Genomic DNA, 144,179 nt, shown 5'->3' on the forward strand with positions numbered 1-144,179 from the left:
TTGTTAGCATAAATTAGGATTTTTTTGGTGACAATTAAATGAGAAAAAGGTCCATATAGTCAAAGCTATGGTTTTTCCAGTAGTCATGTATGGATATAAGAGTTGGACCATAAGGAAGGCTTAGCACTGAGAAATTGATGCTTTTGAGCTATGGTGTTGGAGAAAACCCTTGAGAGTCCCTTGGACTGACTGCAAGGAGATCAAACCAGTCAATCCTAAAGGAATTCAATCCTGAATATTCATCGGCGGGACTGATGCTGAAGCTGAAGCTCCAAAACTTTGGCCACCTGATGCAAAGAGCCAACACACTGGAAAAGACCTTGATGCTGGGAAAGGTTGAGGGCAGGAGGAGAAGGGGATGACAGAGGATGAGATGGTTTGATGGCATCACTGACTCAATGGACGTGAGTTTGAGCAAGCTCCAGGAGATGGTGGAGGACAGGGAAGCCTGACGTGCTGCAGTTCGTGGGGTCACAAAGAGTTGGACAGAACAATAAAATGAGAAAAAAATTATGCCTAACTCAGTGTCTGTCACAGAATAGTTCTCAGTAATTATTAGCAAGGATATGTGAGAAGGTTACACTGGTTAATGACAATATTTTTAGAAAATGCTTTCACAAGCATTACCACTTTTCAGTTTTCACAACTAAGAAGAATTATCACTCTTTTTAATTAGATGATTGAGGTTCAGAGCAGCTATATGACTTTCCAAGTTTATGTCATAAGAAAAATTAGGAATTTGACTGGGGGATCCAATTTTATTATTTTATTTCATCATTGTTTTATGAAGCCAATTTTATTTCATAACAATCTGCTGCTTGCATGTATGCTTAGAGAGGAGGACAAAGCAGTATTAGCTGGGAGAGGCATGACACACAGAAGGAAAAATGAAGGAGCATTCAAATCCACATTTTTATGCATGGAGTTAAGTGTTGAAGAGAGGAATCTCTGAGAATAATATCCATAGTTACACTTCACTTACTTTTGGAAGATTATAAATAGAAAAACTCAAGTATCCGGAACAGAGAAGGTGTAAGAGAAAACAGCACTCTTAAAAACTTTAGCTGGGGCTTCCCTGGTGGTCCAGTGACTAAGCCTTTGCACTCCCAAGTGCAGGGGACCTGGTTCAACCTCTAGTCGGGGAACTAGATCCCACATGCGGCAACTAAGAGTTTGCATACTGCAATGAAGATTGAAGATCCCACATGCCGCGACTAAGACCTGGTGCAGCCAAATAAATAAATATTAAACACACACACACACACACACACACACACACACACACGGTTTAATCGGAATCAACTCTCTAAAATTCAAGTAGTGGACCTCATCCTTGCTGAGAGGTATCTAGAAACCTCACTCAGCACCAATTCGATCTTTTATATATAATGTTAATAAGTGTATCTCCCTAATTCATTGACTAGGTCATAGATTAAAAATAGCGTATTAATTGAAGGGAAAATTGACATATTGACAGCAGATAAGAACTAGCGGGTAGCCTAAGGTTTGGGGCGGGGGGAACGCTTGACAAGCAAAACGAAACTTAAATGACATTAACAGTTTGAGTCGAAGTGTGAATAATCACAGCGCCCCCTGTGTATCCCACTCCCTGCCTTATGATGTCCCTGACTATATGATGGTACAACTAGATAACTAACTGAGCCATTAAAAATAACAAATTAAACTCTATTCACCACACCTTGTTAAAGGTACCAGAGATGTTTCAACACATTTTAGTGATATTAATGTCTAAAATTATTTTAAAAGCTGAAAATAAACACCTTACTTAATTTGTTTCCTGGACAATTTGATGACAAATAAGCTTAGGTTTCATTGTCATTAAAAAGTAATTTGTTTGCATAAATGAATTAGAAAACAAGCTTCTCTTTATATCTACTCCAAGGACTTCCATTTTTTTGCAACACAACAGATTGGTTTAATCCCATATCCCACCTCCATTCCAGGCTTCTAGCGGCTCAGACTGTAAAGAATCCACCTGCAATTCAGGAGACCCAGGTTCTATTCCTGGATTGGGAAGATACCCTGGAGAAGAAAATGGCAACCCACTCTAGTATTCTTGCCTGGAAATTCCTATGGACAGAGGAGCTTGGAGGGCTATAGTCTGTAGATTTACAAAGAGTCAGACGTGACTTAGTGACTAAACAACAACAATGCTGGATAAAATAAATAAGAAGTAGCAAACAAGATTATTATATTTTCATTTTTCTTGGAGTATAGTTACTTTACAATGTTGTGTTATTTTCTGTTGTACAGCAAAGGAAATCGTATAGATAGATAGATTTTATACATCACCTCTTTTTTGTATTTCCTTCCCATTTAGGTCACTACGGAGCATTGAGGTGAGTTTCCTGAAGCAAATATTGTGTATTAATGCATCTATGAGGAATCTAGAAAAATGGTACAGAAGATTATCAGTTGTTATCCAAGCTCTAAAGAAGCCCCAAATCCCCAGGTGATAAAATATAAACTATAACACAGAGCTAGATGCCAGGCTCATGAGTTAACCCTGGGGCAGGCAATAGGGCTGAACCCACAGAGAAACCCTACCAGCTAGGATGTTCATGCCGAAAGTATGGATGAGGGGGAACTGAAACACAGATTTCTGCATACAGGTGTCAGCAGAGTTGGTTCCTTCCGAGGCTTCTGGTGGTTTACTGACAATCTTTGGTGTTCCTCGTGGTATAGAAACATCACCCCAATTTCTGCCCTTATTTTACATGGTGTTCTCCATGTGTGTGTCTGTGTGTCCAAATTTCCTCTTTCTTTTTCTTAATTGTATTTATTTATTTGGCTGCATTGGGTCTTAGTTGTGCCACATGGGATCTTTGTTGCAGTGCACAGGCTGTCTAATTGTGGCATGTGGGCTTGGTCAGCTTGCAGGCTTAGTTGCTCTGCAGCATGTGGGATCTTAGTTCCCCAATCAGGGATCGAACCGTCATCCCCCTGCATTGCAAGGCATCTTCTTAACCACTGGACCACCAGGGACGTGCTCCAAATTTCTTCTTTTTGTAAGGACACCAGTCCCATTAGTATTAGGTCAGCCTGCTTCCTTCTGATCTCATCTTCACTCATACAGTTACATCTACAATACACCGATTTCCAAATCAGGCCACATTCTGAGGCATTGGCGGTTAGGACTCCAACATATGAGTTTAGGAGTGGGAAATAGACACATTCCAGTCCATAACAGATAATCCGCAACAAGGAGGGTGAGCTGACACACATAGTGAGGGACTAGCACCCCAAGGACGGACCGTAGAATGTACTAGAAGAATCTGAATGAAACAAAGCTCTTCAACTCTCTCAGACACAGTCTCCTCAGCATCACAGGGAGGGCGCGTCCTCCCCCTAGCATGGCAGTTGTGAGGATCAAGCCAGATAATGTGGAGAAAGCTCCACAAAATGTGGTAACATGAGTTTTCATTTTTATCATACTAATTAAGAAAAATAGGGTTTCCTGGTGACTCAAACAGTAAAGAATCTGCCTGCAATGTGGGAGACATAGGTTTAATCCCTTGGTTGGGCAGGTCCTCTTGAGAAGGGAATGGCTAACCACTCCAGTATCCTTGCCTGGAGAATTCCATGGACAGTGGAGCCTGACGAGCTGCTAATAGCTCTCATTTATTGAGGGCAATGATAAACTTCGTCTCATTCAAGTCTTACTGTAACCTTGTGTGGTAAATATTCTCATTTTATGGGTAAGGAGACTGAGGCATGGAGAGGTTCAGTCATTAGCCTGAAGTCACATGGCTAGTACATGGCACAGCCAGAACTGGAACTTTGGCTTGTCAGGGTCCAAAGTCTGAGCCTTGGCTTATTCTCAACATTTCCTGGTATTAGGACTGAGTTCTGGGCAGTGGTAAGACTGAGGAAGAGGCAAAAGAAAAGAGGAATGTTTCATACTGAGGAGGAAAATGAGGAAAGTAGATGGAGGTTTATTTTAAAAGTAACTCAGCCTGGGGAAGAGGCGGGGGAAAAGAGAAACAAAACGATGGATGAGTCCTGGCCCTGGAGGAGGCGTGGAGAGTAATAGCATCTGTGCATTGCAGCCTTGAGAGGGCAAGAAGCCTCTGACCCCAGAGCGAGTAACTGCCTGGAGGCTGAGGTCAGGAAGGCAGAGGAGGCTGCAGAACGCAGGTGACTTTGACCTGATTTGGAATGTGTCAGGGTACGGGCTCTGTTCTGAATCCCAGCTCTTCTACTCACAAGTAGTATGACCTTGAACAAGTTACTTAATTCTTGAAATTTCCATTTCTAACACTGTAAAAAAAAATTTTTTTTGCCTTAACAACCACTTGCCTCTCTATTCTTCCTATAGAACACTCCCTTCTCCCTTTTCTTCACTAGCTCCCTCCTCCCTCTCAGAGAGAGGTGGGCCTGCTTACCAGCCATGGGCAAGGAGTAAAGTGGAGTAGAGCAGTCTGAGCCCAGTGGTGATTCCCTTGCTGCTGGTGGGTGTAGGGGTGGAATGAAATCCAAGTCTGGGCAGAGAGATGGGAGGGGAAGCCTGTTCTTGTTTTTCTGGTAAACAATTCCATCATAAAGGAATATTTTATATACACAATAGAGCTGTCTTCTCCTGCCACTGGACATTCTCTGAGGATATGGTGTCTCTAAGTGTGGCAGCATCTTGAAGCCATGATGGTTGCTAATCTGAGCACAAGGCCAAAGAGAATGTCAGAGAAGAAAACTAGAAATAAACTGGACCCTTGATGATTTCATTCAGTCATCATATTAATCAGCTCTGAAGCTACACTACCTCTGGGTTTCTCATTCAGTGAGAGAGTAAATTTCTTAATGCTTAAGCCAGCAGCAGCAGGGTTTTCTATTATTTACAGGCAAAAATGTGTTAAATGATTTATTACCTCATAGGTTTGGGTGGGGTAAATGTGGTATTTCCTATAAAATGTTTAGCATTGTGAAATGTTAACAATGGTCATTGACAGAACACTTTATTATGGAATTATATATTGCTTTCTTCTTTACTGAGCTTCCCTGGTGGCTCAGATGGTAAAGCGTCTGCCTGTAATATGGGAGACCCAGGTTTGATCCCTGGGTTGGGAAGATCTCCTGGAGAAGGAAATGGCGGCCCACACCAGTATTCCTGCCTGGAGAATCCCAGGGACGGAGGAGCCTGGTAGGCTACAGTCCATGGGGTCGCAGAGTCAGACATGACTAAGAGACTTCACTTCACTTCACTTCACTTCTTCTTTACTAATACGTGTCATATTTCTCCAAATATATATGACAACATTTTGGCCAGAATCAAAGACTGCATTTTTGGTGCTCAGTTGCCAAACACAACACATAGTAGATGTCTAATGTCTGTTTTATAATCTATCTATGTATCTAGTCCTCTAAATGTAACCCTGATGGACAGTATAATCCAGGTGCTCTTGTTAGTTGCGTGGAGATCCTGTTCCCAAGATGTCTTTTTTTTTTTCTAATTTTTTTCCAAGATGTTTTATTTTGCTACTGGGCAGTAAATTCCTAAAGAATCTAAGTTATTTGAAAAAAAAAAGGGGAACATGGCAGACCTTTCTAAAACTAGAAGTCTCCAGAATCACAGGCTGTCAGGGCTGGAAAGGACCTAGGAATCACCTGGCCCATCTTCTTCATTTTACACCTGAGACCCAGAGACTTCCTTATGGTCATACAGCTAGAGGCTGGGTCAGGACAGCCCAGACTCTGCCTCAGTCCCCTTCCATTGTATGTCATTAGTTTCTCGACTTTCTCCAGAGTCAGCTTCTCTCACAAGCTGAATGAGCCTTCTCCCCCGAGGCTGTTTGGGCTGCCATGAATCTGTGGGAATCCGTGGGAATCTGTGCATCCACTTCCTACCGAGGTCATTCTGCAGAGTCATTGCCAGCAACCAGGTGGCCTGGCATGAGATCTGAGACTCGGCATCCTTTGCTGTCTGTCTGCAAACATCAGCCCCTCATCCTCCAGAGGTCACCGAGGGCCAGGAATTGGGAAGAAGCTTGTCCCTGTCCACGCACTGGTCGGATCCTAGTGTGGAAGGCTGGTGACAAGGGCCGTGCAAAGAACACAGCACATATAGGCTGAGCAGCCATCCGTGATTTAGGAGCTCCTGAAAGACCTTTGTTGCAGTCTGTCCCAGTCTGACTCTGTACATGGCCTAGCTTCACCCTTACCTTCACCCTGACCTGCACCCCACACACCACACACACTCACAGTTTTATTCATGCCCTGGTCCGTGAATGAGAGCTCCTGCCTACTCTCCAGCCCCAAGTTGTTGGCCAGCTCAGTTTCAGTGCCAATGGCTACTCCTGCCTCAGAATTAACCAGACCCTTCTTGCTACTCCCACCATACTTGGTTTATTTCACCTCCACAAAGTTTAATTCAAGATAGTTTTAGTTGGATCTTTTCTACTAGATCAGTACTTCTCAAACTTTATATGCATACAAATTACCTGGAGATCCTAGCAAAATACAGATTCAGATTCAGTAAGTGTGGCCTGGGGCCTGGGAGTCTGCATTCCTAACAAGCTCCACAGTAATGCTGACCCTGGTGGTCTATGGATCACACTTGGAGTGACAAGGTACTGCCTCTGAGTCCCTTGAAGGCAGGTGCTATGTCTTACTTATCTTTGTAATACTGGCTTTTGGTATAGTGTCTGGCTGATTATAGCTGGTTAATACACACTTGTTGAAATGAAATGGATTAAGGCATTGGTATTTCTGGGGTGTTTCCCTTAATTGTAAGTATGTGATCTGGGCAGTATTAGAGTATTATTTAGCTGAGATGGTGGAAAGTAGGCTGGGACAGAGCTTGGGGCTCACAGGAAGGCAGGATAAGTCCTGAATGGGACCAACACCTCAGCTTTACAGATCCAGAAGTTCACTTTTATCAGTCTGTTTAGGTTCTGAAAGACTAATGGACATTTACAAACCAGAAGGCCAAGTGTGTTCATTGACATTAAAGGATATGTCTTTCCAAGGACTGAATTACTTGTGCCTGCCTATAAGACACCCCATGCCCCCCACCACCCATCCATGCTCCACTCCCACCCTGCTCCTCACCTGAGATCACAGTAGCAAGGGATAAGTTAGCTCAGAACGTTGACTCAGGACACAGATAACTAAATGTACTCATGGAGAAAATAAAGCAGGTAAAGGAAAGGCTTGATAAATTGTCCCTTCTCCAAAAAGATTTCACTTCTTTAATATAGTATGGATTTCCTCCCCGATCCAGTCTTTCTCCTTGGTTAGCTCTGGATAAAGACAGACACATTCCTGCTTCTAAGTATCTGTGCTCTGGAGTCCATATTGACTAGCCTCTCCAGTAAACTTCAGCCAACACATCCCTCTACCAGGAAGCCCAGCCTGCTCTCATTAGAACCTTTTCCAGCTGCATTCCAGTCTTGAGGGTGCATTCAAGTGAGCGTTTTAATGGTGGACGTGTGTGGGGGTAGGATGCTTCTGCTCATTTGATGCTGACTCTCACTGTCCCCCAATTCTGAGGATGCCTCACTTGGCCTTTCCTCTTAATGAGATGGCTGAGGGGTTGGGCAAGGTGGGGCAGACCAAGACCCAGCTTGTGGACCAGCTAGAGTACTTGGCTTTCCTGTGGCCTCGGGGCTGTCAGTTGAGGGGGCTGACTGGGAAACAGCCTTCCCCTGCTTCCTGCCCCTTTTGCCTGATGCTGGCCTGGAGGTTCTCTTGAACTTCTTCTTGAAAGCTTGTGACTGAGTATCTCAGCATATACTGTTACCCACTCACCAGTCACCATGTGACATCCTGTGGGTCACTTCTCTCTGGGCTTCAGTTTCTTCCTATAAGAAAACAGGGACGTGGAGGAAATAGACCCTGTGGTCTCATCCAGCTCTGAGATTAACAGCTTAAAGTAGCTTTTGTTTACAACTTGCTTTCAAATGCACTAATTCATGGAATCCTCACAATTACAATTCCACATCTACTCATGAGGAGAATAAGTCTTAGAGAAGATAAATACCTTGTTTTAAAACATCTGCCCAGCAATTAGCCAAACTAGGTCTCATACATCCATTTTATTAATCACCGACAGATACTGTCTTCTGAGCCTGGACAAGGAGGACTTCTTTCTTCTCTCCTACCTGGAGAGAGAAAGCACAGCCTTCTAGCTCCCTTGTTTCCCCCTTTCATAACCTCTCGCTCCCAGGGGCTGGGCTGTGTTTACCTTCTTTGTCTTTCTGCAGAGTTCTCTGTTCTCCCTCACCTTCTCCATCTCCCTTTCTCTCCTCCACCCTCCCTTCCCCCTCCCTCCCCAACCCATCCCCCTCTTAGCCGCCTTCCTCCCCTATCCTCCTTTTTCCTCCTGCATGCCAGCCTTTCTTGGTAAGATACTTTGGATTATGCTTTTATAAAGATGTTACCCACACTCCTGTGGGAATCTGTGGGTCAGTGAGGGCAGGAAGATAGCTTCCATGTGTGGCCTGATGTCCAGAGTGGTGCTTTCTAATCTAGGGCAACGGTTTCCAAGCATCAGGTAAAAGATGGCCTGCACTGGGACCACCAGTGTTGGGAGAGGGCATGTGACTCAAAGTGCAGATTCCTGGACCCCAGCTTAAAGACTATTCAGGAGAGTCACTCTGAGTACCCTGCATTAAAAAAAACTTATCTGTTTGTCTTTGATCGTGCTGGGTCTTTGTGGTTGCGTGGGCTTTCATCTAGTTGTGGCACGCAGAGGCTGTTCTCTAGTTGTGGCGCACGGGCTTCTCGTTGCAGTGGCTTCTCTTGTTGCAGCGCATGGGCTCTAGAGCAGGAGGGCTTCAGTAACTGTGGCTCCTGGGCTCTTAGAGAACGGGTTCAATAGCTGCGGCACACGGGCTCAGTTGCTCCATGACGTATGGTATCTTCCCAGACCAGGGATCGAACTCATGTTTCTCCTGCATTGGCAGGTGGATTCTTTACCTCTGAGCCACTAGGGAAGCCCTGAATACTCTCTCTCTATTTTTTGAAAGCGTAGTACTCTAAGTTTCAATAAAGTTCTTCTTGAGTGATTCTGATGTGTAGCGAGATGCATGCTCTACTGTTGAGAAATGTGCCCATTAGACTCTGTCCCTGGAGGCAAACCATCGAGTAGCCAAGCATCCACAGTAGTTCCAGGAGTGTTGCCTCAGGTGGAGGCCTTTGCTTGTGGGTCACAGAGCATCAGCGAGCAAGCCTTGCACCTGCTCTTTCCCCATCATTGGTGGGTACCCCCATCAGTGCTATGTCTGGCTTAATAGAGGGGAGCTCCTGGTTTCTACCACACTTGGACAAACAGAGTCTCCTGATTTGCATTTCATCCATTTTTGGCTAAAAACCTCCAAACCAGAGATATACTTTTTGATGACACTTCCTTCTCTCTTACAGTTGTCACCCTGTTATTGACTAGAGAGGAATAAGAGGAAAGCAATTTTCACTCACATCCCTCTAATAGAACATGAGTTTCCTAATGGGTTTAGTTTACTAATTAAATAAGTTTTCTAATTAAATACCAGGACATTCCCCTTGAGATCTCTAGGTTCTGACAGCCAGAATTGGGAAGAATCTTTGAAGCCATCTCATTTACCTCTCACTAAGGAGCCCTTACTGCCTACTGTTGAAAGAAAAACATTTTTTGAAGGTGAGCTCTGTACTGCATCAGAGTATAGAGTACAGATTCTTTGCTGGATCATACTCCACTCTTGGTTTACACCATGTGCTCTCAAAGGGTGCACTGTCACCCCAGAGGAATTAAAAATGTGTGATTTCAGATGTTACAATGGTTTGTGGCTTTCCAAAGGGCCATAGGACACAAAAATATAGACAGTATATCTAGGTATTAAGTTTTCATGAAGGGATTATAAGGGAACATATGTTGAAAAGCTTTCTTAGGGAGGACAAAAAAAAGAAAAGGGTTGAAAAACATAGGTTTATACAAAAGGAGTCTGTGTCTCTGAGAAGTTATAATTATGCCGTGTCACCCACATCCCTTCATTCTGCCTCTTCTGTGTTTAATTAAGGACAAATGGAACTCACAAAAGTCAGTCTCTCTAGTCCTGCACTGGGAATGATCCCATTTGCCCTGACTTCTATAGCTGGAGTGAGCTCTCTCTTCTAATTGCATATTCTGGTCATTTGTTCACTCATTTGCTATTTCACTCTTAGCATTAGTGACCTAGTATGTATCATTTGTATGTATTCATTCTCTCTTTATAACTAAATTATAAGCATTTTATGGTAGAGACCATGTGTTTATGTGATAATTTATTCATGTATTCATTCATCCATCAAACAACCATTGAGTATCTTCAGGCGTGGAGCTAGATTCTAAAGAGACAAAACAGGACTTCCCAGGTGGTCCAGTGGTTAAAGAATCCACCTTCCAACACAGGGGACTCTTCCTGGCCTAGAAAGGTCCCACTTTCTGAGGGGCAACTCAGACACACACAAGTCTGTGCACTGAAACTTCTGAACTTGTGAGCTGAAACTACTGAAGTCTGCACACCTAGAGCCCGTGCTCTGCATCGAGAGAAGCCACAGCAGTGAGAAGCCCGTGCACCACAGCTAGAGAGCAGCCCCCACTTGCCACAACCAGAGAAGCATGTGTGCAACAGTGAAGACCCAGCACAACCAAAGATGAGTAAATAAATAATAAAAATTCAAAAAAATAAAGAGGCAAAACAGGACATGGTTTCTGGCTTCAAAGACTTCCCAGGAAATAAGGACTGGTGAAACAGGGTGCCAAGCGTAACTATAGAGATGAGAAGATGTTGCATGAGTGGAATCCTTCCCAGCTGAGAGGAGGCAGTGTTTGAATTGAACCTTGAAAGAAAGGCAGAGTTTCTCAGGTAGAGAAAAAACCTGTAATAGGAAGTCCATTCTAGACTGAGCTGGAATCTTCCGATATGCCTGGAGACAACGGTACATGTGGGAAGAGACTGGAAATGAGGCCAAGGCCTTGAAGCCCATTCTAAGGGCATGGGTTTTATCCACAAGTCATGGGAGGCCACTAGAGAATTCAAAGTAACCACTGCGTGACTTGGTCTTTATTCCCCAAGCCTCACTATGGTGGCAATGTAGATAGAAATTGATGAGGACTGGAACCTGATCAAGAGATACTGCAACTATGCAGGGTTGGTGACCCCTGAACAAATGCGATGGGTAGGTTTGGACTAGAAGGAACAGACCAGAAAAGTTACTTAGGAAGGAGAATCTAGAGAACTTGTTGATTAGTTTGGGTTGAATGAAAATTGATATCACCGCTTTGAAGGGACATTTATCACTATTAAAACGAAGAAAGGGAATACTCCTCTATGATTCAGTAAGTCATTTATGGTTGTCTATCCTAAAGAAAAATAGCTTCTCAGCATTATGTTTTTTTTAAATAAATTAGTTAATTTTTGGCTGTACTGGGTTTTTGTAGGTGCGCATGGACTTTCTCTAGTTGCAGCAAGCAAGAGCTACTCTCTAGCTGAGGCACGCAGGCTTCTCATTACAGTGGCTTCTCTTGTTGCAGAGCACAGGCCCTAGGGCACCCAGGCTTCAATAGCTGCGGTTCAGAAGTTATGGCTTGCGGCCTTGGTAGTTGTGGGCCATGGGCCTAGTTGCCTCCATGGCATATGGAATCTTCTTAGACCAAGGATCAAACCCGTGTCCCCTGGACCAAGTGCCCATTCCTTGACTGATCTGTTACTAGGAAAGCAGAATCTATTAATAGATGATAGCTCCCACTTAACCGAAATGGTGTGAGGGGGACACTTCTCAGAAGAGGGAAGCTTTCATAGACAAAACAGCAATAGATTTATACCATGCCAACTCAATTAGGAAAGGCATTTAGAAAAGACAAAAATATATCTAAAAGGACATAAGTTTTTCATTATTTACAGATATGATGACATAAGAGCATTTGGAAATTAGTAAGAACAGTATGTAAATGCAACAAATTATTAATATAAAGATCAATATAATATTATAGTTTCTTATATAGTAAAAGTAAAATGGAAGATCTATTCATAGTAGCAACAAAAGATAAATAAACCAATATGGAAATCTACAGGATCAATATAAAAGTCATTAATTTGAGACATTCCTTGTATTTGATTGACTGTTACGAAGGATAATATGACCATCACCACTCTAAATGAATGCTATTTCATGAGAGAAAATATGTTTTTTGAACTTTTTATTTTGTATCAGGGTATAGCCAATTAACATGGGCTTCTCAGGTGGCACTAGTGGTAAAGAACCCACCTGCCAGTGCAGGAGACATAAGAGACATGGGTTCAATCTCTGGGTTGGGAAGATCCCCTGGAGGAGGGCATGGCAACCCACTCCATTATTCTTGCCTGGAGAATCCCATGGGCAGAGGAGCCTGATGGGCTACAATCCATCAGCTGACAAGAGTCGGACACGACTGAAGCGACTTAGCATGCACACGTAGCCAATCATCAAAGCTCTGATAGTTTCAGATGAACAGTGAAGGGACTCAGCCATAAATACACATGTATCCATTTCCCCCCAAATGTCTCTTACATCCAGGCTGCCACATAACATTGATCAGAGTTGCATGTGCTATAAAATAGGTCCTTGTTGGTTATCCGTTTTAAATATAGCAGCGTGTTACATGACCATACCAATCTCCCTATCCCTTCCCCTTGGCAACCATAAGTCATCTCCTAAGTCTGAGTCTCTTTCTGTTTTGTAAGTAAATTCATTTGTGTCATTTCTTTTCAGATTCCACATTTAAAGGATCTCACATGATATTTCTCCATCTCTGTCTGTCTTACTTCGTTCAGTATGACAGTCTTTCTAGGTCCATCCGTGTTGCTGCAAATGTCATCACTTCACTCTTTTTAACGGCTGAATAATATTCCATTGTATATATGCATCACATCTTCTTTACCCATTCCTCTGTCGATGGACATTTAGCTTACTTCCATGTCTTGGCCATTGTAAACGATGTTCCAGTGAACACTGGGGTGCATGTATCCTTTCGGATCATGTTTTTCTCCAGATATATGCCCACGAGAGGAATTGCAGGGTCTTATGGTAGCTCTATTTTTAGTTTTTTAGGGAACCTCCATACAGCTCTCCATAGTGGCTGTGCCAATTTACATTCCCACCAACACTGTAGGAGGATTCCCCATGAGAGAAAATATTTGATGATTAATTCGCATGAAGGTTACTAACTTAATAAGATCTTCTTTGTTATAAGTACTTACATTTTACTCAGTGATTCTCAAAACTTAGTATGCATAAGAAAATTACCTGGGCTTCCCTGGTGGCTCAGTGGAAAGAATCCAGCTGCCAGTGCAGGAGATGTGGGTCTGGGAAGATGCCGTGGAGCAACTAGGCCCATGCACCACAGGAGCACAGGAGCCTCAACTGCTGAGCACATGTGCTGCAACTACTGAAGCCTGCACGCTCCAGAGCCTGGCTCCACAAGTCATTTCAATGAGAAGCATGCGCACTGCAACTAGAGAGCAGCCCCTGCTCTCCCCAACTAGAAAAAAAGCCTGCATGGCAGCGAAAACCCAGCATGGCCAAAAACAAATCAATGAATAAAAATTATTTTGAAAAAGAAAATTTCCTAGGAATTTTTACTGAAATGCTTTTTGCAAGAGATTTCAAATCAGTACCTCTGCATAGTTAAGTGCTGCACTCAATATGCCAGCAAATTTGAAAAACTCAGCAGTGGCCACAGGACTGGAAAAGGTCAGTTTTCATTCCAATCCCAAAGAAAGGCAATGCCAAAGAATGCTCAAACTACTGCACAATTTCACTCATTTCACATGCTAGCAAAGTGATGCTCAAAATCCATCAAGCTACACTTCAACAGTGTGTGAACTGAGAATTTCCAGATAATATAAACTGGATTTAGAAGAGGCAGAGGAACCAGAGATCAAATTGCAAACATCAGTTGGATCGTAGCAAAAGCTAGAGAATTCCAGAAAAACATCCACTTCTGCTTCATTGACTACACTAAAGCTTTTGACTGTGTAGATCACAACAAATTGTGGAAAATTCTTAAAGAGATGGGAATACGAGACCACCTTACCTGCCTCCTGTGAAACCTGTATGCAGGTCTAGAAGCAACAGTCAGAACCAGACATGGAATAACAGACTGGTTCAAAATTGGGAAAGGAGTATGTCAAAAGGAGTATTTCAAAGCTGTGTTGTCACCCTGCTTATTTAGTTGTATGCAGAGTACATCATGTGAACTGCCAGGTTGGATGAATCACAGGCTGGAATCAAGCATGCAGGGAGAAATATTAACCTCAGATACGCAGATGACACCACTCTTATGGCGGAAAGTGAACAGGAACTGAAGAGCCTCTTGATGCAAGTGAAAAAGGAGAGTGAAAAAGCTGGCTTAAAACTCGACCTGCAAAAAACTATGATCATGGCATCCAGTCCCATCACTTCATGGCAAATAGATGGGGAAACAATGGAAACAGTGAGAGACTTTATTTTCTTGGGCTTCAAAATTGCTGTGGATGGTGACTACCATGAAATTAAAAGACACTTGCTCCTTGGAAGAAAAGCAATGACAAACCTAGATGGTATATTAAGAAGCACAGACATCACTGCCTGCAAAGGTTCATGTAGTCAAAGCTATGTTTTTTCCAGTAGTCATGTATGGATGTGAGAGCTGGACAATAAAAAATGCTGAGCACTGAAGAATTGATGCCTTCGAACTGTGGTGCTGGGGAAGACTCTTGAGAGTCCCTTGGACAGCAAGGAGATCAAACTAGTCAGTCCTAAAGGAAATCAACCCTGAATATTCTTTGGGAGGACTGATACTGGAGCTGAAGCTCCAATACTTTGGCCACCTAATGCAAAGAGCCAAATCATTGGAAAAGACCCCAATGGAGGGAATGATTGAAAGCAGGAAGAGAAGGGTTTGACAGAGGATGAGATGGTTGGATGGCATCACTGACTCAATGGACATGAGTTTGACCAAGTTCTGGGAGATGGTGAAGGACAGGGAAGCCTGGCGTGCTGCAGGGGTCGCAAAAAGTCGGACATGACTGGGCAACAACAACAAAACCTCTACATAGCACCTATTTGCCTGTATAATTTGAAAAAACACTGGAACTCAAAGGAACCTCAAGTGGTGGCACTTTAGGTCTATCTGGAGATGAGCAGAAGATTCTCAGGAGTGAGCATTTCTGGTCATCCTCAAATAATATCAGAGTAATTGAGCTGTGTGTGTTTACTTGTGAGTCTTAACTATTTATAACCGGAAGAGCACATTTGTTCCTAATATTTGTATGAAGTTATATATGAGGATGTTTACCTATATCGTGTGTTCTCCCTGCTTTCTCTGAGTACTTCCTGACATTCTGTGAATTGGGGAAGGAAGTAAGGAAGGTAGAAATTAGAAATCTGAAGCATAGTCTCTGAGACTGGAAGTTGCCCAAGCATTGTGCTGGATAATGTGTTTATTTCTTCATCTGGTAATGGTTGATTAGCTGTCAGTGAACCAGAGCAGAAGACAAGAACGGAAACCATGACACCCACCCCACCATGAGATTGGGTGTTTTCCAAGATCATTTTCCTTCTGTATGTGGATGCTGTGAGCTGAATAGAGAATATAAGTGGACTTCAAAAAGTCTACAGGCTCCCTGCAGACTCTAGAGCCTGACGTGACCACACCTGAGCCTCTTGTCTCTGCCTGTGGTCAGACCTACCTTCAGTTTCATGGGAGGCTTCCAGGGTCATCTGTTCCCAGGACTGTCTATCTTCTTCTATGGCCTTTATCATGCACGGCTCATCTCCAAGGCCTTGATTTGCAACCGCCCTGTCCAGTATCCACCACATCGTCCCTGGAGCCAAGGAAGATGGGCAAGACTGCGACAAATACACTATGTGGGGCTGGTGAAGATATTGAGCAGCTTTATTTTAGTGGCCCAAGAACTGCATAGCGTTCAAGGGCAGTTTGTACTTATCAGCAAGATATTTCATCAGAGAAGCTTTATTTACGACAAACAGTGGCAGCATCTTACTTTCTACGCGACCTTCTTCCTGAGCGGATGTGTAGACGTGGTGAGCCAGAATGTGTTGCCCCAAAGGGCTCCTGCCCTGGAGCAAGGCGCCCAAGCACTGAGCATGTTTCTGATTCTGACCCTGATGGTGTCTCACGTGGAGGACGCAGAAGGAGTGGAGCTATATAGTCACATCCTGTTCATCCAGGTCTTGTTCCTATTGCTGTTGGTGGGGATCGCAGAGCTGTGGGCTCCCAACTCACTGAGGTTCTGGGCAATGAAGGCTCTTCTGTATATGATTGCAGGCTCTTGGATGATTCAAATAGGCTTTATGCTGTTCAAACCAATCTCTGGCCACAAATGGATGGATGATGACAAAAATGATATTCTGTTTGTTACCACCTTCTTCTGCTGGCATGTGATTTCCCTTGCCATGCTGATGATCTGGATCTATGGCTTTTCCTTTTGGTGGTATCATTACGTTTCAATTCAGTTCAGTCGCTCAGATGTGTCCGACTCTTTGCGACCCTGTGAACCGTAGCACGCCAGGGCTCCCTGTCCATCACCAACTCCTGGAGTCCACCCAAACCCATGTCCATCAAGTCGGCGATGCCATCTAGCCATCTCATCCTCTGTCATCCCCTTCTCCTCCTGCCCTCAATCTTTCCCAGCATCAGGGTCTTTTCAAATGAGTCAGCTCTTCACATCAGGTGGCCAAAGGATTGGAGTTTCAGCTTCAATATCAGTCCTTCCGATGAACACCCAGGACTGATCTCCTTTAGGATGGACTGGTTGGATCTCCTTGCAGTCCAAGGGACTGTCAAGAGAGTCTTCTCCAACACCACAGTTCAAAAGCATCAATTCTTCAGTGCTCAGCTTTCTTCACAGTCCAACATTACCACTGGAAAAACCATAGCCTTGACTAGACAGACCTTTGTTGGCAAAGTAATGTCTCTGCTTCTTAACATGCTGTCTAGGTTGGTCATAACTTTCCTTCTAAGGAGCAAGCGTCTTTTAATTTCAGGGCTGAAATCACCATCTGCAGTGATTTTGGAGCCCAGAAAAATAAAGTCAGCCACTGTGTCCTCATCTATTTCCCATGAAGTGATGGGACCAGTTGCCATGATCTTCGTTTTCTGAATGTTGAGCTTTCAGCCAACTTTTTCGCTCTCCTCATTCACTTTCAAGAGGCTCTTTAGTTCTTCACTTTCTGCCATAAGTTTGCTGATGCCCAAATCAGGTGAGCCTGGAATGGTTCCTGTCACCTGCACATTCTGGAATATCTGGAGAAGTTGAGGGAAGAGAAGCTGTCAGAGAGGAAGACCGGGTGTCTTTCTTTCAGAAGTGCCAAGGGCATATGACTCTCTCCTCTTTAGGCCTCTCTCAGTCTTGTTTGCTAAGGAGTGAGCAGAGAAAAAGCAAATGAAGCCCAAGAGGCCTGTTCCTGTGACCTACACTTTCAACTCCCCAAGTATTTCCCCATCTCACCTCAGCTTCAGCCATAGCATCTGCTTGCTGTGCTCCCCTCTGTATTCCTCACCCCCTGCAACCCAATAGAATGTGAAAATAAATGTACTATATCCTGTCTTTGGGCTTTTATAAATATCCCTCACCCACCACATAGAATACCTACCACTGGTCACTGACATTTAGTAATTAAAATGATTTAAAGTCTTTAGTGCAGCATAATAATCTACCTATCATCAAACTACCCCCTCAGCTACCCCCTCATCCTTTCTCTTTCTCGATTGCTTCAATACTCATACTAAATCTGAACTGATATTTTGACCATCTAGAACTCACAGAACTGTTTTTGAGGCCTTTCTTTTGATTACTTTATGGTTTATCAAACAGAAAGTCAGATGCTTTTTTTTAAAAGCTTTGTTGAGATGTACTTAATATACCCCCCCAAAAAAAAATTGGATATAATGTATACATTTTGATGAGTTTGGCATAAATATATTGTGATACCATCCAATGGCAACCCACCCCAGGATCCTTGCCTGGGAAATCTCATGGACAGAGGAGCCTGGAGGGCTGTAGTCCATGGGATCACAAGAATTGGACATAGCAATTGAACCACCACCACCATCACCAAAGTCCATCAAGGCAGTTTCCTCTGCAGGGTCTAGTAGAACAGAGCAGAAGCCTGCACATAGTGAGGGCTCAGAAGGGTTTGCCTGCTTCCAGAATTTCTCCACCCTATCTCACCCAGTGTAGTGTCTGCCAGATTCTTCTACCTGGGTAGATCAACCCATTGCTCTGCACACACCTCAACCAATTTCCAAGTAAGACTCACCAGGACCCACTCCTTTTTGGGTGGTCTCATATAAAATGAAATCCTATGACTTGTTTATTCTACCCACTTTTTTCCCCCCACTTTTCTTTTTAATCCTCACAAATATTGTATGAGGTAGGCTTATAGATGATAACCTAAAACTCAAAAGTCTTAACAAGCTGGCTTAATGTAGCTAGACATTTAGCCATGTCACACAATGCTAGTAGCTGCATGTCAAAGGGAATGGAATTCTGAGGAGTAGAGTTAAATTATTAGGAACTTGTAAAAGAATGTCTTTAGCCCACCCATCCGGATCTCTCCCTCCCATCCCCAGAGTATGGAGAATCTAAGCTTTCCTCATTCGTGGTCACAGTTAAAATATCTATGCTTAGATGGAGTGAGGTTGGGGCAGGGATTCTAGAGAGTCATTATCCTCCCAATGACTCCCCCTTGCTTCCAATTCCTAGGAAAATTAGATGGAGCCTTTTTCCTTTGGTTCTGACTTATTCTTCCTTGTTAATTTTCTTGTTCAAAAGTGAAGGTGTAAAGACTTCCCTGGCAGCCCAGTGGTTAGAACTTCACTTTCCAGTGCAGGGGATGCAGTTCGATCCCTGGTGAGGGAACTGGAATCGCACATGCCTTGCCACCAGACAAAAAAAGAAAGGAAAGAAAGAAAGAAACAATATTGTAACAAATTCAATAAAACCTTTAAAAAAAAAGTTAAGGTGTAGCAGGGGTAAATTGTCTGGCTGTTACAAGCTTCTGCCCTCTGCTTTTAGGGGTTTGTGAGCATTCTGAGAATTGCAAAGGAAGCAGGTACTTCCATTGTTATTTACAGGGGGCTCAGTGCTGTCTCAGGATGAGGGGGAGGACTGGTATGCATGTGCTGAACATCCACTGTGCAAGCAGGGATTAGCTCTCCATCAGAAGCTCACACCTTGCACCGGAGGGATGATCTGGTAACCATGTTGCTCCACACGAGAGATGAGCCATGATTCCCGCCCCACCCCACCAGGTGGAAACAAAATATTCTCCAGGCACTAGTCCAGTTTTGTGCTTCTTCTTGCTCCTGGTGACCGTGGAGCTCCGCACTTTCCCCTGGAGGGTCTACCCTCTTCTTGGTTGTCACCTCTGGGTCCCTTCCCTTTGTTTTTCACCCAAACCTTGGATATCTTTTCAGGCCTTGTCCAGCCCTGCAGCTCCTCCTTCCCGTGGCCTAGCTAATATTCCTTCAGTGCCTTGGGGTTGGGGTAGCAGGGAGTCTGCTTTGCATCTACACTCCTTCCTAGTGATTTGGCAAAGCTCCATTTTCTACTTCACTTAGGCCTGCTCTTTTTTTCATATTGCAAGTGTATTTTGGATTTTTTTAACCTAAAAATTAATTTTTGTTTTGCCATTACAATATGACCTCATCTTGCAGCAATGTCTTTCACTAATTAAGAGAAAAGTTATATATAAGGGCAGACAAGAAAAGCCCAAATATTAATATGTTAAGGTATTTTTTTCTCTATACAAATATAAAATTTTTCTCTATATAAATATAAAAGGTGGAGAGATACCAAAGCGACGTTTTGATGTCTCTCTTCTGAGTTTCTCAGATGTTTCTCTTCTGAATACTTTTGAGGTCAGATACTGATGAGCTCATTTCTTATAGTAAATTAATGCCTCAAATATTATTATGTCTCACAATATGTATCTCTGAGGTGAAATAATAAATTAATATTTACTAATTTGAAGGCAGGGGCCTTCAAACCACAAAGGATTATTACTGAGGCCTGATAAAATGGAATAGGCAGGCCTGTTCAGGTTATACGAAACTTTCTGTATTCCTTATATCATGGTAGGTACGAGCACTCTGACAGTAACCCTAATTACGGCAGAATGCAAAATCAACTGAAGAGAAATCTGGAAAAAAACGACTCAAATAGAATTTTGGAGAGAAAGGTGTGATCTTTACGATTGTCCACCAGAGGGCACCATCTTTCCATGAGCTGGAAAAGGGGCACTTGCTCTCTGTACTGGAATGGCAACCCACTCCAGTATTCTTGCTTGGAGAATCCCATGGACGGAGGTGCCGGCGGGCTACAGTCCATGGGATTGCAAAGAGTCGGACACGACTGAGCGACTAACACACACATCAATTTAAAAGAAACGAGGGAGGTGTAAAGAAGAAGGTAGAAAAATGTATAAGTGAGTGTTTTCCAAGCATCTAGTAAGCATCATGAAGGTCTATTTGTTTCCTACTAAACTTAGATGTGTGGACATGAATAAGCATAGATTCAACATAGATGTAGGGTGTATATGTATAGATCTATATACCTAGATACACAGGTAGATGGATATATAGACATATAGATATCTATGTAGGCATATATAGATAGATACAAGCAGCTATATATACATAAATGTGTGTGTGTCTCAAAAATATAGCAGTGTCAAAACGTGTGAGCTAAAATGACTGTTTTTTAAGCAACTCTATAAAAATCATCAAAATGGTTGTTTAGCTCATCACAGAGGAGGCATACAATGAATAGCTGACTGAATGTGTAAATAAAGTATCTAGTGTAGGTATAATGTGGATGAAATGTCAGTTTTATTCCGATCTGGGTTTTGAGGGATAAGCAGGAGTTTGTTAGAGGAGTTCAGGGCAGGCATGCTGAGGTCGTACATCCTGTACTCGTAAGCCTGGTGGTACGGTTCCAGGGATGGAATTTCATGGCCCGATAGTACCAGAGAAAACTACTGAGTTCCTGCCCCACCTAAGAAAGGTAGTTAAGGAAGAACCCTGCAAATTGTCTTATGGAAAGCTTGATAATTTACTTTTCAGGTTAATAGGCTATTACAAGGGAGCATGATGCCAACAACAACAAAATGTTTGGTATTGCTTGTGTTATAATAAGTATTCAATATATTATGGTACATATTTAATAAACTAATTATTAAACTTTTAAACTTAGCATACAAAATTGCTTATAAATACAATTTTAATTTAAATTCCTTTCACTTGTTCCTCATTTTTCAATAATTTGGATAAATTTTCCTAAACAGATACCACTTCCATATTTTGTTAACTAACATTTCTTAGACATTTCATATTTTGAGTTGAAAATATGATTTCAAAAAAACTTTAAATAGCAGGCAGATTCACAAACCTAACAAAGAAAATTCTCCTAAGAACTTAAAAAGTCTCTTGTAAATTTAATGTCAGACTTTAAAATAAATACGAAACAAAAATTAAGCATTTTATTATATAAAAAACAGCATTCCAAAATAGCACACATTTTTAAAAAGTATGTTTACATGTGTTTCTCAGTGTTTAATGTATTCCAAGATGTTTGTAGCCTACCCTGTTTCTTCAATCATCAGTTACCTCATTCATTCATCAGTGTAACAGACACACATGCTCACTCATCTTAAGCGAATTCAGGGTGAAACTCTTGATAGTTTAATAATCACATTTATTCCTTAGATAATCACTTCTTTGGAAAACAGCTAGCATAACCTGGGCAAAAGAAATTCTTTTAGTTCTCTTCCTGAAAGAGTGGCCTATTCAGCACTGATCTATACCCACATTCCTTAAGACACTATGCTTTTAGACTTGCCTTCAATAAAGCTATGTAAAGCCTCTCTCTACTCTGAATCACTGTCCTACTGTCTCCCCCCCAGCTCAAGGATGCTGACTGCTGGAGCTGTTAGCAAGCCAATGGAGTGCTGTCACCCCAGTAATAGCAAGGACTAAAAGCCAAAATGAATTACGTGCGGTTAGATTCCTGACCCTTTCAAGACCTTGGAATTCCCAAAGTAAAATGGTGCCAGATGTCTCCCCACGTTGTGTGATGATAAGAATCACCCAAGGTGTTGATTAAACACATATATTACCAGGTCTCTGCTCTGGTAGAAAAGCCTGGGTGAGGTTCAAGAGTTTTGTATATTTTACAAGTTCCCAGAGGGTTATTATTATCAGGCAAATATAAAATATATAGTTTTAAAAAAAAATATACTTGAGCTCACATCTCAGCTCTAACACTTCCCAGTTGTGTGTTGGATCAGATCCAGCTTAACAATGATTTCCCAAAGCTCTGGGAATCTACTTTACTCCAGTAATCTCTTTGATGAAAGTTTGGAAGAGATTCAGTAAATACTTGGAAAGATAATGCAAGGTTCTTCCTAAACAGCAAAATACTTTTTTTTTATTTAAGAGCTTCTAGGTCTGACTCAGGATTGAAAATTGGATGAGGGGTCTAGAATTCTACAGGACAGCTCATTTTTTGGTTTGTATTCATATTAATTCTTTCACTCAATTATTTGAGCACTTCCATGTGAAAGAAACTGCTCTAGATGTTTGGGATGCATCATTAAATAAAACGAACAAACAAAAAAAATTCCTGCCACCATGGAGTTTATGGGCTCAACTAGAATCTGAGCGAGCTGCCACATATTTTTTTCCAAGGGACTCTATAATCAGTAACCACCACTGAGAACCTGTGTGTTGGATCATTCTGATATCCACATGCCATAGGTACTACTATTTGATTTATTTATTTGGCTGTGCTGGGTTCTAGTTGTGGCAAACGGGATCTTCAAGCTTCACTGCAGCATACAGGATCTTTAGTTTTGGATGCAAACTCTTAGTTGTGGCATGTGAACTAGAGCCCCTATACTGGGAGCACAGAGTCTTAGCCACTGGACCACCAGGGAAGCCCCCGTAGTTACTATTATGATATCAACATATACTTTACCTTTGGTGGTTAGCAGCACCTCACATTAAAAATTGTTGCCAAAATCTTGGCTCCCAGTCCACTGATGCCAAATAGAAATACAGAGACAGAATTTGGAGAAAATAGAAAGAGTATCTTTATTATTTTTGCCAGGCAAAAGTGAAACATAACAGGCTAGCACCTCAATAACTGTGCCACCATCTCTCAGGAATAGGGAAAGGTTGTATATCCTTATGAAGGTCTTGCATGTTTTTTTTTTCTCCTGCAAAGTTTCAAAATGACCACAGCTAGCATCAGGCAACTCAGCAACTAGGCCTGGTGTCCCTGAAGTTATCAGTCCTGGACCTTCTTTCTGAAATGCAGAATGCTGGAAGAGAGTGTAGGGGGAGAAGAATGCCAGGTACAGAGTATAATCTATATGGAGTCAGAGAGCAATTAGCTTTGTGAAGCTTTGTGACGGACATGTCCAGTTATAAGTGTTTATTAGCAGTAACAGCTAAAGAATAACCAAAATTATTTAATTCTTGCAGGTCTGTTTGGTTGGTATGTGCCAAAAGCCATTCACTCGTTTATGTTTTTGCTCCAACAAAATCAAAGCTAATCTGCAGCCACAGCATCTTCTTCCCACCTTTGTGGCCATCTCCAGCCTGCCACTTCTGCTGGCACCATCACCAGTGAGCATTTGCTTTCATAGGCCATGCATTGTCGCTCCTTGCCCCTGAGCTTTTGAGTCACCCCTTAAAAATAAAAAGTTCTGGATGGAGGATCTGATTGTTGAATCTAGGACAGGTGTCCAAGTCTTTGCTGCCAGGAGAGCAGAGAGGCTGTCTGGTCCCTCAAGCATTTATAATGGGAGATAGTCCCTCCAAGACTTACACGGGTTTTCATCTCAAATAAGGAGAATGGTCAGAGACTGAGTAACCAAAACAAAACTCCACAAAACCCCAAGTCAATGTGCTTATTCCTGACCCCTTCGGTGTTCAGATCCTCTTGGGGCTGATTTATGTGTATCCCAGGACAGTGTGAGGAGGGATCTAAATGTGCAAATCAGACCCAAAGCTGGGACTACCCAAAATGACTTGCCTCTCCTTCAAGTGAACATGAGCTTAGTCTTCAAATCCATTTGAAGGCAATAAAAAATGAGTGACAAAAGTTAATTTCCACATTAAAATATTCTGAACACTTGTCTTACAACAGGTCGTTCTCTGTGAGTAAATTTATGCTGAGTTCCAAATTTCCAACTTGTGACAAATGTTTTAGACCTTGGTACTTTGGGAATATGTTAGAAATTTCTATTTTCTCATCATTTCTTATTGTTTTTCATCTCTAAGACTCTTTCCATGTAGACAAAAGACTTTGTGCTCTTGTCTTTGAGTTGCTCATGACCCCAGAAGAAGGCCTAGCCCAGTTTACAATTGAAAAAACATTATACCATTTATACCATCCTTGGGCTTCTGGTGTCTCAGTTGGTAAGGAATCTGCCTGCAGTGCAGGAGACCTGGGTTTGATCCCTGTATTGGGAAGATCCCCTGGAGGAGGGCATGGCAACCCACCCCAGTATTCTTGCCTGGAGAATCCCCATGGACAGAGGAACCTGGCAGGCTACAATCCATGGGGTTGCAAAGAGCTGGACATGACAGAGACTAAACACACACATACCATCCTGAGAAAAATTAAAATGAAAGAATTATAACTTTCCCATATTGCCTCTTGCTTACCTCTATTTTCTTGGAGTAATTGGCCTAAATGAATGAGGAATTGATCAGGAATATAACATTCTTGATCAAAACTGGTCACAGAAAATCTCCAGTTCATCTGTATGCTGTGATTAGATGAAAATGTTGAATAGCTTTTTTTCAGTCTTACACTTAATTTCTTAGATATGTGGGATACCTTTTTCTAAGTAGCTCCTTTCCATACAGATATTGTTTACATCTTACTTTATAACATCTATGGGAAAGTCTAATTAAACATATAAGGATATACATAAGAAGTAGTGGAAGAAATTATACAGAAAATTACATTATTATGAGAAAGTCCAGGAGAGTTATTTCTAACCCCATTAAAGTATGTTTTTCACATGAAAGGAAGGTTTGATTTACTGGCATATTTGAAATAACACAAGCTCTTGAATCAGATAGGCAGAGTCCAATCTCAGTGTTGCATTTACTATTTTGCATTGAAAAGGAGGTGATGATAACCCCTATTTTGCATCACTAAGAACTGAATGAGAATCGTAGTCTAATTCTTCTACATGAAAGCTAATGTGTGTTCAATCTCTTTTCAAACCCACAACCAACCAGAGGAAACTATCTGCAAAAGAAGAGAAGGGGTAGAAAACAGCATGGATATTAGGTTGAATTTTCCAGCTTATCTGAGAGTCAAGTCATTAAATATTTATTGAATACCAGTTAAATTTCTAGAAGGATATTAGATCCAAAAGACACATCAGAAGTTAACAGATTCCTACTCCCTCAAAGAATGAAGTCAAGTTCAAGAGACAGAACTTCAACTCAGGATCTATAATTAGACAACAATTAAAAGGAAACTGTCAATGCACACCAAATAGTATGGACTAAAGCCCTAGGTATAGGAAGAGTCTGTATAGTTTAGAGAATTCAGGAGCTCAGTTAAAAGAAGATTTATCTTCAGCTTGAGTTCAACACCAGAGGCATAGAATCTGGAACCCCTAGCAGGAGGTGTCACTGTGCATTCGTAAGCGGCAGGGTTCTGTTGACTGGGTGCTGATTCCGCTCCTAAACAATCAGTAGCAGGAAGAGCAAGGCGACATGAGCAATGCTGGTGAGTCTCTGAAAGGGATGTCTCAGCAGCTTTGAGCACCCCAAGTAAGGCAAACCACTCACCTTTGCAGTGTCAACAGGAATGAGTCAGTCAGGGACACCACATGTAGACTCTGTGTTATTCGCGCCCGTTGTTTTTCTTCTCTCTCTTCCCCTTCCCCCACCCCATGCCATCAGATCTTTGAGGATCAGATAAGGTCCCATTGATAACACAACAAAGGCAACTAGGAGGAATACCTAAGAGGAAAGAATTAACATGCATATCGACCATTGCGTGTCATACCTCTTCCAGGGAGAAGGCTGGCATGAGGTTTGGGGTTATCCAACAATTTCTTTATTACCGAGTCAGTATCACTATTGTATAGAATGAATGTTGAAAACCTCAGATTATTCTGAAGTTTGAAGGCAGAACAGGTAAGAATGGAGAAACAGGAGTGCAGGATGGGGAAGGGGAGTATGCGGAGAGCCTTTTTCCTACACCCCATGAAGACTGCTTTGTTAGTACCGAGCGCTGCCACAGTCCCGTCCCTTTCACCATCAGTGTTTGTGTGGCTACAAAACAATCGACTGAGAAATTTCTTCCAAACACCGCTTTCCTGCGGTCAGATCCTCTCAATAATCTGTTCAACAAATCCATACCAGGCTTTATGAATGACAAACAAGTGAACAAGAGTCCAGAAGATTGAAGATCTTCTCTTGCAAGAACAATTCACCCAGCACTTACAGAACACTTTGCAAACACCGTTAGCGTCTAGAAGAAAAACAATGAACAGACAAAAGTCTCTCCTCTCGTGGAGCTCAGTCTCATGAGGAAGACAGATGCATCAGTGAGTGAAAAGAATGACTTGTTCATGGTTGTGATGGAAGTTGTACAGGACCGTGTGAGGTGACGGGGAGCAGTGATCAATTTTACTATTGTGGTACCTTCTGCCATTCTTGGTTCACCAGGGAGATTTCATGTAAACCATTTCTTGATAGATAGCAATTTGTGAAGCAGCCTGGGGTTGAAAGGATGTTTCAGGGGATGGGAATGTGGGAATAAAGATACAGAGGTTGGATGTGAGAGTGCATAGCTTGTGCAGGAAAGAGCAGTGTCTTAGCTGGTCAACAGGAGGCAACATGGAGTGGAGCCTCCCAGGTGAGGCTTGGAAGGAACACGAAAACCAGATTGGGTGAAGCCTTAGATACTGTACTAAGGAATTTAGTCTTTATCTTGTAGGACAATGAAGAATTGCTGAAGAGTTTTAGCAATAATATGGTGGCAGTGATTAGAAACAGCAAGAACATTTGAAGAAACTGATGCAACAGTCTGGATGAGAAATGATAGAGGCCTGAAATAAGAAAGTGACTTTATGGATGGAGATGCAAGAATAGGCGCCATCGATACATAAAAGGAGAAAGCACATGCCGCTCCATTGCATGTGGGAGTGCTGAGAGAGAAAAACAGAGAGCAAGAGAAATCAAAGATGATTTTCAGGTTTCTGGTTCAGACAGTTGGATGCTGGTTCCAGTAACTGAGACTGGGAATATAGGAAAATGAGCAGGTTGGGAAGAAAAACTATCAGATCAGCTTTGAAAATGTTGAGATGAAAGTGCCTGATGGGTGTCATGTGGAAACATCCCATAGCTCATTGGATACTGAAACCTAGAGTCAAGGAAAGAAGTCTGGACTGAGAACATAGATTTTTAAGTTATCCATGTGGAATAGATGAAATAAATCAGGGAATTATAAAAAGATGTGCAGAGGGCTGAAGAGAGAGACAGAAAAACATAAAAATTTACACTGGATAGCAAAAAAGACATCTGCAGAACAGAGGGCAAAAATTGGCATCTGTTCTATTATAATAGTGTTTGATTGTCCGGGTTTCTCTTTCTATTACAAGAAAATAATAACCACCAAAGTATCATTAGGAAAAGCAATAAAGGGAATTTCTTAGTTTTCTTATGTTACTGTAACTTCATCCTAGTGGAGTGACACTTACTCTTCTCATCACACATTTGGCTAGACTGAGAAATAGGTCTAGTGTCTAATATTTAGGTTTCTCATTTTGTAAGTCTTTCATTATAAATTTTAGGTATGATAGAAAAATGCTGGGCCATTAATAGGACAATTAACTTACTATTTGCTAGTTAACATTATACACTAAAAAGCATAGACAGTGAATTAGAATGAACTTAGAGAAGCCACCGGTGGTCTCTATGCTTGGCTTTGAGACAGTCAGCATTTTTTCCTTGTATTAATTTGGGCAGCACAATGATCAAGCTTGAGAGAATTAATAAATATGTTGCATAACCAATATTTTTCCAAAAAAGCTCTTTGGGGGTTTTAATGTTGGGCCAAAACCAACTAGTTGAAATTTGACTTGGTTTCTTGGTAAAGTGACTGCATAAATTAAAGATGGTGGAGTGAATAGTGTAATGTGAGAGTGCCCAAAGCTAACCTCATTTCCGGCCACACTAGTATAACTTAGAAGATGGGCAATAGTTGTCTTATGCTCTTCCCTGGGAAGAATGTGAAATGCTTGAATTATGGGTGCCCCTCCAGCCAATGAGAGGGGAGTCAAATGGAAAGAAGGCCACACAAGGAAGTACTGAAAAATTCTTAGTGATTAGCCAGAGTGGGCGGAGGTAACCAAAATGTTGCGATGTCTTTATAAATATAGGAGCATTGTCCTTTAAAAGTGAACTTAGGTGAATTTGGTCCAGCTTCAGAGGGCAGAATTTCAACAAATGAAAAGAAAATAAAGGAAGGCAGTTCACAACAGGAAAGATATTACTAAACTATTTTCTTTTCAGTTCAGTTCAGTTCAGTCACTCAGTCATGTCTGACTCTTTGCAACCCCATGGGCTGAAGCACTCCGGGTTTCCCTGTCCATCACCAAACTCCTGGAGCTTGCTCATATTCATGTCCATCAAGTCGGTGATGCCAACCAACCATCTCATCCTCTATCATCCCCTTCTCCTGCCTTACAATCTTTCCCAGCATCAGGGTCTTTTCCAATCAGTCAATTCTTCACATCAGGTGGCCAAAGTATTGGAGAGTTTCACTGGAGAAGGGAATGGCAGACCACTTCAGTATTCTTGCCTTGAGAACCCCATGAACAGAATGAAAAAAACTATTTTATTTCTTCATAAATGGAATGGGCAGCCCTGTAAGGTGGCAAGCTTCCCACAGCTGGGAGTGCTTAAGCAGGGTTGCAGAGGAGGGTTCTGGAAAGGGAGGGAGGGGGAATTGAGTTGGATGACTTTAAAGGTCATCATCATGTGGAAATTTGCCCTTATGAAATGACCCATTCAATTGCTTCATTTTCTCATCCTAAATGCAATCCTGCTTATGAGTTTTGTTTTTTTTTTTCCCTTATAGAGATAATTGGTTCGACAAATCTTATAATTCTGCTAGAGGATGAAATCTTTGCCGATTTTTTCAACACATTTCTTTCTCTCCCGGTAAGCATTCTCAGACTCAAATCCAAATGTTTCATCAACAGCCAAATAGTGAATATCACTGAGCTGAGTGCCTTTTTAAAAAATAAATAAAAACTTCATATCAAATCAAAACTATTTCAATTTGAGCAAATAAATATGAATTAGAAAATCCTCTAAAATCTCCAGGAGTTCCCATTACTGATATAATAAAATCCCAAATCCCCAGCCTCCTTACCTGTCCATGGTTATCTCTCATCACACCCTTTGCTGGTACCTAGTGCTCCATCCATTCCTACCCTGCAGGGGGTATTCACCTGGCATTCTCTCCCTCCATGCCTCTCCCTGGCTGAGTTCTTAAGTTTCCATATTTTTACCCACCAAACTCTTAATCATGTTTCAGACAGCTACTTAAATCCTGGTCTGCTTAAGGAGTTCCCAGGTCCTCCCAATCAGAACTTATCTCCCCCTGCCTCTGTGCTCCTTGACACTTTGCTACTCTCTTGTGTTGTATATGTGTGTTTTCTCCACTGGACTGTGAAACTGTGAATTCCTCCAGGACAAGAACCATGGATTATTCACTCTGCTCTACTCCCCTCACTGGATGTTTAACACATAGCAATTGCTGAGTTGTTAACTGGAAGCAAATCTATATAGCTTCTTAATCTATGCAACCAAAACAAACCTCATACCTCAAAATATTTTTAAACCCAGGCCTACACCAATCCTGTATTTTTTTTGGGGGGGGGGGGGGTTGGAATATTTGGTTACATCTGAATGCTGGTGCCTTGTAAATAGTTGTTCACCTCAGTGCACCTTTTTTCATGGAATGCTGCCTCACTGAAATTTCATACACCTAGGAAAAAACACTAGTATTCCACAAATACCTATTGGGTGGTCATTTTGTGCCAGATGCTAGGCTTAGTACTGGGGACATGGATCTTAATTATATACCGTCGTGTCTTCAAGGAATTCCCAGTCTAATGTGGAGACCAGTATTTAAGGTGAGTGCAAAAAAGGGTTACGCATGACATGACTGACATCTCTAGGAGGTGGTTACATTGGAAGAACAGGCCATTCCTACTTGGGAGAGTCAGAAAGGGACCAGTGAAGAGGTGACACAAACCAAGGCTTGAAAAAAGACTGGGTACTTGACAACTGGCTGAGGATGAATATGGGGGGAGAGGGTGGATAAAGAAGCAAGAAGGAACGACCAGAGGACTGAGTAGCAAGAGAAGAAGATGCCTTAGAAATGCGATACGCCAAGCATTCAGCCAGAAATTGGAGCTTTGGCCTCTCTAGTTTATCACAAATAGTGTGGGAATATTCTGAGACATTTTGATAACCGTGGTGAGATAGATACCTGTAAACATAGAAGCATAGAAGCATAGATACCTGTAAACATAGAAGCCATTTCCCGTTAGTCTCAAAGCTGGTTGCCTAGGTCTCAGTCTCTTCTCCATGAGAAAAGAAGACAGTAGCCTAAAATTTTCTATATGATTTTGGATATTCTTAATGCCCCCCTGGATCATAGAAAGAGCAAGAGAGTTCCAGAAAAACATCTATTTCTGCTTTATTGACTATGCCAAAGCCTTTGACTGTGTGGATCACAATAAACTGTGGAAAATTCTTCAAGAGATGGGAATACCAGACCACCTGACCTGCCTCTTGAGAAATCTGTATGCAGGTTAGGAAGCCACCGTTAGAACTGGACAGGGAACAACAGACTGGTTCCAAATAGGAAAAGGAGTACATCAAGGCTGTATATTGTCACCCTGCTTATTTAACTTATATGCAGAGTACATCATGAGAAACCCTGGGCTGGAAGAAGCACAAGCTGGAATCAAGATTGTTGGGAGAAATATCAATAACCTCAGATATGCAGATGACACCACCCTTATGGCAGAAAGTGAAGAGGAGCTAAAAAGCCTCTTGATGAAGGAGAGTGAAAAAGTTGGCTTAAAGCTCAACATTCAGAAAATGAAGATCATGGCATCTGGTCCCATCACTTCATGGGAAATAGATGGGGAAACAGTGGAAACAGTGTCAGACTTTATTTTGGGGGCTCCAAAATCACTGCAGATGGTGATTGCAGCCATGAAATTAAAAGACACTTACTCCTTAGAAGGAAAGTTATGACCAACCTAGAAAACATATTAAAAAGCAGAGACATTACTTTGCCAACAAAGGTCCATCTAGTCAAGGCTATGGTTTTTCCAGTGGTCATGCATGGATGTGAGAGTTGGACTGTGAAGAAAGTTGAGCGCCGAAGAATTGATTCTTTTGAACTGTGGTGTTGGAGAAGACTCTTGAGAGTCCCTTGGACTGCAAGGAGATCCAACCAGTCCACTCTGAAGGAGATTAGCCCTGGGATTTCTTTGGAAGGAATGATGCTAAAGCTGAAACTCCAGTACTTTGGCCACCTCATGAGAAGTGTTGACTCATTGGAAAAGACTCTGATGCAGGGAGGGATTGGGGGCAGGAGGAGAAGGGGACGACAGAGGATGAGATGGCTGGATGGCATCACCGACTCAATGGACGTGAGTTTGGGTGAACTCCGGGAGTTGGTGATGGACAGGGAGGCCTGGCATGCTGCAGTTCATGGGGTCTCAAAGAGTTGGACATGACTGAGCGACTGAACTGAACTGAACTGAGCTGAATGCTCCCTTAAGTGTCAATAATTTGTACCCTTATTCCTCACCTCCTCAGTCCTCTCTACTTTCTCCAGTTCAACAGGTTAGGCAAATCCAAAGATGTTTCTCTTTATGAAAAGGCTTTAAGCCTTTGCTCTAACTTTCTAGGTCCTGGAGAAATGAATAATGCAATACACAAAGTAAACACCTTTTAAAGTCATGAGCTTTGGCCTTTGCACACAGACAAGATAACTCCCAGGTCGGGGCAGGATGGAGCCAAAAGATAAATGAATCTTGTAATTTAATCTTTCTTTGTTGTTTTGCGCAAAGCCAAGTTGAATAAATTTACGAATTAATGTCCCTTGAAATAGGAAAGCAGTGGAACCTCTCTTCCCCTGTGACTACAGATGGACCATGACACTTTCATGAAGAGATGCTCAGACCCCTTTGGCTGTTTCTTAGCTTTCTTTTTCAGGTCTTTGGCCAGACACCATTTTACACTGTTGAAAATTCACAGTGGAGCTTGTGGCCAGAAATACCCCATGACTTGGTGAGCATGATTCTTGAATGGTGGATGGTTTGGGATGGGGGAAGAGGCAGATGGATTTGAAGTGTGGATTGGGGGAGGGGAAAGGACAGGAACTCATGACAGGGTGACTATGGAAGAAACTACAAAGCGGGTGAGTAGGACAAACAGAATCAAGCCAGGTAGACATTTCTCCTTTTTGCATTTTTCTCTTAGGCAGTTGCTGCTGAGTTCTTTCCTCTGTATTTTAGTCCATGGTTAGCAAAAGAAGGTAACCTCTCATGTCCACTGTGATGGTTGGGAAGTAGATGCTTGGAGCACTGTGTTGAGAAGAACTCTGTAGGCCACACCTAAGCCGGAAAGAGTCTGGGAATTGATGGCCAATACCTGCATGGGTGTGGGAAAGGAAGTGCAGCCCATGGGCCCATAGCAATTATTTGCATTGTAAACTAAGCGTTAGTCACTCAATCGTGTCTGACTCTGTGAGCCCATGGACTGTAGCCCACCAGGCTCCTCTGTCCTTGGGATTTCCCAAGCAAGAACACTGGAAGGGGTAGCCATTCACTCCTCCTGGGGATCTTCGCCACGAGGGTAGCTCAAGTCAAGATGACGCTTGACAGTTCCTAATGACTACTTGACCACAGGGCATATCTTTTCCCCCAGTCGTTTCTTTTTATATGTTTTTTCCTTGTCCTTGTCCACTGTCTTTCTCTCTTCCCCTTCCTATTCTCCTTTTCTACTCTGTAGACCTTAGACTCAGCAACGCCTCCCTCATGCCCTTTTTGTGACAGGTGGGATCAGAACAATCACACTAAGCACGAAGCCAGGCTCACAGCAAAGCTCTATTTTTCTCTGGGATCTGGATTTCTGAGGAAGGCACTGCACTCTGATTCTTATGCATGTATTTGGTTTCCCAAGGAGAATCCCAACACTCAAAAATTTTATCTTCTTATCCCATCTCTGGGGATTCGATCCTTTGGGTATTCCTCCCTTACTTATGTGGTCTGTGTCAGTCTTTGTGTGTTTTTGTACATGTTGTGCAGTTGATATGGGTTGGGAGCTAGTGAAAAGTTGTAAGTGTGCTTACAAAGAAGCAAGTTGAGTAGAGTTATGACTTGATACCACAGACCAAAATCTCTTCTGCTTCTCTATCAAGCAAAGCTTAGGACTATGTCATTGCTCTGTTTTTGTTTTTCACTTAGGTCTTTGCTTAACTCACTCAGGAATAAGATTTTTTTTGATGAAGGAAAACGTCTTTTCTTTCCTACCAATCCATTCACTCCTTTGAGAGCCTCTTAGATACTATTTTTAATCAACACACCTCTGGGCCAAATATTACAAGCATAAGGTTATCTAATTGCTCCTTGCTAAGCTGCCTTTCTTAGCAATTCAGTTCCGTTTCTCCTTTCTGTTCCTATTTTGTTTGGACTCTAGATTGCAAAGTACAAAGGATTATTGACCTGGTTGGAAAAATATCGATTACCTTACTTCTGTAAAGCCAACTTATGTTTCCATTACATCCTCTGTCAGGAGTTCATCAGTTTCATTAAGTCCCCAGAAGGAGGTAAGCATGTGGGGGCATGTGTGTATAGAAACATGGGGAGCCAGGTTGCAAACCATCCTATGTCTCTCAGTGCTATATATAGGTGCAAATACTGGCTGCCTTTACAGCCTTAGATGTGTGGGTGGCTTAGCCTGTATTGAGGCAATAGATGATATCTTAGGCTGAAAAACTGGTACCAAGAACAAGAAACAGAAGTTAGTTGGGCTGGGCTATTTGTCTCACTGCAGCTAGAAATGAGAAAGGTAATGATGGCCAAAATGCCTATAATACGTTCAGAATCAAAGGTAGCTCACCACCTTCATTGCTATCACCTGGCTTATGCCACCATCATTTCTCACCTGGCTGGTTCTTTTTTTTTTTTTTAACTTCTCATTTTATTTTGGGATATAGCCAATTAATAATGTTGTGATAGTTTCGGGTGGACAGCAGAGGGCCTCAGTCATACAATACATATATCCATTCTCCTCCAAGCTCTCCTCCCATCTAGGTTGCCGCATAACATTACACAGAATTCCCTGTGCTGTATAATAGGTCCTTGTTGGTAATCCATTTTAAATATAGCAGTGTGTGCATGTCCACCCCAAGCTCCCTAACTATCCCTTCCCTCCATCCTTCCCCACTAGCAACCACAAGTTTGTCTTCTGCCTGCCTCACCTGGCTATTGACGTCATCTCTGAATCAGTCTCCTTGCTCGCGCTCTCATTCTCGTCTCCCAGCAGCCAGGGGGAGGCTTTTAAAGCTTCCTTTAGATCATGTCACTCCTCTGCTCACTGTCCCTTCCCACCACCACCAATGGCTCCCATTGCAATCTGAAATCCACAGCCCCTGAAATGCCTTTCCAGGTCCTAGAGACCTGGCCCCATTTCCTTTCTGATCTCATCTTTGCCTACTTCTCCGACGTTCATTCCATTCCAACCACTTTGCCCTCTGCAGTTCCTCACACATGCTGAGCACATTTGTATTTCAACGCTTTGCACCAGCTGTTCACTCTGCCTGGGGCGATGCTCCTCCAATATATTCACCTTGGTGCCCCACCTTCACCTTTAATTTCTGTGCACTTCTCACCTCCTCAATGAAAGCTACCCTGGAAGCCCACTGCCCACCCATCCAGCCCCTGCCCAGCTTTACCTATACCCTCCTTTGCTTCTTCATTTCTTCCTATAACTAGCTTATAACCTTCACCCTTACTAGAAAATGTATTTATTATGCTTATCATTTATTGTCTGTCTCCTTTGCTAGAATATAAGCTCATTGAGGGTGGGGATTTTTGTTCTGTTTAGAAATGTATCCCAAACACCTAGAATGGTACCCAGCATTTAGTAGGCCTATAATAAATGCCTGTTGAAAGAATGAAGGAATAAAATTTTCACCTAGGGTTGAATTGATAACTTGACTCAGCTCAACTAGCCAAAGGAAACTAGGGAAAGTGACGACTTGGGAAATCCCATTGGGTAAAATACTGTAACAAATTGCCCATAATACTCATCTCCCTCCTTCAACACATGTATTGGAAAACTTGCTGTCAGGTGGGGATCATGGAACGCCAGGGGCCTTGTTTGGAGGATGATTTTGATCTGTGGATTGTACGTAGCTTGTAGATACTCCTCCCTCCCCCCGCCCCATGTCACTTGATGCATGTCACTACAAGGCCTGGATCTGGCTTCAAAATCACCACGTAGTCAGAGCCCTACTCATCTCACTGGCCACCATTTCTCCTCACTCCTGTTGAGCGAACGGAAGTCTGGCAATGTGCCAGGCTGAGAGATGGGTCGGGGGAAGAGCTCATTCTCAATCTCTTACCATGGACTTTTCCTGGCAGCCAAGATGATGAGATGGCAAATGGCAGACCAGTGGCTACTCCAGAAATGCATTGGCGGGGTCAGAGGGATGTGGCGCTTCTATACCTACCTCAAGGGCAGTGCAGGTGGGTTCTTGGGCTTGTTCCTGGGGCCTTTGCAAGTTCTTAACAGCTTCCAGGATACCCTGGAGCAGTTCTGCTGCTGCTACTAACAGTTCTGTGTATCTATGGTGAATACAAGAAGTGGTTTATAATACAGCTTGGGTAGAAGTCTTTGGAAACTGGGGTCTATTGTGCATGTTGTGGCAAAAGCACTCAGAGTCCCTTTCATTTATTCATTCATTTAACAATGTTTACTGAGCACCACTGTATGGCAGCCACTGCGCTTGCAGATGGGGATACAAAGGTGAACAAGAGCCCTAAGTCCCTGCTTCCCGAAGCTGCCGTGACAGTGGGGAGACAGACAAAGAACAAGTATATACACAAATCCCTGTAGCAAAAGTGCTTTCTATTCTACTGGGTCCAGTAGGTGAGAAGTCTAGGAGGCTGGCAGTGAATACTAGCTGACATTCCAGTTCAGCATCATTAAATTTGACACAGGAATACATCTTGGCATAAAGGTGAAATTCTGGATTTCCAGGGGTCAGGCAGGGAAGAACTAGACAGATTGTGTTATAGTTTGTCATTCAGACTTCAGCCCTGGCAAAGCTGTAAAACGGGGAATGTAGTCTTTGGCACCTTTGGGCTCCAGTGTCCTTCTGCAGGCTGCTCTGGGTCCATGATCTAGGAAGTGTTCTTTTTACCCCGATCTTTATTTTTTGGACAAAACTTGAATGTCTAATGATCTATTCTCATGTGGTTTTTCCTAAACTGACAGTTTTTCTACAATGCCCCCCCCCAAAATCATGAAACAGTCCTACCCATTAAGCCCCTTTTCTGTATATCTCCCATCAGCTCCTGCATTAGGACATTTCTGGAAATGACCCCTTAAGCCAAAGGAGTGGCTCAAGGTGATGTTGGAGGCAGTAGAGCAGGCTGGGGGTGGAGGTGGGGTGGGGGTCTCAGCTGCCGCACTCAGATGCAGCCACTGAAGGGGCAAGCTTGGGGTGCAGCTCAGTCTGCTGTCTGATCCCTAGGTGAAGAGCTGGTGGATTTCTGGATTCTTGTTGAGAAGATCCTGAGCATAGATGAGATGGACCTGGAAGTGAGAGACCACTACCTTTCCCTCCTCTTTGTGCTGAAGGCCACCCATCTGCAGGAAAGCTCACGGGTGGTGACTCTCTGCAACATGAACATCAGTAAGAATCATAAAGCATATCTGAGGTGAAATCCCTGGGAGACGCAAGAAAAAAATCAATCCAATGTCTGATAGTCCTCGGTCCCTTGCCTTGTAGACTGCTCCTCTCTCCATTAGGGATGCCAGTGGGAACCCCAACCCTTAACAGCGAACAGTTGAGAGAGACAGTTGGCCTTAAGCTGGTATGTGCCTCTTCCTGAGATATTGCTTGTTAGTGAAGGTTAGCTGGAAAGAGTGAAGGGGAATTGGGACAAGGTAATTGAACAGTTCCTGCACTTTCTAAGCCTGCATGGCTTGTTTTGTGTTTTGTTGTTGTTTTGTTTTGTTTTCAATTAGGATTCTCTAGAACAAACTCCAGTCCACAGGACTCCACAGTCCAAATGCAGTACATGTGGCCTATGAGCTAAGAGTGTTTTTGTATTTTTAAAAGCTTAAAGAAGACTGTACAACAGAGACTATGAATGGCTCACAAAGCCTAGAATATTTACTATCTAACTCTTTATAGAAAAAAAGTTTGCCAGCTCCTTCTCTAGAACATCAAATTCATTCGAATGTATTTATTTATTAAACGAGAAGGCACTCCTAACCCAAATACAAGTGATGTGCTCTAGAAGCTGCACTATTTGGGGTTAGTCACACTCCTCTCTATTTATATAGATACCTGGGAATTGATGATATTAAAGTCAGGGCTAATTAGAACTTTACCAAATTATTCAGTCCAAACTCCTTCCTTTAGTCAGATCTAACTTTGAGAAATTCCATTCAGAGGTACATGTTTCTCTGGTACCACTGCTTTTCTTTACAATAATGTTCAGTAGTCTAAAAAGGAACTTGAGGAATCCCACAAAATGGTTATTTCTCTGGGGAAGAAGCAAGGTGATGAGAGTAATAAGGGGTCATTGTGTGCTGAACAAACCCTAAAATCATGTTCACTTCATCTCTGACCTGTCTAGGGTTGCATGAGGAATGAATGAAACACAAGTACGTTTGGAAAAATTCAAAAACCTAACTATCCCCACATCATTTTCATCCTCTGTCTCTCTTTATTCTTCCCAGAGGCCCTCCTGAACCTGTCCATCTGGCATCCCAACCAGTCCACCACCAGGAGGGAGATCCTGAGCCACATGCAGAAAGTAGCCCTGTTCAAACTCCAGAGCTATTGGCTGCCCAACTTTTACACCCACGCCAAGACAGCCATGGCCCAGGAGGAGTCGTGCCGGGCTCTGATGCAGGAATATGAGACTCGCCTGTGTAGTATCTGCTGCGCCCATGAAGGAGGGCTCCCTCTGAACATGAGCATCAGGAAGGCCCACCAACCCCAGAAGAAGTACTCAAGCAGGAAGATTAAGAGGAAAATGTGGCACTTCACAGAGCGTGGCTCATGGTCTCTGGAAATGGAGGCCCATCCAGACACCAACACAGTGCCCCCCCAGGAGCTGGACTCTCAAGACAAGGTGGCCATACAAAAGCCTTTCCTGAAGGAGGCCTCTTCAAAGGACAGAACCATTAGTTCCCCAGAAGAGGATGTTCTCTATGCCAGGAAGTCCAATGTGAAGAAGAAAGCCAAGAGCCACCTCCACATGGAGGGCCTCTTTGAGACAGCGTTCTCAACCCGCCTGAGGACTATCACCCCCATCATCAATCACTCCTCCCTCGTGACCATCAAGAAGGCTGTAAAGCAGAACCTCTCCTTGGGCTACACCCACTGGGCCCTGTGTGCGGATGCCTGTGCGGGGAGTCCCTTCCGGGACCACCTGAAGAAGCTAAATTTGAAAGTGGAGGTCCACCTCTTGGACCTCTGGCAGGACCTGCATCATTTCCTCAGTGTCCTGATGAGAAACAGGAAGACTGGGAAAGCCATCTTTCGGCACATGCTGGGCAACAGGATCTGTGAGCTATACCTGAATGAGCAGATTGGTCCACGCCTGCCACTCAAATCCCAAACCATTGAAGGTCTGAAGGAGATGCTGCCTTCTGGGGATGTGAACCCCTGGATTCCCAGAACCCAGAAGGAGATCTGCAAGGTAGGCCATGCATTACAGAAATGGGTTGGTATCTGGAAGATTAGGTCAGGACTGACCAAAAATCCTACCTGGTCATCTATACTGACTAACTTAATGATACAACTACCCGCACAATACGTATTGACGAGTTGGTTGATCTCTTATGAGTAACTTATATGAATTCCCAAGAAGTAGCCAGAACCCCGAAGTAGGATGAAGGTGGAAGAGTAGTCACTACCCACCTTTTATTTCTCCTTCAATTCCCCCTGATATGGAGTCTCCCAACCTCAGACTCTTCTACTGAAGGATGTTTTAAGAACTCTGAGCTAAATGTCATGAATCAAAATACAGGGTCTCCCTTTCCTAGACTAGCCATCATGGAAATGGCCAAGTGGGAGGATTTATTCTTATTCCAAAACATTAGATAAAAGCTGAGGCTATCCTAGATACCCACAGGAAGTAATTGGTTGACTACTGTCAAAATCTTGGCAGGAAACAAGTGGCTGAGCCAAATTGAGGAGAGAGCTCAGTAAAAAGGGACTACTTACAAAGAAGGGTAGGGAAACCACAGGGCTAGTAAGGTGCGTTGGAAGTTGTGCTGGACTAGTAGAGGAACCAGGGTTAGAATCCAGGAGTTCTTGGCTGTAAGTCCAGCACAATTTCCAAGGCACCTTAATTATCCAGGATTGTACATCTGGGCAATGTTGGATGAGATCTGTCCAGGGGGTGCACAGTCAAAGCTATCTGCACAGTTCCCGAGTAGAAGTTCCAGAGCCCTCCTCCCTACCTGCCCCACCCTTTGTGGAGGCATTTGGAACTAGATGGAGGCTTAGATAGGCTATGTTTCCTGCATCAGCAAATCCACACAGCAAAGCTCCCTCCCTTGGCCTTTGGTCTGCTGCAAAGATATTAAAGGTATTTATATTATTAGACAATGCTGGGCTATCACAGTTTCCAAGATTAAAAATCTTGATATCATTTATGACTCACCTCTTTGTCTCCCACTCGTGTCTAGTCTATGGGTGAATTCAGTTGGTCCGACCCTAAAAATATGCAGAATCTGATATTCCTCCCCTCACCGGTTATAACCACTCTTATCCAAGCTCTGTCCAAACTCAGCTGGATCACTGCAATGGCTTCCTGGATGATGCCTCTAGATCTGCTCTTGACCCTCAGCAGATCCATTTCCACACTGGCCACAACATAAGTTGTGTGATATAACTGAAAATAAAAGTGAGGGCATTGAAGACAGATGGCTGTCTCCAGTAAAAGCCAAAGTCCTTGCTAAAACCAGCAAGGCCTACAGTGTCTGTCCTCTGCCTCTCCTCTCGCCTCAGCTTCCTCTGCCCTCGTGCTCATCACTTTGGTCGTGCCAGACACATGGCCAGCTCAGGCGCGCTGCTCCTGCTGTGTGTAATGTGTGGATCCCCGTGTGACTGAGTCCCTGCCTCCCTCATGTTTTTGCTCAGGTCATCTCAGTGAGGCCTTACTTGCCCACTTTGCATAAAACTTCAGCCCTATCCCCATTTTACCTTTTTTCCTTAGCACTTACCGTGATCTGGATCCATGTATGTATCCTTCCACACATACATACATACACTTTGTGTGTATGCATGTATAATCCTTATGATGTACATGTATGCATTTGTGTGTACAGTGTACATCTGTTATATACACATATACCTGTATTATATTTTAAATAAATATACAATGTGTATACATGTTATATATGTGTGTGTTATATAGGTAGATTTTTTTTTAACATATTTTGCTTCTTTTCCTTCACCTCATGAGGGCAGAGGTTTTTATGTTTCATCACTAGTCTCCAAGCATCTAGAAAGTTGCTGGCAGTGTAGTGTTGAGTGCTCAGTAGTGCTGATAGGGTAGTGTTGAGTGCTCAATAGTACATTCAGCAGTCATTTGTTGAATCAACTAATCCCAACTGGAGATGACCCTTACTTTGGGCTTTGCTCAGGACAATATTTTCTGGTTTGAGACACTTGTTTCTATAATAACTCTCATTTTCATCCATCCGTTCAACCATCCTCCAATTATCCAGTTACCTTTTGTTGAATACTGATAGCATGCCAGCTAATATATGTCTATTTCCTAACTTCTGATTCACTTATGTGAAAACAGAATCCATGTAGAATATAGGGGAAAAGTTTTAAATCCTGGTTTTAGGACCATTTGGCTAGGTGGTCTTGAACAAACTAGGAAGTCCAAATTCTTTAGTTTTCCTAGGTCTCTTTGTCCTCAGATGTAAAATGAGAATTGGGATAAAATCATATTTTGTTATTATATTTGTGAATTCAATAAATTTATAGAAATGTCGAGGATACTATACTGTAAAAGGCAAATAAATGAAAAGGGAAAGATGTGGAAGACAGAGCATCAGTCTTAAAGTTGGCCCTTGTTTTCTTTTTTTCCCATTCTCCCATATTCCTGTGCATTTCTTTTTTTTTTTTTTTAATTTTTATTTTTACTTTATTTTGCTTTACAATACTGTATTGGCTTTGCCATACATTGACATGAATCAGCCATGGAGAGAGGAAGATTGAGAGACAGTGCTGAAGATGTCAGGGATATGGAATTTCATAGACAAGGAGACCAACAATGATGATAAGAAATTAAACTGAAAGTTCCTTAATTAAGAGAAAATCTAATGGAAAATAGATTCACAGTTACCAGGGGCTGGGGGCAAAGAAAATGGGGAATTGTTGCTTAATTAGTACAGAATTTCCATTTGGGGTTATGAAAAAGTTTTGGAAATAGACAGTGGTAATAGTTGTATAATATAATGCATGTAATTAATGCCTCTGAATTGTACACATAAAAAATGGTTGAAATGGCAAATTTCATGTTATATATATTTTACAACAATAAAAATTTCTTTTTTAAAGAGAGGAAGTAAGATTGGAGACACAAAGGACATTGAGTTTTAGTGAAGAGAGCAGACAGCTGTGAATTTGAAGGCCAACGTCTCCACTTTCAGATTGTTTTATCTGAGGTAGAAGGCTGTGGGGTCCCTTTGTCCTTGCCTCCTCAGCATTACAGTGGGGATCATAACAGCCCCCTCAGAGAAAGGCAGTGTGTGTGCAGTGTCTGACAAGTGGTGACATACAAACGTTCATCCTTTTAACGCCGCTTAATCAGATCCATAGAACCTTAGCATCAGAGGAAGCCCTGGAGGTTCCCTCAGCTTCCACTCTCATTGTGCAGATGACAGAGCAAGGTCAGAGTTCTCACTGTTGTCTCCTGGCAAGTGCAGAGCCAGCATCCAGATTCCCCTAGTCTTGCTGCAAAGTCAGCAAACTCCAGTCCTGGAGCCAAGTCCAGCTTACCTCATATATTTACATAGCCAGCGAGCTAAGACTGGTTTTACACCAATATCTTTAATAGACAGGGTGTTGCTGTTGTGGGTTTTGGGGGTTTGGTTTTTTTTGGCTATTTTTTTTTTTTTTTTTTTTGGCCTTGTGGAATCTTAGCTCTCTGATCAGGGATTGAACCCATGCCCTCTGCAGTAAAAATGTGGAGCCTTAACCACTGGGCTGCCAGGGAACTCCCTGGTTTTACATTTTTTAACAGTAGGAAAAAAAAACATCAAAAGAAAAATGCATCAGATCACATAGGTGTTATACGAAATTCAAATTTCTGTGTCCATAAATAAAGTTTTATTACAACATGGCCATGCCCATTTGCTTATGTGCTGTCATGTGCTACAACTACACAGTTAACTCACTGAAGCAGACAGTGTGGTCTGTGGCCCACACAGACTGAAATGTTTGCTAACTCCTTACACGCTGTCCTGAGGAGAGGCCAAGAACGTTTACCAAATGACGGACAAACTCAATTCTGAAGGAAACTCTTAACATTCTAACTAAAAAGAACTATAGAAAAATAAAAATAGTAGGTTAAATTTTTTTAAAAATCGTGGTATTTTTAGATATTATTTTGTTTATTATTAGATAATTGATAAGAGAAATCTGCTGGTTGCCTAATGGTGGTTCCTGTGTAGGTTACCATTATTTTTCCCCCCTGGCTTCATTTAAAATTCTTTGTCATCAACTTTGCATGGTTTTAAAACAATGTGTTTTGGAGAATGTCCTTTTGGGTTGAGGTATAATAATTAGGTATTCTCTTAGCTTCATGAACTTGCATATCCAGTTCCTTCCCCAGGTTTGTATTATTTCTTTAAATAAAGTCACTGCTCCCTTTCCCTTCTTTTCTCCTTCTGGGATATGCTTTATGTTGCCCTTCCTAATGAAATCACATAGCTCTTGTAGAAACTCTTGTCCTTTTCCTTCCTCATCCTCCTCCTCTTCTCCTTTTTCTTCTTCTTTTCTGGCTCTGAGTTCTCTCTCCTCTTCTCTCTGTACCATTTCTAGATTCCTATCTTGGAGGGTGCTGATCTTCTCTTCAATATAGTCTGCTCCATTTCCAGTGCTTTTTTTCCATTTTCCTGAGCCATGCCATATGGCTTATAGGACTTCAGTTCTCCAACCAGGGACTGTACTGGGCCCACAGCAGTGAAAGCATGGAGTCCTAAACCACTTGACTGCCAAGGAATTCCCTCCAGTGCTTTCCAATGCATTCTTCATCTCATTTATCGAGTTCTTCAGGTTCAGAATTTTTGTTTGATTTTTTTTTTAGAGTTTCAGTCTCTTTGGTAAAGTATTCCTCTGTTCGTTAATGTTATTCCCGAACTCATTGAACTGCTTTTCTGATTTTTTTCTTACAGCTCACTGATTTTCTTCATGAAATGATTTTTAATTCTCTATCAGTTAGATTGTAATATTTCATGACGTTAGTGGAGAATTGGTTTCTGGAGAACCATCATTTTCTTTTAATGATACCGTGTGACTGTGTTCTTCATAGTGCTTGATAAGTTGTTCCTCTGCCAGTGCATTTGAAGTATTAGTAGCAAACATCCTTCTTATTTAGGTAAAGGTTTATAACTGGATTATAACAATTCAAAGGGCTTCGCTGGTGGCTCAGAGATAAAGAATCCACCTGTCAATGGGGAATATGAGGGTTCGATCCCTGAATTGGGAAGATCCCCTGGAGAAGGAAATGGCAACCCTATCCAGTACTCTTGCCTGGAGAATTCCAGGCTACAGTCTGGCGGGCTACAGTCCATGGGGTCACAAAAGAGCTGTACATGACTTAGCGACTAAACAACAACAATTCAAAGAGTTGGTGCTTAGAGGCTTTTCTTTTGTTTCCTAGTAGGAGGCGATATGGCACAAGTTTTTGCTTTCTCTTACCTGAGTGCCTCTGGCTGTGTTTGAGAATTGGCACTTTCCGTCCTCCACCACCTCTGCTAGAGTTCTCCCTGGTGTCTTCATGGTTGCTGCTTGCGCTTCTGGGGTGTCTGGTACCTTGCTGCTGGTGGTACCGTTGCTGTCACTGGCATCACTTCCTGGGGCACTGGGATGATGGACATCTCCACTGTGTCCGGGAACACCTGGATCAGGTGCTATAAGGGAAGGGAGGGAAGGGAGGGAAAGAAGGGAAGGGAGGGAAGGAGCTGGAGTTGTGGATGCTTCTGCCAGTCCACCCATCTTTAGTGTACAGATGGGTGGACCCCGTGAGCATCCTGGCGTGTTGGACAGAGAAGCATTTGTTGAATTGTGGGTGTTCACTAGTTGTAAATTGAAGGAGAGAGGCAAAGGGAGCATCTTATACCATGATGCTGATGTCGCCACTCATAAATCTTTGAAACCTAAATAGACATCAATGGAATACTCATTTCACATGTTGTCTTAATATTTAATACATATATATTTAGAGCTTATCCATTAGTAACACTATGTTACATTATAGATTGCTATTATTCAATCACTGAGTTGAATTCTTTCAGGACTATACTTCACTTTGGTTTCCTCAGAAGCCTATGAGATCTGATAAAGTTATTAAAATTCATGCTCTTAAACTCACCTTTTGGCAGCATGACTTGGGCAATTTCTGGAGACAATCTTACGTTTCTTTTAAATTATTATAAGCAACTTTTTGACTGTAAAATAATGTCCAGACTACTTATCAAACCATTCAAGTTCCTTATATATAGTCCCAATCGGCCTTCTCTACCACATTCCTTGCCATTGCCCCAGCCCTGAGCTCTTTACAAGAATGCTACAGCTCAGCCATCCTGGAATACTCATCGTTCTCATACATTTTCTTTCCCTTCTCTGTCTCTTTGCTTTATCTCTTCCGATTAGCTGAATGCCCTTTACTCCATGTCAGAATGATGAGCTCCTACTTATACTGCAAGGTATAAATTGTGATTTAATTCTTCTTGCCTTTATGAACTTTTCTTGGATTTTCTGAACTGAAAACATAGCTAATTATTTCCTCTTCTCTGCTCCCAAAGAACTTTGTTCTCACCTCTCTCATAGCATGAGTCTTACGACAAAGTGAACCCCTTGAGAGCCAGGCTTGTAGCTTATTGGTCTCTGTATTCTGAGTCATGTGCACGGTGTCTGGCACATGGGAGGAGCTCAGAAAATAGTTATCAAATAAATTAATAAATGAATGAAAGTAAGTGCAGATAAATCAATCTAGCTAAGCACTGACTTGTGGGATTTTTCTGGTTGTTGTTTATTTGTTTGTTTTAATCCGAAGAAGTATCCAAGTGGGTAAGGGCTTCAAGTGGGAGATGTTAAGAATAGACATACCAAAAAGAGACGCTTGGTTTCCAGGACCCTTTTAAGAATTAAAAAGATAGTACTTTACAGAGGAATAAATAAGTATGCAGATGTCAAATAATTGCCCTTCAGTAAAGGATTTGTTGTTTCTATTCTCAAAGTGAAGGTGAACATGTTAGTTGCTCAGTCGTGTCCAGCTCTTTGCGACCCCATGGACTGTAGCCTGCCAGGCTCCTCTGTCCACGAAATTCGCCAGGCAGGAATACTGGAGTGGATTGTCATTCCCTTCTCCAGGGGATCTTTCTGACCCAGAATTGAACCCTGGTCTCCTGCACTATAGGCAAACTTTTTACCGTCTGAGCTACTAGGGAAGCCTCTTCTTAAGTACATATCAATCACTGTTCTCTAAGATTCAGAGAGAGGCTGTGACGGGAGCTGTCATATTCAGAGAGACAAAGGAATACCTCCTGGTTGGTCACGGCTAATGTTTGCTATTCCATATCTCCAAATTAGAGAATCCAGAATCTGCAGCCTTCTCTTCTCCCATGTGAATACTAGCAGGACAGAGGGGGCAAGCATCTCCTCATAATGCTTATGTTGTATTTGGATTTCAGATCCTCAGCCCCTGGTATACTGAATTCCTGGATGAAGAGGACTACTGGTTTCTCGTTTTTACAGTAGGAGGGACTTTGAGTTGGGGAGGAATCATGAGGTTGAGGGAAGAAAAGGGAGTTACTGCTCTTTCAGAAGTGCTCTTTGTTAAAGTCAATGAAATGTTAAGTAGTTTTCTATCAACTGGGGTGGATGGTCTCTGATGTTCTAAAGAGAAACCTCTCAAGGAAAAAGATTCAAGTGCATAAGCTGGCTTTGAAGAAGTCACATTCATATAGAATTTCTCACTTATAGAGAAGGAGTTTGATTCAAAGATGTGTGGTATGTATGGGGTGTGTGTGTGTGTGTGTGTGTGTGTGTGTGTGTGTGTGTGTGTGTGTGTGTTTGTGTGTGTATCTGTAAAGGAACAATAGTTCTTAACAAACTGAAAATAATCAGAGTCCATGTGACAGGGAGGCAAAGAAGGACCGAGCTGTAAAAATCTTGCTTCTGGCCTAGTTCCCATAGCAAATGCTGTCTGCCACCATCTCCTTCTCTTAGACTCAGAGCAGGATCATCAGCACCAAGTGGCATAGAAAAGAATCTATAGGCAAAGAAGACATCATTCTTCTTTACAAGAGATTTGAGGAATCACTGGAGTTAAGCCAGGGTTTGGCTAACATGGAAGAAATGGAATCTATGCAATGGCAAAAGATAGCTACTGAGGACCTGAAGCAAGGTGGGTCCCTCCGGGTAGAAAGGAAGTCTCCAGTGTTTCTGACAGGTAAGGTCACTCACCATAATTCTTTTTTTTAACTTTACATACAAGCAGCTGTGAAATATTAGTATTTTAACATTAAGTATTTACTATGTGTCAGCACTATGCAGTGCAAAGGTGATAAAGAGGACCTCATTTGATCTTCCAAATAACATGTGAGGTAAGTACAGGGTGACTGAGGCGCAGAAAGCACAAGTTACATTTCCAAGGTCACACAGTAAGTGGCAGAGTCAAGATCTAAATCCAGACTGACTGACTGCAGAGCTCCCCCACTGGCTCTGAAAGGGAACCAGAGAACTCAAGTTTGACCAGGCTTATGCCCACCAAGACATCACCACAGTTATACTGATTACTCCCTTTCATGCATCTGAAAAACATGTGCCATGCCTCCCCAGAATCAGGTCTAAGACATTTCTGTGAATATATATTTTAACAGCCACTTGCTTCCCCCAACATAACACACCAGCCACCCAGGCAGTGGAGAGCCTTGGTTAGAAACACAAGGCTCCGCTGTCCCACAGATCTGGGTTATATCCTAGCTCTGCTAATGACTGTGTGAACTTGAACAATGTATTTAAGCTATCTTCAAGCCCCGTTTCTCTCAACTGTAAAATAGGAATAATAGGCTTGTTGTGAAGATGACCCAAGACCATCCATGAAAGCTATTAACATAACATTTGACAATAGTAAAAGTAGCCAGTATTGTTCAAATTGAACAAACTGCTTTAATTATCAGTGCTGAGGCAGTCAGAGTACCACAATATTTCTCAAACTTCAAAGCATGATAAATACTTTTGATTCATTTCGGGAAACATATACCTATATATGTATGTGTGTGTATAAATATATATTAAAATTTTTTCACAAAGAGACACCTGTCCTTATTACATAACATTATGTACTCTCTATATTATTCCATTTCATTTTGTAAAAGCTGGTGTTCACTGTTTTTTGACATTCTGTTGAGTCACGACATACATATTAGTAGTCAGTTCAGTCGCTCAGTCATGTCCGACTCTTTGCAACCCCATGAATCGCAGCATACCAGCCATCCCTGTCCATCACCAACCCCTGGAGTCCACCCAAACCCATGTCCATTGAGTTGGTGATGCCATCCAACCATCTCATCCTCTGTTGTCCCCTTCTCCTCCTGCCCTCAATTTTTCCCAGCATCAAGGTCTTTTCAAATGAGTTAGCTCTTCGCATCAGGTGGCCAAAGATTTGGAGCTTCAGCTTCAACATCAGTCCTTCCAATGAACACCCAGCACTGATCTCCTTTAGGATGGACTGGGTGGATCTCCTTGCAGTCCAAGGGACTCTCAAGAGACTTCTCCAACACTACAGTGCAAAAGCATCAATTCTTCAGCGCTCAGCGTTCTTTATAGTCCAACTTTCACATCTATACATGACTACTAGAAAAACCATAGCCTTGACTAGACGGACCTTTGTTGGCAAAGTAATGTCTCTGCTTTTGAATATGCTTTCTAGGTTGGTCATAACTTTCCTTCCAAGGAGTAAGTGTCTTTTAATTTCATGGCTGCAATCAGCCATTTTGGAGCCCACTTCATGGCAAATAGACGGGGAAACAGTGGCTGACTTTATTTTGGGGGGGCTCCAAAATCACTGCAGATGGTGATTGCAGCCATGAAATTTGTAATCAAGATCTTTGAAAATTCATTTCCACCACTCCTTTGCTCTGTGAGCTTACTTGGCCAGCCACTGTATCTCCCTGAGTCTCATTTCCTCATCTGTAGAATGGGGATGATGACACTGTTGAAAGGATAGGCGGTAATGCATTTGCACAGCAAGTAAGTCCTCAACAAGTAGTACTTGTTAGATTCCACTAAAAATGTAACCCTCACCTCTTTTAAAATTTTGATGTGCACTCTGTGTACAAAGCAGGCTGCTTTGGGTGCTTGCCCTTTGGAACATACTTGGGCATGAATTATTAAAAGCTAGCATGAACAGGCCATCTGGTTTACCTTAGGATTTCCCCTTCTCTAAATCCCAAACATTCCAAATCCTCTCCCAGGAATCAAGGGAAAAGTGAAAGAAAGGATGGCTGATAAATTTGACCTTACACATGCTGGGCAAGGGGCATTCACCTTGATGGCCATGAAATGCCAGGAGGGACCAGGAAGAGTGGTAATCACCTCCATGGAGATGCCCCCTCCCTCCCTCCCTCCAGCATACCCTCCGCCATTGCTTTCTTGAAATGCAAATCTACCCCAATGAAGGGCCTCCTGTGCATTTGTCCAAGTCCAGGCCCTGGCTCCCCAAGTAGGCTGATGCCTCCACTCAGACTATGCCATAAACTCTGAGCATCAGAGCTAGAATACTCTCATATTTCTTGTAGAGAAACTGAGCCGAGGTAAGAGTCTTGCCCAAGGTTTCTCAGCAAGGGAGGGATTGATGAAAGACTAGAAAACAGAATCAATAGCAACAATAATCCACTGCTTTTACCACTGCAGAGCCTTCTGACTGAGAGATGGTTATGATGACAGTGACAATGCTGACATAAGGACATTGACATTCAGAGGGCCACACCCCATATTCCTTCTAGATCCCACCAGTATAACCTGAAAAAGTCCTGGACTTAAATCTCAGAGCTCATAACACAAATGAGTGTTTTGACCTTGGTAGGCACAGTGCTGCTATTCTGCCATTGCCTATCAGTACCAGTTCAGTTGCTCAGTCGTGCCCAACTCTTTGCGACCCCATGGACTGCAGCACGCCAGACTTCCCTGTCCATCACCAACTCCTGGAGTTTACTCAAACTCATGTCCATCAAGTCGGTGATGCCATCCGACCATCTCATCCTCTGTCGTCCCCTTCTCCTCCCACCTTCAATCTTTCCCAGCATCAGTGTCTTTTCCAAGTGAGTCAGTTCTTTGCATCAGGTGGCCAAAATATTGGAGTTTCAACTTCAGCATCAGTTCATATTCATCCTTCCAATGAATATTCAGGACTGATTTCCTTTAGGATTGCCTAATACCTCATTGAAACTTCTCTTGCTGCCTCAGCCTTACAGTCCCATCTCATTTTGAATACAGAAAGTCTTTCCCTCCCAATTCACCATGCATGACTAGACATGATATATAGCTACCTTTAGAAAAAAATAATTCACTCTCAAAGGACAATTATTCACAACTATTGATGATATTCAGAGATATGAGTTGTCAATTCTGAAGGTAATTGCATCAAAATTTTTGGCGCAATAGCAGAATATTTGAATGCATTTGCAGTTCCTCCCTATACCAGATGGGGTTTGAAGGGGTCCATATTCATTTGGATGAATTACTTCTAGTATATATGTTAACACTTAGTGCCTCTTTCAAAGTCATATCAGTTACCCTTAGGCAGGAAATTTCCATGGGTCAGGTCTCCCCGAGAAGGGCAAAAGCCCTCATTCTAGAGGACAGGGGAGGCAGTATTTTCTTGCTTCTAATTTGGCCTAGGAAACTTGTATTTCCTATATAACCATTCCAGTAAAACACTATTGTCCTACTTAAATAACATTTTAAAGACAATACTTGCAAAAAAAAAGTACGTGAATCTTTGAACCCAGAGTAGACAACGAGACTCCATTGTTGTTTTTCCCTATTTGATAGACATAGAGAAAATGGCCTTTGAGGAACTCTGTTATAAGTATCCAAAGGTGGCCATAGAGAAGATCAGTGATGACTACAAAATATATTGTGAAAAATTGCCTCATTTAGGTAAGTGTTTAAACTCAAGGAAAGATGTGAGACAACCAGGTAAGAGACCATCTCAAAACTTCAAGGGGCATAAACCAAAAGAAGGATGGTCAGCAGAGGATGACCACGTCTGCCTTTTCTCCTACAAAGCCAAAGAAGGGCATCGTGAGAGTCAGATGCGATTGTAAATGAATGAAGACGATGATGAAATTGTTAATTCCTACTTTCTTAACTAGTTATCATTCTGGGGTTTTCAACAATGCAGATTTGTCTCCTACTAAGATTTCTGGAGTCATAGTTTTGTGAAAGGAAATTTGTTGGAGGGTATGTTCTTAGAAATAACACCCATATGGGGGTGAGGAAAGCACAACTGGGCAGAGGTAGATGCTGAACTGTGAGGTAGTTTTGATAAACATCAGCAGACCCTATCAGTTCAGTTCAGTCGCTCAGTCGTGTCCGACTAACGTGACCCCATGAATTGCAGCTCGCCAGGCCTCCCTGTCCATCACCAACTCCCGGAGTACACTCAGAGTCGCGTCCATCGAGTCAGTGATGCCATCCAGCAATCTCATCCTCTGTTGTCCCCTTCTCCTCCTGCCCCCAATCCCTCCCAGCATCAGAGTCTTTTCTACTGTGTCAGCTCTTCTCATGAGATGGCCAAAGTACTGGAGTTTGAGCTTTAGCATCATTCCTTCCAAAGAACACCCAGGACCGATTTCCTTTAGGATGGACTGGTTGGATCTCCTTGCAGTCCAAGGGACTCTCAAGAGTCTTCTCCAACACCACGGTTCAAAAGCATCAATTCTTCGGCGCTCGGCTTTCTTCACAGTCCAATTCTCACATCCATACATGACCACTGGAAAAACCATAGCCTTGACTAGATGGACCTTATTGGCAAAGTAATGTCTCTGCTTTTTAATATGTTTTCTAGGTTGGTCATAACTGTCCTTCAAGGAGTAAGTGTTTTTTAATTTCATGGCTGCAATCACCATCTGCAGTGATTTTGGAGCCCCCAACGTAAAGTCTGATACTGTTTCCACTGTTTCCCCATCTATGTCCCATGAAGTGATGGGACCAGATGCCATGATCTTCGTTTTCTGAATGTTGAGCTTTAAGCCAACTTTTTCACTCTCCTCTCACTTTCATCAAGAGGCTCCTTAGTTCCTCTTCGCTTTCTGCCATAAGGGTGGTGTCATCTGCATATCTGAGGTTATTGATATTTCTCCCAGCGATCTTGATTCCAATTGTGCTTCTTCCAGCCCAGCGTTTCTCATGATTGTACTCTGCATTTAAGTTAAATAAGCAGGGTGACAATATACAGCCTTGACATACTCCTTTTCTTGTTTGGAACCAGTCTGTTGTTCCATGTCCAGTTCTAACTGTTGCTTCCTGACCTGCATATAGGTTTCTGAAGAGGCAGGTCAGGTGGTCTGGTATTCCCATCTCTTGGAGAATTTTCCACAGTTTATTGTGATCCACACAGTCAAAGGCTTTGGCATAGTCAATAAAGCAGAAATCGATGTTTTTCTGGAACTCTCTTGCTTTTTCCATGATCCATCGGATGTTGGCAATTTGATCTCTGGTTCCTCTGCCTTTTCTAAAACCAGCTTGAACATCAGGAAGTTCACAGTCACATATTGCTGAAGCCTGGCTTGGAGAATTTTGAGCATTACTTTACTAGCGTGTGAGATGAGTGCAATTGTGCGGTAGTTTGAGCATCCTTTGGCATTGCCTTTCTTTGGGATTAGAATGAAAACTGACCTTTTCCAGTCCTGTGGCAACTGTTGAGTTTTCCAAATTTGCTGGCATGTTGAGTGCAGCACTTTGACAGCATCATCTTTCAGGATTTGAAAGAGCTCAACTGGAATTCCATCACCTCCACTGTTCGTAGTGATGCTTTCTAAGGCCCACTTGACTTCACATTCCAGGATGTCTGGCTCTTGATGAGTGATCACACCATCGTAATTATCTTGGTTGTGAAGATATTTTTGTATGGTTCTTCTGTGTATTCTTGCCACCTCTTCTTAATATCTTCTGCTTCTGTTAGGTCCAGACCATTTCTGTCCTTTATTGAGCACATCTTTGCATGAAATATTCCCTTGGTATCTCTAATTTTCTTGAAGAGATCTCTGGTCTTTCCCATTCTGTTGTTTTCCTCTATTTCTTTGCATTGATCGCTGAGGAAGGCTTTCTTATCTCTTCTTGCTATTCTTTGGAACTCTGCATTCAGATGCTTATATCTTTCCTTTTCTCCTTTGCTTTTCACCTCTCTTCTTTTCACAGCTATTTGTAAGGCCTCCCCAGACAGCCATTTTGCTTTTTTGCATTTCTTTTTCTTGCGGATGGTCTTGATCCCTGTCTCCTGTACAATGTCACAAACCTCGGTCCATAGTTCATCAGGCACTCTATCTATCAGATCTAGGCCCTTAAATCTATTTCTCACTTCCACTGTATAATCATAAGGGGTTTGATTTAGGTCATTCCTGAATGGTCTAGTGGTTTACCCTACTTTCTTCAATTTAAGTCTGAATTTGGCAATAAGGAGCTCATGATCTGAGCCACAGACAGCTCCTGGTCTTGTTTTTGTTGACTGTATAGAGCTTCTCCATCTTTGGCTGCAAAGAATATAATCAATATGATTTTGGTGTTGACCATCTGGTGATGTCCATGTGTAGAGTCTTCTCTTGTGTTGCTGGAAGAAGGTGTTTGCTATGACCAGTGCATTCTCTTGGCAAAACTTTATCAGTCTTTTCCCTGCTTCATTCCATATTCCAAGGCCAAATCTGCCTGTTACTCCAGGTGTTTCTTGACTTCCTACTTTTGCATTCCAGTCCCCTAGAATGAAAAGGACATCTTTTGGGGGTGTTAGTTCTAAAAGGTCTTGTAGGTCTTCATAGAACAGTTCAACTTCAGCTTCTTCAGTGTTACTGGTTGGGGCATAGACTTGGATTACTGTGATGTTGAATGGTTTGCCTTGGAAACGAACAGAGATCATTCTGTCGTTTCTGAGATTGCATCCAAGTACTGCATTTCTGACTCTTTTGTTGACCATGATGGCTACTCCATTTCTTCTAAGGGATTCCTGCCTGCTGTAGTAGACATAATGGTCATCTGAGTTAAATTCACCCATTGCAGTCCATTTTAGTTCGCTGATTCCTAGAATGTCGAAGTTCACTCTTGCCATCTCTTGTTTGACCACTTGCAAGTTTCCTTGATTCATGGACCTAACATTCCAGGTTCCTATGCAATATTGCTCTTTACAGCACTGGATCTTGCTTCTATCACCAGTCACATCCACAACTGGGTATTGTTTTTGCTTTGGCTCCATCCCTTCATTCTTCCTGGAGTTATTTCTCCACTGATCTCCAGTAGCATATTGGGCACCTACTGACCAGGGGAGTTCCTCTTTTAGTATCCTATCATTTTGCCTTTTCATACTGTTCATTGAGTTCTCAAGGCAAGAATGCTGAAGTGGCTTGCCATTCCCTTCTCCAGTGGACCACATTCTGTCAGACCTCTCCACCATGACCCGCCCATCTTGGGTGGCCCCACAGGGCATGGCTTAGTTTCGTTGAGTTAGACCAGGCTGTGGTCCATGTGATTAGATTGACTAGTTTTCTGTGATTATTTTTCAATGTGTCTGCCCTCTGATGCCCTCTCACAACACTTACCATCTTACTTGGGTTTCTCTTACCTTGGACGTGGGGTATCTCTTCATGGCTGCTCCAGCAAAGCACTGCCACTGCTCCTTACCTTGGATGAGGGGTATCTCTTCACCGCTGCCTCTCCTGACCTTGAATGTGGAGTGGCTCCTCTCAGCGCTCCTGCAGAGTTGTCCCTCATTGAGGCAAGAAACTTGTACCTCCTTACTGACTCACATGGGATGTGACTGACTTCGGGAGGACATAACCTTGGGTCAGGCAGTGCCCTTTGGCCAAAGACACTTACTTCCAGAGGGGACCTCACCCGTGGCAGCAGCCAATAACTCCAGGCAGCTGGGAAAATGAGTGCTTTTCTCCTAAAGAAATTAGCTAAGGCAATGCACCAGAGCACTCAGTATTGTCCACTTACTTTGTAAGGAAATTTTAACCCCTCTTGGAACAGTTCTTCCAGGAGTCTGGAAGCACATTACTAAAATTAAGTTCACTCTTTTTAATTTGACTGCTAGAAATTTTTAATTTATATAATACATGTGGCTCCCATTATATTTCTATTGGGCAGCACTGGTCCAGATCCACAGAACCTAAAGTTGTAAGGATTAAAAATTTCCCTAAGGAAGTCACCAGTGCTGATGGTAAATGGTGACTCTTCTACCCTTGATTCTCATATTCAATATTCGACTCACTGGGGGCCACGGCACCATATTATAGTCTTCAGTTTTTCCTCGAGGATGATACCTCATTTTTCAAAAAGTATCATCTCCAAGCTGATGTGACAGACAGCTAGACCTTCAAAAAATGGCTTTGTTACTCTACCAGGCCAGCAGCTCTCACAGGTGACAAAACCAGTGGATCCCACTATTTATTGTATGCCCTTTGCCAATTCGCTTTTCTGTAAGGATATCTCTTGATCAGAGGCAACGTTATGGGGGATCCTATTCAGGGGATCAAACACTTGTAAGCCCCAAATATGAATGCTAGCTGAAACCTCACAGTTAGAAATACATGTCAGTTCCCGTCCAATACAGCTGCCCCTTCCAGAATAAAAAGGTCCAATGTCATCAAATTGCCACCAAGTGGGTAGCTGGCTTTCCGTGAAGGATGTTGAAATATGTGAGTTTTAGTGTTTGTCTCCTACTGGCAAGTTGAACATTTGGCAGCATTGGTAGCTAAATCAGCCTTAATGAGTATGAGGCCCATGCTACTGGGTCCATACACGGCCTCCATCCCTTTCACCTACCTACTCTGTTCATGAGCTCATTGTGCCAATGCTAAGATGGACTATGACAGACAGTGATTTCAGATGGACTGTGATATCAGACTTGCTGATATCAACTGGCTAAGTCCCTCCATCTTCTTGATCCTTTAGTGCCTCTTTCTTAGTGGTTGTTTATTGATGGGCTTTGAGATACCATACAAAGATCTTCATATTTCAAATATATATATATATATATACATATATTCTGATCATCTATTTCTTTTTGTATGACTTTTGGTAAATCGTGCCTTTCAAGGAATTGATCCATTTCATCTATATGACATGGAGTTGTTCTTAGTATTCTTTTCATACCCTTTTTATGTCTGTGGTATCTGTAGTGATATTCTTGCTTTCATTTCTGATACAAGTAATCTGTGTCCTCTCTCTGTTTTTCTTAGTCTAGCCAGAGACTTATTGATATTATTGATTTTTTCAAAGAACTGTGTTTTGTCTTCATTGATTTTCTCTATTGATTTCCTTACAATTTCATTGAATTCTGCTCTAAGTTCTATGATTTCTTCTCCTCTGCTTACTTTGGATTTTATTTGCTCTTCTTTTTTCACCTTCCTAAGGTAGAAACTTAGATGATTGATTTAGATGATCTTTCTTCTATTTTTATATATGCATGAAATGCTATACATTTTCCTCTAATTGCTACTTTTTCTCATCTCCCTAATTTTGATAAGTTGTGCTTTCATTTTTATTTAATTTAAAATACTTTTAAAATTTCTTCTTTGACCCATGTGTTATTAGAAGTATGTTTTTAAATCTCCATGTGTTTTGAGATTTTCCAGCTATCTTTCTGTCATTGAGTTCTGGTTTAATTGCTTTGTGGTCTGACAGCAGATGTATGGTTTCTATTCATTTAAATTTTTTAAGGTATGTGTATGGCCCAGAATGTGTTCAGCACTGGTAAATGTTTCATGTGAGCTTCAGCAAAGTGTGTATTCTACTGCTGTTTGATATAATGGTTTGTAGTTATCTAGTTGATTGCTCCAGTTGATTAATGGTGTTGTTGATTTCAACTAGATCCTTACTGATATCCTGCCTGCTGGATCTTTCCATCTGTGACGGAGGAGTGTTGAAGTGTCCAACTTTGAAAGCGGATTTACATTTTCCTCCTTGTAGTTCTGTCACACATAGAACTCTTGTTTTGTTCACATAGTTTGATACTCCAGTAGGCACATGTATGTTAAAAATTGTTTTATCTTCTTAGAGAGTTGACCCCTCTATCATTATGTAATACTTTTTTTAAATCTCTGATATCACTCCTTTCTCTGAAGACTGTTCTGTATAAAATTAATACTCTTCTTTTAAAAAAGAAAAAACTAATTTTTTGCTATGCTGGGTCTTCATTGCTATGCACAGGCCTTCTCTAGTTGAGGCTAGTGGGGGCTACTGTCTAGTTGTGACCTGTGGGCTTCTCATTGCCGTGGCTTCTCATCGCAAAGTATGAGCTCTAGAGTGATGGCTCAGTGGTTGTGGTGCATGGGCTCAGTTGCATGTGGAATCTTCCCCAACCAGGGATAGAACCTGTGTCCCCTGCATTGCCAAGCAGATTCTTAACCATTGGACTACAGGGAAGTCCTCTTTCTTTCTTTTGACTAGTGTTAGCATAGTGTATTTTTCCCTATCCATTTACTTATAATCTATATGTGTTTTTATATGTAAAGTCAGTATATTCAGTAGCTAATATATAGTACTTAGTGCAACACTTTAACAGCATCATCTTTTAGGATTTGAAATAGCTCAGCTGGAATTTCATCACCTCCACTAGCTTTGTTTGTAGTATGTTTCCTAGGGCCCACTTGGCTTCACACTCCAGGATGTCTGGCTCTAGGTGTGACCACACCATCATGGTTATCCGGATCATTAAGACCTATTTTGTACAATTCTTCTGTGCATTCTTGCCACTTCTTCTTAATATCTTCTGCTTCTGTTTAGTCCTTGCCATTTCTGTCCTTTATTATGCCCATCTTTGCATGAAATGTTCCCTTGGTATCTCCAATTTTCTTGATGAGATCTCTGGTCTTTCCCATTGTATTGTTTTCCTCTATTTCATTGCATTGTTCACTTAAGAAGGCTTTCTTATCTCTCCTTGCTCTTCTTTGGAACTCTGTCTTCAGTTTGGTGTATCTTTCCCTTCCTCCTTTGCCTTTCATCTCTCTTCTTTGTTTCAGCTATTTGTAAGGCCTCCTCAGACAATCATTTTGCCTTCTTGCATGTCTTTTTCTTTGGGATGGTTTTGGTCACTGCCTCCTATACAGTGTTACAAACCTCTGTCCATAGTTCTTCAGGCACTCTACCAGGTCTAATCCCTTGAATCTATTCGTCACCTCCACTGTATAATCCCAAAGGATTTGATTTAGGTCATACTTGAATGGGCTACTGGTTTTCCCTACTTTCTTCAATTTAAATCTGAATTTTACAGTGAGGAACTCATGAGCCACCATCAGCTCCAGATCTTGTGTTTGCTGACTGTATGGACCTTCTCTATCTTTGGCTGCAAAGAATATAATCTGATTACTGTATTGACCATCAGGTGATGTCCATGTGTAAAGTCATCTCTTGCATTGTTGGAAAAGAATGTTTGCTGTGACCAGCTTATTTTCTTGACAAAATTCTCTTAGCCTTTGCCCTGTTTCATTTTGTACTTCAGGGCCAAACTTACCTGTTACTCTGCATATTTCTTGATTTCCTACTCTTGCATTCCAATCCCTTATGATGAAAACTACATTTTTTTTTGTGTGTGTGTTAGTTCTGGAATGTCTTGTAGGTCTTCATAGAACTGGTCAACTTCAACTGCTTTAGCTTCAGTGGTAAGAGCATAGACTTGGATGACTGTGATGTTGAATGGTTTGCCTTGGAAATGAACCAAAATCATTCTGTTGTTTTTGAGATTGCACCCAAGTACTGTATTTCAGACTCTTTTGTTGACTATAAGGGCTATTCCATTTCTTCTAAGGGATTCTTGCCCACAGTAGTAGATATAATTATCTTCAGAATTAAATTTGCCCATTCCCATCCATTTTAGTTCACTGATACCCAAGATGCCAAAGCCTTTGACTGTGTGGATCACAATAAATTGTGGAAAATTCTGAAAGAGTTGGGAATACCAGACCACCTGACCTTCCTCAGTGATCAGTGCAAAGAAATAGAGGAAAACAACAGAATGGGAAAGACTAGAGAGCTCTTCAAGAAAATTAGAGATACCAAGGGAACATTTCATGCAAAGATGGGCTCAATAAAGGACAGAAATGATATGGACCTAACAGAAGCAGAAGATATTAAGAAGAGGTTGCAAGAATACACAGAAGAACTGCACAAAAAAGATCTTCACGACCAAGATAATCATGATGGTGTGATCACTCACCTACAGCCAGACATCCTGGAATGTGAAGTCAAGTGGGCCTTAGAAAGCATCACTACGAACAAAGCTTCTGGAGGTGATGGAATTCCAGTTGAGCTCTTTCAAATCCTGAAAGATGATGCTGTGAAAGTGCTGCACTCAATATGCCAGCAAATTTGGAAAACTCAGCAGTGGCCACAGGACTGGAAAAGGGCAGTTTTCATTCCAATCCCAAAGAAAGGCAATGCCAAAGGATGCTCAAACTACCGCACAATTGCACTCATCTCACACGCTAGTAAAGTAATGCTCAAAATTCTCCAAGCCAGGCTTCAGCAATATGTGAACTGTGAACTTCCTGATGTTCAAGCTGGTTTTAGAAAAGGCAGAGGAACCAGAGATCAAATTGCCAACATCCGCTGGATCATGGAAAAAGCAAGAGAGTTCCAAAAAAACATCGATTTCTGCTTTATTGACTATGCCAAAGCCTTTGACTGTGTGGATCACAATAAACTGTGGAAAATTCTGAAAGAGATGGGAATACCAGACCACCTGACCTGCCTCCTAAGAAACCTATATGCAGGTCAGGAAGCAACAGTTAGAACTGGACATGGATTAACAGACTGGTTCCAGATAGGAAAGAGAGTACATCAAGGCTGTATATTGTCACCCTGCTTCTTTAACTTCTATGCAGACTACATCATGAGAAACGCTGGGCTGGAAGAAGCACAATTGGAGTCAAGATTGCTGGGAGAAATATCAATAACCTCAGATATGCAGATGACACCACCCTTATGGCAGAAAGTGAAGAGGAACTAAAAATGCCTCTTGCTAAAAGTGAAAGAGGAGAGTGAAAAAGTTGGCTTAAAGCTCAACATTCAGAAAACAAAGATCATGGCATCTGGTCCCATCACTTCATGGGACATAGATGGGGAAACAGTGGAAACAGTGTCAGACGTTATTTTGGGGGGCTCCAAAATCACTGCACATGGTGATTACAGCCATGAAATTAAAAGACACTTACTCCTTGGAAGGAAAGTTATGACCAACCTAGATAGCATATTAAAAAGCAGAGATATTATTGCCAACAAAGGTCCGTCTAGTCAAGGCTATGGTTTTTCCAGTGGTCATGTATGGATGTGAGAGTTGGACTGTGAAGAAGGCTGAGCGCCGAAGAATTGATGCTTTTGAACTGTGGTGTTGGAGAATACTCTTGAGAGTCCCTTGGACTGCAGGGAGATCCAACCAGTCCATCCTAAAGGAGACCAGTCCTGGGTGTTCATTGGAAGGACTGATGCTGAAGCTGAAACTCCAATACTTTGGCCACCCCAAGTGAAGAGTTGACTCATTGGAAAAGACCCTGATGCTGGGAGGGATTGGGGGCAGGAGGAGAAGGGGCCGACAGAGGATGAGATGGCTGGATGGCATCACCAACTCGATGCACATGAGTTTGAGTGAACTCCGGGATTTGGTAATGGACAGGGAGACCTGGTGTGCTGTGATTCATGGGGTCACGAAGAGTCGGACACAACTAAGCCACTGATCTGAACTGAACTGAAGATGTCAATGTTCACTCTTGCCATCTCCTTCTTGGCCATGTCCTATTTACCTTGATTCATGAACCTAACATTCCAGGTTCCTGTGCAATATTGTTCTTTACAGCATCGGCCTTTTACCACAAGACATGTCCACAACTGATCATTGTTTCCACATTGGCCCAGCTGCTTCTCTGTTACTGGAGCTATTAGTAATTGTCCTCTGCGCTTCTTCAGTAGCGTACTGGACACCTTCCAACCTGAGGGGCTTATATTCCGGTGTCATATCTTTTTGCCTTTTTATACTGCTCATGGGTTAGTCCAGTCAAGAATACTGGAGTGGGTTACCATTTCCTTCTCCAGTGGACCAGGTTTTGTCAGAACTCTTCACTATGACCCATCCATCTTGAGTGGCCCTGCACAGCATGGTTCATAGCTTCATAGGGTTACATAAGTCCCTTTGCCACGACAAGACTGTGATCCATGAAGGGGAGTTTTAGGGAGCAAGTCCCCATAACAGCTGCTATCTCAGGCCACTGGCCACTGGGGACTTTGGTTTTTCTACACGCATTCAATGTATGATAATGTCCTTCATACTTTGTTCTTTCTTACTGTCTGCAGCGTTCTTTATAATATGATGTTCCACACTTTTGTAATTTTATTTTTAGATTTTACTGTAGAAATTTTCAGAGAACCAAAGACGATTTTACCCTCAAAAAGGAGAATGTCAGTATTTAAAAGGGCTAATGTGAGGAAGCCTTCGATAAGACCCAGGTAAGACATAGGATCTGGTCACAGCAATATGTCCAGGCACACTCTCTCCTTAATTATTCTGTACATGCACAGGGATACTTTGTTATTTTAAATCACTATTTATTTTCTAAAATTTGTACCATGCAATATATATTATACAATAACTTTTTATTTATTTTTTTAAACTTTCTTTTTTGTTGTTCTAAAATATAATTTTTAATAAATCAGAAATATTAAATTCAAAATATAATTACATTGTTGCCCTAGTCTAAATAATTGTATAAGGTTTAAGTTTTAATACTGGAGAATTAATTCTCTATTTTTTTTTTACAATAACTTTTTAAAACGTAACAAGCTATCATGGATATCCTTTCATGTCAATATAAATAGATTTACCTTCTTCCATACTATGGCTGTTGCATGGTTTATTTAACTATATATTTTTAATGGACATGTATATTATCTTTACTTTTTCATTGCTATGAATAGTACTCCAAGAAACATTTCTGTATGGATGTCCTTGCCAGTTTGTGTTTTTGTGGATTGCATACAGCTGTAGTAGTCTCCTAACTAGCTCCTTACTTCTTGTCTCAGCCTCTGATAAGCTCCCAAGCTAGACAAAGAGTCTGTGATCTTTTCTTTCAGAAATGCCCACTCTTTCTTTCCACTCACCTTAGCATAAGTTCCATCTTTACAAAATAAAGTTCTCCAGTTGTATATCTGCTATGACTTCCACCTCCTCTGAAGTAATAAACCTTTAAAATACAAGAACTTACCATGTTCTATTTTTTACTGCTTTTTAATTTTTTAAGTATGTTTTCCACCTTCTCAAGTTGATGATAATTTTCTTATGCATGTCATTCATTCAGGCACTTATTTTTAATTTAGTATTATCTATTAATGACTGGCTGTATGAAAAGTTCTCTTATAGATGATAGAGATATATTAGCACATACAAATTTGTTAGTCAATGTCACTGGTAGAATATTTTGTACAGAGAAATCTTCCAGAAGTATGTTTTCAGTTACTGAGAATGTTCATTGAGGGTTATAAGTCCTCTGTCTCTTCTGAATTCTCTAGGTGGAGCTTCCTCCTCTTCAAGGAACTAAAATTATTCCCTGAAGTTCAATCATTTATTTATTTTAAGGAACTGGAATTATTCCCTGAAATTCAATCATTTATTCCTTTTGCTGTTCCAGTTCGTACTGTTCACCACTCTCCACTATGTCTACAGAAATACGTAGTTCCTAGTTTAGTTGAATATAAAATGTCTTTTCTTTTCCTTTTCTCTCTCTTTTTTCTTTCTTTCTTTCTTTTTTTTTTTTTTTTTTTTTTGATCACTCCATGCAGCTGTGGGAACTTAATTCCCTGACTAGGGATTGAACCTGCACCCTTGGCAGTGAAAGTGTGGAATCCTAACCACTAGACTACCTGGGAATTCCCCCAATCTAGCTTTCTACTATTATGTTTTATGTCCCTTCACCCTGTGTATTCTATGTTTTAACAGATTTTCAAGTCTATTTGAAAATTTAGTATTTTCAAGTCTGTGAATACTATATTATATATCTAAAACTAATATAATATTGTAAATCAGCCATACTTCAATAAAAAAAATGGAGACTAAAGGTGGTGGGATGATATATTCAGACTAAACTGGGGGGAAGTAGAAGGAAGTAAATAATATACGAGTGGAAATCAATAATATGAAGAGAAGAAAAATGAGACAATCCAAGCACAAATAAGTTTTTTGTAAAGATTAACAAAATTGATAAACCATTAACTATACTGACAAAAGGGAAAAAGTGAGATGACACAGATTTCCAAAACCTGGACCAGAAGAGAGAACCACTGACCCTAAAGAAACTAACTTGCTTGTAAGAAAATGCAAGGAGTACGACAATGACAATTAGAGGAAATAGAGAAATTTCTAGAAATACCCAAATTTCTGAAACTGACTCAAGAAATAGAAAATGTGAGTAAATCTCTATATGAAGAGAAGAAATTGGATTAATAATTTAAAATCTCACAGATAAAAGTCTAGACAGATGGCTTCACTGGAGAAAGCTATGAAATATTTAAAGAATAAATGCTGTCAATGGTCTACAAATTCTTTGAGGAAATAGAGGAAAAAGGCCTCTAATATGTTTATGAGGCCAGCAAGTATTATCCTGATCCCAAAGCCAAACAAAATTATCATAAGAAAACTATAGACCAATAACGCTCTCAAACCTAGGTATGAAAATCCTCAATAAAATATTAGCAAACCAAATTCAACCACATTTAAAAAGGATTGTATACCATAACCAAGTGAGATTTATTCCAGGAATGCAAATAATGCATCTGAAAATAAATTAATACGATGCATCATGTTAATAAAATAAGGGAAAAAACTTCACACGAGTATCTTGATTGATGCATTAAAAGCATTTTATAAAATCTAGCATCCATTTATAATAAAAATTCTCAATAAACTTAGAAGGGAATCATCTCATCCTTTAAAAGTACATTTATGAGAGGGTGAGATGAATGGAGAGAGTAGCAGGAAAGCATATACATTACCATATATTAAATAGATAGCCAAGGGAAATTTGCTGTTTGACTCAGGGAACTCAAACTGGGGCTCTGTAACAACCTGAAGGGGTGGGAAAGGGTGGGAAATGTGAGGGAGTTTCAAGAGGGAAAGATCATATGTACACCTGTGGCTAATTCATGGGCTTCCCACATGGCTCACTGGTAAAAGCATCTGTCTGCCAAGGCACGAGTTGCAGGAAACCCCGGGGTTGATCCCTGGTTTCGTAAGATCCCCTGGAGAAGGAAATGGCAACTACTCCAGTGTTCTTGCTGGGAGAATCCCATACACAGAGGAGCCTAATTCATGGCTAATTCATGTTGATGAATGAGAGAAATCAAACCAATATTGTAAAGCAAGCATCCTTCAATTAAATAAATAAAAAGAAAAAAACCTATAGCTAACATCATTCTTAACAAGACAAGTATTTAATAGGAGAAGAACAAGTTTGACAACTTGTGAATTTGTATGGAGAGGTTCTACCAATGACTAATGACATAAAGATAAGGTTCAATGGGCAGCTGAAATTGTGAAGTGGAGTTCACAGAAACTAGAGATATAGCTTCACCGTAACAGTGAATCACTTCCTCATATCAATGAAAACTGAAACCACAGAGGATGTAGAGATTACCTAGCAGAAAAAAATCATAAGGCAAGAGTCAAGAGAATTGAGTTGAAACATTAGGGCAACACCTGTACGCAAGAAACAGTGAAAGAAGAAATCAGCAGTGGAAATTTAGAAATATTGATCTATAGCGACTGCTGGTCACTCATGCTCTGTCTTGCTGAAATGACTGCCAATGAATCCATAATGGAAGAAATTTTCCTTGGAAAAAAAAAAAAGCCCCCTTTAAAATATTCCTTCTCTTCTTCCATTGGGGTTGTCAAATGATTAGACCAAGCTTAGGATGGGTACATTAAGTTAATCTCTAGGAAATAAGTAATTTATATCATTACTTATTATATTATATATTATATAATTATAATAATATAATTATATATCATATATATTATACATTAAGTTAATCTCTAGGAAATAAGAGTAACCACTTTATCCACTCTGCTCTTCAATCACAGTTCGAAGCCCTGAAGTCTGGGAGAGGCCCTTCCCCATTTCCTAATTGGAGCAGAATCCAGGGTCATCGTCTCTTTCTCTTCGCCAATGATGCTTTCTTGTTTTCCAGAAACTTGACAGAAGTCCTCCTAAACACGCAGCACTTGGAGTTCTTCAGGGAGTTCCTCAGAGAACGGAGGGCTGAAACCCCACTGCAGTTCCTGGTAGCCATACAGAAGATCAGCGTTGAGACAAATGAAAAGATTTATAGGTCTCTCTTTGAAAACGTAATCAAGACTTTCTTCCACGGCAAACACTCTCCTGGTATGCATTCTCCTCTCCTGAATTTGTTTCCTTTACCCTTGAGAATCTTAGGTTTGGGGAAGAGACTGCTCTCTCCCTGAGAAAGCAGAACAGAGCAGCGGCCACAGGGGGCAGTATTGAGACAAAGCTGAAGACGGTGAAAACAGAGACAAATAATAAATCCACTTTTAAAAGCTGAAGTATAGTAAATTTCCATTAGATTTGTCTCAGATATAGGGCATAGTGATTCAGTATTTTTATAGAGTATAATCCACTTAAAGTTATCATAAATTACTATATTATATAATAATATATATTATATAAAGTTATATATTATACAAAGACTATAGTCCCTGTGCTATATAATACATCCTTAGTGGTGGTGGTGAAGTCACAAAGTCATGTCCGACTCTTGCAACCCCGTGAACACTAGCCCACCAGGCTTCTCTGTCCATGCAATTTTTCCAGGCAAGATTACTAGAGTGGGTTGCCATTTCTTTATCCAACAACATATCCTTATATCTTATTTATCTTATACATAGTTCATATCTCTTCATCCCCTCCTCCTATGTTGTGCCACCTCCCTCCCCTCTTCCCACTGATAACCACTAGCTTATTCTCTATATCTGTGAGTCTGTTTATGTTCTCTTATATTCATTTTCTTTTATTTTTTAGATTCCACATATAAGTGATAACATGCAGTGTTTCAAAGAAGAAAAAATAAATCAAATCTATCATTCTTTTTCTTAAAGATAAAACTGAAAGAAAGACACATAGGCCCCCAAAAACTACATGCATTGTTGTTCTTTTATATGTAACCATTCTGAAGTATAATGTTGATAAGACAGAATGGATAGTGGGTTAAAATCAGAATGTGCTTGACGCAGGAGTTTTATTTAAATTCTTAACATGTGTTAGTATTTAGTTTTTTATAAGTAGGAAAATTGCTATAGAAAAACTAAAATAATAATAACAAATCTAAAATATAATACCACAAGTAAAAGAAGATACTTGTATGTGAAATATATCCTCTCAACCCTGAAAGTAGGATTTAATTTAATCCTTAAGAGATAGGTATAAATAACTTAGAAGGTATGGATAAATAACTCCATTTTTCTAATGAGGAAAGTAAAACATGGAGAAGTTAACTAACTTGTCCAATTAGTGAAACTTGAATTCAAACTCCAGTCATTTGATCCTTCACATCAAGTAGACTGGAGTTAAATCCAAAATCACGTGTTAGCAGGATGCAAAGCTAGAGTCTCCACCATCTGTGGGATGTAAAGGGTACTGAAAGGTGCTGAGAAGGAGAACTGTCTCCCTGAAAATCTTTGTTGCATAAGTTTTGTCTTATTTTCTTGCCTAAGGCAGGAGGGTAAATCTGATCCATGTAAATTCATCTTGTCCAGAAGCAGAAACTGCAATTAAAGTACTGACCTATAATTCTAGAGGAAAACAAAAAGGGGTGAGCATGATCCCATCCTGGAGGTAAACAAATCTTATGGCAAAGCAATGAAGAAACCTCCTGTTTTGACACAGATGAACAGATAGGCTTGTGTGTGTTTAGCTTGTGTTAAACCAAGATAAGGTTATAAATTATGAAAGAAGGAAAAGCAGTAAAACGGGCAGATCCTTACTTGTGAAGTTGCTCAGTCGTGTCTGGCTCTTGCGACCCCATGGGCTGTAGCCCACCAGGCTCCTCTGTCCATGGAATTTTCCAGGCAAGAGTACTGGAGTGGGGTGCCATTTCCTTCTCCAGGGAATCTTCCCAACCCAGGGATTGAACCCAGGTCTCCCACATTGCAGGCAGACACTTTACCATCTGAGCCACCAGAGAAGCTAAAATGGGCAAGTCTTTACTTGTAAGTAATATTTATTTGTTGAGTCTCAGGATATTAAGTTTTGTGCATCATTTTGAATGAGCTAGAAGAGAAAGAAGAATATGCAGATATTGTCCTTAATAAGCTTTTAAATCTTTTTTAATGAACACAGTAGTCTTTGAACTCCTGGAGAATCATATTGCCCTTAGAATATTTATTGGTAACCTTGGATTTCCCATCTGCCTCAGCCACTTAACTTTAATCTTTTATTCCTCTATTCTCTTCCTTAACTGAAAACTTCAAACTAGCTGCAGAAATGGAGTCCTTTAAACATTGCTTTCCCCTTAAACACTTATCTTTGAAATTTGGAATGGGCTAAACCAGGAAGTATTTGCTCTACAAATACGCATACACATAGCATTCCAAATGTACTTTTGAGATTTTCAAACAAATTGCGGAGAACTAAATCTGGCCAGATTAAGAACAAGGAACCATAAGGCTCTTGGATGAAAAAAATCGTAGCCACCTCAGAAATGGTACATAAGAAAATGATGACTTTTCTTCTCTCTTGCATTTTTTAGAACAAATGCTGCAGTGTAATGCCCCTATTATCAAGGAAGTCTCTCTCATGCATCATGTCAGCACAACAACGTTGTTAACGCTCCAGGGCTATGTCATGAGATCTCTGGAAGAAAAGTGGTGAGTGTTGCTGGGTGAAGTCAGTGATTCTCTGAAGCTGCTCGTTGACTTCTGAAAGTCACATTAGTCTCAGAGTCTGCCCTCATGGTTCACTGCCAGAGCGTCCCTACAAAATAAAAGCTGAACTTTCCCTGAACCCTCTTACCTGCCTACCTGCACACACACACACACACACACACACACACACACACACACACACACACACACACACACATTTCTGTTCACCTCCCTGAGCAAGGAACACTACAGTATTGGTCAGGAAGAACAGACTGACGTGAGCAAAGGATTGGAATGGTTAGAGGAATGTTTTTGAATATCTCACCATTCACCAAACTCCCCTTCCTCCAAAAGCTGAGAGAGGTTTGCTTGGACTGTTATCTTTTATCTACCATGTTTTTGCATTCTTTAATATTCCTGGTCTCCTGCTGGCAGGTTTAAAGATTACCAAGAACTGTTTCCACCTCATCCCTTGGAGAAGGAAGCTGAAATACCAATAGCTTCACCCAAGAAGCCCTCAAAGACAGCAGTTTACCTGCACAAATCCCAGGTCAGTGGGGAAGATAGCAAAGACAAGCCTGAGGACCAGGAAACCACTGCCTAGGCGTTGCCAACCACACAGAAGAGTTTCCCTGTTAGCTTATTTATTCATCAAAGCAGCTACTCTTTGAGATGGGTTTTCAAATCCCCATTTACAACTGAAGAATTTGAGGCTCAGAGCAATTGTTACAGAGGGAATTTCAAGAAACCCCTGTCTTCACTATTTGTGATTAGAACCAGTTGAATGACAGGCACAGAGGCTGGTCATATGGAGATCAAAATGTCAGTTTGGTTGTTTGTTTCTAACTACTGAAAGCTGATTTGGGGGACATGGATTGACTGTGAAGTCAAGTGGGTTTAATAATCCTCTCTGTACCCTTACTTACTTACATGTCCAGTCACTAACAAAGAGGAACAGTAAGACCCCCACTTAGCTGGGTGAGCTCCCTACTGTATGACAAAAGGTCGGTCTGAACACAGGTGTCTGCAGACCAGCAGCTCCCAGAGAGAACTCTGGAGGCTAAGGAACAAAGCCTACCCTTTCCTGCTTCCAAGCTCATCAATTTTCAAACTCATGCTTTCTCCCATGGGAGGACAGAAGAAGGAAAGAAAGAGGAGACAGGAATATGATTCAGGAAAGTCTCTTCATAGGGTTTGAGGGAAAAAGTACATACTCCTCTTAAATAATCACTTGATCAGCGTGTTGTAGAACTGGTCATCAGAACGATTTGCACCCAACTCTATTTGACACTAAAGATCACGCCAGAGAATCTCGGGAAAGAATGCCTATGCCACTCACAGATATAGGGAAGAATTTATGGTTACCAGTGAGGAGAGAGAGGTAGGGAGGGACAAGATAAGGGTCAGGAAGGGTTATTATGGGACTATATGAAATCATATGTGTGAAGTTTTTGAAAATTATAGAGTACAGTTTAAAGAAATTTTCATTCAATTTTTTAAAAAAAAGATGTGACAAAGAAATTTTTAACCCAACAGAACTCCAAATCATATATGTATTATAATCACAACTATATCAAATTATATACCCACTGGGTGAAATAAAAACAATTATATTAGAATAGTGAAAATATAATGCCTATGCCCACTGATGCCGAACCCCAGGTATGATAACATGCTGCTCCCTTCTTTCTCCTTTTTATTTCCTCCATATGTGGATCAACTCAACTCTGTGTCAGGGTACCATGAATGATCATTTGGGAGAGTGAAAAGAATACTGCATCCAACACCAGGATGCTGAGTTTTAATTCAGGTCTTTCAGTTGCTGTTAGTTAAGAAGGTGTAAAAAGGATTCAGCATGTACTTAGTTCCTGCTTTGTGCTGAGCACTGCACATAGTGATATACATATATTATGACTAACCTTCACCATAACCCTGAAGGCTATTGTTTCTATCTTTCACATGGAGACATTGAGACATACATTAAGGAAGTTGACCCAAATTACCCAATTAAGGTAAAGATAGGCTCCAGACTCAAAACTTCTGACGCTAAATCCAGTAGTTTATATGCTTTGCCACTGACTCTCTATGGGCTTCCCAGGTAGCTCAGCATTAAGGAATCCGCCTGCAGAAGACTGCGGGTTTGATCCCTGGAGGGAACTCCAGGAAGGTACCCTGGAGAAGGAAATGGCAACCCACTCCAGTATTCATGCCTGGGAAATGCTATGGACAGAGGAACTTGGCAGGCTACAGTCCATGGGGTCATAAAAGAGTCAGACACAAATTAGCGACTAAAATTCATTCATTCACTGGCTCTCTAAAGCCAGGCTTACATTGAAGTTTCCTCTCTATGAAATGAGACAACTGAACTAGTTAATCAAGATTCTTTCTGGCTCTGAATATCAGCTTATCAAGGGGTAAATGAACTAGAGAATTGTCACTGGTAATCTGTTAAGAAATAGGTGAAGAAATGTAACATGCATTTTTAATGTGTCCCTGTGTGTTGGTTGGGGAGAAGGGGAGTGTATGAGTGTGTGCATGTGTAGTTATATTTTTCTTTTATAATGCTTAGAAATGATTTACTCATTTCCTTATTTCTTCAACATTTCAAAATCTGCTTGAGCTATTATTCCCCTTCCTGTGAGTCATGCTTATCTCTGTCCTCTGTCTCTCTGTTTTTAGCTCTCACATGCCCTCTCCCATTCATGGCATCTCAAATCTTCACTGTAGGAAGACTATGGTAGAAAGAACATTGTCAGTGGCCTCAACCATGCCTGGGTGATTTTGGCTTATTCTGGGGAAGGTTATATAAGTTCTTTGACCTGAGCTTCCTTACTTTTAAATTGAAGCTAAAACTTCCTCTTTTTAAAGGAGATGTGAGGATTCAATGTAATGAATATCAAGTTTCTGGCACATAGTAGATTCCGTGAACAGCAGGATGTGCTAATGAATATGTGACTCTCCTTTCTCTTTCCCCAGAAGAGAGGTTGGCTGAAGATGATCAGCTTTATTAGGAGCTTTTGCAATTACCGCAGATTTATGTCTCATCCCCATAAACGCCAGGAACTTGAAGACTATCTTCACCTGGAAGTACACAGCAAGGAAAGTAAGTCACTTCCCTATTTATTCCTCTTCCCTGTTGATAGTTTAGCTACAAGGGTTAACCCAGGTAAGAAGCTACAGAGCTTATTGCTTTACGTCATACTCTTGCAGAACGACACCTGGGTTCACTCACTTACCTGCAGTACAGCCAGTCTTCTAACACTGAGTTGTGGTGAAGAAAGGTATAGCATTTTTTGCAAGGCATCCAACACAGAGCCAAACAAGGAGCATGGGCAGCTGATGCTCAAAAGACTCGAACTCCTGTTGCCTTTTAGGGAAGGATTTTTAAGGCAAGATGAGCGAAAGGGTTGCAGGGTACCTGATCAGCTCATTGACATTCCTCTGATTGGTTGGTAGTGAGATAATTGGGGGTCAACCTCATCGACCTTCTAGTTCAAATTGGTCTGGGATCTACATGCTGGTGGTCAGCATGCAATTAACTTCTTTCACCTGATTGGGGTTTTAGTGTCCACAAAACAACTCAAGGATACGGCTCACGTAGATTATTATCTATAGCCTTTGAAGAGGAACCAAATGTCCTTGGTTGGATAAACTAACGATAACCACTATTGTCTTGCTTGACACTTTTCCTTAGTTGTTGCCGCATTTTCTCACTTCTCTGATTCAATTTGTCCTTTGGAACTCAGAGAAGGCCCAGAAGGCTAAAGCTTTTCTACAAACAAGAGGCAGGGGACATGGGGCGGCGGGGGGAGGTGGGGGGGGAGGGGGCGGGGGGAGGTGTCTGTCCCTGGGAAGGCCCTGCAGGGTCCTGTTTGCTTTCAATGCTTGCATTAGCCTGGGGTCTAGCAAGAACTCCAGGTCCTGGGTATGAAGGCAAGCCTAGTTCCACATAGTGAGGATGTGAGCCCAGTGCATTCTATTTCAGAAGCCAGAAAAGACAGGGGTAATGATCAGTCTCGAGAACTTTGAATTCTCACATGTTACAAAACTACTTCCTCATGTTATTTGTATAGATATATTCAACTACCTCATTCGTTACTTCATTTGTTCATTCAGTGCACTTTTTGAGAATCCACAGTGTGGCCAGCACTGTTCCAGATGCTGGAGATACAGTAATGAATTTGCAGCATAAGATCTGCCCTTATGGCATCCCATTTTTAGGGCAAGACAGAAAACGAGAGTCACAGATATTGGAGCCAGATCGCCTAGATTTGAATCTGTCACTTTCTAACTGGAGGATCCTGTGTAGGTGACTGTGCCTCATCTGTAGCATGGAAATAATAATTGTGTTATTGTGAGAATTAAATGAGTTAATACATGTAAGGCTTCTTAGAACTATTCTTGGCAATAGTAAGTGCTGTAAAAGGGTAGGGGCTTCCCAGGTGGCATTAGTGGTGAAAAACCCACCTGCCAATGCAGGAGATGTAAGAGACATGGGTTTGGTCCTTGGATGGAGAAGATCCCCTGGAGGAGGGCCTGGCAACCCACTCCTAACACACAGCATGCACACATAAAAGGTTTAGTCAGTATTCTTGCTTTTTTTATAGAATTGTGACGAATGATCCCATTGATAAATGTTAATTCCTCTCTCTCTCTCTTCTTTCTCTCTTTCTCTCTCCCTCCCTCCCTCTCCCCCTCTCTCAGATTTCTCCACAGCCCCAAACACATCAGGACGCCCAATGCCAAATCCCAGTGTCCGGAGCACAGATCATGAAAATGGAGACGTAGTCCTTACGAAGCGCCGGGTATTTGGTAACAGGATTATCATCATCAACTACGCCATCAATGATTTCTATTTCTTTTCTGAAATGGAAAAGTAAGTTTCCTGTTTCTCCTTCCCCTCACGGCTTTCCACACTTAGTTCCTCCCAGCAAAGGCTGCAGTGGCCTGGAAGTGACACAAGGACTTCAGCTCTGCCAGGCAGCAGTCTCCACCTGAAAATCCCCCTGTGAAAGGCCCCTGAATCCATGCCCACCATTCTTTCCTCTCAATCTTAAAAGCTCCTCCATATTCTGCAGTCCCCAGTGTTGAAATGCACTTATTTATACCCAGAAAGTGGAGCACTTTTTTCCTATTATTTGTTAATACGATAGATGTCCACTTATGTTGCATAACTGGACCAATAGTTCTTTCGCTAAAGCAAGGAAGTGTAACAGTAAAATGCGTGTGTGTGAATGTATGACATTAAGCAGATAAATTTTTAAGTTAAAACATATTCATGTAAATTTACCTATAAAACTTGAAGTAAAGCCAAAACCATTCCACTAATTGGAGGTCTACATATTTTTCCTGTGTAAACCATACCCAAAATATGATCTACTATTTCTAATTTTTCTCTTCTGTAGTGGAGGGAGAAACTATAGTGGGGGGAGAAACTATAGTTACTGCAAAGCAGTTTAATCCTTCTGGATTTTTATACTTGTTTTTTCAACATTTAAAATTGCCTTCCACAACTATTTAACTCAGTAGTAATTTTTAATTTTTTAATTTTTAAAAATTGGAGTCTAGCTGATCTCATTAGCCATTTTTTAATACAGTTTTTTAAATTTATGTTATCATGTGGGATCTTAGTTGCCCCACCAGGGACTGAACCCTCATCCACTGCATTGGAAGTGGGTAGTCTTTGCCATTGGGCCTCAGGGAAGTCCCAATAGCAATTTTTTTAATGGAAACTTGCCTTTATTGGAACATCCCAAAGCATTCAAATTTGTTTTCACAAAAACAACAAATTCCTTTTCTTTTCATGTTCATAGTTTGTCAATTTTCATAAATTACAAATTAAAGTAACAACAGGCAAAAATATTTGGGAAGAGATATGAATAGCTCTCTGTAACTATTTGCCTCAGTTAGTTACAGAAAAGTGAGAGAGTTCATGAAAATGTCCCAGCAGTGTGTATGGTGGGTGTGCCATCGGTATCAGGCAGTGTGTTCTTTAGACGTGCAGGGCACCTACCTGGTAACTCAGCACACAAGTTAGGGGTGTTTGGTTAAGAGATCTCCCACTGGTACACCAAGGAAGGGTTTGGCTCAGTTTCACATATATTTATTGATTATTTATTATTTCTTAAGCACTGAATTTAGCATTGCAAATATAAAAAAACCTGCTAAGGCATGTTCTCTGTTCTCCAAGACCCCACCAACTAATGGGATGGCAGACAAAAAACACAAATAGAAGTTAAGAAGTAGCATAATAGTTGTCACATCAAGCCCAGGAAGTACATTTAGACAACTGAGTGCTTAGGAGTGGTTTCTTGGGAGACAGGTCACCTAAGCTGAACTTTGAAGGATGAGTAGCGGTTAGTGAGGTTTTGTTTTTTTTAAAGTGTTCAAGGGGGAGGCAAGTGAGGGGCAGAAAAATAATACCAGCATGAACAGCCCTCCCTGGTGCTCCAAGTCCTGCTACCATCCTCTCTGCCTTCTCACTTGCCATCTACAAACTTGCCCACACAGCAACCAGAGCAGCCTTTTCTCAGTGTAGACCGATTATATCACTCTTCTGATTAAAGCGTGCCAGCAGCTTCCCATTCCCACTGGGAGGAAGTCCAGATATCCTCTCACTGCCTAAAGAGCCTCGATGAACAGAGCCTGTCTCTATCTGGGAGGTTACCTCACGCTACCCGCCACTCGCCCCACGCTCCAGCAAGGAGGGCCTCTGCTCTGTCCTACCAGTGCCCTCCCAAGATGGTGCCTGCCTCAGAGCCTTTGCACTCCTGCCCTCTTGGTGAGAAGAAGCCCCTGCCCTCGGATCGACAGATGACTGTCTCTTTCTTTTTCATTGTACAAGTCTCAGTGCCCACCCCCTTTCCTATCACTCATCCCCTTTTGTTGTCTCCTTAGCATTCTACTGCCTATTGAATTATCCATCTGTTTACTTAAATGTGTCTTCTTCCTCTCACTGATTATGAGCTCCTGGAAAGCAGGATATTGGTTACTGTGTTCACTGCTCCTGGAACTGCACCAGCAGAGTAAAATCTTAATAACTACCCACTGATCAAGTATATGAATGGACATGCAAAATAGGCTGATAATGGGAGGCCCATGGTACTCTACTCTTAGGAAGATTTTAAACGGTTAAGATTTAAAATGGCCTGAGAGAACTATGCTGCATACTTAAGGTATAACTGACAGATATTTTGGTTAGTAAAAGAATATACTGCTAGAAGACAAACAATAGTTGCTGCCAGGGGCTGGAGGAAAGGCGAAATGGGAGTTAGTGTTTATTGTGTATGGAGTTTTAGTTTGGGAAGATGAAAACAGTTCTGGAGTCAGTTGATGGTGATGACTTCACAGTTTATATGGATGTATTTAATGTCACTGACCTCTACACTTAAAAATGATTAAACTGGAAATCTATGTCCTGCATATTTTACTATAATAAAAAAAATTTAAGGAAAGGAATATGTTGCTTCAGAGAGTGGTGGTAATTGTGACAGGGTCAGCACAGGAGGGGAAAAAAGAGCAAGATAACACTGAGCTCGTGAAATAGTTGCAGGCAAAACTGATGAAAGGTCCAGGATGGGTAAAGAAGGGAGGATGGGATAAATAAGGGAGCTTACAGGGAAGAAATATACCTGAAGAAGCACTGGGCACAGCCTGTGACATGTGGTAGGTGCTCAGCATTTGCCAATGAATGAATTATGATTGAATGAATGACCTGGCTCAGGACTAGCTCTTATGTTTTTAGGACAGAAATAGATCTGGGCCAGAAACACTGTTTAATCTTGCGTTTTCTCCTTGCTGATTTCCTCTTCACTTCTTCTTTTTAGATTTAATGATTTGGTGAGTTCAGCTCGTGTGCTACAAGTCAACCGGGCATACAATGAAAATGATGTGATCCTAATGAAGTCCAAAATTGGTATCATCCTAAAGCTGTACCTGCATGCAGATGTCCCTCCAAGGCTGAGAGTAAGGAGGACTCCCACTCCTCTCTGGCCTTTTGCCAAGAAGCATTTGCCCCTACAAGAATCCTGAAAGTTTTCATAAGGCACCTCCTAAGTCTGGGTCAACCCGATGACCTTTACATAGCAGTCCCATTAAAAACTTCTGCCTTCGGGGAGGGGATGGTCTTAAAAGTCCTGAGGTTTCAAAACTTTCAAAAGAGGTTTCCTGCCTTCCCTGGAACCTCTGCCAGTGACAGGCTCCCACTCTGTGGGTAGGTGAACATCTCTGATGCCCAGAAGGACGTGATCCTTACTGCCATTTCAGACGGCCACCTGGATCGGAGCATCTTCCATGGGGCTATCATGTCTGTCTTCCCCATCATTATGTACTTCTGGAAAAGGTAACTGTCTCCCTTAATCTGAGAACCATGAGGTCAGAAAAACACATTTGAGTTTTGAGAGACCTTTCTGTCTTCCTCTAGCCCTCTGCTTCAGTTTCTACTTTCGTGGGAACTACAGTGATATATCCTTATCCTGCTCACCCACTCTATCCCTCACACTGAACACTGAATCAGAGGGTGGAAGCCCATGCAAGGGGTGGGTAACTGGATCCCCCTCCCTTCTGGGCTTGCTTGGAAGAGGTGCTAGGTTTTCTTAGGTTTAGATTCCTCACCTAAAGATGAGGGCATATGTGTGTTCAGTTGCTTCAGTCTTGTCTGACTCTTTGCCACCCCATGGACTGCAGCCCACCAGGCTCTTCTGTCCATGGGATTCTCCAGGCAAGAATACCGGAGTGGATTGCCATTTCCTCCTCCAGGGGATCTTCCCTACCCAGGGATCGAACCTGTGTCTCTTACATCTCCTACATTGGCAAGTAGGTTCTTTACCATTATCCCCACCTGGGAAAGCCCCAAGGATAAGAGTGGACTGCAACTACTTGGAGGGAAATTCTGTCAAGACCAACACAATTGTATTTGTGCTTAAGGAGTGTCATGGGGGCAATAACCAGAAAACCTTTGCTCTGTTAGGCTGAAATCCCATAATTATCACTAGAGGCACAACTATTAGATATTTCCATTTTCAAAGGAGATGGACAATCAGATTTGCATGCCATATCTCTCAAGATTAAAGTAGCAAATGTGGCCATTAACTCAAAGTGAAAACATGGTGAGGAATCCGTGGTCAAAATACAAACATTAAACTAACCAAATGGCCGCATGACAGATACAACATGAAGCCCACTGGTTTCAGAACCTACTTGTCATGGTTTGGGCTGAGAGACTAGCCCAGGTCCTCACAGTCTTCCCAGCCAGTTATTAACTCCTGTGGTCTACTCCAGCTCCAGCTCATGCCATCGACATAGTGACAGGCAGTACCCTAGGGGATAGTGCCCAGAGGACAGCTGGCTGAAATGTTCCCAGACCAGGTTGATTTGGACATTTAGACTATTATGTGACTCTGACTCTTAAGGGTTTCCCTTTCCTACAAAAAAAAAAATGTTGTTCATTAAAATAGAAGTGTAAAGGTTGTTTACACTTTCCATGTCGCTCAGTCAGTAAAGAATCTGTCTGCAATGCAGGAGGCCTGGGTTCAGTCCCTGGGTCAGGAAGATTCCCCTGGAGAAGGGAATGGCACCACTTCAATATTCTTGCCTGGAGAATCCCATGGACAGAGGAGCCTGGCAGCCTATAGTCCATGGGGTCATAATAGTCAGCTGGACCCCGGCAGATCCAGGGTAATTCGAAGCAGGGATGGAGTCGGCATTCTAGGAATTAATTGCTTAATTAAAAATATGGGGGGAGATTAGAAAGAAATAGTGTAGTAGGAAAATAAGTAGAAAAAAGAGGCTGAATAACCTGGTTTACGTGGAGAACCAATAAAATAACGAGACAAGGAGTTTGCACCACTTACGTAGGCCACCGGCGCCCACTTGAATAGCAGAGGGTGCCCCACCTTGGGCTCCCTCTTGTGTGGGTCTTAGAAACCAGGGCAAAATTAGCAGGCTTGGCAAGCCTCCATACTCCAGATGGGAATTCAGCCAGAAGGTGAGAGAAAGAATGACATGAGGAGACTAGTCTTTCCGGGAACTGATCCATTTCTTTATTTTCCAAATCCACTTTTATCCTTTTAGTTATACATAGAGATAAATGTGTTCTCAGAATATCTTTGTTCTTACAAGGGTCTTACAATTGTTTTACAATATCTTCTGGTCTGGACACCGATTAACATTTTTATGGTCCCACCTTACTTTCTATTGATAAAGGTTGATCGATCAGAAAAGTTATTCCCCTTAAGATCTATTTAGTCTTAAGATAGTGATAAAGTTACATTTTTGCATAGCAAGGACACGGAGATTTATAACAAAGAAAGAGGAGTACAATGATCTATAAAGAGAAAATTCATTAACTCAGTAAGTCTAGTATTGCTAACATCAAAACCACTATATTTCCTTTTCTACATTTCAATTACATTGATTAACATACTCCCAGATGCCTAAGGAAATGGAGGCCTGGCAGCAATCAACTCAGCAATGAAACCCTGCACCAACATGATTTCTAACTAACTCACTAGTACTCTTCTATTAAGTTTCTAACTTCTCTAAAGAATCCGTTTTTAGAAACTTTAAAGCATCTTGTGCCTCTCACGGTTCAGTTCAGTTCAGTCGCTCAGTCGTGTCCGACTCTTTGCGACCCCATGAATCGCAGCACTCCAGGCCTCCCTGTCCATCACCATCTCCCGGCGTTGACTCAGATGGAGTTACTCATGTCCATCGAGTCCGTGATACCATCCAGCCATCTCATCCTCGGTCATCCCCTTCTCCTCCTGCCCCCAATCCCTCCCTGTATCAGTCTTTTCCAATGAGTCAACTCTTCACATGAGGTGGCCAAAGTACTGGAGTTTCAGTGTTAGCATCATTCCTTCCAAAGAAATCCCAGGGCTGATCTCCTTCAGAATGGACTGGTTGGATCTCCTTGCAGTCCAAGGGACTCTCAAGAGTCTTCTCCCACACCACACTTCAAAAGCATCAATTCTTCAGGGCTCAGCTTTCTTCACAGTCCAACTCTCACATCCATACATGACCACTGGAAAAACCATAGCCTTGACTAGATGGACCTTAGTCGGCAAAGTAATGCTTCTGGTTTCGAAGATACTATCTAGGTTGGTCATTACTTTTCTTCCAAGGAGTAAGCGTCTTTTCATTTCATGGCTGCAGTCACCATCTGCAGTGATTTTGGAGCCCCCAAAAATAAAGTCTGACACTGTTTCCACTGTTTCCCCATCTACTTCCCATGAAGTGATGGGACCAGATGCCGTGATCTTCGTTTTCTGAATGTTGAGCTTTAAGCCAACTTTTTCACTCTCCTCTTTCACTTTCATCAAGAGGCTTTTTAGCTCCTCTTCACTTTCTGCCATAAGGGTGGTGTCATCTGTATATCTGAGGTTATTGATATTTTTCCTGGCAATCTTGATTCCAGCTTGTGTTTCTTCCAGTCCAGCGTTTCTCATGATGTATTCTGCATATAAGTTAAATAAGCAGGGTGACAATATACAGCCTTGACGTACTCCTTTTCCTATTTGGAACCAGTGTGTTGTTCCATGTCCAGTTCTAACTGTTGCTTCCTGACCTGCATCCAGATTTCTCAAAAGGCAGGTTAGGTGGTCTGGTATTCCCATCTCTTTCAGAATTTTCCACAGTTTATTGTGATCCACACAGTCAAAGGCTTTGGCATAGTCAATAAAGCAGAAATGGATGCTTTTCTGGAACTCTCTTGCTTTTTCCATGATCCATCGGATGTTGGCAATTTGATCTCTGGTTCCTCTGCCTTTTCTAAAACCAGCTTGAACATCAGGAAGTTCATGGTTCACATATTGCTGAAGCCTGGCTTGGGGAATCTTGAGCATTACTTTACTAGCATGTGAGATGAGTGCAGTTGTGCAGTAGTTTGAGCATTCTTTTGCATTGTCTTTCTTTGGGATTGGAATGAAAACTGCCCTTTTCCAGTCCTGTGGCCACTGCTGAGTTTTCCAAATTTGCTGGCATATTGAGTGTAGCACTTTCACAGCATCATCTTTCAGGATTCGAAAGAGCTCAACTGGAATTCCATCACCTCCACTAGCTTTGTTTGTAGTGATGCTTTCTAAGGTCCACTTGACTTCACATTCCAGGATGTCTGACTCTAGATTAGTGATCACACCATGGTGATTATCTGAGTCATGAAGATCTTTTTTGGACAGTTCTTCCATGTATTCTTGCCACCTCTTCTTAATATCTTCTGCTTCTATTAGGTCCAGACCATTTCTGTCCTTTATTGAGCACATCTTTGCATGAAATATTCCCTTGGTATCTCTAATTTTCTTGAAGAGATCTCTTGTCTTTCCCATTCTGTTGTTTTCCTCTATTTCTTTGCATTGATCGCTGAGGAAGGCTTTCTTATCTCTTCTTGCTATTCTTTGGAACTCTGCATTCAGATGCTTATATCTTTCCTTTTCTCCTTTGCTTTTCACCTCTCTTCTTTTCACAGCTATTTGTAAGGCCTCCCCAGACAGCCATTTTGCTTTTTTGCATTTCTTTTCCATGGGGATGGCCTTGATCCCTGTCTCCTGTACAATGTCACAAACCTCCATCCATAGTTCATCAGGCACTCTATCTATCAGATCTAGGCCCTTAAATCTATTTCTCACTTCTACTGTATAAATCATAAGGGATTTGATTTAGGTCATTCCTGAATGGTCTAGTGGTTTTCCCTACTTTCTTCAATTTGAGTCTGAATTTGGTAATAAGGAGTTGATAATCTGAGCCACAGTCAGCTCCTGGTCTTGTTTTTGTTACTGTATAGAGCTTCTCCATCTTTGGCTGCAAAGAATATAATCAATCTGATTTCGGTGTTGACCATCTGGTGATGTCCATGTGTAGAGTCTTCTCCTGTGTTGTTGGAAGAGGGTGTTTGCTATGACCAGTGCATTTTCTTGGCAAAACTCTATTAGTCTTTGCCCTGCTTCATTCCATATTCCAAGGCCAAATCTGCCTGTTACTCCAGGTGTTTCTTGACTTCCTACTTTTGCATTCCAGTCCCCTAGAATGAAAAGGACATCTTTTAGGGGTGTTAGTTCTAAAAGGTCTTGTAGGTCTTCATAAAACCGTTCAACTTCAGCTTCTTCAGTGTTACTGGTTGGGGCATAGACTTGGATTACTGTGATATTGAATGGTTTGCCTTGGAGATGAACAGAGAGCATTCTGTCGTTTTTGAGATTGCATCCAAGTACTGCATTTTGGACTCTTTTGCTGACCATGACAGCTACTCCATTTCTTCTAAGGGATTCCTGCCCGCAATAGTAGATGTAATGGTCATCTGAGTTAAATTCACCCATTGCAGTCCATTTTAGTTTGCTGATTCCTAGAATGTCGACGTTCACTCTTGCCCTCTCTTGTTTGACCACTTCCAATTTGCCTTGATTCATGGACCTGACATTCCAGGTTCCTATGCAATATTGCTCTTTACAGCACTGGATCTTGCTTCTATCACCAGTCACATCCACAGCTGGGTATTGGTTTTGCTTTGGCTCCATCCCTTCATTCTTTCTGGAGTTATTTCTCCACTGATCTCCAGTAGCATATTGGGCACCTAATGACCTGGGGAGTTCCTCTTTTGGTATCCTATCATTTTGCCTTTTCATACTGTTCATGGTGTTCTCAAGGCAAGAATACTGAGTGTGCCTTGCCATTCCCTTCTCCAGTGGACCACATTCTGTCAGACCTCTCCACCATGACCCGCCCATCTTGGGTTGCCCTGTAGGCATGGCTTAGTTTCATTGAGTTAGACAAGGCTGTGGTCCTAGTGTGATTAGATTGGCTAGTTTTCTGTGATTATGGTTTCAGTGTGTCTGCCCTCTGATGCCCTCTTGCAACACCTACCATCTTACTTGGGTTTCTCTTACCCTGGGCGTGGGGTATCTCTTCACAGCTGCTCCAGCAAAGCACAGCCGCTGCTCCTTACCTTGGATGAGGGGTATCTCCTTACCGCCACAGTTCCTGACCTTCAACATGGGACAGCTCCTCTAGGCCCTCCTGCGCCTGCATAGCCACAGCTCCTCAGGTTGCTTCTCCAGGCAGCCAGCCCTGGCCTCGAGCGGGGGTTGGGAGGCAGTAAACAATCACATGTGGCTAGATAATCCTGTCAGGCAGGCTAGAGAGCAATCAGAGGAGTTTTTTGGACCACGCCCAGAAGATTTATTATCTAAAAGCTCTAAATTAACTTTTTCCAGAAAAAGGTGGTGGGGGGACAGCCCCTGTTAATGTCAGAAGAGTAGGTGGAAAGCATAACACAGTAAAGCAGGCAGACTCTGGTTTTGGGGGTAAATGCTCGGGAACAGGGGGTCTCCTGAGGCTCCATCCCACCTTTGCGTATGCTGAGCCTCCTTCCTCATGACCTTTGCCACGGGTGGAGTTCCTCAGGCTGGCTCCGGGCAAGTGACTAAACCACAGGTTGTTTACCCATCATCAGCCTTTACTTTAAAATCACCAAGGTAATAAATTATTTAATGTAGAATTTAAAAAATACAAAAATCTAAGATCAAGATAATCAGTTTAGCCTTTTATTTTTTATTTTTCATTATTATTTTGTGTATGTCCCCACCACATGACATGCAGAATCTTAGTTCTCCAACCAGGGATAGAACCTGTACCCCTTGCAGTGAAAGCACAGAGTCTTAACCATTAGACCAAGAAGGAAGCTCCCAGGTTAGCCTTTTGAACACCAATTTTTATCTAGCACTTAAATTTAAACTTGATTCTAGTTCTCCAAACCAGGACTCAATGGAAACTCATCCTGAAACTTTCCAGACATTTAGAAGCCCCTGAGAAATACATGCTGTTCCTGGTTGGAGTCAGTGTTCAGCTCTTCCTCAGACCTATTGAGGAAGTAGGGAGGTGCTTCAGGCAGGCTTTGAATCCCTAATCCTCATGGAGCCGGTTCTTTACTTCCTTTCTTGTGCACTTACAAAGAGTTTCATGTTGTGCAAACTGTGTTCATGCACATTACCCCGACAGCCTCTCATCAACACTGTGAGCTGGGTGGGGCAAAGTCTTACTGTCACTATTTTATAGATGAGGAAACTGAGGTTCAGAGTGATTAAGGGCTCGCCCAGGATCACTTGGTAAGTAGTAAAACCAGGACTAGAAGCCAGGTCTCTTGGTCTCTTAAGCACCATAAAGAATGCATTTGTGGCATAGTGGGTGGTTCATGATGAAAGGGACACCCAGTTCAGTAAGTGGAATGGGAAAAACCAACTGTGAATGAATAGAGTACCCTTCAGGGAGGAGGAGGAAGGGTGGAGGTCAAGACACCAAGACTGACCTCCAAGAGGTCGCCATCCAACAGCAGGCTGATGGAGAGCAAAGGGTTAGAGGCCATGGAGGAAGGGGTGGGGAGTGTTCCAGGATTTCTAGGGAGTGAGAGTTCCCAGGTTGCAGTGAGTCTGCATGAGGAACCAGGGTCTACTCCAGGGAAAGGGCTCTGGGGAATAAGCTGAGGGGATCACAGCCCCCAGTTAAAGGACAGGTAGGAAACCAAGAATCAGGCCCCTGGAGGAGGCCAGTCACTCTGACTGTTCCAGGTAGGGTCATAGATAGTGATTTCACCCCCCCACCCACCGCCCCAGTCTAAGGCTGAAGTCAGCATCCCAGCAGTTAGCCCCACCAAGGCCTCAGTGCTGCATATTCTTTACAGACTCCATTCACTGGTGATTCCAGAAGGAAGTCCTAACATCCCACCCAGGCCAGGCATTCACTGAAGCTGGGCCTGGACAAAGAGGCGGCCTCAGAGGGCCTCTGACAGGCAGCTCTGAGGCCCAGGGCTCTCCTCCTCTCTATAGGACACCACCCCTTCTTTGCGAGGACTGGTCCCCACCCACTTCCTTTGTGCTCAGTGGTCTAGCCCCTTCAGTGGGTGGTTTTCTCTCTGTGACTTGAAGCCATTTTTCTTACAGGTTTTGTGCCTGGAAGGCAATCCGGTCTTACCTCCAGTACATGGGAAAGAAGTTCAAGGACGTAATAATTTCTCCCAAACCTGTGTACAAGTACCCTCCTTGGAGTGGAGGTAAGCTTCACTGTGACACACAGCCCCATTCTCTAGCAGACGAGACTCACGAAAGGAGAACAAAGCCCAGAAGGACCAGCTGTAATACTTCACAGAGGGTGTTTGCTGGGGGTTGGCCATCTTATTAACTTGGCCCTCAGAGAAGCATTAACACCTTATTTTATCAGTGGCTTTCAGTGCTAGCAAAAGGGTACCCCACCCACACACTGCTCCCCGACAGTACCTCCCAGAGTGCCTGTGGGGACATAGGTCTCAGACTCCGTGGTCAGTAACAGAGGTGGCAAGCTACTTCACTACCATGGATGAAGGTTCCTGCTCCAACTATCTCCACCCAACCTTACCATTTGAAAGAGCAAAAGTCTTACACTAAGTTGTGTCCAATGCTTTGTGACCCCGTGGACTGTAGCCCACCTGGCTCCTCTGTCCATGGAATTCTCTAGGCAAGAATACTCCAGTGGACTGCCATGCGTTCCTAGGGGATCTTCCTGACCCAGGGATCAAACCGGGTCTCCCACATTGCTGGCAGATCTTTTACTGTCTGAGCCACCAGGGAAGCACATCTATTTTATAGTGTTCAGTTCAGTTCAGTCGCTCAGTCGTGTCCGACTCTTTGCGACCCCATGAATCGCAGCACGCCAGGCCTCCCTGTCCATCACCATCTCCCGGAGTTCACTCAGATTCACCTCCATCAAGTCAGTGATGCCATCCAGCCATCTCATCCTCTGTCGTCCCCTTTTCCTCCTGCCCCCAATCCCTCCCAGCATCAGAGTCTTTTCCAGTGAGTCACCTCTTCGCATGAGGTGGCCAAGGTAATGGAGTTTAAGCTTTAGCATCATTCCTTCCAAAGAAATCCCAGGGTTGAGCTCCTTCAGGATGGACTGTTTGGATCTCCTTGCAGTCCAAGGGACTCTCAAGAGTCTTCTCCAACACCACAGTTCAAAAGCATCAATTCTTTGGCACTCAGCCTTCTTCACAGTTCAACTCTCACATCCATACATGACTACTGGAAAAACTATAGCCTTGACTAGACGGACCTTTGTTGACAAAGTAATGGCTCTGCTTTTCAATATGCTATCTAGGTTGGTCATAACTTTTCTTCCACGGAGTAAGTGTCTTTTAATTTCATGGTTGCAATCACCATCTGCAGTGATTTTGGAGCCCCCCAAAATAAAGTCTGACACTGTTTCCACTGTTTCCCCATCTATTTCCCACGAAGTGATGGGACCAGATGCCATGATCTTCGTTTTCTGAATGTTGAGCTTTAAGCCAACTTTTTCACTCTCCCCTTTCACTCTCATCAAGAGGCTTTTGAGTTCCTCTTCACTTTCTGCCATAAGGGTGGTGTCATCTGCATATCTGAGGTGATTGATATTTCTCCTGGCAATCTTGATTCCAGCTTGTGCTTCTTCCAGCCCAGCGTTTCTAATGATGTACTCTGCATATAAGTTAAATAAGCAGGGTGACAATATACAGCCTTGACGTACTCCTTTTCCTATTTGGAACCAGTGTGTTGTTCCATGTCCAGTTCTAACGGTGGCTTCCTGACCTGCATATAGGTTTCTCAAGAGGCTGGTCAAGTGGTCTGGTATTCCCATCTCTTTCAGAATTTTCCACAGTTTATTGTGATCCACACAGTCAAAGGCTTTGGCATAGTCAATAAAGCAGAAATGGATGCTTTTCTGGAACTCTCTTGCTTTTTCCATGATCCATCGGATGTTGGCAATTTGATTTCTGGTTCCTTTGCCATTTCTAAAACCAGCTTGAACATCAGGAAGTTCACGGTTCACGTATTGCTAAAGCCTGGCTTGAAGAATTTTGAGCATTACTTTACTGCATGTGAGATGAGTGCAATTGTGCAGTAGTTTGAGCATTCTTTGGCATTGCCTTACTTTACTGCATGTGAGATGAGTGCAATTGTGCAGTAGTTTGAGCATTCTTTGGCATTGCCTTTCTTTGGGATTGGAATGAAAACTGACCTTTCCCAGTCCTGTGGCCACTGCTGAGTTTTCCAAATTTGCTGGCATATTGAGTGTAGCACTTACACAGCATCATCTTTCAGGATTTGAAAGAGCTCAACTGGAATTCCATCACCTCCACTAGCTTTGTTTGTAGTGATGCTTTCTAAGGCCCACTTGACTTCACATTCCAGGATGTCTGGCTCTAGGTGAGTGATCACACCATGGTGATTATCTTGGTCGTGAAGATCTTTTTTGGACAGTTCTTCCGTGTATTCTTGCAACCTCTTCTTAATATCTTCTGCTTCTATTAGGTCCAGACCATTTCTGTCCTTTATCGAGCCCATCTTTGCATGAAATGTTCCCTTAGTATCTCTAATTTTCTTGAAGAGATCTCTAGTCTTTCCCGTTCTGTTGTTTTCCTCTATTTCTTTGCATTGATTGCTGAGGAAGGCTTTCTTATCTCTTCTTGCTATTCTTTGGAACTCTGCATTCAGATGCTTATATCTTTCCTTTTCTCCTTTGCTTTTCACTTCTCTTCTCTTCACAGCTATTTGTAAGGCCTCCTCAGACAGCCATTTTGCTTTTTTGCATTTCTTTTCCATGGGGATGGTCTTGATCCCTGTCTCCTGTACAGTGTCATGAACCTCAGTCCATAGTTCATCAGGCACTCTATCTATCAGATCTAGCCCCTTAAATCTATTTCTCACTTCCACTGTATAATCATAAGGGATTTGATTTAGGTCATTCCTGAATGGTCTAGTGGTTTTCCCTACTTTCTTCAATTTAAGTCTGAATTTGGCAATAAGGAGCTCATGATCTGAGCCACAGTCAGCTCCCAGTCTTGTTTTTGCTGACTATATAGACCTTTTCCTTCTTTGGCTGCAAAGAATACAATCAATCTGATTTCGGCGTTGACCATCTGGTGATGTCCATGTGTAGAGTCTTCTCTTGTGTTGTTGGAAGAGGGTTTGCTATGACCAGTGCTCCTCTTGGCAAAATTCTATTAGCCTTTGCTCTGCTTCATTCCATATTCCAAGGCCAAATTTGCCTGTTACCCAGGTGTTTCTTGACTTCCTACTTTTGCATTCCAGTCCCCTAGAATGAAAAGGACATCTTTTGGGGATGTTAGTTCTAAAAGGTCTTGTAGGTCTTCATAGAACTGTTCAACTTCAGCTTCTTCAGTGTTACTGGTTGGGGCATAGACTTGGATTACTGTGATACTGAATGGTTTGCCTTGGAAACGAACAGAGATCATTCTGTCATTTTTGAGATTGCATCCAAGTACTGCATTTTGGACTCTTTTATTGACCATGATGGCTACTCCATTTCTTCTGAGGGATTCCTGCCCACAGTAGTAGATGTAATGGTCATCTGAGTTAAATTCACCCATTGCAGTCCATTTTAGTTTGCTGATTCCTAGAATGTTGATGTTCACTCTTGCCATCTCCTGTTTGCCCACTTCCAATTTGCCTTGATTCATGGACCTGGCATTCCAGGTTCCTATGCAATATTGCTCTTTACATCATTGGATCTTGCTTCTATCACCAATCACATCCACAACTGGGTATTGTTTTTGCTTTGGCTCCATCCCTTCATTCTTTCTGGAGTTATTTCTCCACTGATCTCCAGTAGCATATTGGGCACCTACTGACCTGGGAAGTTCCTCTTTCAGTATCCTATCATTTTGCCTTTTCATGGGGTTCTCAAGACAAGACTATTGAAGTGGCTTGCCATTCCCTTCTCCAGTGGACCACATTCTGTCAGATCTCTCCACTATGACCAGCCCGTCTTGGGTGTCCCCACAGGGCATGGCTTAGTTTCATTGAGTTAGACAAGGCTGTGGTCCTAGTGTGATTAGATTGGCTAGTTTTCTGTGAGTATGGTTTCAGTGTGTCTGCCCTCTGATGCCCTCTCGCAACACCTACCGTCTTACTTGGGTTTCTCTTACTTTGTACCTGGGGTATCTCTTCATGGCTGCTCCAGCTAAGTGCAGCCATTGCTCCTTACCTTGGACGAGGGGTATCTCCTCACCACCACCCCTCCTGACCTTGAACATGGAGTAGATCCTCTAGGCCCTCCTGCGCCTGCACAGCCATCACTCCTTGGATGTGGGGTTGTTCCACCTGGCCGCCACCCCAACCTCGGGCATGGGGTATAGTGTTAAGTAAGAAAATTAGGAAGTGGAGGGAGAGTATGATTTTAGCATGGTAAATATAAATATGTATTTATGTAATATTTATGAAACACAGGAAAGAACTTAGAAATATAGTATCGATAGAATTATCTCTGGGTAGTGTGATTATGAGAGGCTTATACAGTTATTAATAACATATATTAATCAATAAATATATACATATGTATGTTTTCTTAATGCAGAGCAGTTAAACTCAGCCCCTTCCCAGATACCTGCTGTGAAATCAGTACTTGAGCAAAGAAGGGAATTTTAAAGAGAGGGAGGAGGGTTCACAGGGAAGTGCCTGGCGAGGGGTAAAGCTGGATGTCTCTGCAGTAGAAATTTTGGGGAACAAAGTTAACAGATCTGTGAACTGTACCAGCATCAGGACAAGACACAGAAACAGGACAAGAAACTAAAAAACGGCCACGAACTGTCCTGAGACAACAGGAGCTGAGTGTTCTGTTGGTTCAGCTCTAAGCCGTCCCATTCTCATGTCCACTTCCCCAGATACCCACCCCTGCCCCTACCCCATCCCCCACAAACAAGCACCCCACCTGCTTCCTGGAGTGCAAACAAGAGTCCTTTAGACCTCAGCCCATCTCTGGCTGACCCCCCAAATGGTAAGGGAAGCAAGGCTGGCTCGTGTAGAGCATCCTGCCCCTCTGAGCGTGTCCTCACCTCAGTCCGAAACACATCACCTTCCTCTCCCACTGCAGTCACCCCAAGGGTCTATGAATACTGCTCGTCATCCTTGTCTCAGCAGCTGGAAGTGTCACATAGGCAGACGGAAATCAGCAATCTACTTAGGATGTGGGGCAGAATGTCCCTGGGGTGCAAGGGCTTATTGGTGATGCCAGTTGGGGCAGGGGAGGAGAGGAGCAGTAAGAGGAAAAGGAGAGGGAGCAGGGCAGGCAGGAAGGGCAAGTGCTGCTCACTCAGAAGAGCCAGAAAGTGCCCCTTGGCAGTGGCCCCAGAGCTTCCCGCCTTTGGCTCCCTTCCTCCTGCTGAGCTCCCAGGAAGCAAATGCCCAAATCTTTTCTGATGTCTGAAGAGGGCAGCAGGGCACCTTGAGCTAAGGGTCAGGCCACTTGGATTCTCAGCCTGGAGAGTCCTGGGCCATCTTGCTTCCCTGTCTCAGCCTCACGCCCCTGGTCTCCGTTGCAGAGGTGGTGGAGTTGGAGGTAGTGTTCTATCACTTACATCCTATAATCTGAAGAATGGTAAACAGGGGCTTTCTTGCTGACTTACACAGACTTATTCTGTTGGGCATCACTGTACTGTGCCCCTTCTTCCTTCCCCAGGAGACCAAGCCATCCTAAGATTCACCTTGTGCAGAGGTATTGAGTGGTTGCAGCCTCTACCTCGGGATGTGCCAGGAAGTCTAATCCAAAACTGTGAGTTGGAGGTGGAAGTCCACTGATATCAAAAGTCCACTGCTCATTTAGAGGGTGACAGGAAGGCCAAGTCTCCCTACTGACCAGGAAGAAACCAAGACCCCCAAAATGTGAAGTGACTGCCACTCACAAGGGATGGGGGGTGAGAACCAGGGCTCCGTGCACAGCTCCCATTTGAATAATTATATCTTCCTGATAATGGCTCCCGGTATAGACCCTTCAAGGGGAATGCCTTAAGCTTCTCTGTCTCTCTCCTGGCTTTCGACCATTCCCAGGCGTGGTGTGTGATCCTTATTCAGAGACAATAGTAACATCCCAATGGGAACATTTTCCTCCCACTGAGAGTACCTGCTGACTGAAACAGGACCTCCACCCCACACCATCTACTTTCCAGAGGCTCCTGCTACTGATCTTCTTATCCCTGTAATAAACTCTCTAGCTCTAGCTTCACATTTTGGGGTCCTTGTTGTATCCTTTTTTCTTCCGCATCTTCAGCCTCGAGCCAGTTCCACCCCCAAGCACTAACCCTGCCTCTGTGGTCTACATGGTCTCTCCCAGCCAGCCTTTCCTTTCTATCCCAGTTGTCGGCATTTGTTTCCAGGTTGGGAGATACTGCTTCTCTGCTTCCTGAATGCATGAGGTGCCAGCTTGCCCTACCTGCCTGTTCGTTTATGTCCCCTTGTTGCCTAATGAGGGAGGCAGCTACAGAACATTCCCATGATCTGTAAAATCCAAACAGCCCTCAAGTCTTGTGATTCTAGTGCTCCTCTGGCAGATTAATCTCCTTATTCTACTTCCTTGGAAATATGAGGTTGGCATCATGACCTCTGCATCCAAATGAAATGTCTCCTAAGACAAATATATATATATATATACATACATATATATATATATATGTATATATATATATTGCAGCCCAGAAATGAGGCTCCTAAATGTCCCTGGAGCACCACTGCTTCCCCTTCCCTTTCCAGACTCCTTCCCTGGAGGCTGTCCTGGAATGATCTTCCGATGAGTGCCTGTGCCATTCGTGCTGATGTGTTTTTCTCTGTTTTTGTCTTTAGCTTCATCTAGCATCTTTACTCAGTCAAGACATGCGATCTCTGCCATGCAGCTGTGTCCTGTCTCAGGGTAGGAATGAGCTGGAAGTCCTTTTCTTTGGTCCAGAAGAAGTTGCTTTGTCCAAGTATACGATGGGAGAAGGGGGAGAAACCTAGCTCCACATCCCGACACCTCATGGCATACAGAATCAAGAAGCTGAGCTTCTCAAGAGGCTTATAGTCAGGCTAGTGAGGGAAGGGTTTCTCTATGGGTTGTTGTCCACCTCCATCAAAACGGACACTTTTAAGAAATTGGAGCCCCTGACCCACCTCCCAGTAGAATGCTATTGGTGGGGGAAGTGTCCCAGATGATCTTTTGTTGCTGGCTGCCCTAATACTCTGGGGGCTTCCCAGGTGGTGCTAGTGGGTACAGCACTCGCCTGCCATGCAGGAGATGTAAGAGACATTAAGTTCAATCCCTGGGTTGGGAAGATCCCATGGAGGAGGGTATGGTAACCCACTCCAGTATTCTTGTCTGAAGAAATCCCATGGACAGAGGAGCCTGGCGGGCTACAGTCCATAGGGTCACAAAGAGTGGGACTTGACTGAAGCAACATAACACACTAATACTCCAGTCCTCCAGAGTATAAGACAGGAAAGAAGAGCTATTCTTCTGCATGGCCAGATATTGCAGTAAGGATAGAAAGGATTTGAGACTGTCAAAATCTGATTTAGCCTAATTCGCTTCGGTACAAGCATCAGAGTGGGACTGATGGTAAATTAGGGCTATAGGAGAGTCCCTAGGAGTGTCATGGAAACAGTTCCAAAGAGCTACTGGAAGGTCAAGTTTATAGACAGTAGGCTCTATGAATGGCAGGCCTGGCTTCTCACCAGCCATCCCACCTTCTCAAACCTGCTTCAAGTCCAAAAGGGGCTTGGAGCTGCCCAAGTATCATTTGCTGGTGCTGGTGCCTGGAAGACAAGCCAGAAACCTGGGGGCTCTTTGCACAGAAAGGCAATGTGTTGCTTCAGAGTTACAAGTTCTTGAAGAGGAAGATGAGGATAAGAATGCTGGGGTTAAAAGGGTTTAGATTTTGGCCATCGCCACACTTAAAGGGGAGGACAGCAACCAACCAGCAGAGAGTACAGCGCTAGTTTCCTCAATGCCACTGTGATAACTGGCCACTCTTCTCTCTTCCTTCAGACCAAAATTACCCAGCACCAAAAAGGAGAAGAAGTAATCAAGTCAGACCCCCAACAGAGACACATCATCTCTCAGAAGCCTCCTCCCACTGACAGAACCTTTTCTGGTCAGAAATGAAATGCCCTGACACCATCTGCCCCTGGAAAGATCAGTGGGGGAGCAGCCCAGACATGGTGGGACCAGACTGTGGTGGCTAAGATGGGAGTGGAGAGAAGCACCTCTGCCCCCCACCCCATTCCGTCCTGGAGTCAGAGACAGTCTTTTCATGGTGGGTGTGCAACAGAACACCTACCCTCAGGGTCTGGACACCTGTTGCACTCTGCAGCCACATGGCCTTGAGCAAATCCTTGACGCAAGGTGGTTGAAGAATCCCAGGAGACCTATTGCAGATGGCATTAAATACTCTAGGAAGCAAGGTACTGTTTCATCAGATCGGATCTTTTGTTGCGAGGATCCTCCTGTTCGGACAATGACTCACACCCCTGTTGTCTCAGCAGATCCTCACAACCCTGTGAGTGACCATGTATGAGATCATTTATTTTTAAATAGATGAAGAACTGGCACACAGAGAAGGTAAATGAATTTCTCAAGATCACTCAGTAGTAAGTGGCAGAGTCTGGACCAGAACACACCACTTCCGATTCTCTGGCCAGTTCTCATTGCATGGTGACCACCTGCACAGCTTTCCACACCAAAGGAAGAGTTCTTCCCTGGAATTCTGTCCATTTGCCAAATTAACTGATTAAGAGACTCAGGAATATGTCTAGCCTATAAGCCAAATTACTGTCATCAGAGTGGCCAGGCCCATTTTCTGTCCTTTGAAGACAATTGGGAGCAAAATGAGTCAGAATATCCTAAATAAGCCCTCCACATGGCTCATTGATTCCATGGGTTGCAGGACAAGGAAAAACTAGAAAGCTTATTGGAGAATCTGGTCTAATTTCCAAACAAAGTATCCTGCTATGCTGATGACCTTTATTCCCTAGACTTTTCTCAAGATGATAGGTGTTGAGATGCGAGGACAGCAGGGCTCATGCCCACCCAGGACTGTAGAATCATCTGGGTGGGGCTGTGACTATGACAGGTCCAGGAATACTGTAGGCAAATATGACTAGGGCGGGTCTGGATATAGACAAGGAGCGGGGAGCCTCTCGGGCACTGGGACAAAGTCCAGCAGAGCAAGCATTCAACATAAGGGGACCCAGAGGAAAGGAGTAAGGCCTCCTCCTCCCCCAACAGGGCCAGGGCTCCAGAAAAGGGCTTCAGTTAACAGAAGCAGCAGAGGGCATGAGACAGAATTCCAGTTCCCAAAACTCAGACAAGAAATTAAGGCAAGATGCCAGGAAAAGGATGGAGAAGAGCCCTGTTACTGGAACTGAGGTGCCAGGAATGAGCTTGGTCCAAAAGAACAGGAATCAGAACATGGAACCAGAGAAGATGTCAGGCCAGCAACAAGGCGACAGATGAGGATCTAATAAAATACCAACTCAGGGCCATCGCCTGCCTACCCTTGCCGTGGGCTGAGGCAAGGCTGGACCCATAGGCTGGCAGTAAGTGGGTCCCACTGAAGGAAAAGAAACGTTCGGTGGGCTCATTCAAAACTGTGATCTTTGCTTGTTTTTCAATTCTCTTTCTCTCTCTGCACGCTCACTCATAAGTGTGTTCATGCTCAGGTATGCAAGCATAACATGAAAACATGTTATTTAAAAGGCCTCATGACACTTAGGAGGACCACTCTGAGTAGGAAAAAACTGTACTCTTTTATTGAGTCTCACTGATTGCTTCCCATGGTTTCTTATTCTCTCGCTTCAGAGACCCCTGAAGCGAGAGAATAAGAAACTTCAGATCCTCAGAGATCTGGTGTTAGAGATAACACCAGAAGTAGGTAAATGTCCCAAAGGCAATCACCTGAGGGATGCAGGTGGGTCATGTAAGAGGGTAAGGCAACCCCCAAGAGATAACAAGGTGGTAGAGGCTGTGATGAGCTGGATCACACAGCTCAAAGGGGACATTGACAATCAGCTCGAGCTGCCATTCCAGTGCTGTCAGAGTTCTTTACTTGGGAAAAAATGAAAAAAAGAAAAGGAAGGAGGAAGTGAAAGAGAGAGAGAAGGAAGAGGGGGAGAAAAGGGGAAAGGAAGGAAAAAAGAAAAATAAAAAAGAATGAGATGTCTAGAATTTTTATAACGTGCAGGTTAAGCAAAACCTGGCTGTGGGCAAACTTGGTCCACAGCCCAGTGAGCTGCAGTTTTTGCTTTGAGCTATTTCTTTCCCTGTGAAATTATGTTTGGGTCCTGGGTCATCAGAATGGAGAAAGAGATGTCCCCACAATAGACCTACAGGGGCTACGGACCTCTAAGGAAAGGGCTGAGGCAGAAGAAACAGGTAAGGAAGCTGGTCTACTCTTGTCCCTTATATTCTTTTTCTTTTTTAATTAATTAATTTACTGCACTAAGTCTTAGTTGCCTCAGGCAGGATCTTTTGTTGCGGCATGCAGGCTTTAGTTGTTGCTTGTGGGTCTAGTTCCCTGACCAGGCATCGAGCCTGGACCCCCTGCATGGAGGTCCAGTGGAGTCTTAGCCACTGGACCATCAGGGAAATCCCTTGTATTTGTTTTCTGTTGCTACCATAATGAATGATTGGAAACTTAGTGGCTTAAAACAAAATCAAATTATTACCTTACAGTTTTGAAGGTCACAAGTCTGACCTAGGACTCATGGGGCTAATATCAAGATGTGCAGGACTGCATTCCTTTATAGAAGCTCTATGGATGGATCTGTGTCCTTGCTAGTTCAGGTTGTTGGGAGAATCCAGTCCCTGTGATTGGAGACTAAGGTCCTGTTTCCTTGCTGACTGTCAGGCTTTCTTTGCTCAGTTGAAAAAGCCTCAGCTCCTTAGTGGCAGACACAAGACCATTGACAACTCGACCACAGGCTAGGTTTCCACATTCATCTCTTGCCTCTCCTGCTCATGAACTCCAACCTCCAGCAACACGGTTATCTAAAATGACCTTCCCTTTCTTCTCCACTGGGTGATAAGAGACATCACAATGCCTACATCTTCTGGTTATCTCCTTTCTCCTTTTACCCTTCTGTTTCCCCCCACTTTTCAGAGATACCTGTTTGTGTATGGGCTTCCCAGGAGGCGCTAATGGTAAAGAACCCACCTGCAAATGCAGGAGACGTAGGAGACATGGGTTCAATCCCTGGGCCAGGAAGATCCCCTGGAGGAGGAGATGGTAACCCACTCCAGCATCCTTGCCTAGAGAATCCCATGGACAGAGGAGCCAAGCAGGCTACAGTCCATGGGTCGCAAAGAGTCAGACATGACTGAAGCAACTTAACATGCATGTCTGTGCCTCACTTACTAGGCTATATACTTCTATAGGGCAGAGACCATGTCCTATCGTTCTTCATACCTCCAACACCTAGCACAGTAATGCACGTAATAGTTGCCCCATCAATACACATTGAAAGCATTTGTAAGCAAACTGTGCTGGGCGCTGAGAATGGAGTGGAGAAAACAGAATATGCAGTTCATGGCTGCCCTGACCTCCCAGTCCATTAGAGTAGACGGTGCTATTGACTGGAAAATCGAATTAGTAATCAATACAATTGTGACCAGCACAATAAAGAAGAAATATCCAAATTTCCTTATGAAACATTCTCATATTCCAGTAGTACTTAATGCTTTCAGAACTTTGTTTTTTAAAGGAAGCTCATACAACCCATTCAGACTGAAGGCTGACAGAAAGAAACAGCAAAGGAGCCTGAGAGAGCTCTGTCTTCCACCTTTCAGTTCTGTGGGCCTAGAAGTGATATAAATCACCCCTCTTTCTGTAGCAGTAGTCCATCATCATGAGTGCCTCCAAATGACCCAGGTGTCACTGCAAAAGAGAGGCGCTCTCCTGTGCAGCACCTCGAGGGGGCCAGTCCTCACCCCTACTCCTCAACCAGCTCCGCATATCATTAACCAGAATAGAAGACGACCATGTTTACAATCGTGGGCCTCCCATAGTCTCATTAAAGAGCACAGGGATGTTACTTCCCAGAAGACTCCTAAGGTCACTTCCAATTGAAGAGGTTAGTAGAAATACTTCTCCCCATTCTGGATGAAAACCAGGGGCCAGCCATTGTCGTCCAGCATCTCTGGCACATGGGTCCCTCCCCTGAGCAGCAGAGTCCAAGCAGGAGGCCCTTCTGCCTTTCCTTCAGAGTTCCAGTTTTCCCCTGATGCAGGCTGGTTTTCTCTCCATTCCTTAGGAACTCTGTGATCACCAGCAAATTACTCAACCTCCCTGAATTCCCAACACTCTGCTCTGTGAAATGGAGGTGACAATGTCTACCCTCACAGGGTCGTGTGGAGACTAACCTGAAGTCTTGCAGGCCAAGTGCACACCACAGGGACCAGGTACCAAGTTGGGGGAGGGGACATTAGTTGCTGGTTCCCTCTCTCCACATTTTCCCCTAACTTCTCAGAACATGAAGAAAGTGATTGACTAGGAGCGGTATAACTGAAGAACTAAATCCTGAGAAAATTCTAAAAGGACTTCCTCCAATTAGATACATGGTCCATGGAGGTGTGAGCCTTTACCATCCCTTTAACAGTAGAGTCCCTCTGGAGTTTTCATCTCTCAGACTTGTCCACACTGAGCCTCCAGAAATTCATTAGTTACCCTGCCTATTTAACTTATATGCAGAGAGAGATGCTGGGCTGGATGAAGCACAAGCTGGAATCAAGATTGCTGGGAGAAATATCAATAACCTCAGATATGCAGATGACACCACCCTTATGGCACAAAGTGAAAAAGAACTAAAGAGCCTCTGGATGAAAGTGAAAGAGGAGAGTGAAAAAATTGGCTTAAAGCTTAACATTCAGAAAACTAAAATCATGGCATCCAGCCCCATCACTTCATGGCAAGTAGATGGGGAAACAGTGGAAACAGTGACAGACTTTATTTTGTGGGGCTCAGGCAATGGCAACCCACTCCAGTACTCTTGCCTGGAAAATCCCATGGATGGAGGAGCCTGGTAGGCTGCAGTCCATGGGGTCGCTAAGAGTCAGACACGACTGAGTGACTTCACTTTCACTTTTCACTTTCATGCATTGGAGAAGGAAATGGCAACCCACTCCAGTGTTCTTGCCTGGAGAATCCCAGGGATGGCAGAGCCTGGTGGGCTGCCGTCTATGGGGTCGCGCAGCATCAGACACAACTGAAGCGACTTAGCAGCAGCAGCAAAATCACTGCAGATGGTGACGGCAGCCATGAAATTAAGACGCTTACTCCTTGGAAGGAAAGTTATGACCAACATAGACAGCATATTAAAAAGCAGAGACATTACTTTGCCAACAAAGGTCCGTCTAGTCAAGGCTATGGTTTTTCCAGTGGTCATGTACAGATGTGAGAGTTGGACTATGAAGAAAACTGAGCGCCGAAGAATTGATGCTTTTGCACTGTGGTGTTGGAGAAGACTCTTGAGAGTCCCTTGGACTGCAAGGAGTCCTGACTGTTCATTGGAAGGACTGATGTTGAAGCTGAAACTCCAGTCCTTTGGCCACCTGATGCGAAGGGCTGACTCATTTGAAAAGACCCTGATGCTGGGAAAGATTGAAGGCAGGAGGAGAAGGGGACAACAGAGGATGACAGTTGGATGGCATCACCAACTCAATGGACATGAGTTTGGGTAAACTCCAAGAGTTGGTGATGGACAGGGAGGCCTGGCGTGCTGCAGTCCATGGGGTCACAAAGAGTCAGACACGAGTGAGTGACTGAACTGAACTGAACTGACAACTTAGGTTTCCCTATCCTGTTATTGGTGCTTGCCGAGGTGGGTTTCTGCTCTGCAAGTTAGGATTCTCTGTATTCACCTCTCTCGCCTGGGGAATAGTCATTTGTCCTGTGACTTCATTTCTCTGACAGATCGAAGATGAGTTGATTTTTCAGTTCAACTTTTTACTTACCATGAGAATAGAGTGATGATTTCTAAGCTCCTTATGTGTTGGATCAGAAAGAAGCCTGAAGTTTCCAGATTTCTTTTTTTTTGAAACGCTTAAGCCTGGGCCCCACCAAGGTTCTGAATTAGTCTAGGACGGGCCCCAGATGATTCTAACAGAGCTAGTTTCAAGAACTAATGATATGTGCTGTATATAGTTTATTTCTAGAGAAGAAGTGAGTGAGTGAAATTTGCTCAGTTGTGTCCAACTCTGCGACCCCATGGACTATACAGTCCATTAATTCCCCAGACCAGAATACTGGAGTGGGTAGCTATTCCTTTCTCCAGGGGTTTTTCCCAACCCGGGAATCAAACCCAGGTCTCCCACATTGCAGGTGGGTTCTTTACCAGCTGAACCACCAGGGAAGCCCAAGAATACTGAAGTGGGTAACCTATCTCTTCTCCAACAGATCTTCCCAACCCATGGATTGAAGCGGGGTCTCCCACATTGCAGGCGGATTCATTGCAGCTGAGCCACCAGGAAGCCCAAAGAAGAGAGGAAGCTAACAATGAGAATGAGCACACACAGCTTTTTATTCTGGTCACCCTATTTTAATTTCACTTTTTCTAATTTCCAACTTCTTAATCTACCATGCTTTCATCCCTGGTCATTATCACCTTTTAGTGTGCCATATCATTTTTTGTATTTTATTGTTTTATTTATTTATTTGACCATGCTGAATGTTAGTTGTAACATGCAAGATCTAGTTCCCTAACCAGGGATCGAACCCTGTATAGAGAGTTCAGAGTCTTAACCACTGGACCACCAGAGAAGTCCCTCTATACCTATATTAATGCTTAATTCCATCTTCCACCTCTCTAATTCTCTGTGAGGACAGAGGTCTTGGTTTGTTCACTGTAGTGTTTCTTGTTCTTTAATCACTGAAGATAGCAAAACACTGTTCTCGCCATGACTCATGGGGCATAATCACCTCCTTCCTGGACTTCTTGCCACTGAGGCTTTATTATGAAGGAAATACAAAGCTATCATACTTCAGTTGCTTTCATTTGGGCTTTATTAAAAGAGCTACTAAGTAAAATCCTACTTGATTATCTCAGTTTTACAAAATCACAAAAACAGAATCCCACCTAATACTCCAGAAGAGGAGAGAATTTTCAGGAGAGAAAGAAAGAATGAAAATCTCTGGATTGATAGTTCTCCCTGCTGGAGTTCATCCCTCCTGGAAACACGAAATCACTTTAAGATTCTTGTGTTAAGCTTTCATAGGCTTCTATTAGGGATAAACATAGTGATAGGCACATACTAATCTTTAAAAACAATAAGTACTATTAATAACTAATCCTGTTAATGTTTCTCTAGAGCCCCTGAAAATCCAATCCCCCTGTTTTATTCCACTCACTTCTCTCTATTTGTTATAAGCCTTGCTTAAGCTAAGCAAACAGTCCATAAAGCAATTAAAGCATGACTCTGGTGAAAAACACTGGAAGAAATGAGACACTGTGACACTTTTTTCCCTTGATATTTCTATTTCCTCCAATAGGAGAAGAGAGAAGGAGCATAAAAGATTTGCTGCAAGCCTGTCATGAGCTAGGTGATTAACAATAGCAGCAACTGATATTAAGTGCCTACTAAATATCAGGCACTGTGCTGGCCATGTTGGCAATCCTGAGAGCCCAAAGGGAAAGTTGGATTTCCCAACATTTCCTCTGGAGGGAGATTCTGCTGCACTTTATCCAAAGCATCTTGAAACCCCACTCTCCTAAAGTGGAGGCGAGTAGGCAATGAGAAAAAGCTGCCCTTGGAGTTAGCTCCGTGACTTACCAGTTTCCCAGGCTGCAGGAGGAACCCTTCAAAAATCAATTACAGTGAATTTAAGAAGCATCTCCTATGCACCTATAACACGTCAGACACTGTACCAGGCTCCAGGAAACAGGCATAAATGCCACCTACCTCTGAATACAGCACGTGGGGTAGAGTTGTTGCCTTAAGTGTGTGCAAGCTAACACCAAAGAAAGTTTCATCTGCAAACTTCAGAGGAAGCTGGGCTGGTGGGAGGGATGCCAGACTGAGTCCATGAGCCTGACTATCACTACTTCGTTATTCCACAGGGGAAGTTAGGGACCTGACATCTGCTTCTCTTATAGGCAAATGTCTTGAAATAATTTGAGAGACACCAGAAAGCATCCTAATGTCCTTCCCTACCACCCCACACGACACCTGCTGTCACACTTTTCAATTGTATATTTTTTGGGTCCTCAGCATTCATTGCGAGACCCATATTAACATGACAGAGCCCCCGGGGGGCGGAAGGATCAACCAAACACAACGAATTTTACCAAACCACCTATTCAGTGCCAAACACATGAACAAGAAAAAAATCTCGACCTTCTAGATGTTTATATATTAAAGAAAGGCTTATAATGAGATAATTCTAACTTAGTGGTGATATATTACACTCAGAGAAGCATTTACTTCTCCATTCAATAAAAATATATCAAAATTTGCTTTGTTCCAGGCACTGTACTAAGTGTCCGAGATGGAATATAATAGTGAATATGACAGACAGCATTACTGCTATCACGGAGCTAATGTTCTCATCATCATGAATAAGAAAGGTTTTTTTTTAATGTGAAAAAAATTTGATAATCACAGATAACGTTCAGATAGTGCTATGGTGTCCTCAAAAATAGCAACGGTAATGAACAACTTCGGATAAGGGGAAGGCCCATCAAAGTACAGACACTGTAGCTGAGAACTAAATGATGAAAAGGAGCTAGATACAAATTCCAGGCAGAGGGGTGAACAAGAGCCACAACCTCCAGGAGACAAAGGTCTCAGCATTCTTGAGGGACATAGACAAGGCCAGTATGGGAGGAGTCGAGCCTGCCAGGTAAGAGAGCAAAGCAACGAGCACAATAATATAGGTGCCGTCCGCTCACATAAGGCCCTGCATATGGTGGCAACAGTTGGGTTTTATCCTAACTGCCATGGAAAGTCACTGAAGGATTTTCATCCAATATGACCCATGTTTTTTCAAGATCACTTTGTGGATAAAAGATTATTGGAGCATGAGGACGAAAGCACAGTAGCCAATTTCAGGGCTCATGATTCAGTCCACACGAGAAACATGTGGTCCACATGATGGTCAGAGCACAGCAGACACAAATGGCTGTGAACAGATTTAGTATTTATTTTGGTGCAGGAACCTACTGGACTTGTTAACAGACTGGATGCGGGGGCACGGGGAAAAGAGACACAAAAGACGGATAATTTGTAGGCAATTAGGTGGATAAATTTCAGAACATGGATATCATCTGCCTGTTTATGACAATACTAGTCATGGTTCTTGAACACTCCAGGGAAAGAGAAAAGAGTGACTTGCTTGAGGATTAATTTGGGGACACTCAGTGTTTAGCGTTTGAGCAGAGGAGGAGCTAGCTGGCAAAGGACAGTGTGGAGGAACAACCAGTGGGGAGGGAAAGTAGGTGAGTGTGATGCTGAGGGTGCTAAGGAAGACAGAGGCATGGGCAAAAGAACAGTTATCTGAATCAGCTGTGGTGTAAGCTTGATGAAGACAGAAAAGGACCACTGGATTTGGTTGCTCTGAAGGTCATGGGTAATTTTGACCTCCTAGGCTCAATGAAGGAATGGATGAAAAGCCCCGAGACACATCCTCACAGTGACCACCCAGCCTACCTCAACTCCTGTAGCTGAGGATTAGATGATGAAAAGCCATCTTTGGCTGTCCAGAAAAACCACACTCTGTGGACTTGCAGAACTGGGTTTGCACCTTGGCTCTTCCACTTACTACCCATACTTAGCAATCCTTTCTGAGCATTAGTTGTGTCTTCTATAAATGGGAATAATTGCATCTTATGGCAATGTCATGTATGTTTCAGGATGTCATATGTAAAAGTATTTGGCTCTAGAAAGCGGTAGGTGCTCAAGAGGTGGCAATGGTTATTCTTAACGTAATTTTCTCTCTTATGTTGCTTGTTTAGTGCATTCTAGGCAGGCAAGCTCCCCTCATCTCTGTGTAACTGGCACCTCTGCTTGACAAGTCCATGCACAGAATCACGGTGCCTAACACAGTACCTAACATGAACTACAAGCGCCACTAAATGTTTGTGATAATGGCAACTGAATCAGAAATATTTGTAGCATATCCACAGAAACCCTTAGAGGATTAAAGCAGGGAGAAAAATGATCAGATCTTTTTCTACAAGGACACCCAGGGTGTCCCAGATTAATGGAGGGCTAAAATTAGGTTCCTTCTCCCATTACTAAAGAGCAAAATGCTTTTCTTAAAATTTACCCAGGAGTTAATCATTGAGCATTTCCTGCTGTAGATATCACTGCTTTCTAAAGTGGAAATGTCACTCAGAAAATCAGACATTTAGATAATTCAAAGTTTTACTGAATTTTACTGATGGACATTTGATTGTCATATCTAGGTACTGACTACAAATCAGAAAATCAAATCTTACTTTTAAAACTTAAAACTACTGCTCCTGAAACCTTAAAGAGAAGTCAAGTTTCTTCCAGCACTTGTTAATTTCATTCCATAACACTTGTTTTAGACCATCTCCTTTTAGTATTTTTTAATTTATCTATTGGCTGTGCCATGAGGCATGTAGGACCTTAGTTCCCTGACCAGGGATCAAACCTGTGCCCCCTTCATTGGAAGCACAGAGTTGTAACCACTGGACAACCGGGGAAGTCGATACATCTCCTTTTTATTTCTTTTTATTGGTATACAGTTGCCTTACAGTGTTGTGTTAGTTTCTACTGCACAGCAAAGTGGGTCGGCTATATGTATACACATATATCCCCTCTTCCTTGGATTTCCTTCCCATTTAGATCACCACAGAGCACTGAGTCGAGTTCCCTGAGCTATACAGAGACCACCTTCTTTTTATGTATGTATTTTAAAATTTTTAATTTATCTGTTTATGTATGGCCGTGCTGGATCTTCATTGCTCTGGGCTTTCTCTAGTTATGGCGTGGGCTTTGGAGCACAGGCTCAGTAGTTGTGGCACACAATAATGAGGAGCTTAGTTGCCCCTTGGCTTGTGGAATCTTCCTGGCCCAGGGATCAAACCCCTGTTCCCAGCATTAGCAGGCAGGTTCTTAGCCACTGGACCACCAGGGAAGTCCCCACACCCTTTTTTAAAAAGAACCTAAGAGACATGTGTTTCCCCAGTCCTCTCATTACAAAGCTTCATCCTCACCACCACAGGGAGGATTCAGTTCAGTTCAGGTCAGGTCAGTCACTCAGTTGTGTCCAACTCTTTGTGACCCCATGGACCGCAGTACATCAGGCCAATGAGGATAAATAGAAAGAAATAAGACTTCATGCCAGAAAATCCTTTCAGATCGAGACAGTCACATTTCCTATGCATTAGAGTAAATCAATGTCTCTAACCTTAGTTTCCTCATCTGCGAAATGAGGATCATAACACTTACCTTACAGGATTATTTTTAAAACTAAAAGATAAAATATGCAGGTGTAATTTATAAATTATAAAACACCATCAAAATGTCATCTACAAATATTACTCATCTTTAAGATGGGTCGTTCATTTTTCAATGAATAATTATTGATCACTGCCACGTGGCAGACACTTTGCTAGGCTGTAATGACACACATCAACATATCATGGGCCCTAAGGAGCTTAGATTCCAGAGAGGAAGAACCAGGCTCTGGGTGGAGAGAAGCATGCTCTGGGGTGGCTGTGGGTGCTAGGGAGCAGACAGGACACTCAGAGTCGGGAAAGTGAGGGGCTTCAGAGGACTTCCTGGGGAGGTGACCTTGGTGCTGTCTCATTACAGATCCTAAAGCAAGACATCAAACTCTGGTCGCTCCTTTGTGAAGCAGGCCACACACTCCATAGTCCTAGGCTCCCAGCCAGTTCAGAGGTGTCACAGCCTCTTAATGCAGAGTTTCTCATCCTCAGAGCCGCTGATATTTTAGGCTGGATAATTCTGTTTGGGGGGGTGCTGTCCTGTGCATATCATAGACCAATCAGCAGCATCCCTGTCCTCTACCTACTAGAACGCCAGTACCACCCCCTACCCTCTGCTCGGATAGCCATTTTAACTGCCAAATAGCCCCTGAAGGGCAAGATTGTCAACAGTTCAAAAATACTGCCTTAGGTTATAGGAAACCAGCACAGGTGATTCTAGAAGGGATGCAGTTCATATAATTGGTGCTTAGACATACCAGCTGGACTTCCCCGGTGGCTCAGATGGTAGAGCATCTGCCTACAATGCGGGAGACCCAGGTTCGATCCCTGGGTTGGGAAGATCCTCTGGAGAAGGAAATGGCAACCCACTACAGTACTCTTGCCTGGAAAATCCCATGGATGGAGGAGCGTTGTAGGCTACAGTCCATGAGGTCTCAAAGAGTCGGACACCACTGAACGACTTCGCTTTCACTTTCAGACATTCTAGTTAGAGCTCAACAAATATTAATGAATGAATGCATGGAATGAATGAACCACCTAGAGTCCCTTTGACCTATTCTTTCTGGGTTTCATGAAGAAGAGCTCTGAGCTAGTCATTAAGTTATAAGGTGACCAAGTGAGAGTTAACAGTAACTCCACATCTATTTATATGGCACTCTGTGCAGGCTGTATAAGCTGGGTCAAGTTGTTCAAACTCCCTGAGTCTGTCAGGCTCTTCAGTTCCTAAATGCAGACATTAATCCTATCTTGTAAGGTTGTTGGAAGAATTACATGAGATAATTGATGTAAAAATAAAGCATTAGGGGTCTAGGAACTCACTCCTTTGGTGTAATTGGCAAGAGGATGCCATCTTAGCAGGATGCCCTCTCAGCTCCTGCCACTAAGCTTTACTAAGGATCACAGTAGTTTGAGCATATGCTCTTTGTTGTTGTTGTTGTTGTTGTAAACATGGAGAATGTTGAGCACTGCACCAGGAATTGACACATCGGCTATCCAATTCATCACTCACAAGCAACCAGGTTAGTCAAGAGGCCCAAGGAATTCCCTGGTGGTCCAGCAGCTGGGACTCCACACTTCCATTGCAGAGGGCCCAGGTTCAATCCCTGGTGGGAGAAACAAGATCCCACGTGCTGCATGGCATGGCCAAAAAATAAAAATGGAAAATCAAGAGGCCCAGACAGTTGTGACTCGCACAGCAAAACTGTACCTCCCTGAATTCAAAAGGCACTAGGGCTGGCCAGCCTGCTCACCATCACCAATTCCATCACATGTTGGCTTTGTTCAGATTGAGATTTTTTGGAAAATGCTTTGCATATTCTGTGTTCTGTAGTTTCTTATAGACATACATAACCAGATCTGGAAATTTCTCCTGAAAATACTGGGAAGGTTCTCCAATTTTTGACTTCATCCTGAAATGAAACAGAAATATTTTGATATGCCTGCCCCAAACTCTGCATCCTCTCTTTTATAGAATATGGCCCTGGAAATTTTTTTGCTTCCCTGGTGTCTATAGCAAAATAAATAAAGACTTTGGAATCTGACAGAGCAAGATTCATCTCCTGACTGTTCAACTAACAGTAAATTTCAGCAACTTAAGTTTTTTTGCACCTCAGTTTTATTATCCATAAAATGGAGATAATACAATGCTACAATCTCTTATCTACATGCTGAAATCCAAAAGAGCCCTGAAAAGTGCAAACTTTGGGTGAGTCTGCAACTGAGGTTTTTGGTAGCAAAAGCTAACTGAATTAACATGGGGCTACACTTACACTGTACATTTGTTTTACCCAGCCACCCAGTCTCCTGTGCTTCTTCTCATAAGAGTCGCTAGCCTTCTGCTCAAGCAGGCTCCACAAAAACTGGAAAGGAAGACAAGAAGCTGATGGGAACGTCCATCATGGACTATAAGACCCTTGTGGTGGGCCTTTTCCAAACAGAAGGGAGGAATGACTGTCCCCTCATCAAAATAAGTTTTCTTCTTTCTATCGAATAGCAGATGGAAACTTAGAACTGGGATTTTTAAATTATTCTCATCTCATATATGACTTATATGGGAAAACAGTTCTTACTCTATATTCTTTTGTTCATTAATGTGCTCTCCCAAATTCCGAATGAACTTCAGCAGGTCACCTACAGTGTTCTGATAGGTCTTTCCTTTTTTATAAAATTCATTCATTTTTTCCATCACAAATTCATCAACCTAAAAAAAAAATTACACAAAAATGTGGTAACAACACAAAATAAATCCTGATAGAATGTTAATACAAAAAGGCAGAATACAAATTTGAATACAGGCCAAAATTACCACTAATTAATAAAGCAAATTAATAGAAAAGAATGGAAGTAAACACTGTACACCATAATGCTAATTGTGGTTGTATTTGGATGTGGGACTATAAATAACTTTAAATTTGTGTATCTATCTTCCAAGAGAGTTATTTTCATAGAAATTAACTACAGTAAAACACGGTTTAGGAAATCGTTGGCTACTGCATGAGGAAATTGGCTCATTACACTATACAGTACTGCTGGCCTGTGACCACCTTTCCAAATTCATAGCTGATTACATCGCCTCTTTAAAGAGAGTTGTCCTGACTGAGACCTGGCCTTGCAGCCATTGCCATAGTGAGTGTGGCTGTTCTTTGTTTTGTTTGTAGTTATGGTTCCAAAGGTTACATATTTCTCCTTGTCCCTAGGTGTCCCAGAGCAGCTGCTCTCATATTAGTAATTCCTTTTTCTTTGTGCTCTCACTTTTTTTTCATTTATTTTTTAAATTTTTAATTGGAGGATGAATGCTTTATAGTATTGTGTTAGTTTCTGCCATACAACAACAAAACTTATTTTGATGAAGGGATCAGCTATAAGTATATACATATGTCCCCTCCCTCTTGAACCTCCCTCCCACCTCCACCCCTTCCCACCCCTCTAGGTTGTCACAGAGCACCTGGTCTGAGCTCCCTGCATCATACAGCAAATTCCCACTGGCTATCTATTTGTGCTCACACTCTTTGTAGATAGTTCTTATATTTAGAAATAGTTTGGAGTAAGAGAATAAGATGCAACAAGCATGAAGCCAGAGGGTCCCTTAGGAAGAGTAACTGGTGACTAGAAGGCTGCCTGGGTGGTACTATCAGTTCCTTGCAGAACTTACTGGGTAGTGGGAAAGACAGATGTTAAGGCAGCAATTATGAGTGTGATGTGTGGTCTAGAGGCAGACAAGGCAAGGAAAGCAAAACGAGAACCCTGAGACAAGGAGGTATGGGAGAAGTAGAGTCCTACATCAGGTCCAAGATATGGAAGATGTTAGTCCCACTCAAAGACGAGAGTTATGGATTTTCCCATAATGCTCTGCTTATGTCTCGGGGTACCCAGCATGTATCCCACAGCCATCCCTTCTGTAGATCTCTCAGCCCCACTTGGATACTATACTCTGCTTTGTATATCCATGACCTTGCATGGTCCTAACACATACTGGTATTTGACAGATGTCTGCCAATTAACAATAGTGAAAGGTCTGATAGTGCCAATTAGACTGAATGAGTGATTAATTATTATGCTCCACTATAGGTGCATGTGTACTAAGTTGCTTCAGTCATGTCTGACTCTGTACAGCCCTATGGACTGTAGCCCGCCAGGCTCCTCTGTCCATGGGATTCTCCAGGCAAGAATACTGAAGTGGGTTGCCATGCCTTCCTTCAGAGGATCTTCCCAACCCAGGGATCAAACCCACGTCCCTTGTGTCTCCTGCATTGGCAGGCAGGTTCTTTACTATTAGTGCCACCTGGGAAGCCCATGTTCCACTATATTGAGTTCAAGTTGGGTGGACCTTCTCTGGAAGAGAAGGAATTTGAAAGATGATTGTTTTTTGTTTCTCTGTTTTCTCATCCAGAAAGTAAGTGTGGGTGTGTGGATGCTCAACGCTGGGCTGTGCACCAGCATCAGAGGCAGCCAGTCTCCCTGGATGGAAATGCCCCCATGGAAGTACCTCCCTTGGACTAAACTCTATTTAATCAGCTGCTCTTGTCACAGTGGAAATAGAATTATTAGTCAGACCTCACTCAGAAAGCAAGGCTTGAGAGAAAGAGTCACAGAAGAGGAAAAGGCTTTTGGGCTGTGAGAAGTCCATCCTAATGAGGAGCCTAGATGAGTATCTCAGGAGGACCTGGCCTGGAGCAGAGACCCAGAGAGCTGAGGGGGTCTGGGATGGGAGGAGGGCAAGGAAAGCCCCTCTTACCCCTTGGTTGAACCAGGCTCATAGTATAAAAAAGTTAGGAAAACCAACATAACACACGACACAGATTCTTATTCCTGGAATAACTCCCAGACCATAAAAGTTGTTAATACCTTTTTTGTCCACTGGTTAAAACTTGTGGAAAGTTCAGATGTTTCAGGTTGCAGAAGCTGGAGGATCTTGCCATGAGTATTTCGTATTTTGATGTCAGATTCATTTCCCACATCCCGGAGGGTCCGGTAGCGGCTGAGAATGACAGAATGATCATGATCATTCCACCCTTCCCACTTTTCCCAGAAAGAGAAAACTATTAGATTTCAGCATTTGATAAGAGTAGTAACAGCATGTCTCTAAACAATCTGCACAATAGGAGAGCTCTCGCTGTCTCTTCTTGCCCGAATCATTTTTCTGTTCTTCAGTGGAGAAAATCAGATCCAGAGAAGTTAAGTCACTCCTCCAGTGATGTCCTCCCAGGAAATTCCAAGCTGAGAGAAAAGCCTGCGTCTGCTGATTCCCAGCCTGACTCCTGCCCACCTCACCACGATGGTTAATTTCATCTGTTAATTTCACCAACCACACACACAGCACTCAGATTAAATATTACTCTGGGTGTGTCTGTGGGGACGTTTCCAGAGGAGATTAGCATTTGAACCAGTGAAGCAGACAGCCCTTCCCAGTGTGAGTGGGCATCATCCAATCTATGGGTGGCCTGAACAGAATGAAAGGGGAAATTTGCCCCCTCCCTGCTGATCACTTTGGCTGGGACATGGTTCTACTCCTGCCCTCAGTTCTCCAAGTTCTCAGGCCTTCAGACCTTTACTGGAATCTGCATCTTCAGCTCTCCTGGTTCCCATGCCTTTGAATTCAGACTAAATTATACAACTGACTTTCCTGGGTCACCAGCTTGAAGAGGGAAGATGGTGGAACTTCTCAGCCCCAATATTGCATGAGACATTTCCTTATTTTGTATATACATCAGGTTGGTTGAAAAGTTCTTTGTGGTTCTTCTGCAGTAGCATCTTACGGAAAACCCCAATTGAACTTTCTGGTCAACCCAATATAAAGAGCCCTGACTAATACACTCACCATCTCCATCCTAGAGGCCTGTAATATACACTGTTTTCCTTACCTCTCCCAACTCCAAAAGAAGGGATGAGCCAGCAGGCCACTCAGATGGCCCTTCACATTGTCCCCAGGGACTAACAGATGCTGAATGAGGTCCCGAGTTTCCTCATCTGGAGAATGTTCAATCAAGTCTTCAGTTTTTAGATCCTTCAGCCTCTCAAAAGAAACATTTCCCTTGTTTACCACATACAGGACCAGCAGTCCCAGGGCCTGCACAGAAGCCATGAGTGAATGAAAGTCACTCAGTCATGTCTGACTCTTTGCAACCCCATGCGCTGTAGCCCACGAGGCTCCTCTGTCCATGAGATTCTCCAGGAAAGAATACTGGAGTGGGTTGCCATTCCCTTCTCCAGGGGATCTTCCCCACCCAGGGATCAAACCCAGGTCTCCTGAATTGTAGGCAGATTCTTTACCATCTAAGCCACCAGGGAAGCCCATAAATCAAGTTAAAAGTGCTTATGAATTAGCACTCTATTTGGGGAACTTTGGAGGGTGGGGCACAGGCTATGAGCAAATGGAAAATGGGTAGAATCTCAAGGAGCCCACAGGTTGGGTATGGGCATGGGCATGGAGAACTCTTCAAGGAAGTGTAGGTTTATAAGGAGCAAAAGATAATCCCAGGCCAGAGCTGTCAGAGCAGACTGCGTAGAGGAAGACGAGTTTGAGCTAGACCTCAAAGTACAGATAGAATTTTTAGATAAACCAGGGAAAGGGAGAGGGTTTTAAACAAGGGACAGGGGGTGCTCAGAGTCTGGCTCAGAACAGGGACTTTGGGTTGGGCCTGTGTCAGGCAGGAGATTAAAGAGCCAGACCAGGTCCAGAAGAACACAGTGAACACCCCAGGAGTCAGGACACAGCAGGGAAGAAAGACTAGGGGGAAGACCAGCACAGGAAATTCTGCACTAAGAAAGACACCAGTCAGGGAAGGAGCTCAGATCTGGAGCCACTGAGCCAGAAAGGCCAGGCATGGATAGAGAACTCTTACCAATTGGGTTGGAAGTTCAGCACCCTGGAGAACTCCGGGGGGGGCGGGCTGCCCTAACAGGTCAGAGTCTATCCAGGAGCTGTGGTCTACAGAGGCTATGTCTCCTGCTGTGTCTCCTCTCTGGGAACACAGTTATTTAGGATCTTAACCTGTGGGGCCAAGTATAGTCTCTTGAGCTGGGAATCAATCCCATCACTCCCATGTGCTTCAGAGGGCCTTAGTATCTGGCCCTCCTAGGAGTTTAGCACATGAATTTGAAGAGTGGGAAGAGAAATCTCATTTACTTTGTCTTCAGGCAGCAAATACTTCCTATAGGAACTGTGGAATTATTCTGGAGAAATCTCCTGGAGGTAATTCTTCAAGAAATGTGGCATGCTCAATGTATTTGTTATTTAGCCTGTGAGGGTAGAGAGACATCCAAAGAGATACAGAAACTGCCACAGCAAGGACCAACTCCACACCCACCCAGAGAGATGCTGTTGTCTGCAAGGGAGTGAGGGCCATCATACCAGGGAAATGCCTTGAAACTTCTTTCTTTCCTAGGTAAAGTTGGAACGTCCTTTAATCGGCCACAGGAAGTAAGGTAATGAACGAATAAGGAAGTAGAGAGATGGAAAAGAAAACTGTTTCTAGAAATTACCTCTAGATCTCTCTTGATTTCCTGTGGATCTCCAGTCCCCTTGATGCTTTCATCAAAATCTGCCAGGCAAGCACCATTCTTGGAATCTAAAGGAGAGTTTGTGGAGATGCATTGAAATTGCTTATTCCTGGCCAGCATGTATGGAGAGGGTAACATGGAAACTTACATTACCATATGTAAAATAGATAGCCAATGGGAATTTGCTTATGACTCAGGGAACTCAAACTGGGGCTCTGTAACAACCTAGAGGGTGGGAGGTGGGTGGGAGGTTCAAGAGGGAGGGGACATGTATACTGTGGCTGATTCATGTTGACGTTTGACAGAAACCAACACAATACTGTAAAGCAATTATCCTTCAATTTAAAAATATATAAATACATTTAAAAAAAAGAAAATCTTCAATCCCCATGTTATAATTAATTTACATAAATATGTAACTCAATGTACAATCCATCATCGCTGAGGAAGACAATGATGAGCCCATATCTGCCTTGTTTACTTTTCAAAACAGTCACGTGCACTGCATTCTTTGACCTACTGGTATCTGCCAAGAGCAAGATTTACATTTTATTCATCCCAAGCCACGGGTTGGGGAAGCATGACGACAAGTATAGCCAGCTCCCCCTTCATGCAATTCCTGGGGTCAAAGAGCACAGATTTGTAAAGAAGCTGCTGGCAGAAGTTACGGTTATGTCCTATAGCTGAAGAACAACTGGACCCTAGAGCTGAAGGCTCCAAATCCAAGACCACCTTAGCATAGCATTCTACCAAATCAAGCCCACTCCACTGCCCCCTATGACATTGTCATCTGTGACCACGAGTCAACCACGTGCTTCTAATGAATCGTTGCCTCCCTCCCGCCTTCAGCATCTTCCTCCCTTGAAGGAAGCCACTGAGTCCTCAGAAACAGGGATAAGAGAGGTGGGGAACAAAGTGAAAGGTGATTTGTCCCCAAAGAGGTGGCTTAAAGGAGTCTGAGAAGGAAGGCTGGCTAACCGCAGATACCAGCCAGTACAATTGTGTGCTCAGAGTCCTTTCATTATGAATTTGGACCTCAGCATTGTAGGGAAATCCAGAGTCTCACAAAAATGAACCCATCAAATTGTTCAACAAATGTTTCATGAGAGAAAAAATGATGGCGAGGAAGGAGAACACAGTCCTTGCTCTGCAGAGTTTAGAGTCTCTGGGCAAGGGGACCGATAGTAAAGGAATAAATACATGGCTAAACATTAATTGCAGTTTTGAAAATGCTAGCCAAAAGTTCAGGATTCCCTAAAAGTGTACCATGAGAAGAGCTACATGGCTGCATAGAGAGGGGGAAGTTTTCAATAAGCAAGAGATGCCTAGGGAATTTCCTGGAGACCCAGTGGTTAGGACCCCACACTTCCAGTGTAAGGGGCATGGGATCAATCCCTGGTCAGGGAACTAAGATCCTGCAAGCCTCAGGGTGAGGCCAAAAAAAAAGGAAGAGATGCCTAGAGAGAAAAGATCAGTAGAAATTGTATAGGTGAGTGGAATGGGGAAGAAAGGGAAAAGAGAATTCCAGATAGGAATTCATGGAGAATGCCTGGGCCAGCATTCTCAGAAGGTGGTCTATAATGAGACTGAAGGAGCAGATGGGGTGCACATCATAAATCACAAACTGTTTTCAATTATTTCAATAATTCCCTTCACTTATTTAAGCTACTTTGTGTTTTCTGCTACAGAAATTTGAAAGTGTTTAATGAGACACTTCACATCTCTTCTAGCATTTGATTTTTTTTCCCCCCCATGAAAAGTGAACGTGTTAGTCACTCAGTCCTGTCTGACTCTGTGATCCCATGGATTGTAGCCCATCAAGGCTCCTCTGTCCATGGCATTTTCCAGGCAAAAATACTGGAGTGGGATGCCATTTCCTTCTCTAGGGGAATCTTCCCGATCCAGCAGTTGAACCTGTGTCTCCTGCATCGCAGGCAGTTTCTTTACCATCTGAGCCCAGTTTCTTATTTTTAGTTTCAACAGACATTGTTAAAGTGCTATACAAAGTTTAAAGCTTATGCCCAGTTTCTGTATACAGCATCAAGAGGGACTTTGGCCCTGCTGACACCTGACTTTGTGCCAGTGGAACTGGTTTCACACTTCTGGCATCCAGAACCATGGGAGATTAAATTCCTATTGTTTTAAGGCACCAAGTTTGTGACAATTTCTTTCAACAGCCATGGGAAAGTTATATACTTGGTTATAGTTATGTTTCTTTGGGTATACATTCTCCTGTTTGATGCCTCTCTTTCATGGTATTAAGAGGGTAACAGGCAGGAAGGCCAGGGTTTTCCAAATGGAGGAAATAGGCTGCAAGTGTCAGACATTTTTTATTTCTCTTAAGTGGCAGGAGGAAACAAACTACAAAGGTTAAGATTTTTTTCCCCTTGTCTATACAAATTTAAAAAGCGGTTTCTCTTAAAATTCTGTGTTGCCATGATGACACCTAGCTCCACCTGAACTTCAGTTCAGTTCAGTTCAGTTCAATTCAGTCACTCAGTCATGTCTGACTCTTTGAGACCCCATGGACTGCAGCATGCCAGGCCTCCCTGTCCATCACCAACTCCTGGAGTTTACTCAAACTCATGTCCATCAAGTTGGTGATGCCATCCAACCATCTCATCCTCTGTCATCCCCTTCTCCTCCTACCTTCAATCTTTCCCAACATCAGGGACTTTTCAAATGAGTCAGTTCTTCACATCAGGTGGCCAAAGTATTACAGTTTCAGCTTCAGCATCAGTCCATCTAATGAATATTCAGGACTGATTTCCTTTAGGATGGACTGGTTGGATCTCCTTGCAGTCCAAGGGACTCTCAAGAGTTTTCTCCAACACCATAGTTCAAAAGCATCAATTCTTCAGCACTCAGCTTTCTTTATAGTCCAACTCTCACATCCATACATGACTACTGGAAAAACCATGGCCTTGACTAGATGGATCTTTGTTGGCAAAGTAATGTCTCTGCTTTTTAATATGCTGTCTGCTGCTGCTGCTGCTGCTGCTGCTAAGTCGCTTCAGTCATGTCTGACTCTGTGCGACCCCATAGACGGCAGCCCACCAGGCTCCCCCATCCCTGGGATTCTCCAGGCAAAACACTGGAGTGGGTTGCCATTTCCTTCTCCAGTGCATGAAAGTGAAAAGTGAAAGTGAAGTCGCTCAGTCGTGTCCGACTCTTAGCAACCCCATGGACTGCAGCCCACCAGGCTCCTCCATCCATGGGATTTTCCAGGCAAGAGTACTGGAGTGGGGTGCCATTGCCTTCTCCAATATGCTGTCTAGGTTGGTCATAACTTCTTCTAAGGAGCAAGTGTCTTTTAATTTCATGGCTGCAGTCACCATCTGCAGTGATTTTGGAGCCCCAAAAATAAAGTCAGCCACTATTTCCACTGTTTCCCCATATATTTGCTATGAAGTGATGGGACCAGATGCCATGATTTTAGTTTTCTGAATGTTGAGCTTTAAGCCAATTTTTTCACTCTGCTCTTTCACTTTCATCAAGAGGCTCTTTAGTTCTTCTTCGCTTTCTGCCATAAGGGTGGTGTCATCTGCATATCTGAGGTTACTGATATTTCTCCTGGCAATCTTGATTCCAGCTTGTGTTTCATCCAGCCCAGTGTTTCTGAACTTAACTTTTCTCAAACCTTGAGCTAACCAGTGCATTTTTCTTATGGAAATATTTGTCTTAAGCTATGTTAATCAACTATGTATTTACCCTAGACTCTGTCTTCAAGATGGTTCCGCCTAAGACTCAGAACCCTCTTGACAAACCAGTATGTTTTACTCATACATTGTTCTCCTAATCTATGTTAATGAAACTCTACATTTACTTGGAAACCTGCCTTTCTTCAAGATTCATGTCAATCGTTTTATAACCCAGGATGACTCACCTGATGCCAATGTTATCTCAAAATGCATGTTGTGGATGAGGGGGCTGGTGCCAGTCTCTGAGTTTTGAGACATTTCCTTTCTCTAATTAGCAGAATGCTAGTGGCTATATAACATCCAGCTAAAGACTAGCAGAGGGGCACTCCTTCTGCCCCCTGCTGATCTCTATGTCAGAAGCTTTCTCTATCTCTTATACTTTAGTAAAGCTTTATTACACAAAAGCTCTGAGCGATCAAGCCTTGTCACTGGCCCCAAATTGAATTCTTCTCCTCCGGAGGCCAAGAATCCTGGCATCTTTCGTAGTTCAGCAACAACCTTTCAGTATCAGCAACTCTTATAACTTTTTTTTTTTTTTGCCACATTGTGTGGCATGTGGGATTTTAGTTCCCCAACCAGGAATGGAACCCCAGTTCCCTGCATTGGAAGCAGGGGGTCCCAAACCACTAGAACCACCAGGGAACTCTTAGGTGATTTTTGACTGTGTGTTTTACGTTGCAGTTGAGACCGCCTGACATCCTGTGAGTTGCTTCTGTAATGCCATCCAACACAGAGGAGGGATGAGAGCATTGTCAGATCTTCTCCTTTGCATTTTTTTCAGTGAAGCTCTGGGGTAAGCGGGCCATGCCACTTAATAGTTGCTTTGGCAGACATCCTGTGTGTATAACAGCTCTTTGTTTCTCTCTTTTTTTTAGTGAATTCTTATGAGTTTTTAAAATTTATTATTAACTGGAAGATAATTGCTTTACACTATTGTGTTGGCTTCTGCCCTAAAACAATGTGAATCAGTCATCAGTTCAGTCGCTCAGTCGTGTCCGACTCTTTGTGACCCCAAGAATCGCAGCACGCCAGGCCTCCCTGTCCATCACCAACTCCCGGAGTTCACTCAGACTCGCGTCCATCGAGTCAGTGATGCCTATATCTCTTCCTCTTGAATCTTACCCCATCCGCCCCTCTCGCTTGTCACAGAGCACTGTGTTGAGCTCCCTGGGTTACACAGCAACTTCCCATTAGCTCTCTATTTTATTCATGGTAACGTTATGTGCTACTCTCTCAATTCGTCCCACCCTCTCCTTGCCTCCCACCGACCCACCCCCCCCCCCCCCCCCGCTTCAAACAATAAATGCTGAAGAGCATGTGGAGGAAAGGGAATCCTCTTGCTCTGTTGGTGGGAATGTAAACTGATACAGCAACAATGGAGAACAGTATGGAGACTCCTTTAAAAACTAGGACTAAAACTACATTACAACTCAGTAATCCCACTACTGGACACATACCCTGAGGAAGCCATAACTGGAAAAGACACATACACTCCAAAGTTCATCACAGCACTGTTTATAATAGCTTGGACATGGAAGCAACCTAATGTCTACCGACAGCTGAATGGATAAAGAAGTTGTGGTACATATATATAATGGAATATTTCTCAGCCATATAAAGGAACACATTTGAGTCTTTCTCTTAAAATCATCAGTGACTCAATGTCTCAAGCAGTCCCCGTGTCTGCAGGCAGAAAGGCCTGTCACAGATGCTTGGTCCCTAGGGGAGAGGGGAAGCCCAGGGTTTGATCTTCCTGATTCTACTGAGTTAGCAATCTGCCTGCTCTCTGGTCCTTGGTTCTCCCCTGCTTCTGGCTTCCATCGCTTTTGAGTGGTGCTTTTCTGTACTCTTCCCACTTACATGAGTAATGTTTTTCTGTGGCTTTCTGCATTTGTCCTGGGCTCCTATGCTAATCTTCAATCCCATCCTATCTATGTTTAGTCTCTCCATGATTCCTCAAGGATTTTGTCCTCTAAGAATTCTTTTTTTAATGTTGATTTTAATTACAAATTCACTTAAAAATCTTTTCCCATCATTTGAAGAATTTAATACAGGGAAGAGTCTGCAGTATGTATTAGGCTCACCACCTTGATGCAGAAATATAATCGATTCTTTATTGTTCAAGCTTAGGAATGGAAGAAGTGGTGCTAGAAATTTTGAAGAATAGGTAGTCAGAAATTATTTTTCTTTAGAATGTGATGTGTGACCCTTTCGCATCAAGATCGGCAAGTAGAATTGGGAAGGTCCTCACCCCTGAATGAACCTCAAAGACTCTTTCTCAGCAGGTAGGGTTGTACATACTCTGGCCCTTGTCCATCTCGCCAGCAAAGTTGCTTAAAACCAGGAAGGAATGACATGAGCACCTGTCCTCAAACTAAAGCCAGATCTTATGTGTACCTATTTCTCTCTTCCAGTACCTTATATACTGCTCTCTGCCTCTAAATGCCCACACCTTCTTTTTGCCCTGGTCCCTTACACCAAGTTTAAACTCAGTGCATATCTGTAGGTTAGGTATCTACTTCCGCTTTAGCCCTCTAGATAAGTACCTGGCCTTTGTTGGGCACGTACCATGTACAGGTGACTTGTCCATTTGACACACAGCACTTAGACTTTATAACAACATTATGAAGGAGGTTATGAAGGAGTCCCAAGTGAGGAAACCAACACTCACAGAATTAAGCAACTTGCTTGAGGTTACAAAACTTCAAAGTGGTGGGAGTAGGCTGCAAGGCTCCCTAATCCTGGCTGAAGCTGAGGATCTTTCTAAATTATTATTTATGTTTGGCTGCACTGGGTCTTCATTGCTGCAAGAGGGCTTTCTCTAGCTGTGGACAGCAGCAGTTACTCTCTAGTTTTGGTTCATGGGCTTCTCATTTCAGTGATATCTGCTGTGGAGTACAGGTTCTACAGTAAGGGCTTCAGTAGTTGTGGCACATGGGCGTAGTTGCCCAGTGACATGTGGAATCTTCCTGGACCAGGGATCAAACGTGTGTCCCCTGCATTGGCAGGCGGGTTCTCAACCACTGGACCACCAGCGAAGTCCAAGCCGAGGCTCTTACTACTGCACCACCTCGCCCCCTGGACTTCATACTCAGCTCTGCTTGCTTCCTTGAACGTTGCTGTAGTGCATGGTCTTGGTTTACCAGAGTGCACACTGACTTGTTCAGCCTGCTTACAGTGTGTTTCACTAGTGTTACATCTTATCCTGGGTCCCAGGTTTGACCTCAGTTTTGCCATTACGTTTCACGGTCACTGAGCACACACACAACATTCACCGTTAACTGCCACCTTGTCTGAAGGAACACGCTTTCTAGATTCTCTTTCTTACAGACTCCTCTAAGGATTCAAACTTGGAGTTGGCTCCATCCAAGACCTACATTCATATCTGTATTTGCCAAGGGCAGCAGAAAGTTAGCCTGGTATTCCATAAGCTTCCTTCACCTCCACATGGAATAATACAGGTTCTACCTGGTAGCAGGAGAAACTCCGCTGTATCTACGGATTTGCTACATTCATCCTCAAATTGAACAATCCACACTGACTGTATTCTGCCATGAAAATCTGTTTCTCTGATAAATAAAGACCCTATATTTCTAGAGAGGACTGGCAACTCACCTATTAAGATGTTCTGTGGTTCCAGATCCTGATGAGTGTATCCAGACAGGTGTAGTTCTTCAACAGCCTTGAATAGAGATGAGAGGATGTTTCGGGCAAATTCATCTTCCTTGTTTTGCACAGCCTCTCCTCTGTGCTCAGCCAAGTGATTCCCCAGCGTGTGCTCACACAGGGCAAGGCACACATACAGACAGCCCCCGTCGCTCTCACTGCCATAGAATGTCACCACGTGACCGTTGGCTCGGTTGCTCTGCAAACAAGAGACTTCATTTTGTCCCCGTGTGCTGCCTTCATAGAACCGCTTCACGGCTACCTCTTGTTCCTCATAGAACCCCAGGTAGATGCCCCCTTCAGAAGTGTCAGCGATTTTGTATTCTTCATCAATAAAGATCTTAAGTTTGCCTATCATAGGGCGGTATATCCTGTGGAGATGTTTCAGAGCCACCCCCCAACGTGAGCTCTGAGGCTTCCAGGCTGTAGCGGGAGGGCAAACGTCTTCTACGGCTCCATGCTGGCGAAGAAACTTTGCAAGGTCAGAGTCATAATTGCGCTTCGCTATTGCGACAAGGTCCCCGCATTTTGTGCTGGCTCCTTTGTGACACAGCAACTGGGCAATTGCCTTCAGCTTAAGCTCGACAGCAAGCAGCAGTGCTGTTTTACCCTCACTGTCTGTGCTGTTGATCTCTATACCTGTTTGTTCCAGAAGCATCTGTACCAGATCCAGGTTCTTCCTTTCCACTGCCAAGATCAGCGGCGTCTTCCTTCCCTCCCCGCTCACATTGACATCAACCTTACAGTTCAGCAGAAGGCGAGTAACGGCTTTCACCTTCTCATCATCAGAGTTCAGAAGAGCATAGATCAAAGCATTTCTGCCCCTATTGTCCCGGGCATTGACATCCGCCCCCATCTCATGAAGGAGGATCTCCACGACATCTACACGCCCTTCTTCAGCAGCATCCATGAGAGCAGTGGCCCCTCCTTTCTTAATCCTCTCTTGATCCTCCATTGTCTTTCTGTGCAAATTCACCTCTGCTCCATTGCTATACAGGAACCTTAAGGCTTCGACTTTGCCATACACAGCAGCTTCCATGAAAGCGGTGAAGCCATTAACATCGCACTCATTGACATCTGCTACTTTAGGAAGTAATAGTTCGAGCAACTTCACATTTCCAACAATCCCAGCAATGATGAAGGGAGTGGCGCCATTCTTCTTCCGCAGACAAGGCTCAGCACCATGACTAAGCAGAAGATCCACAATGTCTTCTCTGCCAACTTGCACTGCGTTATGCAAAGGCGACCAGCCCCATTCTTCCTGGAAATTGACATCAGCCCCTCTTTCTAGCAGTTGCTGGACCAACTCAATGTCTTCATCTTTAACAGCTTTAATCAACAAATGATTGTCATCCTTTGAAGCCTTCCCATTACTAGAGGGTGTGGGTCTTTCCTGAGGGTTGTTATGGCTCTCAGTCTCCATGATGGTATATACCACTGGCTACAACTTTCTTGCCTTCTCTTTGAGAAAATGAAAACGTATCTCCTTGGGATTTGATCAAAGAGACATGGAACGCTTAGAAACTCCTGTCAGGGGAAATAGGAATTGTCTGGCTACAGACCACCAGTATGAGGAGGCACAATACTCTTGGGGTCTTCTGAATTTTCACCTGGAGATGAGAGAGGTAATTTGTAGTGTTATAAGAGTGAGAAAACATTTGAATTAGATAAATTAATTTTACTAGTAATATTTTCAAAATACATCTATTATATAATTTTTTATTACAGTATATTATAAATATATGTCTTTTCATACTGTTCATGGGGTTCAGTCCTGAATATTCATTGGAAGGACTAATGCTGAAGCTGAAGCTCCAATAATTTGGCCACCTGATGTGAAGAGCCGACTCATTGGAAGAGACCCTGATGTTGGGAAAGATTGAGGGCAGGAGGAGAAGGGAGCAATAGAGGATGAGACGGTTAGATAGCATCACCGACTCAATGGACATGTATTTGAGCAAGCTCCGGGAGACAAAGAAGGACAGAAGAGCCTGGTGTGCTGCAGTCCAGGGTGTCACAAGTGGCTAAGTCAGCCACAACTTAGCAACTGAAAAGCAACAACAACATAAATATATGTAAATTGTAAGCAAGAAAAGTATTACTCTGTTCTCCCACTGCTTAGAAACAGGCATAGTTAGTACAGTCCAAAAATTATTTTTAAAAATAGTCGGGCTCATGATCTGTAACTTTGCATTTGGCTTCCTTTCATTTAATACCTTAATTATAAATAATGTCTTATGTTATTACAAAGTATTTTAAAATATTTTAATGTCTGCAATAGACCATCAGAGAGGTGTTTCAGTTCCCTACTACTGAGCAGATTTTTAAAGTAACTTTTAACCAAGAGTTTCAAACTTGGATTTTTTTTCACAATTCTAAATAATGTTACAGCAAATTTAGCTTATTTTATCTTATTTTCTTATGATAGATCTTATAATAGATTTCTTACAATTGATTTTAAAGAACTGAATGACCAGTCAAAGGCTATGATTGTTTTTAAGATTCTCAACCTATATTAACGCATTTTTTTCCAATGCCATATAAACACACTCTTATTAGAAATAAATGGCCTCTTAAAAAAAACCAGAACCCTTACTTAAAAAGAAAAAAACGTGTTTTTCATCAATCTGCATTTCTGGTTGAGCATGCTCAGTCCATTCCTGGCTCTTTGCAAGTGCAAAATTGTGCACTCCTATTCAAAGTAGTGTAGAGTGAGCAGCAGTCCCCAGACTTTGGGGCACCAGGGACCAGTTTTGTGGAAGACAATTTTTCCATGGCCTGGGGGTGGGGAAGGGGTGGGTTTGGAGATGACTCAGAGCATAACATTTATTGTGCACTTTATTTCTATTATTATTACATCAGCTCCAACTCAAGTCATCTGGCATTAGATCCCAGAGGGTGGGGACTCCTGGAGCAGGGGAAGAACTCGAGCCCCCACCTCTGCAAGAGCTAAGTTTGGCCCCTGGGTGTGTAACTCTGCTGCTGCTAAGTCACTTCAGTCGTGTCCAACTCTGTGCGACCCCATAGGCAGCGGCCCACCAGGCTCCCCCGTCCCTGGGAGTCTCCAGGCAAGAACACTGGAGTGGGTTGCCATTTCCTTCTCCAATGCAGGAAAGTGAAAAGTGAAGTCCCTCAGTCATGTCCGACTCTTACCTACCCCATGGACTGCAGCCTGCCAGGCTCCTCTGCCCATGGGATTTTCCAGGCAAGAGTGCTGGAGTGGGGTACCGTTGTGTAACTCTAGACTCTTCCTAATTGTGTAACCTTAGATTATTGAGTCTGAATTTTCTGTTCCCTCAAATAGGGATGACAAAAAATACAGTCCCCCATATAAAGTGTACTTAAGTAGGGAGAAGGCAATGGCACCCCACTCCAGTACTCTTGCCTGGAAAATCCCATGGACAGAGGAGCCTGGTAGGCTGCAGTCCATGGGGCCGCGAAGAGTCGGACATGACTGAGCGACTTCACTTTGACTTTTCACTTTCATGCACTGGAGAAGGAAATGACAACCCACTCGTATTCTTGCCTAGAGAATCCCAGGGACAGGGGAGCCTGGTGGGCTGCCATCTATGGGGTCACACAGAGTCGGACACGACTTAAGCGACTTACAGCAGCAGCAGAAGTAGGGAGAGGGTAAAATATTAAGCCTTCAATAAATGGTAGAGCTAATTACATCACTTTATGAAAAGAAGAAAAAAAAACTTTAACACACCCCGTTCTTCCCACCCAGTGCTTTATATGCTACACAAATAGGGAACCTATGAGGGGTCAATTTAGTCTAACTGCCCTCCATCAGATCTGAGCAATTTAGATACAATTCAGACAGCAGAGGGCAGCAAACTTACCTGAATGTTTATAAACGCTTCTGCTACAAAGTGACTAGCAGCAGCAGCTTTTGTTCTTGGAGAAGGAAATGGCAACCCACTCCAGTGTTCTTGCCTGGAGAATCCCAGGGACGGGGGAGCTTGGTGGGCTGCCGTCTACGGGGTTGCACAGAGTCGGACACGACTGAAGTGACTTAGCAGTAGCTGCTACAAAAATCACAAAGCAACCATTTTTCAGCAGTCCCACCTGCCTGACCGTCTCAAAGCCTCTACCCTCAGAGAGCTAACCAACTGTGCAGCGGAAGCACAGTCACCCAGCAATGAACTCTTTGGATCAAATGTTTGTGTAAACACCTTTAGCACAATGAATGTGAGGTGGGCTGGAAAAGATCAAAGAAAGAAAGAAGCTCAAAGAAACCTGGAGGATTCAGGGTTTCCACAAACTTCTTTTCTTCTCTGCTCTTTTACTTATTCCAGGCGCTTCCTCCAACTGCTAACTTCAAAGTAATACAATCATTTAAGAACACCACACCTTGGACTAACTTATGAGGAAACGGAAAAAAAAAAAAAAAATGAGAGTAGTAAGACTCCACGGCCTGTAGCCCACCAGGCTTCTCTGTCCGTAGAATTTTCCAGGCAAGAGTACTGGGTTGCCATTTCCTGCTCCAGGGAATAATAATAATAATAATAATGAAAGAAATCCGAGTAAACCTTCAGAGTAGAAAATAAAAACAGCTCAACAAAAGCCTTGCGAAAGTCGAGTCCCGCTTTCAGTTTCATTTTCCCCACACGATCAGAGGAGCCTGATACACACAGATGCCTTGAAGAAGTAATGTGTGGATTATGACAGAACCCTGGAAATCTCAGAAGGGCTTAGGTGCAAAGGGTCCCCTGGGACTGGCCGGCTGGCTCCGTGTGCTCCTTCCCCTCCCCCAGTTCCACACCCACTTCACCTCCAGTCCCCAAAGCCCGAGGAATCCTTCAAAGACAACACCTTCTCAAGCTTTCCCAGCTCTCCTCCCTCTGCGTATCCTACCTTCTAAACGCAAATGCCTCCTCCTCAGTCATTTCTCTCCGGCATCTAACCGTCAAATACTGTTACCAGCAGGAAAACAGCCTCTCCTGGGAACGGAGCCCGCGGGGCGGAGTCCGGAGAATGACAGGGGGCGGAGGGAACGCTGACCACGCCCACACTCGGCTGCGGTGGCCTGAGCTAGTAGCCCCTTTGGGCTTCCCTGGCTTCTCAAACAGTAAAGAATCTGCCTGCAATGCAGGAGACCTGGGTTCGATCCCTGGGTCGGGAAGATCCCCTGGAGGAAGAAATGGCAACCCACTCCAGTATCCTTGCCTGCAGAATCCCATGGACTAAGGAGCCCGGGGCAGGGAGGGGGCAGGGAGGCCGCATGCATCCTGCCGCTAGGCCTGCCGCCTTTCAGGTCACAGCATCTAGTTCCATCTCGACCATGTTGTTCCAAATCCCATATCTTCTTAAGGGAAATGAACGGTAATTAAACATTTATTGAGCACTGACTGGGTGCCCGGCACTTTGTTTATTGCTTCACAAGAGATATGTACCCAGTCAACCCCTAACAGTACTGCTGATGATGAAACCAACGCTCAGAAAAGCTGGGTGAGCCCAAAGCCCAAGCTCCCTCACTCACCAGGGCGCTCTGGAAATGGCACCAAGCTGGCAGTCCAGAGCTGTGGCTGTTCTGCTGGGTGACCTCAGGCAGGTAGTTGAATGATGTTGGGACACAGTGATTCATCACACAAATGCCTCATAGGGGGTCTTCCTGGAGCTTGCATCTTAGTAGGGAGAGATAGACCGTTAACCATTGAGAAATGCAAGGTCCGTCTAGTCAAGGCTATGGTTTTTCCAGTAGTCATGTATGGATGTGAGAGTTGGACTATGCAGAAAGCTGAGCGCCAAAGAATTGATGCTTTTGAACTGTGGTGTTGGAGAAGACTCTTGAGAGTCCCTTGGACTGCAAGGAGAGCCAACCAGTCCATTCTAAAGGAGATCAGTCCTGGGTGTTCTTTGGAAGGAACGATGCTAAAGCTGAAACTCCAGTACTTTGGCCACCTCATGTGAAGAGTTGACTCATTGGAAAAGACTCTGATGCTGGGAGGGATTGAGGGCAGGAGGAGAAGGGGACAACAGAGGATGAGATGGCTGGATGGCATCACTGACTCGAAGGACTCGAGTCTGGGTGAACTCCGGGAGTTGGTGATGGACAGGGAGGCCTGGTGTGCTGCAGTTCATGGAGTTGCAAAGAGTTGGACATGACTGAGCAACTGAACTGAACTGAACATGATTTCAGGTCACAATATCATGACCCTATCATCCCAGTTCCTTATGGACATCATCACTACTACCATCCAGTCCCTCATCACATCGTACTGCTTCCCACATCCATGTCTCCGCACACACTGCTTTTGCTATCTGAACTAATAATAATGATGGTAGCAGCAAGCACTTACGTAGCTCTTTAGTATGCTGTAGGAACTGTTCTGAGCCAACAAAAATTACACATTCTTGTTGTTGTTTAGTCACTCAAGTCCTGAGATAGATGCTGTTGTGACCCCATTGTACAGATGGAGAAAATGAAGCACAAAGTGATTAAGTGAATTCAATTGTTCTAGAGATTTGAGCTACCTCAAGGAACAGCACAGAGAAAGATGCCTACCTCATTCTGGTGGAAGAAGCCAGAAAATGAACAAAATAAGTAAATTATGTATAATGCGCTTTATGGGGAAAATCCTACAGAGAATAATAAGTAGAATGAGGAAGGCTGAAAACACCAGAATGGGAATTATGAGTCAAGAGAGATATTTTCTAAATAATGAAAACTGAAACTCCATTATCTAGCACCTAACTACATTACATTCCTTACCCTTAGGATCAGTCCTCAATTATTTAAGTTTTAAATCTTTCTTCGCCTCAGAAAGTAATTTGAACAGCTGGGCCAATTTAAAAGGTTCAGTAACAGTGAATTACCTTGTGATCACCACTTAATATGCCCCGAACACCTTGTTCTTGTTACCTAAGAGCTTCCATTAAAATTTTTTTCTAGTTTTATTTTACTTTTTTATTTTGATTTTTTTTGTCCATGACATATGGCCAGGAATCAAACCCAGGCCTTGGCAGTGAAAGCGCCAAGTTCTAACTGCCAGGGAATTCCCTCTAGTTTTACTGAAAAACAGCTGACATATGTCATTCTAGAAATTAAAGTTATACAGCACGATATATTGATTCACATATACCATGAAGTAATTACCACAATAGATTTTGTTAACACCCATTATCCCATATAGCTACAATATAAAGAAAAGAAGGGGAATTAATAGATCATATGACAGTTCCATTTTTAATTTTCTGAGGAGGCTCCACACTGTTTTCTATCCTGAGAAATTTACAATTTACAATCTCACGAACTGTGCACAGGGGTTCCTTTTTCTCCACATCCACACCAAGAGCTTCAATTTTTTAAGTTAAGGTCTGCTGACTAAAGAAATCTTACTGTAACCCCTGTACCTACCGAGATATCTTAACAATTATGCTAATAATTTTCATTTCAATTAAACATCATTATTAAACAGCATTAATAAACAAAACTAAAGGTTATATCTCTTGGATATAATTCCAAAGGAAAGAGTCAAATTTAACTGAGAGCAAAATTAGGCAGTTTCTCAGAAGAAATGGAGTAGTCCTCATCATCAACAAAGGAGTCTGGAATGCAGTACTTGGGCACAGTCTCAAAAATGACAGAATGATTTTCATTCATTTTCAAGGCAAACCATTCAATATCACAGTCATCCAAGTTTTTGCCCCAGCCACTGATGCTGAAGAAGCTGAAGCTGACCAGTTTTATGAAGACCTGGCACCTTCTAGAGCTAACATCAAAAAAGGTGTCCTTTTCATCATAGAGGATCAAAATGCAAAAGTAGGAAGTCAAGAGATATCCAGAATAACCAGCTAGTTTGGCCGTGGAGTACAAAATGAAGCAGGGAAAAGGCTAACAGAGTTTGGCCAAGAGAACACACTGGTCATAGCAAACACCCTCTTCCAATAACATGAGAGATGACTCTACACATGGATGTCAACGGATGGTCAATACCAAAATCAGATTGATTATGTTCATTGCAGACAAAGATGGAGAAGCTCTATACAGTCAGCAAAAACAAGACCTGGAGCTGACTGTGGCTTAGATCATCAGCTCCTTATTGCAAAATTCAGGCTTAAATTGAAGAAAGTAGGGGAAACTGCTAGACCATTCAGGTATGACCTAAACCAAACCCCTTATGATTATACAGCGGAAGTAACAAACAGAATTAGATCTGGTAGACAAAGTGTCTGAAGAACTATGGAGGGAGGTTTGTAACATTGTATAAGAGGCAGTGACCAAAACTATCCCAAAAGGAAAAGAACTGAAAGAAGGCCAAATGGTTGTCTGAGGAGGCCTTACAAATAGCTGAGGAAATAAGAGAAGCAAAAAGCGAGGGAGAAAGGAAAAGATATACCCAACTGAATAGAGAGTTCCAGAGAATAGCAAGGAGAGATAAGAAGGCCTTCTTAAATGAATAGTGCAAAGAAATAGAGGAAAACAATAGTGTTGGAAAGACTAGAGATTTCTTCAGATAACCACAATGGTGTGGTCACTCACCTAGAGCCAGACATCCTGGAATATAATGTTAAGTGTGCCTTAAGAAGCATTACTATAAACAAAGATAGTGGAGGTGACAGAATTCCAGCTGAGCTATTTCAAATCCTAAAAGATGATGCTGTGAAAGTGCTGCATTCAATATGCCAAAAATTTGGAACACTCAGCAGTGGCTACAGGACTGGAAAAGTTCAGTCCCAAAGAAGGGCAATACCAAAGAGTGTTCAAACTACCACACAATTGCACTATTTCACACACTAGCAAGGTTATGCTCAAAATCTTTCAAGCTAGGCTTCAGCAGTACATGAATCAAGAACTTCCATATGTTCAAACTGGGTTTAGAAAAGGCTGAGGAACCAGAGATCAAACTGCCAATATTCATTAGATTAAGGACAAAGCTAAAGAGTTCCAGAAAAATATCCACTTCTGCCTTATTGACAGTGTTAAAGCCTTTGACTGTGTGGATCACAAGAAACTGTGGAAAAGTCTTAAAGAAATGGGACTACCAGACCACCTTACCTGTCTTCTGAGAAACCTGTATGCAGGTCAAGAAGCAACAGTTAGAAATGGTCATGGAACAACAGAGTGGCTCAAAATTAGAAAAGGAGTACATCAAGGCTATATATTGTCACCCTACTTATTTAACTTATAAGCAGAGCACATCATGGAAAATGCCAGGCTGGGTGAATCACAAGTTGGAATCAAGATTGCTGGGAGAAACATCAACAACCTCAGATACACAGATGATGTGACTCTAACGGCAGGAAGTGAAGAAGAACAAGGGAGTCTTTTGATGAGGGTGAAAGAGGAGAGTGAAAAAGTTGGCTTGAAACTCAACATTCAAAAAATATAAGATCCTGGCATCTGGTCCCTTCACTTCATAGCAAATGGAAGAAGAAAAAGTGGAAGCAGTGACAGATTTTATTTTCTTGGGCTCCAAAATCACTGAGGACGGTGACTGCTGCCATGAAATTAAAAATGCTTGCTCCTTGGAAGAAAAGCTATGACAAACCCAGACAGTGTATTAAAAAGTAGAGACATCACTTTGGCGACAAAGGCCCATATAGTCGAAACCATGGTTTTTCCAGTAAGTCACCTATGGATGTGAGAGTTGGACTGTAAAGTAGGCTGAGTGCCAAAGAAATGATGCTTTCGAATTGTGGTGCTAGAGAAGACTCTTGAGAGTCCCTTGGACTGCAAGGAGATCAAACCAGTCAATCCTAAAGGAAATCAACCCTGAATATTCATTGGAAGGACTATTGCTAATGCTGAAGCTCCAATATTTTGGCCATGTGAAGCAAAGAACCAACTCATTGGAAAAGACCCTGAGGCTGGGAAAGATTGAAGACAAAAGAAGAAGGCAATGGTAGAGGATACAATGGTTAGGTAGCATCACTGACTCAATGGTCATGAAACTCAGGAAACTCTAGGAGATAGTGGAGGACAGAGGAGCCTGGCGTGCTACAGTCCATGAGGTTGCAAAGAGTCAGACATGACTTAGCGACTGAACAGGCAATTCCAAGGAAAAAGTTTGCATAGCCTGACTTGACATAGCCACAGGGAGGCAGCAGAGAGTGTGGAATGGCCTGGTGAGGGATGGGCCAGGCCTCCACAGTCACAGGAAACAACAGGACTGATTGGGAAATAGCATCAGCCAACCTGGCTTTAAGGGAATACTATCTGGATTAATGTCTCAACATTTGATTCCCTCTCCTGAAATTCTGGAATGCCCTTCATAGCAAATAAAATACAGTATGGAAACAGCCGTACTATACTTTAAAAAGTAGACTTGGAATCCTGGCTTTGAATTGTGACTCTTCCATTCTTTTCAAAAGTCAATAAATAGTTATTGACCATGCTGAGTGCCTGGAATCAGATAATAATTACAGTTTAATATTCATGAAACATCAATGTTGTGCCAAACACGTTTTCATTCCATGCTCTATGAAGGGTGCACGCACTCTTATTATCCTCATTTACAGATGAGAGACCTGAGCCTTTGGAGAGGTTTAATTACTCCCCCAGGTCATACAATGAATGAACCAGTTTCTACTCCAACATTCTACCGCTACAGGCTGGGTTGCAGTCTGCCATGGTCTGTTCTGTCCTATTATATCAAATAATATGGCTCCCAATCTTGAAGAGAGTGGTTTAGTGAAAAAAAGAGCTGCGAAGAGGTAAGTGACAGTGACATGTCTTACATGAAGTAGTCAAGGTAAGAAGAGGGTGTGAAAAGGAATATCTCCTGCCACATCTATAAACAAGGATGTCACAGGCATCGGTTTGAGATTCTGCCCTCCAAATGTGAATTTCTGAGCCCCGAGGGCCCCCAGAAGGGAGAACAGTGCCTGCAATCCAGCCGCTGTCAGCTCCCACCACTCCCTACAGTGACTAAGGATGCAACAAAATTAAAAAAAAAAAAAAATAGGATACAGGCCCCAGATAGCTGAGATGCATATGGAAGGAATGAGTTCAGTGAGCCCTGACTCTTTCATCTTCCCAGACATAGACGAGCCCTAAATTCCTTGAGATAGCTGATTTTCCTTAATTAACAATAATCTTCGATGTTCAGACTATCTGCCTCCTTTGTTACAAACTTCTATATAACCTGACTCCCTTCCCCACCCTCCTCCTTGCCTCCCTTCCTTCCCTTTCCCCCCACCACACCCTCACTCCCACCCCCACCTCCAGAGCAGCTTCTCAAGGGCTACCTGAGAACCTGCCTCCTGTCTCAAATTTCAGGTTATGAGCTTTTTTTTTTTTTTTTTTCTTTTAGTTGGCAAGGTTGTCCTAGAATCACTGAAGTGTCAGAGAGATTCCAGGAAATGGCTGTCTGGGAAGGCTTCACTTAAGAAGGTGATGGTTTTGCTAGATTTTCAAGAGGCTTTTTGAGGAGGGCATTCTCCTCCACAGCTCTCAAGCTCTAATTTTTAAAAACAAATAAAAGGAAAAAGACATTCCAAGCAGAGAAAAACAGCAGGTGGATAAGGGCCACCTGGGCAGGGGGGAAGTCATTAAGAGGGCCTTGTGTCAGGTCAGAGTGAGCCTTGTATGTCATCCTGAGAGCTGGACTCTCTCAGGGTCAAAGGAGAGCCACTGAAGGGCTTGAATGCAGGCACGAACTGCTCTGATCACTGCTTTATGGCTAAAGACTGGCACAGCGGGGACAGGTGAAGCACAGGTGTCCATCATCAGACCCAAAGGCTCAGGAACGGCGCCCCAGAAAGACCCCTCGGCCAGCTTTTGAAAGTTGCTTCCCTAGGCTGATGAAGGAGGCTGTAGGTAGCTGTGATGAGAGTAAGGCAACACAGCAGGGAGGTGGGCCAGGAGGCAGAAGCCAGGAGGCTTGAATAGTAGGGTGAGTGCAGGAACCGTGAACGATTTGTTTTCAAAGGGCAGGTGAGGGAGCAGAGGCCGGAGAAGGATGGGCGGCCCACTCAAGGAGGGCTTTGGGTGCTAAGCCAAGGCCTGAAGTGCTGGGGGGAGGAACTGAGTGGGTGAGTTTGAAGATGCTGGAGACTTCTTGCTGGCTGCAAGATTTCCAGGAACTCTCTTAAACACTCTGAGAACCAATACAATAGGGGTCCTGTGTGTGATCTGAGCCTGACACCTGAAAGACCAAGAGCCATTGGTCTCCAAGGCCAGCCAAGAGTCTTCTTTTTCTCTAATGAGTATCTACCACCTTGAGGCTGCACCATGGGCTTCAAGATCATCCTGTATGTGAAGAAGGGCTAGGAGAGGGCGACAAGCCTTGAGGATGGACTTACTGGATGAGGAGCCTGCCAGGACCCACCTCAGTCCCTGGAAGTCCATCTGCCCCCATTCATTCCTCTACCATTCGCCGGCCACACCCACCATTTCCTACTGGCACCCACACATGCACGCTCAGTCATTTAATCGTGTCTGACTCTTGGCAACCCCATACATGGTAGCCCACAGATCTCCACTGTCCATGGGATTTCCCAGGCAAGAATACCAGAGTGGGTTTCCATTTCCTCCTCCATGGGATCTTCCCAATCCAGGATCTCAGCCCAAGTCTCCTGCATTGGTAGGCAGCAGGTTCTTTACCACTGAGCCACCTGGGAAGCCTAGACTGAATCGGAAAATACACATTTGTGCCCTTGTCTGAACTTACCCAGAATCCCCATCCACCATTAACTGAGGCCACCTACAGTTACAGCTATTTTTGGTTTTCTGGCAGGCATGCAGGATGCACTTGATACAATAAATGCATGTTTTTTAAAAAAAGAAAGACAAAAAGGTGGAAGGAAAGTAATGGGGACAAGGTTCCTGACTCTCTGGGTACCATCTTTTTTCTTCCCTCATGGATCATATTCCTTGACCATCTCTCACAGCCTGGACTTCCCACCCACCCCCACCCCGCCTAGGTTTAACTCTATTCAGATCTCATCTCTGCCCCTCTCTCAAACTGGCTTCCCTGGGCATGTTCCCCCAGACCCCACTCCTGGGAGCTTCAGTTTCCCCGTCTGTATCATAGGGTTATCACACCTACCTCACAGAGCTGTCATTGGACTAAACGAGATCAGGGCCTGCCCTGGTGTTTGTTCCCATCTTCCTTTCTGGCCTTTAACCTCAGAATCCCTCCTGGCATCACACACACAACTGCCCCTTAGATCTGGGCTTCAAATGTGATTCCATGGGCTTTTCTACTTAATGCACCTGAAGTCTGGTCACTTTACTCAGACTAACAACGCTGCTGCTGCTAAGTCACTTCAGTTGTGTCCGACTCTGTGCAACCCCATAGACAGCAGCCCACCAGGCTCCCCCGTCCCTGAGATTTTCCAGGCAAGAGTACTGGAGTGGGGTGCCATTGCTTTCTCTGAAAACTAACAATGAGGGGAAAATAAAAGTCAATATAAGGCCTAGATTTGTATATAAACAGATAATTCAACTTAGAGAAGAATTTGGGGAGAACAAGGAGGTGACAAGGAGGTCAGAGGAAGAGCAGTTTTGATCCTTGCAAGCCTAACGCCAAGTTCTTTCTAACCCAGCACAAACTGCTCATTCTCTTCCCTGGGAATGGAGTAGTTCCAAGCACCAAGTGGCTACCCAAAGTTCATCTCAGAGATGTCTATGAAATTATAAGGAATGCTAATTCCTTGAATTCATAGTGAAATGAAAGTCGTTCAGTCATGTCAACTCTTTGTGACCCCAGGGACTATACAGTCCATGGAATTCTCCAGGCCAGAGTACTGGAGTGGGTAGCTTTTTCCTTCTCCAGGGGATTTTCCCAACCCAGGAATCAAACCCAGGTCTCCCGCATTGCAGGTGGATTCTTTACCAACTGAGCTATGAGGAAAGCCCAAAAGTACACTAATGCAAACTGGAAATGGCCAAAGGTGAAAATGGCATGGAAGTGCCCCCCTGCAGCCCCTGCAACTGATAATGTGCAGCTACTTGGCCAGGGGGAGCCACCCCTTGCTGTTCTGAGAACCAGGAATGGCTCATGCTGGGTCAGGTGGACAGAGGAGATGGGCTCTGCAATGATAGCTGAGCCAGGTCCAACTGTTACCAGCCAGGATTCTTGGCCTTCCCCAATCAATAGAAATTGACTGGAGGCCAGACAAGAAATTCAGGTGTGGCTCAACTGGGGCCCCTGCTGCAGCAGCAGGGAGCGAGAGCAAACAGGTTCCCTTGCTTGCTCACTCCCTGAGGAGAGGAGTGGGGAGCTGGTTCCTTTGTGAAGGGAGGGTGGAGTGTTGTTCAAGGCTTAGGCAGGAGGGGTAGCCTAGATGTTCTGTCCACCGCTTAGCTGGTGTTGTGTGCAGGGGGTCTGCACAGTACCCTATTTTTGCTCTAGGCTGCTCAAAAGTGGCAGTTGTGTTTTTTGGTCTCTTTGTATCTTTTGAGTACAGAATTTGCCCCAGCTGTGCATGCACGGGGTTCTTTTGAGTCCCACAGTTCCTTTGTATTTTGTTGCTGAAGGAGACGTGTATCCAGGTACAAGCATTGCAGCCTTGCTGCAAAGGGTCCCAGGTCCCAGGCTAGGCTCACCGTCAACAGGACACAACAGCTTGACATGAGCTGGGCCGTCACCAGCTGAAGGAAGTTACCATCCTGGAGGCCACCGTTAGACTCGGGCCTTGGACGTGCACCTCTGCCCATACACCAGCAAGCTTCCCCGCGTGTCCTGTGACATTTCTGGAGACCAGCTCTCCCACAAGGCACCCCCAACCCTGAGCACTTCCCTTCCCTCTTCCCCTGACCACACAGCCCTTGCAGACAGGATTGATCTCGCGTTTGGGTTTTATTTTTATTTCACAATAAAATAACATGCTGCAATAGGAAAACGGGGATTGAATAAGTACATCATTCACATCTAGGAAACCAGCTCCCGTGGTCAACAATAAATAAATATTTAAACGGCGAGGAGTTCCTGGCGGGCGCCAAGAGGTTCCCAGCACTTCAAGAGGTAGCGTCTGCTGGAAAGAGGGAGACAGCCAGGCTACCAGCTCCTGTGGATTCTCCAGGAGAGGCAGACGCACAAATAACAATAAATAACAATAGCAACAACACAACAACAGCAATAAAAAATAATGTGCCATGACCATTGTCTCAAAACCAACAATATGTTAGGCTTAAATACTTTTCTCCTGGAGGAGCTCCTAGCGCAGAGAGAACAGTGTGGATTCCCTGGGGGCAAGAGGGGCTGCCTGGTTAATTCACCTCCCCAGCCCAGCTGGGGCAGAAGTCCCACCAGGGAATGGGTGTTTGGTGATGCCCTGGGGTGACAAGCAGGTTCTGATTTCCCCTAGTCTTGCTCTTCCCAGCAGCCTCTCTCCGCCCCAGTTTCATTCCCAGCTTCTACAGGCTGTCCAAGTTCATCGAGGTCCCTGCCTCATTTCTCATCAACACCCCAGTGAGTACACCCCAACAAGCTACAGGAAAGAAACACAGGGTTCCCCTTCCATCCTGGGGAGTCTCTTTTTCCCTGTTCTCATCCTCACAAAAATAAAATATTAGCTTGATTTAAACAGGACTTTCTGGAACTGCCATGAGGTTTGTCTCCCAGGAGCCCTTTCCCCCTCGTTCCACCCTGCCCAGCATAAGGGCTGGACTAGCCGCTCACCAAGAGGCCCCACGTCTTGCTCCAGGCAGCTCAGAGCTAAGAGGGGACACATCCCAGCAAGAGGCTCTCAGCAGGTCCTGCTCACAGGTGGACCCGGTGGCACACATGGAGTCAGAGGCTCCCGCAAGAACCCACCAAGAGCACCAAGGTTCATTTCGCATGGGCAAGATGGCCTGTTTTCGGGGCTCTCTACTGATTTGGAGAGGGGCTTGAAAGCCAGTTTTTGAGGTAAATATCTCATTCGGGGCAAGCATCACATTGGTTCTCTGGCCTTGACAAGACTGCCAGGCTGGACACAGAAGTATTGAGAGGTGCAAGCTAGGCACACCCCCACCCCGCCATAGCCCAGAGGCAGGTGAGGAGGACAGGATGAGATGACTCCACCATCCATGTCTCCCTTCATGCCCAGGACAGTCTGGAAATTAGGAAAACAGGTCAATCGTGCAACAGGCAAAACTGGCTAAGCTGGTTGTCTTTCTCTCCCTCATTTTCAAGTTCCCCTTTATCGAGGCATTTCGCAAAGCGCCCTGGAAATATCCCTTGTCCTGTTGAGAATGGCCAGAGCCAATGATGACTCTTGCACCATCATTCTTCCCCCCCTTAAAAGCCCCACACAGCCCTCATCTTCAGCCCTGGCCCACAGGTCCTAGAAGTGGGGTGACCCTCTCACGCACGGAATTCAGTCCCAAGGATCTGGAGGTGAGGGTGTCACCAGGTCAGCGTTTTCCTTCGCTGTCCTCTCTTGCTTTGCAGAACCTGCCTCCCCCAAGGGGACAGCACCTCGGGGGTGGGTGACTCAATCTCTCTGCCCGGCTGGCTCCTTCCAGGCCCTGAGGCTCAGGTGTGCGAGGGCTCAGCTGGGCTGCCGCTGGACGGGGAGGCAGAGGCGGCCATGGCTTGGGTGGCCAGGTCCCGGTAAGCGGGGGACTTCAGGAAGCGCGGGTAGGAGTCCTTCTCCATCAGGGCTCGCACCTTCCGCTGCGCCGCGTCGAAGCATGCAGCCGTGGCGGCCTGCAGGTTTGTCCTGGTCAGCTCCCTGGTCTCGTGGTCTATATTCACCTGTGGGAAGGAGCACAAGCACGTGGGTGAGTGGGGGGCTCAGAGCCAGGGTGAGGGGACTGGCAGGCCTGGGAGGACTGGCGGGGGGCAGTGGAAGGAGCACTGGGTTCTGAACCAGGAACTGGGGCTCTGCTGAGTTGACCATCAGTGGGCTTTTCAGCTCTGGGCCTGTCCTCCCTTCTACTCTCCACTCTCTCAGAACCACCCAGGAGATGTTAAGAATGGGCACAGATCCACCTTCTTTTCACCTGTTTCTCTGTGACAACCCAGGTTCGAGTCATCACCACCTCTCTCCTAGGCTACTGCCAGCACCTGCTATTGGGTCTCTCTCCTCCCTTGAACCCCAGGGTCTGTTCTCCACCTAGCAGCAAAGACAGCCTTACAAAGCACAAGCCAGTTTTCTAGCAGTTCTGTTGTTCCCCATCACTCCGAGAAAAGGCCGACATGGGTACTGAGCCCACAAGGCTACCAGAGCCAGCACCTGGCCGCCTGCCACCTGTGTGACATCACCTCCCACTCTCTCTCACTTCCCGCTCCACACAGGCCCACTTGCTGGCCTGTGAGCACAAAGGCACTCTCTGATCTTTGTATTTTCTCTTTCCTGTGTCACATCCTCCGACCCTGTACCCTGGTCCTCCCTCTCATAGCCTGCTTTCTTTTTATCAGAGCACAGAGCACCCCCTGGCAATAATTATTTAATTGGTTACTGTCATCTTCTCTCACTGGGGTAGAGGCTTTGTGTTCACTGCCATATCCTTGAGGACTATAAATGTGCCTTGCATGTAACTGGTGCCCAAAATATCTTCATGCGAGAAATAAAAATGCTCAGAAAATAAATACAAAATAAGTTACAAAGGCAAGCCATTACTTCCTTCTCTCCAAGAGGTGGCGTCATATTCCTTATCAATCACGGTGGAGGCCAGAGGGAAGGTTGAAAGGGTCACCAACCACAGACCTGAGTGACTGAGTCAGGTTATCCTACGATGACCTGTCTCTGCACTTGTGTTAAGTATTCTGAGTCTCTAAAAAGGGCTTAGTTTACAAAGGTAGGTGTGGACAGAAGCCAAAACCCCTGCCAACCCCTCCAGTCCCAGTGATATCTGAGGGTAACAGTACCCAGGGGTGGCCTGGAGCCTGGCTTTTTTGATCTCCATCCTCCTGCGTCAGATAAGGCCACTCTGCTTCTAAACCTGGCCCTTCCCTTACTGGCCCCTGATCATCCCCAGTTCTCAGTGGGGAGGGAGAAGGCAGGGTCTGCAGGATCCCTGGAACGTGTCATGGCTCTGACCTCTTTGGGGGCTTCACCGCAGATGAACTCCTCAAAGATCCGGTGAGCCCGGGATGCCAGCTTGGTAGCGGACCGGAGCTTCTTGAACTCCTCACAGGCCAGCCAGAACTCCAGGTTCTCCTCGCTGAACTCTGTCTTCAGGAAGGCGTGGAAGGCAGCCACTCCATCTGGGGTTGCAGGGAGAGAGGAAGAGACAGGTCAGACAGCGGGGACAGCCAGCCGGGAATAAAAGAAAAAAAGACAGCAATTGTAGTTAAGGGCTCTATTTTGGGGATGTAATTTTCTCAAACAAGGACCTGCCTTTGTATTCTGGATAGAGGCTGACACACTAGGGGATTATTATTACTATTACTATTATTTTGCCCACGTTCTCAGCATCCTCAGGCTGGCTCTGCAGCACGTGGGGACCCATGTGCCACCCGTGTGCCATCCACAGACAGACACAACAGACACAACTCACTTTTACTGCTCAGCAGCAAGTCAAATGACTCTTTCCATCCCAGCACGTCTTCTGAGAAGTTTTTGCTAAAAAAAGGAGGGGGGGCAAGATTTTAATTTAAAAAACAACAACAACAAACTAATACACAGCACAAATCCTAGCCGGAACTCTGACGTTGTATAATTCACACGGAGGCTTGCTCAGTAAAACTACCGGAGCTGACTCCTCAAACTCCCCAACTTTTTGCTGAGGTTTAGGGAAATGGTTGTGTTTTCTAGAGGACAATCTAATAACCAGAAACCAGAGCAGGGACCTTCCAGCCCTCAGTAAATATCTAAGACTGTGTTTTTGCTGTCCCAAATTCCTCCGATTCCCCTCTCAGTTTGTTTCGGACACTTTCTCAAGGAAATGAGGGTCTCCTGAATAGAGATCATGCCTACCCGCAACCCCAGAGTCCAGCACAGCACCTGCCACAGTTGACAGTCAATATAACAGGAATTCCCAGTGAGCTGCATGCAAGTAGCAGCAGAGTCCAGCGGCCTTGGGCCCTGCCCTTGCCCTCGTCACACATGCAATGGCATCTCCAGACGGGAGAATCTAGTAACTAGACGTTCCAACCCTGGGGATCTTCATTTGTTGGTGGACTTAGAAGGCTGGAGCCATCCACCCAGTCACCCATGAGCCAGACAGCCATAGCAGACCAGCAAGAAGTTCCATTACAATCTCTAGGAAGAGGTCACCAAGGTCCGCGATGGTATGTCCTAATTTCTCCTAGTGTTTTCCTTCTCAGGGCTCCCTTCCTAAATCTGGCTCCTTCCCTCTAGGGGCTCCAGGCTGGTTGGCGGGACTTACCCCTCTTTGCTGTGTTTACTGCCCCACTCGAACTTGCCAACACTCCCAGTATCAGAGCCCAGTTCTGACTTATGAAGAAAGATTCCCAGCCGTGTCTTGAATTCTTTGGCTCTGGAAGGCAAAGCATGAGCTCGTGAGGATTCTCCCCTTGCTCAGCCAGGGCAGAGAGATCCATGAAGTCCCAGAAGAGTACAGGTTTGTGCCACCCAAATTCCAAGCCTGAGGGTTTCTGGGAACCCACAGCTGTCCCCAGGGCTTACGCTTCACCTCTCTCATCAGTATCATGAGCCCAGAAACAATGAATGCAATATCTGAGCCGTGACTGGACTGTCTTTCAGTTTGGGGGTTTGCAGTATAGCAAACATAGGCTTTTTCCCCACTTAAGTCACACTTTTTGTGCCTGTTGATTTAGCAGAAGGCAATTCAGTACTCTCTAGGCTTGTCACAAATATTTTCGGAGCTGTGTGGAAGCTGATTTCTGCCTTCATCTTTACTTTTTCCTTCCCAGCCACCAGCTCCAGCAAAGATTGGAGTGGGTGTGTAGCACCCTGGGAAGTGGGGACATCCCTCACTGAGGGCCTGAAAAACAGTTCCCTGTATTTCCAGGATCAGAGGAGGCCATGCCCTTAGATCTATAACTTAGAATGAAAACCAAGTGCTTAAGAAACTGGGGAAGACTCAGTTTTGCCTGGCGATACCACCGCAGTCTTCCTGCAGTAGGTCACCTGAGTAGAACCACCACTTGTCAGAGGAATGATGGGGAATGGCAGTAAACAGTGGTCCCCCTGCCTCCCTTCGCTTTGCCTTCTCGGTTCCCGTCACCCGTCCTTCCCTGAGAATCTAACAGAGGCATCTGAGAACGTGGAACCAAGTTGACCTCTGCCTCTGAAGTCACTTTCATCCTGTTCTCCAGACCACACAGGTCTGCAAGCCCGCCGCTTCACTCCCTAAGGTTGGTGGGACTTGTTCTTCTTCCCCCAGGCATCTGGACAAGCTGCTCTTACCTCTCCAGGCAGGAGGTGGGGAAGGCGGCCAGGGTTCGACACATGGCTACGGATGCAGGGCAGCACGTCTTGGGGACGATGGTAGCAGGCTCCAGCGGGCACCGCAGAACGCGAAGACAGAAGAACGGCGGCCAGCGCCTGTCTGGGTTTACTATACGGGATTCGCGGAGCCAGCGGCTTTTATTCCCTTGTAGGGGGCGGAGAGGCTGCGCGCCGCCAACCAATCGGAGAGCGGTACTCAGCGCGGGCGAAGGAGCAGGCGGGGCCTGGAGTTCGACCGGGCGGCGCACCGGGCCCAGGATGCGCTCTCGCCGGGTGCAACCTTCGCCCCGCGGGGGTGCTCACGGGGCTGCCCCCTCCTCCGAGCGGCCGCCGGCGTAGGGAGGGAGAAGCTGCAGAGAAGTCACACGGAGATAAGACGCGCGCACCCAGTTTAGTAGGGGGGAAAAAAACAAACCGCCGGCCGCTAGTAAAAGCAGGAAACCAACTCAGCGATGCCAGGAGAATTTGCGTAGGGGTGGTGGATAGGGGAGGTACACCTGGTGTCGATCACAGCTCAAGCCTGAGCCTGTTCGACCCTAACGACCCGAGCACACGGTGCAAGCCCGACAGCACAGCCCCATGATTATACTGATAACTTCCACTTACTGTGTTCTTACCCAGATGGTCTTGGGTCAACCAAGTAAGCCCTTCGTCATCATCACCTCATTTTATAGATGAAGAAACATGAGTCAGAACGTTAAAAAGACTTGCCCAAGAACAGAGTTAGAAACAGCAGACAAAAAGTGCGGGTGGGGGTGGGGGGCGGGGGCGGGGAGGTGGGTGCTGGCTTTATTGAGCATCTACTATGTGCTTGTTACTAAGACTCAGGTTGAATAATTTGCTCAAAGTCACACAATGAGTATTCTGCCGGAATTCAAATATGAACTTACCATACTTTTTCTGCTGGTCCTCTTCAAATCCCAACACTTCAGTAACTAATGAGTGATCCTGCCTTTAAGCAGTTGTTAGCTAGTTCAGCATCTTCATCTCTGAGATACAGGTAATAAATACCCTGCCTCTCTCCCCAGTCTCCCCGTTTCCTGATACTTCCCTTTGGGATTGCTACTAAGAGGCTGCACGTGAGGGCTTCCCCGGTGGCTCAGTGTTGAAGCATCCACCTGCAGTGCAATGCAAAGCAGGCTGCACCTGAGTGTAAGATCTAGATTTTTCAGTTTCAAACCTGGGCTCCTGCATTTACTGATGGGAGACCTTAGGCAAGCTTCTTAACCATTCCATGCCTCTGTCTCTAGAATAAATCAATCATGCACTTATTTCATAAAGTTGTTGTGAGGACTAAATACATTTAATTCTTAGTTTGAATTCCCTAGGAAACAGGAAACTCGGTTCCTCTGAGGCAGAGACTCACTGGGGAGAGTTCTGGGAACTAAGAGGGTGGGAGGGAAACAGGGCCGGGCAGAGGGAGGAAGCAAATGCCGAAATGGGTCCCAGGGGGTGCTCTGGAGTGGGATGGCCCTTCTGAGCAGTCCCCCACTGAAGCAAGGGGACGGGCCTTTGCACCCCATGTCACCGGTTCGTTGGACTACCTCATTTAAAACCAGGCAATTCCCTCTGTCAAGGCAGCAACTGAGAGAGACAGCTGTGAGCCTGCAGCAGCCAGCACCCTGGGGAATGGGGATCTGGTCCCAGAAGGAAATCTGGGAGACGCAGCACCTGTGACCACACCCAGAAGGTGCTTGGGACAGCGTTCAACTCGTAGTCAGCACTTAGTCAGCCTTCACTCTCAGATTTACTTAGTAGGGATACAAGGGTTGCTAGACAAAAAGGATAAGGCTCAATAGCACGTTTTCTGTGACTCTGGGAGTTTAGGTGTTAATTTCACAAAGGGCATTTGAGAGTTGCTATTTCTCAATGAGGCCTGGAAGTAAAGGGTCGGAAAAGAGAGGACACAGGAGAAGAGATCTCCCCTGACAGAACCCATGAGAAGGCCCAGAAAAGCTGGTCAGGGAGGGAAAGGCGAAAAACCACAGAGGGGAAGAGGGGAGGAAGGCTGTGAAACAAGGCATGACCACAGGAAATGATGCCCAAATCAGAACCACGTGGGGGATCTTAGAGCAGTTTCCTTTTTGAAGGCAGCGCCTGCGGGAGCTGACCCAGGAAGTCAAAAGCTGATTCACTTTGAAGCCAGAGCTGAGCCCTCCCCAGCCCCCCAGCCCATTAGAGGCTTGGTTCCGGGAGTGCAGGCTTAGAGGCAGCAGTGCCATCTTAGGTGCCGGATCTGCCTGCACCCGGTCTTGCCCGCCTTAGCTCTTGTTCTGCCTCTCTCACGAGTCCGGGGCCAGACTGGTGTGGGGCAGGGCGATGGGCAAGGCGTGGGAGGAGGCCACGGACGGAGGCCTTTGTGAACGTCTGCTGCTCAGCACGGTCCTTGGTCCACACGATGACGCATTAACTGGGATGATGGCTATTTTTTCACCTGGTGCCACCCCTGCCCCAGCGCACACTTTTATCACACAGCTGCCGAATGGGGATGTGGGTGGTGTCTGGGATAGCTTTTCTCCAAGCAATAAAGGTGAGTTTATGGATGGATTGAACCCTCGGTCTTATCCTCAGTAGTGCCACGTTGGAATCAGCCTGGATATGGCCACATGACAACAAGAATAGTGGTTAGGCAGAAAACCTCTTCAAACCTTCCTGTTCTTTCTGTATCCCCATGAATAGGCCAAAGGAGCTTTTAAGTGTCCATTCTGCAGACAACAAAATGGCAGTGGTTAAGACACTTAGTTAAGGGCACTGGAGCTGAAAACAGCTGAACCCTGGGCCCAGTGTCCAGATTCCTGAGCTAGTACTTTTTCATTCAGCAAAGAAAGTGAAAGAGACAAAGGGATTGATGCATGGTGCGCAGATGGGCGAATCCAGGAGCACAAAGCTCCCTGCTCAAGATGAAGAGCCCTCTCCGAGCTCGACCTGCCTCCAGTTGTCATGGTTACCCCTTCAGTTTCCAGGCAGAAAGTTTTTGAAGTTCACGGTTTATCCCAAATTCTCTTCCCAGCAGGTAGGTCGGTTCATGTCTGCAATTTCAGTAATGACTAAACAGTTGCTGTCAATCCAGCAAGTTGAGCTCGCCTGTGAATTGCACTGGCTTTGACAGAACCTGACCTCATTTTTGCCCTGTGAGCCCAGAGCAGATGCACTCTCTTTAATGGAGACTGCGCAGACACAGCTCTGCACCTGGGTCATCTGGGGTCAGGATTCAACATCCACAAGGCCACAGCCACATGGCCGTCCATCTCTTTCAGCTCTCCCTGACCATTCTTTCCAAGGCGACTGAGGTCTAGACAGGACCTTTGTCTACTGGAAGTGGTTAGAGGAAATGAAAACATTTTCTTGGTTTCTGAAGGACCCTCCAATCCCAGTTCTACTCATTTTTTTTTTCAAACTTTTCATTTTGTATTGCGGTATAGCCGATTAACGATGTTGTGGTAATTTCAGGTGAACAGCAAAGAGACTCAGCCATACATGTACATGGATCCATTCTCCCCCACCCACCCCCACCCCCACACACACCCATCCAGGCTGGCACGTAACACTGAGCAGAGTTCCATGGGCTGTACAGTAGGTCCTTGTTGGTTATCCATTTTAAATTTAGCAGTGTGTACATGACCTTCCCAAACTCCCTATCCCTTCCCCCAGGCAACCATAAGTTCCTCTTCTGAGTCTGTGAGTCTCCTTCTTATTTGTAAGTAAGTTCATTTGTATCATTTCTTGTTTCAGATTCTACATATAAGGGATGTCATGCGCTGTTTCTCCTCTGACTTACTTCACTCAGGATGACACAGTCTGGGTCCGTCCATGTTGCTGCAAATGGCATTATGTCATTCCTTTTAATGGCATTCCTTTAAGATTTATTTTCAGTAAACTAATTTACACAGACTGAGATGCAGCTAGCATATAGTAAATGCACAGGTCTTAAGTGTTCAGCTCATGAGTTTTGATGAATGTAGACACACACGTAGCCATCATTCACCATGCCAGCTTGCCGGATGGCATTTTACCTAAGAGCCAATCAAGCTATGGAACACTTCCATCATCCTAGAAACCTTCATGCTTCTTCCAGCCAACCTCCCACCACACCCCACATCAGAGGCAAACACTAGTCTGAGGCCTACAACCACAGGACTTGTGTTCACCTGAGTTTGTTATTTTTGAGGCTGGGCTCAAGTACTCTCTCATCTCTGGAACTTTCTCCTCCCTATGTTGTCCTGAGCTCAGAATTGATTCCCAGTCTGTTTGCTCTGTGAGCTCCTGGAGGGCAGGGATCATGGTCTTGGTCCTCTTTTTATCTTCAGCCCCTGGCAGCATGCCTGGTTTGGTGTGTATTCTATGAATGTTGGCTGGCTGGCTTCTGTATCAACAAAGGTCATAACAGCTAACATTTATTGAACACTACCTGTGTGCAAGGCTCTGTTCTATGCGCTTTCTTTCCCCCGAACTATCTGCAGTTCTCGTAATTACCCCATAAAGCAGGTTATATCTTGTCCTCATTTTACATTTGAGTAAACCCTGGCAGAGGTGGGTTAAGTCACTTGCTGCCCTCACACAGCTAGCGAGTGGTCAAGCTGGGTTTTGCTCTTAGCCCAAGTCCAGAGCCTGAGTTCCTAACAGACACCATCCCATCTGTGTGTGATGTTTTCTAGAGCTCAGAATTCATCACTGTGAGATGAATGAAGCAGAGGCTTGGGAAGAACGTTACCCTTCGTCTTCTGTCTTCCGTGGTTTTCTCTCCTGTATCCTCCTCCTACCCCTCTTCCTTGCTCCCCATGCCTCCCACCATTCACACTTCCCACTTTCTTTCTTTTTTTTTTTGCCCTCGGCTGTGTGTCATCACTGGCTCTGGACTTGTCTGCTTCTTCTGTCCTTTGTGTGTGTGATTCCCACGTGTGACTGCCGAGGCACCTTTCTCTGCTAAAGTCCCTCAGCTAACATCTGGGCTTTTATTATCTCTTCAGGAAAACTCATTTCAGCTGCCTTGCCCCGCCTCTCTTCCCAGCGATGCCTCCCCAGCCCTCTTTGCTCATGAGGACCCTGGCTCCTGCCTTGGAGAGAACCCAGGGGTGGCTTTCAAGGGAGGCAGATCTCCAGTTCCCATTTGGGCTATGTGGGGCTTGGGGAGGCCTCTGTTCCTCTTCACCCTCCTGCTGGTAGATGGAGCCCCCAGATGCATTCTCGTGGTTCCATGCGGCCCATGGCCCTTCACAGGCCCTGCACTTGCCGCTGTGTGGGGTGCTGCACTCAGACGGGCCTGCCTGCCTGGCTGTGATGATTTGCTTTACCCCGCACTTCTGCCAGACTGCCTGCCTGTCTCTGAACCCTGTATTCTCCCAGTGCCTGGGGTCCCCCTGCAGTGTGCTGTTCTAGACCCCTCCCTGTGGGGCCTGTGCTTTCATGTGGATGCGTTCCCTAAAGTACCAAACAAATCAGTGGCCATAGATGAGCCCCATCTCACCCTACTACTACCGTTCTGGAATAGGAGGGTTCCTTAAGCACCCTGGGTTTCTGTCTTCCTCTTTCTCACCATCCCCCTTTGCACTTTTGTCACAAGTGTCATTTTTTCTGAGAGCATCTCACTTCCACACGCTGAATCTTAGAAACAAAGTTCTATCAAATTTCAGATTGTTCTCACTTGATAATTTTCCAAGGCCCTAAGAAACCACTTAGAATAAAAGATTTGTTGTTGTTCCTATTTAGTCGCTTTGCAACCCCATGGACTGCAGCATGCCAGGCTCCTCTGTCCTCCACTGTCTCCCGGAGTTTGCTCAAATTCATGTCCATTGAGTCAGTGATGCTACCTAACCATCTATTCTCTGCCACCCCCTTTTGCCTTCAATGTTTTGCCTTCTGCTTTTGCCCTCAATCTTTCCCAGCATCAGGGTTTTTTCCAATAGTCAGCTCTTTGCATCAGATGGCCAAAGGATTGGAGCTTCAGCTTTAGTATCAATCCTTCCAATGAATATTCAGGGTTGATATCCCTCAGGATTGACTGTTTTGCTCTCCTTTCAGTCCAAAGGACTCTCAAGAGTCCTCTCCAGCACCACAGTTTGAAAGCATCAATTCTTCAGTGCTCAGCCTTCTTTATAGTCCA

At 43.8% G+C, this 144,179-nt stretch overlaps 3 protein-coding genes and 1 non-coding gene across 4 annotated transcripts; 2 read left to right on the forward strand and 2 right to left on the reverse strand.

The window, feature by feature from the left end:
- On the forward strand, nucleotides 25,763-92,235 carry RGSL1 (regulator of G-protein signaling like 1). Its single transcript, XM_005690946.2, has 21 exons — nucleotides 25,763-25,775; nucleotides 29,139-29,221; nucleotides 32,306-32,380; nucleotides 33,791-33,920; nucleotides 36,855-37,016; nucleotides 38,072-39,039; nucleotides 46,280-46,342; nucleotides 46,818-47,040; nucleotides 50,646-50,753; nucleotides 61,199-61,304; nucleotides 65,037-65,230; nucleotides 67,611-67,728; nucleotides 68,161-68,275; nucleotides 70,702-70,828; nucleotides 72,430-72,601; nucleotides 75,552-75,690; nucleotides 75,942-76,066; nucleotides 83,652-83,761; nucleotides 89,197-89,289; nucleotides 90,354-90,420; nucleotides 91,534-92,235. Exons 1-21 carry the CDS (start codon nucleotides 25,763-25,765, stop codon nucleotides 91,568-91,570), a joined length of 3,228 nt encoding a protein of 1,075 aa, XP_005691003.2. The 3' UTR covers nucleotides 91,571-92,235.
- On the forward strand, nucleotides 103,722-103,793 carry TRNAC-ACA. Its single transcript has one exon. It is a non-coding gene; the product is annotated as a tRNA-Cys (tRNA).
- RNASEL (ribonuclease L) lies at nucleotides 103,834-122,782 on the reverse strand. Its single transcript, XM_018060688.1, is given in 8 exon segments — nucleotides 103,834-104,732; nucleotides 104,734-104,863; nucleotides 105,524-105,654; nucleotides 107,799-107,931; nucleotides 108,815-109,020; nucleotides 110,436-110,521; nucleotides 117,770-119,430; nucleotides 122,681-122,782. Coding segments are annotated over 7 exon segments (2,211 nt in total). The 5' UTR covers nucleotides 119,244-119,430; nucleotides 122,681-122,782; the 3' UTR covers nucleotides 103,834-104,681.
- Nucleotides 132,558-138,361, reverse strand: RGS16 (regulator of G-protein signaling 16). The gene is made up of 5 exons (XM_005690948.3): nucleotides 138,038-138,361; nucleotides 137,034-137,144; nucleotides 136,203-136,267; nucleotides 135,743-135,909; nucleotides 132,558-134,454 (listed from the first exon to the last, which is right to left on the reverse strand). Exons 1-5 carry the CDS (start codon nucleotides 138,079-138,081, stop codon nucleotides 134,233-134,235), a joined length of 609 nt encoding a protein of 202 aa, XP_005691005.3. The 5' UTR covers nucleotides 138,082-138,361; the 3' UTR covers nucleotides 132,558-134,232.

This window comes from Capra hircus, chromosome 16 (assembly GCF_001704415.2).
Source record: "Capra hircus breed San Clemente chromosome 16, ASM170441v1, whole genome shotgun sequence".
Lineage (NCBI taxonomy): Eukaryota > Metazoa > Chordata > Mammalia > Artiodactyla > Bovidae > Capra > Capra hircus.

Excerpts from the sequence above, each read along its gene's own strand:
- RGSL1 (XM_005690946.2), top strand. Across the intron at positions 67,729-68,160 it reads AGATCTCTGGAAGAAAAGTG|GTTTAAAGATTACCAAGAAC; the intron begins GTGAGTGTTGCT and ends TCCTGCTGGCAG. Across the intron at positions 89,290-90,353 it reads AGGAAGTCTAATCCAAAACT|CTTCATCTAGCATCTTTACT; the intron begins GTGAGTTGGAGG and ends TTTTGTCTTTAG.
- RGS16 (XM_005690948.3), bottom strand. The coding sequence starts at position 138,081 with ATGTGTCGAACCCTGGCCGCCTTCCCCACCTCCTGCCTGGAGAG. Across the intron at positions 137,145-138,037 it reads CCCACCTCCTGCCTGGAGAG|AGCCAAAGAATTCAAGACAC; the intron begins GTAAGAGCAGCT and ends TTTGCCTTCCAG. Across the intron at positions 134,455-135,742 it reads GCGGTGAAGCCCCCAAAGAG|GTGAATATAGACCACGAGAC; the intron begins GTCAGAGCCATG and ends TCCTTCCCACAG.